This window comes from Agelaius phoeniceus, chromosome Z, assembly GCF_051311805.1.
Source record: "Agelaius phoeniceus isolate bAgePho1 chromosome Z, bAgePho1.hap1, whole genome shotgun sequence".
NCBI classification, from domain to species: domain Eukaryota; kingdom Metazoa; phylum Chordata; class Aves; order Passeriformes; family Icteridae; genus Agelaius; species Agelaius phoeniceus.
Genome location: NC_135303.1, coordinates 55,584,706 through 55,706,601, shown reverse-complemented (window position 1 = coordinate 55,706,601; position 121,896 = coordinate 55,584,706). Strand labels below are relative to the sequence as shown.

The 121,896-nt window shown below is 40.8% G+C and overlaps 1 protein-coding gene across 7 annotated transcripts; it reads right to left on the bottom strand.

Annotated features, from left to right (window-relative positions):
* Window positions 1-342: 342 nt before the first annotated feature.
* PTCH1 (patched 1) lies at window positions 343-73,911 on the bottom strand. 7 transcript variants are annotated; one of them, XR_013179768.1, is made up of 26 exons: window positions 69,709-69,867; window positions 67,436-69,552; window positions 65,734-65,926; window positions 44,021-44,210; window positions 42,663-42,732; window positions 42,459-42,550; window positions 40,820-41,018; window positions 40,055-40,176; window positions 38,610-38,757; window positions 37,567-37,698; window positions 37,117-37,272; window positions 36,443-36,541; window positions 35,049-35,174; window positions 27,391-27,509; window positions 25,038-25,437; window positions 24,231-24,540; window positions 18,882-19,024; window positions 16,755-16,938; window positions 14,988-15,268; window positions 13,337-13,474; window positions 11,280-11,422; window positions 8,217-8,316; window positions 6,610-6,864; window positions 5,016-5,550; window positions 4,115-4,216; window positions 343-3,532 (listed from the first exon to the last, which is right to left on the bottom strand). XR_013179768.1 is itself a non-coding variant. In XM_054652650.2 (24 exons), exons 1-23 carry the CDS (start codon window positions 67,634-67,636, stop codon window positions 5,017-5,019), a joined length of 4,335 nt encoding a protein of 1,444 aa, XP_054508625.2. In that variant the 5' UTR covers window positions 67,637-69,870; the 3' UTR covers window positions 343-3,532; window position 5,016. The 7 variants fall into 7 exon arrangements, 1 of the variants encoding a protein (XP_054508625.2); XR_013179771.1 differs by lacking the exons at window positions 67,436-69,552; window positions 69,709-69,867 and adding an exon at window positions 73,573-73,911; XR_013179772.1 differs by lacking the exon at window positions 25,038-25,437 and adding an exon at window positions 31,887-31,998 and having other exon boundaries at window positions 67,436-69,870.
* Between the last annotated feature and the right edge of the window lie 47,985 nt (window positions 73,912-121,896).

Below are 121,896 nucleotides of genomic sequence, written 5' to 3'. Positions count from 1 at the left end.
TCCTCCCATGTCTAAGAAGAAATAACCTTTATATTATATAAAGTGCTTTAGTCAACATATTGTTTCATTCAGAGTAAGAATGATATGCATAACCCAGTCCTAAACCTATCCCCCAACATACAAAGGTAACAGAATCAACAGACAACGACCAGCATGCAACCCTTTAGACAGGGCAACAAATGGCTCCTGCTGCAAATGGGCAAATCTGAACATCCCATATATCCTAAATTCTGAAAGATCTCAGATTCATGCTCCAAATCAGAATGATTGCATGGTTGCATCTGCAGAGATAACCAGTAGTAAATACAGAAGCATTCCATAAACAAGCAAATCCATAGCCAGTAAGTTACAATATTTTTTTATTCATGTTAGAATTTCTATCAGTGTTTGAACATTAATATTTAGAGAGTTTGTACAATTTCCATTCAAAGCTTAAAATGAGAACCACGCTAGATCACAAATGGTAACTAAAACACAGTTCAGAATTGTATGAATAGTCACACTCTCTTTCTCTCTTAACACTGTTAAACACTTTCTTTTCTCCAGGGGGTTTTCAAGGAAAAGTGTGCACTGTAATTGTATCTCAGCAGTGTTCCAAAACATAACGGTATCATCATTACATATAAACTCTTTAAAAATATATTTCTGTCAAAAGACTTGATGACTACTATGTACACTACAAAAATAAATTTTCATATAAATAAATTATATGGCATAATTTTATCTTTGTAACTGAAATGACACAAACCCACTCCTACCAAACAGGCAGGCAATGAGACCCAGTTTGAATATTTTTTTTTCCTTTTAACTCCTTACACTAAAAGCTACAACAAGTCCATAATGTAAATGTTATATACTCTTTCCTATTTAACATTAGTAAGCACTCTATACAAATAAAAATCCATTAAACAGTAAAAACATAACTGTAATAGTGTTTCCAATAGAAATAAAATCCCTGCATTTTGTTTGTTATAAACTGGCATGAAAAATACTGTAAGAAAAACATTCTTATGATACAAAAATATAAATATCACCCATGATTAAAAAAGTTAAGAAACAAAACCAAAACAAAACAAAGGTTGCCAGCCACTGAGTTCTCCCCTTGCCAATGTGACTATCGAAGAAGAAGGTCTACATTGTGCACAAAGCAGCAGACAGCTCACCCACACACAAGCACGCAGGAAGGCTTGGGGCAGGGCAGGTGGGAGACACTGCAACTTGCCCTGGGCCCCTTGCCTCCTGAGGAAGAGCAGGAAGCAAGGCAGCCTGCGGCACGGAGTGGTGCCAGTGGGAGCCCTGCCAATCTCTGACACGTGAGCGCACAAGCTTGGTGGTTGAAGGTGGCTTCCAATTAGTACCATAGAGTTTTCTTGCAGAGTTTGTATGATCTGAGGTCACTATGCTGCTAGTGCTAAATTGGGGCCCCTCATCTTTTTGTCATCAAGAGTTTTCACGTTAGACAGTGAACTGGACCAGTAGGCAGTTGCGACATTAACCCTTGGTGTGCACTGAGACAGTAGCTTATGTATCACGGGAATGACACCAGGCTCTCGCCACCTGCTCTTCGAGCGTTCACATTGGAGATCTGTAAACAAGTGCCTCATATCAAAGTGTTTTCAAGTGAGCAAAAAAGGCATGGAATTTTGTGCATTCTAATTATCCCCATTCGTTTTGCTGGCAAGGTCTATAGGCAAAGATAGACTCCCTGAAGCCACTGGAGAAAAACACTTTCCCATCAAAGAATTGGCCACTGCTATTCAGGTATACATAAAGAAAAGCCCCACCACTGCTGTGTTTAGAAACTGAATATTGTCTGTGTTTGGCTCTGAATACAAAACTGAACATCTACCTGCTCTAAAAAACAGCTTGGTGAAGGGCAGAAAAAGATAAAAAAAGAAGACAGATATAATGAAAACTTGTGTTGCATTATTTTAAATTAAGGTTCTTTGTTCCTATGGTTTGTTTCCAGCTGGAAACAGATTGCAGTGTTTTTCCAGACCCTTCACCAGCAGCAATCCCCTTTTAGTTTAAAAATAATAGTACAAAAAGCTAAATTAGTTTCGCAAAGAGATCCCAGTTTAGCTGTTATAATTAAAAGTGCCAATGCAGCATGGGAAACACAAACAATAAAGAAAATAACTACCCAGGCCTTAAGTGTCATTACCATCCTGGCCCACCAAAAAGCCATTTATATTTAAAAGTGAATATACTTTTTTTTTAATCCTTCCATTTGATTTTTTATTACTTACTATTAACTCCTTCCTGCCATGAAAATAAGGTGACCAAAGATACTGCTTTCAATGCTGTAATGACTCAGCTAAGCTGTGGCTAACCATCAAACAATCCATTATCCAGCTTCTGAACCCATTCAAAATTAACAGTATCAAAATAAGGCAGATGCTCATTGTATTTCTATAACCACCAGCACCTGTCAAAATCCAGCACCTTTGGAAGTGAAAAAATAATGGTTATAGTGCTTGCACTTACCTGGCATATTTTGCGAGGGAAAAAAAAAACATCGAAGCAGTACATGAACTGTAATTCAGCCTCACAACATTCCTGGGAGGTAGGTAAGTGTAATTATAACCATTTTACAGAATGAAAAACTGAGGCATGGGGCAGTTAAGTGACTTGACTAAAGTAATGTGAAACAAGTCATTAAGGGTTTGGGAACTGAAACATAATTCTAAACCTCAACTCCCTGTCTTCTCTAGTATTTTAGTTGGGCCTTTGATGATGGCAGTCTGTAGTTGTATATATTGGTAAACAACAGAGTTTTCACTAGTGCCTACTAACAGGGAAAGCCAGACTCACATCAGCATCAGTGGGTTTGTAAGCCCACCAAGTGTTAAGATACAGTAAAAGAAAAACTAGAGTACACCAGGAACATACACACAAAAGCATGCATGTTTCCAGATGCACACTTGGACACATACAGCAAAACAAAACCTGCACATAGCTAAGTCTATTTAAGCCTCCCAGATTAACTCGCTTTTCTTCATATTTGCTTATTTTAAAAATTCCCACGCATAGCGTGTTTGAAAGTTAACAGTAACATTTCATACTACCACAGGGTTGTGATACACAAATTTAAAATATTTTAAACAGACATGTACCTTTTAAGAAATCCTATTACATAAGCAATATTTGCATAGAATTATACAAGTAAATTATAAAATATTTAAGCAGCAGCAACTTATGCTGAAATTTAGAACTAGATTAAGCTTAGTTGTGGCACAGATATCAATGTACAGAAAGTACAAAGAGCACACAATTTTGTCCCCATTCTATTGCCCAAAGGCAAATTACTCCAGACTATACTACTTTACATCGTTCTTTTGTATATTACATATGTGTACATCTTTTAAATACTTAAAAGAAATATTTAACAAAATAATACAATAGGTTACAGTAACAGTGAACTGTTGTCCTGATGCAGCATGTCCTTTTCTACAACTTCAAGCAGTTCTCTTCAAGCAGTTCTGGAATACAGTTTTCCATCTTTGGCCTCTTCTTTGCTTCAGTTATTACCCTGTACAAATAAGGAGAGAGAAAAAAGCAAACATTCACTAAATTTCAAGAAAAACAAATCAAATGAAACCAACTCATTTAATGATTCTTGTGGTTAGATTTAGTAGTAGGTTAGATTTAGTAGCCAGGAAATGCTGGCTCTACTTTCATCGCAGGTATTAATTTCCTGGTGAAGAAATACTGATGCCAATTAAAAAAATGTTGATGCTTTAATTTCTAAGTTCCCAGTTTTAGATAGCTGTGACAAATTCAGTCAAAACTAATTAACAGTTGAAGAAGAAGTATGCTACATTGAATACCGAGTTTATTTAAGAGTCTCACATTAACGTACACTTCAGCTTGAAAAAACTAAGCCCAAGTATTTCCTTATTCTTTGGATACTATTATTTGTCATATTTCTAGACTGCAAGGCTAAAGGCATTCACTCCTATTTACACTTTGGGATATTTGGAGAGACATTTTATGATTCAGAAAGTGGTTTCATTTTGAATTATCATTAAAATTTCTGTCAAAACACTGTGTGTGTGCATACACATGCATGCATGCGTACATGCAAAATATTCTAGAATCAAAATAAAATTACTTGCTCTGCTCAGACTGTTGTCTGTCACTGAAAAGCTCAGACAAGCAAAGAGAAAAAACAGTAATCCACAGATAAGTAACTATTCTAACACCTTCTTTTTCCCTGCAAGAGAAGAACATAGTAAAAATAGTGAGAAATAGTTTTTCATGTAAGAGCCCCAAGAAGTTTTCAGTGTAAAAACTCAGTGGGCAGCTCTATCCTGTGCAAACCTGCACTTGTCACTGCAGATGCCCCTGGTATGGCAGAGGTCAGCTCAGACATCTTCAGTGTACGAGGTCACTGGGGAGGTCTCTGAAGGCCCCTCCAAAGAGCAGGGGACACCCAGCTGAGCAGAAGTGCACTAGGCATGTAGGACTTCCCACCTATCACCTGGCTCTTCTTCCAGAGGGATTCAGTCCTTATTATGGACTTTCAATTATTTCACAAATTATTTTATTCAAGAGATGACAGCTCCTGAAGTAGCTGGCAATTTTTACACTCTCCTAGGCAATGTCATTTTATATAATGTTTTAGAGCATGCCTGATTCAGGGATCAGAAGACAGGACTTACACAATGGTATATGCAGTTGCACAGATCTGAAGATGTTATACAACATCTCTGCTTTATTTTCCTCATCAGGTAAACTGGGATTGTATGATGTACTTATCCATTTTGCAAGGCTCTTCGAAGTAGTAAATGGAAGTATGACTTCCCAGTGTTGGAGTGCTCTATCTTAGTCAACCTCATGTCCAGTGCAAAATGTACTATATTCACAGTTAGCAGATTTAAGGTGATCAGTGTGACCTGTAAGTAGTGCTGTCTATGAAAAGTTACCTCTGAGAAATTTAATTTTTCTCTTTCTTTTGATCACACCATTGCCTGACACAGGCCAATGCTTGCAGTTACACAGGATGGACCTACCTTATTGTGAGCTGTTGCCAGGTATCCTCTCCTCACATTCAACATCTTGCAGTTCTATAACTTCCACTTTAGAATTTCTTCTTTCACACCGCACATTAAAAGGCACGTGGGGGTCCTCAAATGGCGCATGGCCGGCCTCGTGGTGTCCCTCGCAGGATGGAAAGCTCGCTCCCCGAGGGCTGTGGCTGTGCAGGGCAGGGTGGACAGCAACAGTGACTGAGGCTGAGGCAGTCACAGTAGTGATGGGCTGGCAGTAGGCTGCTCCCGCGGCGCCCGCGGCCCCAAACGCCGGGCTCCGAACGCTGTGCGAGCGAGCCTTGTGGCCCAAACGATCCCTGCTGCTGCTGCTGGGTCCCGAGGGCCCTTCAGTAGAAATTTCAAAAGCGTCCCTGCGAGGGCGGTAAGGAGGTGGTCGCGGCCCTTCCCTCGCTTCCCTTTTGGGCTGCCTGCCCTGATGCCACGGCTGCTGCGTGCTGGGCTCCGGATTCGGCCGCAGCCGAGGGCTCGGCTGATGCCTGGCTTCCGGCTGAACCACCTGAGAAAGACACGCACGGTTACACCTCTGACACAGCAAAGCAAGCAAATACCACACTTGCTTGTGTTTTATGCTGGGAATAATTATAATAATGCTCTGACTCTACAAAGGGAATGTTGTGGAAGCTGATAATTGATTTTTCCATGGTTTTTGTCTGAAGTTTTTAAAACCTGGAGAGCACATCTTCAGAAAACACAGGATGACAGCTGAAAACATTATTGTAAGCTTCCTACATGCTGGTCCATCTTTTCAAAGGGATGGGTGACAAGCACTTGGTCTTAACTCAACAAGCAGAATTGCAGGCATTTGGAAAAGGCTATTCCACGCAGGGAACATACACAGGATGTTAGTAGGGTAGTTTGTATAGACTGTAGGAATCTGTTTTCTGATTTCCATAAAGAGCGTGAAGCACAGCAGCTACATCAGTCAATAAACCGTGACCAACTTCAAATGTGGCTGTGCTTGTACCTATTTCTAGGCCTCTGCTGAACAAAACCAGATCCGCATTGCAGCTCAGCATGCAACATCAGCAGGGGTAGGAGACAGAGCTTTTTCACTTTCCTTTGAAATCGCAATTATGCCAACTCAGTAGCAAGATGCAACAAGGCCCAAGATTTGGTACAGCACTCAAACTGCTTTCTTCTGGCTCTAATCTTTCTCTCCAAAATGTGCTGCCTCAGAGAGGCATATTATAGCAATCCACATGGAGCTGTGTGAAAGAGGTTGGGATCTTGTAATGTCTCCTTCTCTCTCTGAAAACAGTTATCAAACAGACTGAGAGCTCTCTCTTGTGGCTGGTGCCAATAGGATGTAATAGCAATTACTCATGCCAAACACCTGCTTTTGTACCACCACTTTACCCCCAGCTCAGTTCTAAAGGAGAGAATGAGGAAAACCTTCAGTCCCTGCGAACAGGTTTTGGCACAAAGTCACAAAGCACAATCCGTCATAAAGAGTTTTCCATGAAAATAAATAGATCTTTTTAAAAAAACCCAAAAAACAAAACACACCAAAAAACTTCTTCTTGCCCTCCTGCTAATACATATGAAAGATACTTACAGTGGATCTTGCAAAGACAGGATTCTCAGTCGCTTCCACTATTACTTGCTGGGCTGGTGCCCCAGGACCTTGGGTGGCCTCATACTGATGCAGCTCTTCACTGATTCCAGACACTGTGGTTTGAGAGCTGTACTCAGAATCAGAGGAATCTGAAGCATTATTTGTGTGGCCAGGTGGCAGTGCAAACCTCACAGTACCAGGGGGTGGCTCAGGAGATGGTGTGGGCAATCTGTCCTGTCCATTGGCTGGAGAAACCTGGTGACAGCAACACTTTCAGTTACATTCAGCTAGCTTTACCCTTTTAATCACTAGAGCTTGACACAAACAATGTTCTGCCACATACACCCTGCCGTGCCACAACAAGCTTAGCAACAGTTTTCTGATGAACACAGATACTGAACTGAAAAAATTAATGGAAGTATAAAAGACGTGACCTCCATCCGCAGATACATATGTAAACAAGACTACACAGATATTCTTCTGAATATCGTTGTATCAGGAAGAGCATACATGTGTATATGTGCATGCACTTGCAAATATATAAACAAAAATAATATGTGGGCTCCCCTCCCCTTTCAGCAAGCATTAGCAGTGATTTCATAAAATCACCTCAGTGGGTCGGGACAGTGTTACTCCATGTCTGTTTGCAAAGAGAGATGGATACACACATCACAGCAACATATATGGTAATAACACACACATTCACATTATTTGAGTAATAGACAGGTCATGCGTACTGTTAGGAATGCGGAGAGTACACATTGTTGTCAAAACTGTTTTACTAATATTAAAAGAACCCAAACACTTGTGAAATATACCAGTGCTGAATACATACCTTGTGTTTTATTCTTGTGCACACACATAGATATATGAAACATAGCACACTGAATCTATTGACACATGATAAAGACAGCCCCACATAACACAGTAATTGTATTAACTACAGGGTAGGTAATAAATGACCAACAACCAAATATAAAGATGGTGTCTGTGAATCCTGGAGTCTGGACTTGGAGTTTGTACTGTAAAGTCATCAACATCTAAGTGAAGCCTTCCCCACAACAAAAATGCTACTTGAGGCAGGAGAATGCCAGAGGGAGAGGTGGCTGGGCAGTGGGGACCTTCTGGCAGACCAATCCTGGTTATCAAGGTGTGGTCTCTCGACCACCACTGTGTGTGTTGGTCCACACCGGCCTTCCTGGTGGTCTGCTCAGCTAAACACTTTGAGGAATTCAACAGTGCCACTGAGGTAGGAAAGTAGAAGCTATGTGTACAAAACAAACTATCTTTTGCAAAATATTGAGGGAAATCCTTATTTTACAAACTTGTTTGCATATCACATTATGCGAGTAGTATAAATAACCCTATCAGGTTTGCTTATTGTGACCTCTAAAACAAGACTTATTAAAAAAAAAACAAACTTTAAAAAGGAGTAGTATCAACTATGTAACAAACAGCACTTTTAATAAAAATTTATAAAGAAGCCTGAGAGCAAGAAACTTAATCAAAGAAAATTTTAAAAATATTTCCTAAAACCAGGCGGTGATTGAGGGGGACAGCAACACAGACATAGTATTATTTTTCTGTTCACTAGTAATTTTACTGACCTCAGGGTATGGTCCAAAGAATGAGAGAAGAACAGGAAGCAGCACCAATCCATTGAGAACTCCCAGAATGGTTAGGATTGCCAAAACAGCAAAGAAATACCTGAAGTACAGTTTAAATGGTTTGGGGGAGAGAATAGCCACTGTTAGAAACAAGGAATTACAAATTACTCCTACATATGTTAAAATAATACAGATCCTAAATTAGCTCTAATATATTACTAACATCAAAGGAAACAATTATATCACTTTCCATATAAAATATAGGGGTTTTTACCTTTTGAATTAGAGAAGCTACATTCCACAAAGTGTTAGTTGAAAAGGAAAGAAAAAAATTAAATTTGTTAATTTCCCAGAATTTGAAAACATGTAATGTTATTTATGAATGTGTTACACAAACACAAAAATATGGATTGTGCAGGGAAGGGCTGAATGGATTGAAAGCACAAATACAATGAAAAGGGGCCCCCATTAGTGAAAACCCAGCAGAAGCAAACAAATGAAGTGAAGGGTGTAGAATTTAAACAATTTAGTGTAGAAGGAAAAGAAGCCCTCTTCTCCCATCAGCTAATCCACTGTGAAATGCTTCTGCAACTTACAGCAGAATGTCTAATTAAATCTACAGTATATCAGGTAAGGGTTTTCCTTGCTGTTCATTAATCAAACTTAACGCCTAGAATTCTGTGAGTTCCAGTTTTACCAAATAGCTTGAATTGCAACTCTTTTACAACACAGGAACCCGCCTTCTGCAAAGAAAATGCCCATTCTATAGTAAGCTTCAGCATTGTACTGAGTAAGAGCGCTCCACAATGGCAGAGCTGCATTGCAGGCTAATCTTTTGTTGAACAATTTAGCATCTCTGAATACTCTTGTTTTGCGTCAGCCAATTCAAACATAAAGGCTGAAATACTATGGAAGAAGAGAAAAGTGCACAAGTAGTTGTCCTTTCCCACCACTGAGGGCTAAGGTCTGGGATCCTTCATGAATACCAAGGTAAACCTGTCAGTAAAAGGAAAGTCTTGCTAGTTGGTATTCGGCACAGCTGGGGCTCAGACTAAACTTAAGACTGCGTTGTAACTAATGATTTCAAGGACTCAGTCTTGGTAAATTCCTGAAGGAGAAGGCAAAGGAGAAGAACAGAGGGCAAGTTTGCTACTAATGGGTCTGCTGATTACATTGTCTAGCTGGCAACAAACTTTACTGCCTCCCTGTTTTCACATCTGATCAAATATATCAGACTCCTGTAAAACTATAAATATCCTGCTATTGTAAACATTTGGGAATTTCTGATCTGCATTAACAAAAATCAGCAAGCCAATCTACTCTACTAACATAAACCACCAGAACTTTAAACTGGGACACAGATCAACAACAGACATTAAAAACATTTGCATCTCATCCATCTAACGTTAGAATAAACAGGAGGATTATGGCTTTGACCAGTTGGTGTATACAGTGTCTGTTAATTTACTTAATCTTCCACATTGCTGGACTAATCTGTTGCTTTCCGGAAGTTTAGGATCTTCTTCGCCCACTCTAACAATGCTCAAGCTCCCCATAGTTTATTTTATTATATTTTTTAAACACAGCAAACTGAAGTGAGACTGTGCTATAAAAACAGAAACTGATGGCCAAAAAAAGTAAAATAACATAAGTTGAAAAGTTGAAAGGCTCATTTTATAAACTGAGAGCACATCCAATCCAAATTTGGTGTGAAAGGCTGCTACAATCTTCCATTTGCTATGACACAAAAATGTGTGCCAAAATCTCATCTGTTAAGTAGGAAAGTTGCACACCAAAAATATACCCCTGTAAATTTAGGTTAAATCTATCAGTAACTTGTATGTCAAAATGTTCTGACCCTTACAAAACCAGGTCCTAAAAGAAAAATTCTATTTCTTCAATACCAATTCAATAAAGTAAAAAAATAGTGATTTTGGGGGAAAAAATTATTTCAGGACATGGAATACCTGTATAGTAATATTCTTCATGCAGGTTTAATGAGATCTAACTGCAACCCGCCTGCTTTCTGCAAATCTCTTTCATACATAAACAAAAAGCCTGATGAGATTTAGCAGTCATTCTCCCAGTTCCTGTCCCTGACATTTGTTGTTCTTGTTGTCAAATGGATGTCAGTTAAGTCTAGTCATCTATCCAGCTTATGTCTACCTAAGTAGTTAAGCCATCTTTCAGAGCATTTTTATTTGGCCCAGTTCTACCTCAGTTCCATTTTAGGGCTTGGATTATTTTTTTGTGTGTGTGCTATAGTTTACCACAAAGAGCCTGTGTTACTTCTAAGATTAGCCATTTTGCAGAGCTCCACAGGTTGTTTGGAGTAGAAGAGGATCTGTTTCATTGCACTTCTCAAATTCCCCTCAAGAAAAGACTTGCTTTCCTCTATACTTGACAAACACACATTCTTAATTATATTCGCAAGAAACAGCCTGCTTGTAGTTCTGAACAGAAGGGCCTTTAGGCTTTGCTGTACAAAATTTTAGTATGAAGTTCTACGTTCATATTTATGGTTCCCCAGCTCCCAAACAGCGCCTTCTTCCCCCCCCCCCCCCCCCCCACATCCCCCACCTCTTTTCCTCATTATGTAAAACCTACATAAGGATAGAAGGGGAAGGCCCTGAGAGAGTCACTTGCAGCACAGTTGAATGTTTGTAGGTTCACATGTCTTTTGCATACAAATTCCTGTGCATACAAGAAGTCTGGAGGACCTCAAGGCTAAAGGTCAGCTGCAGCTAACACTGGACAATACAAGATGCTTTGAACTAATTCAAACCCAGAATCAGCAAAGCTTCTAAAGAGCAACATTTTTGTGCTCCTTCATGTTAAGTCTCAGATTTTCCTGGAACAGATTTTAATGTCAGTGATGGAAACACTACCATGTCTAGCAAGTAACAAGGAGTTAATAAAACAGAGGGAAGGCAGGACCATGACATAAGCATACTTGACACACCATGCACAGTAATAAAATGACAGATTCACTGAAGTGAATAAAAATTAAAAGCACACTTATTTTTATTTTTGAAAGAAAGTCAAAACACAAAAATGCTTTACCTGACAATAAAATCAAACTCTGATCCTGCAAGCATTAACACCCCAAGCAGAGTAGACACAGCCCCATCCAGCACTGGTGCAAACATGTGTTCCAATGCAAGGACAGCCCTATGGTTCCTGTCTCCTATGGCAGTTAAAAACGCCTGTAAAACAAAAAAGTCCATTTCCTTAGGCAGATGTATACAACCTTCCAAACAGCCTCTCTCCTAGCATACACAGGTTTCCATCAGTTAATTACTCTAAATCACAGTTTATCAAAGTTATCTCTGTAGCTGCCTAACCCTTGAGAGAAGGCTTGATCCTGCAGATATACCACAGCAGCTGCTGAAGTCACACAACCAGAGTAAGCACTGATAACAGAGTCAGCCCATAATAATTCTGGAAGCTATGCCTACTTGCAACAGTAGCCTTTTGTCTCTGGATTTGCCTATTTCCACCTGAAAAGAATCTATATCCTGGTGAAAGCACTTCAGGTGTGAAAATTGCAGGCTGCTCCTCTCATTCTTGTGGGTCTATGGCCTCTGTGACTTTTTTAACATTTTCATTTCACTCAAAAAAGTTTTTGAAACTTTTAGTACTTCAAAGCTAGCAGTTCTATACATAAAAAATTATCCTAGGAATAGTGCTGAACATGGTAGTGCCTGAGCAACAATATCACAAGTGAACTGTCTTCATCCCTACAACTCCGTATGAATAAGCTTTATTAAGAACATGCAAATACTAGTGTTATAAATTTGTCTACTTTGTATGACTTAATGGTTTAAGAAAACAAGAACCTGACTGATCTTCTTACTGTGATTTGTAAGGGCTCTCTTTAGCTAATTCCCTACTGGCTATTAAGATATGTGCTGAAGCAGCTATCTTCCTCACAGTCCTGGAATTTAAGTCCCTCTTCTCTGGAACTAGAAAAAAACAACGTCACATTCACAAGCAATAGCAGAAAACTGACCTACAACTGCATTGTGAATCACTCTTAAACTCAATAAAATTTGGCATTAAAAGCACTACCTTTTTTGTTTATACAACACTGATTTGACTATTTATGTGTTCCAAAGTTTTTATCTCCAGTGTCAATGTGATAAAACCACTATTTTCAGTTTGCTTGGCATTTTATGTTCAGGCACAAGTGACCTGTAAAGTCCTGTAAATTAAATTAGTTTCTTCCCAACTAGAAACAACTGTTTTGTCCTTTTTTTTATTCCATTTTTTCCTGTTTTAAGTCTTCAATACTAAGAAGCTGTCATTTCTTTCTTCCTCATCTACACTAACACTTCCCAAATGATTCAAAGTCCTAGCAAATTCATTTGCCTCCAAAAGTCTATCTGTAGCAGCAGGGGAAAAAAGATGTCATCACTTGAGGAATTCAATTGCTCCTCTTTAATCTTACCCTACTTCCACTTTAGTTTTTCTCAAAATGATTCTTTTCATTTAGGGTGATTTCATGTGCCCTAACTCTGTACATTATCTAAACCACTAGATAAACAGTAGAAAAATATTTTCTTACAGACTGCATGTTTGTGCCTTCTATTATTAGCCAATGGCTTCTGAAACAAAGGTGCAGATTTTACAAATGGAACACTAATTCAAACATGTTCACATTCAAAAAGTCCAGAAATACCAAATGATACAATATCTGATTTTGAAAAACTCTTCTGAAGAATTCTCTTTTGCGAGATAGAGAACAAGCAAGAGGCAACAGAAAGCTGTGTAATGCTGATGCAGCAACACTGGGGCATCAGACAAGGATCATGAGAGTCTGGAATGAAGCAAAGTCATTTAAGATCTCTGTTTTCTCTATATAATTGCATTAATCAGGCAAACAGGTATCATAGCTAATGTATTCTCTCTTGTCTCCTGGGAGACTGACTCAATGGCTAGGAACCACCTCATGAAGATCAACTCTTGTTCCATTGAGACAAACAGATAGGTACACAAAACTGTGACCATTTTCCTTCTGAGAATCATGTCACTGACGAGAAACTGTAAGGATTTGTGATCTGAACATTGCCACCATTTTATTTTAAGATGTTTTTGAAATGCTTCTTGATTTTACATACCAAAGCAACATGAACAGTGAATTCCACACCAATGCCAACAGAAGCAATCAGGATAACCACAGGCACTGCACTCAGCTTTATTCCAATTAGACCCATCATGCCAAACAGCTCCACAGTCATCAGAGCCAGCACCACCACCTAGATGATTTCAAACATCTGTTAGTATTTTCTTATACTCCAGACAATGAGGAGAAAGACATTTCAAAATAACCTGTTTACCATAGGACATATTCCTCAAAGCCATCCTATATTCCCAAAGACAAGCTGCTCTTGTTTCATTATTCTCAATGGCAACGAATAATGCACAGCCAGTCTAAATTACACCCTAAGAACCAGTTAACACATGAAGCACCAGCTTTGTATTGGTTATAATCCATCAGTAAGCTGGAAAACCATTTATTCCTCCTTATCATGGATACTTCCCAAAGGTGCATTTTTCTTTTTCACCCGTATTTCAGACTGTCCTTCCAGAAAAAGTACCTTTCAACTATCTGTATTTGAACTCTCTTTTGTAGAACTGCAAATATAAGCGAGGATGTCTAAAGCACAGAAGAAACTGAATGCCATAATCAGCTGATGTGTCTCAGGTTACAGAGGGACTCTCAGCTTTTAAGGTATTTGGGGGGGATTGACATGGACAAAGTGAACAGTTAAATATAAGAGGAAGCTTTTATTTTTCTTTCATCTACCTTGTAAAAAAAACTGAGGAAAAGGGAGGGAAGGAAATCTGGAGAATCAACTTTAAAAGTAGCTAAAGCCAAGCAGGAGAAAAAAAAATAGACACACTTATAAAAGCAATGGTGGACTCTGAAAATAAACTCTTTTTCCAAAGGAGAAAAAGTATGCACTACAATAAATGATTTTATAAGCTAATGAATCAAGCATAATAACATAAATTGCTTGATAAGGTGCTATGAAAAATATTCTAGACTAAACATTTACCTTTTAACATACCTGTCATATAAATGTACATTAAAAAAACCTAGTAACTTTTTTATGCTTTTCTACTTCTGGCTTTTTATAAACCATATGATAGTTTATGGAATTTAAACATAGGGATATCATCATTCAATATAACTTGAATGTTTACTGAGAAGCTTTTGGTGCCTTGCAGAAAGCATGGAGGAGTATTCTCTGCAGTTTACAATTTTATGATCTTTCTCCTCGCTGAGTTACAGGCTTTCCACAGTCTGTACTGTACAACATAAGCATTTCAGTTTTTTCCAGAAATATTGCATTCAGAAATGGCTGGGAAAATTTACAGACAACCTAGTCATAAGCAACTGCCTTAAATAATTATGTGTGACAAAAGAAGAGAAGGAATACAGAATTAGAAATTGTTTTAATAAAGTTCTTAATTTTCCTCTGTGTCTTTATTTCTTATATTAGTGTGCATTTGAGCAAGGGTAAAAGTTTATGTACCTTTCTAAGAAACCTTTAAACCTGCAAAAAAGGTGGCCAAAAGATTAAGGTTATTAAGGTTTGTACCTTCAGCATGAACCCTACCCCCTCAAGTTGAATAAATATATAATGAATGATGCAATATACATACTCCACCAGAGGCCCAGACATAAACAAAACCTTCCCGACTACAGCAAGAGCTATGCTGAAAGGAATTTGACTTCAACAAAGACCCTTATAATAAACTTACAATGATCCCAGCTGTCCAGGGGTTTAGGAGGAAGAGGGCACACACCAGAAACGTGCAAGCCAAAACCACACTAATGGATAAGAGGAGCCAGTGACGAAGTCCAATGTACTGCTCCCAGAAGAGAAATGGGTAACCATTAGGGTAGCTGGAGATCCCCAAGCTGGTGTAGTTGTTACAGATAGCTCTCACTTTTTCAATAGCCTCCACAAAGTCAGAAGTTTCACGCAATCCATTGAGGTAGAAAGGAAACTGAGCATATTCTATGGGCTCGGCTGCTGGAACTAGGAAAATGACAGCAGTGTTAAAATGCACTTTTGGGAAGAACATTATATACAGGTTAGCAAAATATTTTATTCTTCACAGCAAAATGCATAAAAGGTAGTGAATTTGAATTTACTTGTTTGGAATTAATTATAGTTTTAAAACTCTCCAATAAAGAGAAACCGGAAACAGCACATGAGATTACTCTATTTTATCATGCAGTGTAATGGGATGAACACAGCCTCCACCAAGTTCCCTAACAGTTACCTATAATTTAACAGTAATCTTTCAATCCATGTATTTAATCCTAATCAGTGTTATAGTGCTTTTTACTGAATACCTAGTCAAAAATCCCTAACTGCGACATAAGAGTGGACAATCACATAATTAAAAATTTTATCCAAATGCTCCTCTTTTATGCAGTTTCTTCAAAATTAAAGATCATTTCCCTAAGATTAACTGAGATCCACTGACACAAAACTAGACAAAAATTAGGCTTGAGCAGGTTGGTTGGTTTTTAAAGATTTCCATTGAATATTTGGAAATTCAGATGCAGAAATCCACATTCAGATGGAAATTAGTGGAGGAAAATTCCCCATAATATAGAAGTAATGGCTTACTGAGTTACTTCCATAACTTTTTATCCCTTAATAATTTGACAAACCAAGACTCTCCATACTTCTTTTTGAGTGTAATGCAAGGTCTACTCTATGACTAGAAAAGAAAAGGCTTTTTCAACAAGATTTTGGTTACTGCCACTGTGTGTTCCAACCCTGCAGCTTCATTCAGTTGACTTGCTTAACATGATTTGCCCTATTATAATCTCAACTATAAATTTTCATTAAGACAAAACTTGGCTGACTGCCACAAAGCTCTAGGGTTTGGATACACTGAAGCGTGGTTATCCAACCACATTTCCAAGTGCACCAGTTGTCCCCTGTATGCCCTCTCTCCTTCCCTACTGGTGTCCAACTAGCAATCCTCAATTGAAAGCTGAATCAAAGCCAGCTTTTGGTATTGGTGCCAGAAAATAGTGAATGGTGTGAAGTGGGACCTCTCCCCTAGTCCCTCTAGCTCTTGTATGATATCAGTGCATTAGCTGAGTGTACAAGTTACTTTGGTAAAAATTTCTTAGATATTAGGAATTGAGAACAGCCATGATAGAATTTCAGTAATGAAATTTCAGAATAACTGAGGCAGGAATTTCATGAAATGCCCAGGTTTCTCACACAGACAGAACTATCAGGTAACACTTTAAAAAGCAATGCTTACTATAAACTTTTAGAGCTTTAAACTGTTCTGTAACCCATTATTCAACATGATAAAACCCTGCAATGGTGTCAGAGTCTCAGCGGCGCTTGGATCTCCTATAACTACAGTGTAACACAATGTCTTCTCCTGCTAATGCTTCCGAGCCCTGTGCAGTATCAAGGGTTCCTGGTGCTAGAAGGAAGGAGTGGGGGCACTCATGTAAACTGTAGGAAGTTAAGATGAAACACTACTTACTCCTCAGCCGTGTTTCTGGCATGTAGTCTGCTTTGTCATGGACCCACTCTGGGCGGTGCGGGCGGATGTTGGCCTGCGAGGCAGCGTAGGCCACAGGGTCATTGCTAACCCAGGCTGTCAGGTAGATGTAGAAAGCATTTGGGTTAATGATTCCATCCGCATCCACCAGACGCTGTTTAGTCAACTGCAAAATGGGGAAAAAATTAGAAGCCTTTCAGAGTAAGTTTTGGTTTCAGCAGTCTTGCCATAATGCTTTCAACAAATGGCCTGGAGATGCAACACATGTATAGGAGGGTAAAAGTAAGAGAAGATGAATCTTCACTTGAAGGGACTTATCAGTAAACTATTGTTGGACAACAAAAACAAAATCTAAGAAAATGCAGTGACAGTGGTTATTTATAAATTAGTGCTCATATAATATTTACAATAACCAGTAAATCAACAGATGGTTCCAGAATACACTGAACCAATTAAATCCAAATTCTGAACAACTGCAGCCAAGAATGAAAAACAACCAAGTTGGAGAAACATATTTAAAGACAGGGAAAGAAAACCTGGCAAGAGTCCCTATACATGTCTGTGTGCAGTTAACCTCTGTTGTTAACACTGAAGGAAATGCCACCCAGTAAATGGAGGAGAGCTATAAAAATAAAACAACATCTGTATAAATTTTGCTAACACTTGCCTCCTATGACCTATGTATTCAGAAAATGCCCAGTGTCAAAAAAGCAAACGACTGCCCCGTGTTATTTGGGTCACTGTGGGCAAAGCATCTGTGGAGTAAACAGCAGTGGTATACTTCCAGAGTTCTGTTAGCCAAATCCTGCACAGCTAGAGCTCTTGCAGAGGACTCCATGGGTGAAAAGTATTACTGGGGATTTTTGTTTTGTTTATTTAAAATTCTGGCTGAGCTCCAGTTCCAGGTCTTTTTAATGAAATGAAAAACAACAGTGACAGCAGTTAAAAAAAAAAAAAAAGTTGGATTCCAAGGATCTGGATTCAATTAGTCCACAGGATATGCAACAACTGTATGTCTTCAAGCTGTCTCTGGAACTGCACAGTACAGTGCTCAACCCCTGTGGGTGCACCACACTTTTCTCCCTCCCAGGCACAGGAAATTATATCAGCAGCTGCAGTCCAATTGCATTTGTTCCACAGCGTACCTGGTACACTCTGCTAAACAAAATCTCACTGAAGGTTTTCTCTTCTACTCCCTTTCTTTGCCTAATTCATTGCTGAAGCTTCATTCAGACCTGACAGCATGTTGCATGTTGCTATACAGCACTGTGTTTCACACACTACAGTAACTTTGAACAATGTACTCTGTAAATCTGTCACCTTTAATGCCAGGAAGAAAAAAGAAAGACAGTAAGCAGAACTGCCAAGAAGCTCATTAAAAACACTTTTTTTCTGCCTGAAAGCACAGTGAGTTGATGATGACTCTCAGAGAAGAGAGGGTATGTTATTGAAGAATTTCTTCTTCAGCATTTGAAATCTAATTTTAGTATAAGGAGTCATTCCTAATGTATTTCCACTTACAAATGGCTACAGCAAATGCAGTCATATGTCGTGGTAACCTCAGGTATATTTTATTTAGTCAGCTTTAACAACTGCCATTGATAGGTCTACAGCACTTTAGATGTATTTAGTGATGCTGGAACAAGAATATGATACTGCATGTAATCATTTCAGTCTCCTTCCTCTATAATTCATCAATACATTTTTAAAAATGTTCTTCTTTGAACATATCAGTAGGAACAAAACAAATAATTGCAAGTGTCCGACATAGGACTAAACTCCATACACCTATGGATGCAGAGAGGTATTTTCACAACAATTTCCATGGAAACTGAGCATGTCTGGCACAGGGGCACAAAATGCACACCAGTAACAATCTAGGACTGGTATTTGCCATGTGGATTTGAACACTTTACAACATAGGCCATACTGCATCTGAGGAGTGGCTTCAGCAACATCAGCAAGGCCATAAAAGAAAGGCACAATTCAGACATTCAGCTCCTTGACATTGAAAAAAAAATACTACAACCTCTGTAGACTTTGCACCTCCCCCCACTCCTGAAGACTTGTGTATTGTTGTGTAAACCAGCATGAACTCTGATACACTACCTGGCTGATGTCAATGGGCTTTGCATGGTTGCCTGTTTGTACCAAGAGTTTGTAAGCCAAAACAGCATCGTCAGAACCATTTTTATAGCTGTTGTAAGTGATCTTCCCAGTTTCCCAGTCACTGTCAAATGCATCCTGAAGTCCTGAGGAGTTAAGAGAGACAAAGGGAAGACAGAATAAGTAGGTGAATAATCAATTATAAACAAGTTTCAAAAGGAGAAAGAATAATGATACTTTTTCATAACTGAATCAGGATGAAAATTATTGACCTGGTGCCTCCTAAATTTGGGGCTCCACACTGTCAGTGTGTGGGAAGTGTCAGTTGCATGTCCAATATTTTGCCCAAAGAAAGGCAGGGGAAGCAAGAAAATGCAAGGGAGAAGCCACAAGAGTCTCTAGGTTGTGCAGACCAGCAAAGTTAAGCTAGCAAGCTGAAAATGCCTTGTGAACGGGCAAAAATGGCTTCCCCTCAAGGGAAATTGAATATCTTCTCCAAGCCTTCCACTTGGAGAAGTGTATGGGAAAACGTTAATCTTGTCTAGAGCAGAGAAGGGCCGAGCTCAGCCCTCATCCAGCTTCACCATCTTACAACCAGAGGAGGCATAAGTCTGTTACCTAGAAGGGAAACCTTCTCCTTACTCTCCTCTGCCTCACCAAAACTGTGGCTGAGTGCATGGAACCACAGAGGAGGACACACACTGCTCTCATTACTGTTTTGAGCTACTGCAGAGCACTGGGGCAATAGCTTCTACGCTATAACCAGAAATTCCACTGCAAGCAGGGAGAAAAACACACTCAGACTTTCAACTTCAAACAGCAACTCAGCTGCTCCTCAAGCACAGCATGAGTGAACACGATTTTGTCAATTTGTTCCATCTGTTCAACTTGTGCAGCTAATACAAGTCATGGGATCTGCTGCCAGCACATGTAAAGATCACAGCCAACACCTATTCACTCTCAACTGTTATTTTCCTCCTTGCCACCCTTCAAGGGGGAGGGAATACCTCACAGCAGAAATTTGGATCAGATTTAGTACAGGAAGCCACATCCCAGTACAAGGAAGCTCTGTGCAAGCAGATGACAAACTGCATGTCCAGGGAAGGGAAGAAAAAGGCCGGGGGAGTGGCGATGGAGGAAATCATCGACCCACCTCACAGCTGGGCTGAGGAGCTTTATTGAAAACCATCGCTGCAGGCTGGATAGGTTAGCTACAGCTGTACTGAGATAAGAGCACTGGAAGAGAAAATGCACCCAGCTGACACTGTCTCCAGGGCACAGTACCCATTCCCATTGACAAACTCCCATTGACAAACTCCTCTCTTCCTTAGAAAACTGCCTCCCATGCTGTCTCACTAAGCCATGTCAAATCATGTGAAGCCAACAGGCTGAGAACCAAATGATGAAAGAAGCCTGCCAGATCTCCGCATGCAGTCCTCTAGCACTGTTCCAGGAGGATGACAATTTGCCATCAGGTTTTCTGACATCACCAAAGGACTTTGAGGTTCCCTTTCAAAAAAGCACTGTTTGCTGGCACTGCAGAGAGGGGAAGCATTGGTAAGAGTATGCAAAAATACCAATCCATCCCTTCTGTCCCATGTCCAGCTCCATATCAGTTTCTCAAAAAGTGGCCAGGTGAGAGTATTTCGGCTATCATATCAGTGACAAGAAACACAATGACTTTGGAAAGTGAAGAGGATGCAGTCAAAAAAGCACATAGAAAAGAAGGAGATGACCCAAGAACAGTGTAACTTCCATTAGAAGTGTCTCCCTTCCACAGAAGGGGCACACAAACTGCTATGGTGAACAGCATCTCAGGGCAGAGCTTTCACATAAACATCCCACCCCTGTCAGGGGGTTCCACAGACACAATAATAAATCCTTTGGCATGTGACATATACCAGTTTGCAGTTGCAAAAAAGGGCATGTACTTGGAAACATTACTGCAGTGGGTGAAAACTCTCTTACGTCTCCACCACATCCCCCTGCTCCCCTGTTCTCACAAGTTTGGTCATCCTTCAAACCCTGCTCCCTTTTACACTTTTACTCTTCAGCTAGCTTAAACACTATGTTTCAGATCATTTTATAACTCACCTTGCTGAAACTAAAAGTCTACAGAAAGACTATTAAGAAACCATTGGCAATTGTACTTAATTTCTGAAGAATTTCAAACTTGCAAGAAGTAAAATTTGCCATTACACTTTGAAATTTGTAGTAGACTTTTGCTGCTTTCAAAGCAAACATGTTCATAGCAATTATTTTAGTAGATATTTAATCTATCATAAATGGGATAAACTATACGTTTCTGGGCAGAAAGATGAAATCTTGCTCACATCTTTCTGCAGAAAAGTTATAGAAATTAAAGGAATTTTTGAAACTTTATATGAGGAATTTTTTCACATAAGCAGTCACTTTTGCTTAGTGCTTCAGAAGAAAGTGACAATATAGAAAATTATGTGAGAGTGGGGGTGAGGAAGGAGTTCCTACTGGCTCATGTGAGCAGCTGCCACCTTGAAACACCAGATAAGATTTCCCTTTGCAAAAACAAGCCTAATTAGAAGCTATCAGGGAATCCAAGCTACCTCATTTACATTTGGTCACTAACAAAAGCAATATTAACGTTTACAGCTTAAATGAATGATTAGTGTGAACTTTTCTTCTATTGCATTTTCAGTAACAGAAAATACGGTAACATAAACAATACTAGAAAGCAAAATAAGAGGGATCTCTGAAAAGAGAAGTGCATGAGGCAGAAGGCACAATCCACTGCTATTAGATGAGGAAGAATGCACAGCTAAACCAAGGGTGCCTTTTTGGTAAAAAATGGTTGTTCACATGTTGTTGCATCCTTCATTCTGCTGGACAAATGTGTTTGTGTCAGAAGGCCATCTTGAGCCATTAACCTCTGGCACTGGATTCACAGTCAAGTCAGCAGGAATTAGCCATGCAGGTCAAAGCTGTTCCTACTTCAATTATCCAGCCCTTCCAAAACATAAAACTATGCCACTGGAACTGCTCTACCTCACAGAATCCAGCCTAAACCTATACCTTGTTTGTAAATTCTCTCATCATCTTCCCTTCCCTTGACTCTTTTGGCATCAGCCACAGCTGGTAACAATCAGGTGTTATTCTGCCTATTAGTCTGCACCTTTCAATAATTCCCCAACTATGACAAACATGGCAGCTACAACAGTCTAGCTCCCCCCGTAACATCAATTCCCTGTACCACTTGAAAATATAATCTCTTTCTATTGATACATCTCAACATCCTCCTTTACAGCCCTGTGAATGAAGTATCACACTCTGTGCCTGCAACTTTACAAAGCAGCAGGGTTGCATTAATTGTGACCTCCTCAGAAAAGGTAGGGAGGAGAGGTAAGGATACAGACCTAAACGCCAATTAATAATCATAACGATTAATTCTAAAGCTGTGTGTCATCAAAAGACTGGCATGTCACATGGACCACAGCAAGTCACTACAGCTCCCTGGAGTCACCCTGACTACTCTACTGTAACATTTTAGCTCCATGCAGCCTGTCAGTATGCCCCGGGTACCAGGAATACACGCAGCTCCTCTAGTGGAAGAAAAGCAGAGGACAAATAAGGATAGGCTGGCTAATGTGGACTGGAGGGGAAAAGTAACTATGTGCTAAGTACGGAGTAGGAACACCGCTATGAGAAGAGCACGTCTGCAAAGAACACACACAAGCACAGACAGACAGTGTGAGGGGACATGCAGGCCCTTGGCCACACAAACAATCTTTAGTGCAAGAGGGACACAAAGGATTGCAAAGAGGACAGGGAGGCACCCAAAGTGAAAGAGGTTTGGGAAAGTATGTGGTGCGCCTGACAGAGGGGCACTGGGAACGGGAGTACTCCTGGGAGTAGCACCAAGTGGGCCAGCTTCCAGCATTTCACTTCGAGCAGCCTGCAAGGGAGCAGATCCAAGGGCACCTCCTCCAGACTTTATCGTTGGCAGACTGTGCTGAGGTTGAGCACTAATAAAGCTTCCTGAACACAATCTCAGATTTCTATCTCCCTCATGGGGGAGGGGGAAAAAGAGAAAATCAGGACACCAGATACACTTTTTCCTACTGTTTTGGAACAGCAGCAAAAATAACCACAAAAGAAACAAAGTAAACAGCAGAGGTTTAAGAGAATTTGGAAAAGCAGGTAGAAGGACTGCTTAGAATTCTAGCAAGTATAGTAAGGTTCCAATCCAGCAAACATCTAGCTACGTTGAATTTTCTTCCCGCCAGTAATGCCATCCTTTACAGCTCAATATGCTTATGCGAGCAAAATATTTTAAATAAAGCTTCCAGTAAGTAGACTGCAATGAATGGATCCAATGTATTTAAAAACCATTAAAAACCCCCAAAGCTAATAGCTGAAATACTGCTTTACATTATTTAGGAATGCGTTAACACATGGGAAACCTCATTTTGTGTAGATTTGTCACTAATGTGCGTCTGCTTTCCTAATATTGTTCAACATATTTTCAGAAGGAATAAAATACATCAGATACTGACAGTTACTTATATGTTCTCTAAGAATCACAGGCTGCAGTGGTCATCTGTACACAATTAAGTTTAAAATTTACAGAAATTTACAGTCTCACCAGGTCAGCACAATTTTTCTTTTTTTTTTTTGCAAATGCTTCCTAGAAATTCTCCCAATAAAAAGATATAGATAGGACCAAAGCAATCCTGGCAGGGTGTGTTGGCTGTTAAAGTATCTTCAATATTCAATTACCTGGTTTCAATATAATTATCATCATAGTACCTGAAAGGCCATGCCTTCTCTTGTTTTTCCCCACCCTGTTACACTTCAGCACAGAAAAGCAGCACCACAGAAAGGGTGAGTGTAGTTGATTAGAAACCTGGACTATGCAGTAAGTTCCTAGCCCAATAAAACACATAAGCCACACTGAGTTTTCTTCATGCCAGCAGTCCCAGTTGAAGCCAAGAGCTGAAAGTTAAGTCTCTGTCAGAATACATCACTGGATAGGGATTTTTCATTCACTGATCTGAAAACACTCACCAAATATTTATTTACCCAAGACACAGGGCCATATTTGGCCGTAATGCATAATGCCTCATCAACTGCTTAGACATGACTGGCATGGATATAATCCCTTAAAGCTTCATAACTGTCTTACTAGGGAGTAAACTTAAACACAAAGAAAATAAGTGACAAAGAGTGTGCCCACACATGGGTTCAAAGCAGCACCTAGGCATTCTCCCTACTGCTCAGAGCCTTTAACTGTGTGACTGAATTACAGCAATACCACTATGAACAACTGCTCTTTCTGAGCAAAACAAACTAGGAAAAGTTTCTGTAACACTCTCTTACCTTGCAGCCAGTCTCGAAAGTAGTGCAACCACATTTTGGGGAGCTGCCTATCCTCTTCCAACAAAACATATGCCACGTTGCTGAAACTTCTGTGAAGTTCATAAAGTAACTGCTGGACATTTGGATAGTCTGCTTTCTGTGTCACAATATACATGTTGTAGAATGAAAAGTACTTGAACTGTGCAGCAATAAAGTCATATTCCCGTGTTTCCCGTGGTACAATGTCTGTGAGATCTAGTCCATCTCTTACCCGGGTAGTTCCATAAAGGCTGAGCCCAAGTAAACCCAGAAAAAGAAAAATAACCATAATCTGCAACAGAGAACAGAGATGTATTTGGTTTTAGGCTTCTAAAGGAGCTAATAATTCATAATGTCATATTACAAAGCCAAATTCAAAATTAACATCCATCAGTACTTTCAAGCTTTTATTTTTCTGGTGTTTTTTTCATGCATATACATACTACAAGATTAAAGTCATTTGTTCTTCCTTGAAGGGGCTCTGCATCATGGATGAGAAATTTCTATTGTAGTAAAGTTTAAAAGTGACATTAATTTCACTGTTCACAAGCTTATGTTACTCATAGTCACCAGCACCTTCACTCGTAACATATATTTTAAGTATGTGTCCATAGCACTTGCAAGATAAAACTTATAAAATAAGAAACCAGCTGTAAATTATTAAAAACTGTTATTTCACAAGAGCTGTATTTATTCCTTATATTTAAAACCATTGCTAGGATATTTTTTTAAAACTGGGCAAGGCAGAAATCTAATTTTGAAAACCAGGTAAATAGCTCCCCCGATTACCTTAGCTTTTGGTTTTAGGAGGAATGGAGCATAATGCTTTTCTGCAAAAGATGAGAGTGTCCACTTTGTACAGGGTTGCTCAAGGCAATGTATACTGGAGTCTGAGAATTGGGAAAGCAAATCCCTCGTCGAGCTTGTGCTTTCTGGGCTCTGGCAGCTCAGGTTATCTTGTGTCACTGTCACTGGCTGCACAGATATTTCTGAGCGGGGCTCTGCTGTGGTGTAGTACACCTGCGTGTGAGGATCATATTCTGTGCGCAGCTGCACTGTGGACTGCATTGTAATCTGGGTTTCATGTGCAAAACTGTGGCTGCTGTACGGGGGTGGAGGACTGTAGCAGGTATTGTCATTTTCTGCATACGCTTGAGGCTCAACCTGAATCACTCTAGTGACACACGGGCTGTAAGAGAAGAAAAAGCCATCTGATCGCATTGAGACAGATCCTTATTTTAATCGGGCTAGATAGGATAACATGCTTTCATCTGAGATTTTTTTCTACTTCTACCGGACAGTTTACACTAATTACGTGTACCACTTAGATATTAATTGCATTCTGTGCATTTAGGAAACATCTCTCAGATATGGTTCATAGTGTAAGCTCCTGAGAATACGTGCTAATTTCTTGTCCTTCAGGAAGAAGGAAACAGCATCTGTCTGAAGACATTGACGTGTACACACATCACTCCATTAATTACACATGCTCATCAGGTAGCTGTACAGTCTGAAGGCACAGTAAATGTGTGAGTCTGCATCTCTGTATCCACACTGAGAATTGATACTTAGATGAAGAGGGAAATGCATGACATAGCTAGTTCTTGTGTTTAGAAGAAATGAAGTAACTGTTAAATGATATTTGAGCCTTCTGGATAAGATCTCAGACTTTTGGGAGGCAGGTTGAAATGATTTGCCATATACTGACTGAATATTTTATAAATCAGGAAAACGTTAAAGTATTAATGAAAAGATTAATTTCTAGGAAGGATGGGCCATATGAAGAGACAAAACCACAGAACTGAAGTATTCCCTTTATTTTAGTCTATGCAAAACTCTAGCAGTTACCTAGTTTATATTAAAAAATATAATTATCAGAGACAAGCCTATTCCTGTACATGAGAAATGATGAATGGACGATACTAAACAGTATCAGATATTTTTCATCAAGTGCACAAATTCTACAAAAATGAGAGGAATTCAGAATGTTGCTTACCTAATCAAAGCAAGCTCTCACTAACTGCATTTCTTCACATGCAAAGGGGCTGAATTCTGATCCACATTTGGTGCTGAATTCTGATCCACATTTATTCCCACATTTAGATGAGGGAATGAATGGAGTGTCCTGAATTCTTGAGAATCAGGGCTCCAATACCCTAACACATTGAGCTGTTCTCTGGAACTATGACTGAATAAGAAATAGCTTGGGATCACTCCCTGTTTTAAGCATTCCCCCAGACACAAATTTAGTAAAGTGTTTTCTTCCTTTGACATTAAATATTAAACTATTGGCTCCTGGATGCATGTAAAAGGCTAAAATGTCCCAATGAAGATTCTCCACATCTTGGTTATGGCAGTATGAGTACATGTGTAGAAGTGTAGCTCATCCTCTTCACTGCAGTCAAAAGCAAAAACTAAGGTAGAAATGATGTTTGGTTTCCAAGCAGTGGCTCCACTGACGACAGTAGACTCCTAACCCCCATTATAGGCTCAGAGTTGGCTGTGTATCAGGTGAGAGTATGTTTGTACATGCTTTAGAATGGCAGTATTACCATTCTGTATTACTACTGCAGCCACAAAGGACACTTTATCAAGCATTATCCTGTAATGGTAGTGATTATTCCTTATAGTGCTATGAAAAACTCACCTAAGGGGAATTTCACAGTTTATTTATTTAAGTTTAAAGGCATAAATGCATAAAACTTAACATATCATGATTTACTCTAAGTCAGGCTTCTCAGTATCCCGAGTTATGTACACCTTTCCAAGATTAGCCAGTACTGGCATTGGACACCTTGCAGTAAGTCAAAACCTTCTAAAAATACTTCAAGATATTCCTAAATAGAGGGTCTTTCATCTGCTTTCAGAAAGTTGTTCTCCAACAGTCAAAATGAACATATGTAGAAATGAAGGGAAAAGCGTGGGGGAAAGGGTATATGGGGGAACAGAGGGAGACAGATGTATTTCAGCTTTTCCCTTCAGGCAGGTAAAAAACAAGGTAGCAAATGTAAGCCAGTCACTAGCAATGAAATGGTAACAATAACATGCTGACCCCACTTTAGTGAAGAACTCCCACTCTTGACAAGGAATGGATGCACTGATTGGTGACCACAGAGAGGACAAAGATACTGCTAACTCTCACCTTGTAAAACAGCAAAATATGTCCAGTCTCCTGTCCTCCCGACGGTAAAGGTCCATGCTCAGGATAGCAGGAAAAATCAGCAGAACCATAGCAAAATTGAACACCACCACAACTGCTGCCTAGGGACAATCACAGGATAAGTAAAGCTGCTAAACTTCATTTAGGGCATCAGCTTTACAACACATAAAAATCCCTTTTAATTCTCATTCTCATTTACCATTGCACTCCATCTGATGCTTTTGCCTGAGCAAACTGAGAGATTATATTTTCCCATTTCATTATGGTAGGATATTGTGATGAATTAATTTAATACTCAACCTCATATTATTATAACACATCTGTGCCTGGATATGTCATGATTATTTTTAAAGAGGAAAAACAGCCTGTTGACTCAGTAATCATATTTTTACATAAAATTCTGACATATTTAGAGTCTCAAAGCAAAATAAAATGGAAGATAAACTGAAACTAGAACTGAAGGTCTTACATTTATGGGATCTGAAGCAATTTAAGTATCACAATAACATTAAAGCACGTTATTAAATCAGAGAATTAGATCTCAGTAAATTTTAAAAAACTATCACATTAGTGAAATACTGTGCACTTGATAGTCTTACTTAAGAGTTTAGCCAAGAAAGAGCAATATTTTGAGTTTATCAGGGAATATTTTTTAAGTAGAATCAAAATTAAATCAACACCACATAGCAAATATATGTATTAATATGTCTGTCTTTAACAGAGCTTGATTTATGAGCCAGTCTACCAAAACGAGTCTTAAATTGGAACAAAAATACTTGATTTAATTTGTAAAGCAAGTATCACATAATGAAAAAAAACAACCTCCCCGCCCACCTCCTTTCAAACCATACTCCAAACCCTTTCCCACACAGAGATTCCCAGAGAATTTCCATAAACATATGTGGTGCAGCATCTATCATTATTATTGATAGCATTTATTTGTAATGCAGAATTGTTAGGAGCCCTACCCATCACAAAGGGAAAGCTGGGCACTGGGAACTGGAAGAGAGTTTTAAGAGTAGGAGAAACACTGGGGAAAAAAATTTTCAGCCACCAACCAATGAAAAGAAAAAACCCTTTGAAAGCCTTATGTTTTACCCATTTGGTAAGCAGCAATCTCAATACTAGCCCAGTTTCATATATATAGATAAACCAGCTATCTATATATAAACTGTCAAGTCCCTCCACCTGTGACTTCTAAAATAATGACTACTTGGGTTAATATATTCTTAAAGAGCAGCAAAAGTTGGGCTACAAAAATGACCCAATATAAATGTGATGTCCTTTTTCCCAAAAGAAATATATGGTTTCTTTTGATCTTGAGAGATCAGACCTTGAAACTGGCAGTACAAACAATGTGATATCCAAAATCCGTGTTTTAAAAATTCTTGAGTTGCTTTTCAATTAAATTCTATAAATTGCTTAAATTTATCTGCAAAAATCAAAGTAATAACACCCTGAATGATTTTTACAGTTTTGAAATAGTCAGAATATAATAAAAAGCTTAGATATTGTTTTTACTGTTCTTAAATGACAGAATCAACTAGTTATGCAAATATTTTCTGGTAATTTCAATCATAAATATAGTGCATACAAAAGCTGGTTTTATTGCTGTTTCTTTTTCCTGATCTCCAGCCTGCTTGAAGTAAGATTTTAGTACTGCTGGTTGTCTGCAGACATGTCTACTAAAACAGAATTTACCTGGCACTTGAAGCCAAATTAGTATTTAGTCATCCTTGCGAGAAAAGATCCAATGATTATTTAATGATTTATAAATATTCACACAGAAAGGTATGCAAGGTCATAGCCAAGACTTTAAAATGAAGTGATTTGCTTTTGATCTGTTCTAGAATTAATTCAATCTGTCAGAAAAACAAATGGCTGCTGTTGAAAGAAAGGTGTTTGTTGGACCTCATTCTTACAATTGCTTTCTTTGCTGGTGCTAAACCAAAAAGAGGTTGAATCACCCATATAACATGAATAATTAGTTGTGCCTAACCAAGATCTTGTATCAAGGATCAGCTAGGATTTACTGAGATTTGGAAAAAATAGCTGAGGTCTGAGTCAATAATTCTTATTCCTCTCAATATGGCTGAAAAACTAACAGAAGTCCTCTGTTTCTGCTTTATAAACTGCAAATACTTCACGCCATATCAGTTCCCTTTCTAGACCCCAACATCCTTGAATCACCAATATTATTGAATCTGAAAAGTAATACTTAACTGTGTGGTCGAAATGCCATTAAGGATAGGTATATTGACATTTGATTTTTTTAGGAAGCGTCAAAACTAATCCAACAACACACAGTAAATCTGCTTACTTACATCTCTTTTTAGAACAACTAGATTTTCCACTGTGCCATCCTAGTGCTGATGTACTAACTACCCTGCAAGTAAGATATTTCAAAACAATCTCTGTTCTGATTTTAATTTTAATAGATTCCTAGAGCTTAATGTTGCACTACCTATATATTGCGTGCTCTATCTCACCCACCTTAACTCAGTGTTACAAGGATTAGTTGTTCTCAGCTTTCACAACTAAATAACTTCTTGTACGAATTCTAATACATTGTCCCATCAAAGAAACCCCACACTCTGACTTGATAAGGAGAGGAAAGGATGAATTACTGAGGAGTGATTCAGTCCCTGCTCTGATGCATCTGCCACTGCTGCCCTCCCAATGTCATTTGTACACACAGTGCTGCAGAATAGGAAAGTACAAGCACTGAGGTCCTGACAACAATCTGTAAAGGCAACAAGGAACTGCGGCAGCTGAGCTTCCCAAAGAACAGACAGCACCCAGGCTGAAAGCATGCTTATGATTTCTGAGAACAGGGCATTTTCTCTTGCACCTTTGGAGACCAGTGGTCAAATGGGAGAGAAAAAGGCCTCAGACCTTTTCCTTGGGAAATTAGTGAAAGTAAGATTAGCCTAGGAGGAATAAAATGGGACCTACTCAAGGGTGTAAAATGAAGGCATTCAGTGAAATGAGATCAGAGAGCAGTAAAAAAATTCCATTAATCAGAAAAAAATTATGTTGGTCACTTCCTGAGAAACATGCTATGGTTTTTGCATCTTTTCATAATGCACAGCTTAAAAATATTATTGCTGCTGCAACTGTTAACGGAGACAGAAGAATGGCAGTCTGTGCTGGAGGCAGCAAGGGAGCAGGGAGCCAGGCTGGTAGGTATGTGCTGGGGCCCCGCTGAAGTATGTGCTGCTATGTGCCATTCCTGGCAGCCCACCCAAGGAGACCGGGTGTGCTGTATAGCCAGAGGTGATGAACAGATGAGGAGGTCTGTCAGGAAAACTTCCACCCTACTGCTCTCTATCTGCAACTCCCTCCTGATATGGTACAAGCTCAAATCCTCATCCCCTGCCCCCTTTTCCCTTAGGCTTTAATTCTGCTTGTTAAATTCTCATGTCAGGGGCAGGGAAAGGTGGGGGATGAACCACTTCAGCAGAGTAAGATAATGGAATGAGCCTAAAAGCATACATTCTTTCCCTCCAGAAACCCACCACTGCCACCTGGTAATGGACTTCTGCATTTAGGAAAAAAACTTGTCATTCTTGTGGTGAGGGAAAAAGTTATTTCTAACACTCCTTGGGAAAAGTTCCACCTCTGCTCATTAGTGGATCCACACCACTCCTCTGCTGTTGGGGAAGGTAGTTTCTGATGTAAGAAAGAAGAGGTTGATAATTTTTTTACCTTATCTTTCCTGGGCAGAATTTACTGTGTGACAGTCTCTGAACAGTCTGTTTTAGGAAATAATACAGCCCAGAGGTAGTTAGACTCCACCATGACTTTCTTCACTTATACTCAAAACAGACTCCACCATGACTTCCTTCACTTATACTCAAAACAAAGGGCTGTGTTTAAGACATTCCTATTGCAAGCTTCAAAACTTTCAGTGGATTTCTCCAATAACCTCTTCCTTCACCACCATTTTAAGAAACAAAACATATCTGAAAATTCAGGAGCTACTCCTTTAGAGTCTTGAGCACTCTTAGAGATGATTCTTACAACTGAGTATTTAGGTCATATTCAGTGATCTCAAAGCCCTAAAACTGCTTAAATAAGGGGCTAATAAGATTAACAAATGAAAAAAAAAATAGAACAGGGAAAGAACTAAAACAGTCCCTACTTGTGCATGTAATTAACTTCAAAGATCTCACTTTCAAAAGAACTAAATTCCACTTTTTAAGTTCTGGAAAGAGCTAACCTTAGCAGACTCTTAAGACACCATCAGACTTGCAGTGTTCAAGTTCCATAAAGTAAATAACCAACTCAGAGGTATCAATTAACTGCTTTATCTGGCAGAATATGACAGAAGCTAAGACAGAAGAAGGCACTGATGTGCAAAACATGAGTTTCTAACTAGTTTATCTTACAGGTGCAGGAAATAATTTATTCTCCCTCAGCAGCCAGGTTATTTTACCAATACTGGGCCTCAAAATTATACAAAGATTGACAATTACCTTGTAATGTCTTAAGAAAAGTGAATGAAGAGCAAAACAAGGTCAAGAACAATCCTTCTTTTTCAAGCCCCTCTGTTAAAAATTCATTATCTAGATGAGAAGGTGGTAGTATCTGTGAAAAGTAAATGCAGCAGTATTTTATTGCTTTTTAAGTCTTGCTAGGAAACCATCAAAGACAGCAAGGACTTCTTGTTTAAACAAGTCTGAGTAAGAGGGAGAGAGAGGAAGGAGACTGCAAATAAAGAAATCCATACAAAAATACAGACCACCCACCAAAACTGCCATGATTCTCTGATTCCAAGTACTGAGATCAAAGCATCACCTGATTTTGATTTTACCTTGTGAAGCTAGGCAAAGCAACTAATAGATGTTCCTTCCTAACAACAAAGGATTTCATTTTAGTGGTTGCTAACTTATAAGTGTATCAGTCATATATGCAGCTCTGACATCAATGAATATAAGTTGCCCACTGCTCCTCCTTTGCACGTTTCACCTCTTATATACAGGGCTACTGTGTTCCAGCAAAGACAAATTACCAAGTGAGAAAAGTTTGAGTAATTCAAATCCTAATTTCTGGGCACTCATGTGGGTTCCTACACATAAATTCCATATTAATCACTGCCTTATAAAAGATGTCGATGTTTTTATTCCGAATAATATCAACATGTTCATACAATAACACAGTATGTTGAAATCTCACTGGAAGCTTTTTGTTTGTCATTGTGCTATACAGACTTTATTTTAAACTTTCAGTGACTCAGTCTGTAGCATGGCAGTAGGCAAAAATGAATTACTTTAGGACAGGCATATGCAAGTTAACTGATTATACTACCAATTACAGCTGTTGTCTCCACATATGTTCCAAAGACAACCTCTCACATTCTGACATTGAAGAGTGAAAACATGTTAAAAAATGAGCAAAATTTGATCACATAAGAGAGAATTAATATTGGTGGCTCACACTCAACAACTCAGCAGTGGGATTACAACAAAATGGCCAATTTGTGTTGAATATTTCTTTATTAAATGCATTTAGGCTGAAGCAACTTCTTTAGAGCAGATACTACAGTCTGATGACCTCCAGTATCCTGTTAGCTGCTGAAGGTACCTGTCAAATATTTGAAATTGGGATACAGACTTAGGAGACATAAATAACTTCTTCGTTTGGAAGAAGTTATATACTACCAAAAGTATTTCACATATAAAGTTTAGTCTTTACCATGCAAATGTCATGAGTTTCAACAGAGCTAAGTGCGTGGTCCTGCACCTGCACTTGTATTATGGTGTCAGGTCAGGCTGGGGATGAACAGATGCAGAGCAGCCCTGTGAGAAGGACTTGGGGGTGCTGGTGGCTGAGAGGCTGGACATGACCCAGCCATGGGCACTCCCAGCCCAGAGAGCCAAACGTGTCCTGGGCTGCAGCCAAAGGGGGGAGCAGGGGGATTCTGCCCCTCTGCTGTGCTCTGGTGAGAGCCCACCTGGAACCCTGCATCCAACTCTGGGGTCCCAGCACAGGGAGGACATGGAACTGTTGGAGTGAGTCCGGGGAAAGTCACAAAGGTGATTCGAAGGATTGAACACCTCTCCTGTGATAAAAGGCTGAGAGAATTTGGGTTACTCAGCCTGAAGAAGAAAAAAATTTTCTGGAGGGACCTTACAGAAGCCTCCCAGTACCTAAAGAGGGGCTACAAGGAGGTTGGAGTGGGGCTTTTCACAAGGTCATGTAGTGACAAAACAAGAGGAATGACTTTAAACTGAAAGAGGGTAGATTTCAATTAGATATAAGAAAGAAGTGTTTTTTAAAAATTTGGGTAGGAAAACACTGGAACAAGTTGCCCAGAGACATCTAGTTAAAGATGTCCCTGCTCAGGGTGTAGGGGACAGGGTTGGGCTAGATGACCTTCAAAAGGTCTGTTACAACTCAAGCTATTCTGTGATTCTATAAAATAAAACAATTCACTATCATATGATCTGTAAGAAGAGACATCTAGGTTTTGGTAAATCAGCAGAGCTAAACACTGCTAACTATTCAAGGCTAAACATCTGCTAAATGATAAAGAAAACCAATGAGGCCTTTACATTCTCTCTTATTCTCTATCAAATTGTCTATTGAGTAGGAAATGTAAGCAAATTATTAATGCTTCAGGTTTTAGCTTTTGTATTTTTCAGATTCTGTATTATTAGTAACATAATTGCAATCACAAACAGTTTACCATTTTACAGTTTAATGCAGGCATACTTAAATCTCTGAGAACAGCAACAACTGCCACAAGTATTAGGAAAAATTGCAGCCCTGCTTCCTCTCGGTAGCCAAGGGCTCAATGGGAATAAAAATCAATGGAGAACCAGGCCAGAGAAGAAGAAAAATAACTACTGAAATAGTACAATGCACTGTAGTGCTATAAATTGCTAGTGTCAGGGGAAAAACTTCCAAATCTTTCTTCAGTCTTCACTTTTAGAAGAAATCCTTCACCAATATCATAAATATTTCATATTTATGAATATATATTATCACAAACAAATAGAAGAAGACAGAGGAAGGCAGAACAAGCAATGCATGGTTCAGCACACAAAATTCACGTTTTCTTTGTACCCATCTGGAACATATAATTATTAAGTTTTCTCCAAGTTTGCTAAAATTACTGGGAGTAAGGGAGTAAAAAGTGCTACAGTAATTATTAAAATTACAAATTCATATGTACTGCTGCAATTGCACTCATAGTTTTGAAGAGCAGCAAACTGGACAAACATGAATGAAAGGATTAAATTGCTGCTGAGAAACAGTATAGTACACACTACACTGCAGCCTACTCCTCTTGACTTTAGAATACAAATCCCTCTGGGAACTTGTTTCTTCTTAATTACATATAGCTTGGGTTCTGCATTCAACCCAGCTGTGGTGGGACAGAGTATTCTTTCACCTGCTAGTAGGATGTGAGAGACTCTGTGCATGAGAAGAGGGAGCAGGAGAATGGAGAGCAGACAGCAATTGTTACTGCCCAGGTCTGTGGCACTGCTGCAGTGAGGTTCTGGCTCAGTGAACCACAGGAGCACCAAAATCAGGCTTCAGTGCCACCACCAACAAGTACCATTATCACACTTCCACAGGGCATCAGAGCTAACAATGGGTAGCTTACTTGGATATAAAGGGTATAAACTTACTTGGAGTGAAAATGCTCTTAAAGCCGGAATAGGAATTAAGGCAGCCATAAAGAAAGCAGTAACATTGCTGATAGATGTAAGGGCTACACTTGCTCCTGTTCGCTTTAGACATTCACCTGTTCTGTCCTGCAAAACAAAGGATGCATCTTAAAAGTAAGGCGAATAAGCTGATGTCCTGCAAATGATGGGGTCATCCTACAGGTGTAACACAGTACCAGTGAAAAATTATCACCATTAAATTCTGAAGATAAATTCAGAGTATGTGAGAAAACTATATATCAAGTTTACTATTCGGTAGGAACATAGATGAATTTCTCAAGTTTTTGAGAGCAGAAAACATGACTAGAATTGATTCTAGCTTCAGAACACAAAACTAAATGGGTGCTGACAGTGTATCAAATACATCTGCTGTTGAGAAGGATTTAAGTTTTACCAGTAGAATCACTTGGTGTTCTTATTTTTCAGACAAAATAAGCATGTATTAACAGCAGAGAGGCATAACATAGCCACACATCTTGAAAAAATATGTAACAAAACAAACAAAAAGAACTCCACCAAGTCTAGGGACCACACACAAAACCCACCAAGAAATCAAGATAAACACATGACCCTTTCCTAACCCAACAGGCTATTATGAAGCAGACAGAGATTATAGAGTGAGGTTGCACTGCCTACATACAAAACCAACTGGAGAGAGCACATGGAAGACTGCTCATACAAAACAAAATCAGCAAATATACACTAGTTTTAAATGGGATGTACTTGGGATGTGAAAATTTGGACTGAGACTAAAAATATTAATAAAAGTAAAGAATCATAAAAGTGATGACCCCTTAGATTTCCTATCAGTTATATGTTATGCTTTGAAATGTCATGGTCAATAATAAACTTCAGAAAATAAAAACAAGAGAAAAATACAGAAAATAACTCAATTTTAGGGCCATAAAAAAAAATTAAACGTAACTGCTTTCCCTCTCTTTCCCCCTTATCTCTTCTATTCTATGTGTTCTTTTATTAAAATCATTTCATCATCTCATTGTCAAGACTCCTATTTGAGTTCATTCCTAGATTTGCATTAATATTCACTGAAATTTTTGGCAGAATTGGGATTATGGAAGTCTGTCTTTATGCAACAGTTTATAAATTAAAATTTCAAGAGAAAATAAACCTAAGACACTACAAAAAAAGAAAAGGAAACAAGAATATGAACATTCAAAAATGTCCTAGGACCACATGTATTGCTATAATTTCGTATTTTGACAGAAATAAGAATTTCTAGACCCTAGGAAAGCTATTAAAAAAAAAAAAACAACTCCACTGATTAATTCTGGATATGAGTATTTGTTCCTGTATGAAACTTATTGTTTTATTTTCCTTCACCATTTTGTCATTACCTCAAACGGAATTCTCTTATTCTGTCCTGTTTCACTAAATGCATGTGCCAGAAGGAAAACATCATCTACACCAACTCCAAGAGCAAGAAAAGGCAAAACCTTGGGGAAGAAACAAAACAAAACCCAAATAGATTGTGCTATGATCTGCCATGCAGCTAGCCATTAAATGGCTAATTATAGCAACTTTTACATTACACTCTACACAAATCCAAGGGTAAAATGAAAATGGAAATGATGCAATACAGGTATTAACTTTTATTCTGGAATGTAGCTGAGGAATTTAAAATATACCATTAACAGGTACAGAATAGACAATATCTGATAATAATTCAAGTTACATTCCATATATTTTCAGAATTTGAACACCCTGGTATATTCAGATGTAAAAACAAATCTGCAGTTCCTTAGATACTTAGGATGCCTCCACTTGTATTGGGACACAGAAAAACCTAACAAGAATTATACAGATTACATAATACCTGTTTTTTCTTCAGTATCACTTGTCAGCATGATAATTTAATTTATCACAGCATAAACTATGAAACAGGAAAACAGTAAAGTAAAAATCTAGAGCCAAAATATTTTTTCAGTACTTTACTTCTCAAAGATTGACTTGTGTTCATTCATTAACAGAGTACTTGCAATTTAACAGCAGACTTGTGTCTTCTAAATACCTGAGTTGTGGCAGCATTAAAGGAAATTCCGATCAATGAGCACAGGCCCAATCCTGCAGCCACAGAGAGTGCAACCAACAAGACTCCTGCCAGCCCCACAGCACCCTGAGACTTGGCACAGTCCCACCGCAGCATCGTTAAACAGGCATAGGCAAGCTAAGGAGGCAGAGAGGGGAATTTGGGGGAAAAAAACCAAAATATTAGAATGTCCTCATCTATCAGCTGTCTCTCCCCATCCACCTACAGATCCTTACACAATTTTTAATCAGAATAGACATGTCACAGAGGTTACAAAAGGGAACAGGTGAGAAGCCTGAGGTAAAGTTTACAAACTGTAGGTTTTACTTTAAATATTTGTAAAATACTCCGGACTACAAACTGGTAACAATAAAGTAAATTTTTAAGCCTTGCTCTACTACCAAAGAAAATTAAAAAGATTTATTTTGTTACCATTAGTAAGTAGCCACTAGCTACTCGGATAGCACTGACATCAGAAAATGACTTCAAGATGTCATCCAGGGTGGTCGTAGTGAAGGAAAGCACCTTCTGAGTAGAATTTTGTGCAACACTTTGATGAACAACCTATGAAAAGAAAAATAAAACTTTGTGTGAATAAAGAATTTTTTTGTTTCATTTTAGTAATTTAGTCAAAAAAGTCATTACCATCTTCTACAGCACACATCTGAAATCAAACCTTTTTTGCCTTAATGTTTCTGCTAAAGCCCATGCTCTACACAGACATTATGCTGATGCGATAAAACACTGATGGTGTTTCCTGATTTTTTTCTGGCAAGCTGCTGATTATGAGACAGAATTTGAGCCCTTCAGGAAAGCCTACTGCATGCCCGGCTCGTTACAAACACTTAACTTGAACCCCTTCCTGTAACTCCACAACGCAGTACCAGTTCTGCACTTAACCCAGGCCAGCCATGTCTCTGCCCCTCCCTGGTGGCCAGAGGTCAGAGGTCAGAGGTCAGACCATTTGCAGAGGTCAGAAGAAGCGCAGTGGAGGGCAGGGTTTGGGACACAGAAGGCAGGCCTTGTCACACAGCCTCCTCACCTGGGCTGCTGCTGAGGGAGCAGCCCATGGGTGGCTAATGTTTTCCAGACACCTTTAGAATAATCGCCAACCAAAAGCTTTTAAATTCCAGCTAGATATTTGGTTTCTTCTCAGCCCCAGCTAAACAAAATTGTCCCAGGCAGGAAAAAGTAAAACCTTCATGGCTTCTCATATAGGAATGACCAAGCAACTTCTTACTGGAAAAAAACAAAAAACCAAAACCAACCAACCAACCAAACAAAAACCCAAACCAAAAAAAAAAGAAAAAAAAACCAAAAAAACAACCAACAAACTACCAGAAGAACTCTTAAAAACAGGGAGGTAATTACTCAGTCCTGTTTTAAGCATATTCCTTAAGGAAATACTATAAAAAGTAGGCAGTGATCCTTAGTAGGACTTTATTGTATAGTATCTAAGTTATTTTCAATTTTACCTCAACATACATCCTCTGCCAGGCTTCCAGAATTGCTGCTGCCTTGTCCTCGTTCCAGTTGATATGTGAAACATATTCATACCCCTTGAAATGTTCATACATTTGCTTAGGGGTCATTAACTGAAACATGGTTTGCAAAGCCTGGGCACTGTGACACGGAGAGAAGAGAGAGGAGAAATAGGCATAAACTGAGCATTTTCAGGAAAATATTTTCATGGCATGAGATGCCAATGCAATTCTAACAGGAGCTTGCTTGAGTTCTTGATTTTACAGGGCACATGCTTGTATTAAAATTGAACAGAGTATAATTATTCTTCTGTGTATCTGGTGCAGTTGTACTGCTATTGAGGCTAAATCTGTTTTCACTAAAGTTATAAGAGTTTTGACATTATTTTCAGTAGGATTAATGTCAGGAAAAAAGAATATAACCCTACAAATCTGTTCTTAAGTTCATGCTTAAGACAGATTGCTGCGAGGATGCCACAGGAACAGTTATTTCTATGAAGTCTTGTAAATGCTGGCAAAATGTCATTTGAAGACCTTGGTCTTTTATACCCCTTGGAGAGAAGTAGTAGATTAAACTCCTCATACCTAATAAACTGTGGGGAATACACAAAGGCAATCCACCCTGAATGTCCACAATATACAACTCCATCCAACAATTTCAGAAGCTCTTATTGGTCAATAAGAAGGAACCATTAATTAGTAAGAGAAGGAACCTTTTTCTCTTTCAATGGAAGTGCCTTACTTGGCTCTTTCGTGAGAGAATCATCAATATGTTATGTGAATGCTAAAAAGGTTAAAAGTTCTCTGGAAAAAATTATACTTCATTTTGTTTAGTATGGCCTGCATTTTTCAGAACAGTAAATCACACAGTTTTATTTCCCCACTAAAGTCCAGTGTTCTATGTCTTTGTTTAGAAGTCTAAAACAAAGGGTTTGAGTTTGTGTTACTACTCAAAGTTGTATTAACAACACAGGGACATGAAAATAGACTATTCTCTGTATTGACCCTGAATAAAACATTCAGTGAATATTTCGGAATTCTGAGAGAAGTCAAAGGAGTTAGTACATTACTCGCATTATTTTCCTTCCTTTTTCCTTTGATCATATTTCAAAATGTGATCAAAGGTGTTCAGTGCTTTACAGACTGTTCAATGCTTTATATATACATTCTAAACAACAAAGTTGTCAGTAAAAAGCTTTCTTTCTGACTGACATACACCATCATTCTGAGATAAGAAGCAGGAAATTATGACACCACTTTATATTTAAACAACAGCCATAGCATTCTTTTAAATTCTGCTCTCTTGAGATGTGTCACCCTGAAGTGAAATTTATAATACATGTGAAGGGCAATAGAGTTTGCATCATCCTCCTACCGTGGCCTAAAAAATGAACCCTAACAAATTAAAACTGACATTTTCTTTAAGTATTTTTTTTTACCTGACAAGTTTACCAGAACTGTTCTTGACTGTACCACCTATAATCAGCTCCTCCTGCCAATGCATGTATTTTCTTGATAGTCCATAGCATCCACCACTCAAAACAAGGGCTACATCAAGAGGCTAGAAAAAGTTACAAAGAAGCAGTTAATAGGTTTCATAACTTTATAAATTCATACCTTAATTCAGCACTCAGTGAACTAGAATCATGGATGTTAAAGACCATCTGGGTAGTCTACTAGAAAAAGGCATTCAACAAATCAAGCTAAGAAAACACCCAGGTGCTTGTTGACCAGATGGCAATTTCGCCAAAGTCTAATATGACTGATAAAGGGATATATAAATTCAAGTCTTATGACTTCGAACTCATCACAAAAAAATTAACAAAATTGGAGCTACTTGAGGAAAGGCTTTTCAGCATGGCATGGGGGTGCAGCAGCAGCTGTGTTCCAGCAGTGGCTATTGTCTGTCTGAGGCACCAGTTTGCTGAAATGCCACATCACTGCAGTGCCACAGCAACAGCTGACAACTGTACTTTCACTCTGAATGTACAGGATTAAGCATTGCATCACACAAGGAGGCAAAATCCATGACAGTGAGCTAACAGCGGGTAATAGGAACAGAAAAATGACATCATGCAAGAATACAAGCCATATACTGCTTGGAAGAAAATGGTACTTCTTCTAGTCTGTTTGACCTTCCCCCCCAACCTTCTCCACCCCCCAGCCTCCCTTGAAAAGACATGCACAAGGACAAGCAAACTTACTTTGGTGGAATTTTTATTGGGAGCTGTGATTGGGCAATCGGGATCAGCAGGATTCAGGCAGGGTCGATCCATATAACCATGACCAACCTCCGCTTTATTCAGCATTTCTTCCCAGCTCTCCACTTGGTAGTTTATTTTCTTTAACTCTTCCAAGAATTCTAAAGGGTCAAAGTTGATCCACTGCAAAGGAGGCTTCCCTCTGCAAGAGCAACCAGGAGAGAAAGACACATAGAAAAAAGACAAAAGGAGTTCTGAAATAAGCGTACTTTAAAATTCATGTTTGAACAAATAACTGAGTTATTTTCTGCTACAAGTTAAAACCTTTTCTGGTAAAGCTGTTTCATAAAATGTAAGGCATGCTTTAATTAGATTTGTTTATGTACTTTTCTTGAAGCCCAGTTATAATTTGAACAAAAAAAAAAAACCTTGGTTCTTACAAAGCTATCCTGTAAAAGTGGTTAAAAATAGTTTCACTTACAAACAAAGCAAAACAAATTATCAAGAACCTAAATAACAAAAAAGCAACCAACTGCTGCTTCAAAGAATTAGGGGGGAGGGGAAAGGGACAGAAGAGAGGGCACTGAGGAAAGAAAGCCTTTCTCATAGTATCAGATTACTTCTTGCTAGTCTAATAATCATCTTGCAAATGTAATCAATCAATATAACTGATCTTTGTTTATCTGTAACAATACTGTGCTCCTTCAAATGCCCTGGCAGCTTGACTATCAACCATCAAGCCTTCCTGCTACCATGGCTGTCACCACTATCACTGTCACGTCTCCCACCCCCCACTTCTGAATTTGTGATGTTGACAGACCAGAAAGGCTTTTGACTGCCTTATTCTGTGGTTCAAACCACACTGTATCTGCTTAACCAGGCTTAAGTCATTATTCTGAATCTCCCAACCAGAAAACACAAACCCCCTTATTTCCCCATCTAAAACTGTACACTAAAGGTTAGGAGATGGCCATTGCAAATTGCTTTTGCAGAGACATGCAAACCAGGACAGAAACAATAACTCAAATCCTAACTCTTGCATAATTAACAGAAAATGCCTGCACAGATTAACAATTAACTCTTTAAAGAACTCAGGGCATCTACTATCACACTTGTAAACTGTGAGAAACCATCTATAAAATATAATATATGGTTTCTTTAATGGTCTCTGAAGCAAAGGATTTGTTCTTTACTCCTCAGGAAGGCTTGGAAATTAACCCAAGACATTTTCTTAGGTCTAAAATTCCCAGCCAACCAATGTTATTGTATTTTATGGAGGGAAAAAAAATCCACCAGAAACAACTTTGCTCCAGGGATAAAAAAAAAGGTAAAGCATAAAATTCTTAAAACTCCAACTCAGAATTTACATTTTAACTTGCATGCTAGCAACACAGGAAAAATAAAAGAGGATTTAAATTGAGGTTTACAAATAATCTCACAGAAACAGGTAAACCTTGTGTTAAATGAAAAAAAAAATCCATGCATATATGTGTATTTTTTATGCAGATACACTACACTTCATATTTTATTTTTCCTGTTAAATCATAATCTGAATAAACAATGGAAATGAAACTGAAGCACTGTACACAGTTATACAATTTAAAACATTCAGACCAGAAAGTTACAAAAAACACATGCTTACAATAGATAGGCAGTTCCTGACTGTAGCTTTGCTCCCTCCCAGAAGCAGTCCAAAGGAGTGATAATTAAGCAAGGATAAAGATATTCTATGATCTGTCAAAATCAGAAAGAGGAAAAACACAGTCACACTAGAATATAATCAATGCAGCACAAGCTGAATCATGAAAATACACAAACCTTGTAATTGAATGCCCGCTACACATACCTGGTCCATGTAACCTGCTTCTGTGATGAGTTCTCCTGATTTGTAACACAAATGTTCCAATTTCCACTGTCTGTAAGAAATGTGAAGGACAAATATTTTCTTCTTGCACAATTACTGAGAAGTAATTTTGAAAATATAACAGACATTTAAAACTGTGACTCATATACACACACTGGCCTCAAGCAGCAAATCATTGAGTAAGGTAAATGTTATTAAAAAGAGGTATATTAGATCTCACCAAAAAAAAAGAAGTGCCTATATTTCAGTTGTTTCCATATTCTCTGTAAAACTCACTCAAAATAAGGAGGGAGGCGCTTTTGTACATACAGGATAGTGAACATGTGTTCATGGGACAAAAATACATCTTGTATTTTTGTCAGTCTCATTTATATGAGACTGCTTGTGACTTAAGGTATCACTTGGTGACACCAGTAAGAGAAAAGCCACCTCCAGCTCAGAGGACTCAAATATAGTCAGCAGACCAAGACATGCAGAAGCAAATGAACCATTAAGATTCCTGCCTTCTTATTTCAGCTGTATTACAACTTCCACTACCATGGCTTCTAATGACTTAGACAGGGCAGGAGCTGTGTAAAAGATAATTGGAGCCTTAGCAGTAGCTCGTGGAGGAGCCAGCTGGGTGTGCTGAAAAGATCTGCTGAAAGACAGGGAGCTTTGTGCCTCACAGGCAGGACTCCTAGGCACATCACTGTGTAAGTAGTAACCCTGGCAGAACCATTTTTCAGGGAGACATCCTAGCCCTGTGCTGATACCTTCCTGAGGTCCTGAGATGCACCATTATTATTTTTCTGTTGGACAACACACAACTGCCAACCATCAGTATGGGGCCACAGACACTCTTTAAGGCACAGTCTGTTGTCTATGTTATTAGACAGCTCTTATTCCACCCGCTGACATTTCTACCACATCTGCATTTCCCTTTATAGCCAAACTATTGGAAGAACACTAGCCTCTGCCACTGTTCAGAGCCATTATGTACCTCATTATGACATCAGCAAGTGAATTCAGCTCTAGCATGGAAGGATTTTCAATGTTAGGAATCCTATCCATAAGGTTCTACATTTAAGATCACAGACATTATACCTTTACCTAAAGAAATGCTGCATGCTGTGGCATGCCTCACGTAACACCACTTCCCCCATCTTACTTGTTAAATGCCAATTTATCACAGCTATCATGCCACAGTGTCAAGCTATCAGAAACCAGTGACACTCAAATCAAAACACAGCCCCAAGGGCACTCAGAAGTGCCAACTATTTAAAAACACATTAAGGAAAGCACGCATCCATTTTTCAGCTACCACATATGATCAAGAAAATTTTTGATTTTCCCCTCACCTGTTGTACATATAGACATGTACTCTGCTGGCCTGAAGTGCAGACTCAAGGTGCTGTCGGAGTGCTTCTGTTGTTAGTACATTAGCACCATCTTCCTGTGGAGTCTGGATCATGAGCTGGGGGTTGAACATGGCCTCTTCTCCAATCTTCTGCCGTGTGTAATTTAACTCCTTACTCACTCGTCCACCAACTGATGGATAAATATTAAGGACTTTGTATTAGCCAATACCTGCTTATTCTGCATTCTCTTGATGAACACTCTCTAGTCAGAAAACCCTGACTGTGTGCAGGGCCTATTCTTTCTCAAACTGATCACTGTGTAACTCTAAAACTAAGAACAACTTTTAGTATCTCTGAAAAAAGCGCCGCATTCCTCATTACAATACTTTTACTACTACTGTACTGAAACACTGATGCATGAACTGGAGCCTCTGTTTTTTCTATATTATAACCAATATCCCAAGTGTAAAAATTAAAGAAGAGGAAGAAAAAAGGAAAAACTTTACCTGGCAGACCAGAAGAAATACTATGTTACAATTTCTTATACTTGTATATAGTCTACTCCAAAAGCACATTTCAAGATAATGGCTTTAATTTACACTCTTCTACTAAATAATTTGGCAAAGATAGAAGACAAATGTTCCTCTTAGGTATTAAAAAAAAATGGAGAAGGGAAAGAGTAAGTGAGCAGAAGTATTTCTTTCAGCCTTAAATAAAAAAAGAAAAAATGTCAGGTTCATATAAAGAGATGCAGTTTGAGTGTAGCAGAAAGGTCTGTCTACAGTAATTTACCCCAGTGGCCCACTACCTGGCTTAACGTGCTGTGATGCAGGAGATTGCTCATGTGCAACATCTGTTTCTAAACCCACATGAGCCAAACGGTGTGCTCCATATTAAAACATGGTGGGGAAAAAAAGAAAAAGAAAAAAAAAAACGAGGCAGAGGGAGACTGCAGAGTCGACAGGCTCTAGAGGGAGCTAGATACAATTTGCCTTGCCAGAAAACATTGCGTAAGAATGGAAAACTGTCTTCCCTTTTACAAAAACCCCAGCCAGCTAGAGTTCATATACTTCATATAACCTCCCCTGTAGTCTCTCTAGCCAAGGCATGTGGGAGGCAATGTCAATTAATTCAGCCTATTAGCTGAATCAAGACTACATCCAGATGAGGAGGACAAGAATGTAAATCCAAGCTACAGATCTGGTCTAATTTGTTACATTTTTCTCAGTCTTAGCATGCTTGACACTGGCTATCTGAATTACTGCCAAAGTTTAGCTTGCAACAGTGTGAACAGAAATTAAGCACATATATTTATTTCTTCCTAGGTCATATAACAAAAGACTGATCCATAACCAGTTGGCAGAGTGAGAGATGAGATTCCTGAGCCTAAACAGGGACATACTTTTTCAATCACTTGGGCCCTCAACCCACCCGTAACACCCCTGGGGCTAAAACGACCACCAGGCAAGAAGCTGGGCCCCTGCATGCATAAAGCTGTCAGAATGAGACCCTCAACAATTAAACCATACAGACATTCTGGCACGAAGCATTGCTTAATTTCTTGTTCAAGAATTCTTTGAAGAAATAAGTGTTTCCACAACACACCCAATTTTTTTTCAGCCTGTCACATGTGGGATTACCTCCTTTATACCATGGAACAGAGACTAGCTCACAGTACACAAAACAAAACAAAACAAATCAAAGTACAACCTTTTACCTAGAGTCCCTTTAGAACTTTTTAACATCACTCTTACTACAGTGACAGGACATACTATCATTGAGACTGCATTTGCATGGTAACAAAATGTTATTGCTAATTCTTATCAAGATTTAAACTCTAAAAATACTTTCATTCATCAGCCCCAGGTTTATGCTCACTGCTCTCTTTCCACAGTATTCCACCAATCAGTAGTCCTTGATACTTGGATTTTTAATTCATCTTACAGGAATATGAGAAATAGGGAGCAGAGTTATCCTAATCTGTATGTTTTGTAACCAGACCTTTCTTTCACAACCCTTTACACTGCAAGTGCTTCAAAGACAAAGTGACTCTCTCCCTCTTTTGTCTCTCAGTGCCAGTCAAGACAATAAAGCCCCAATGTTAAGAGGACTGGGGAGTCTACCATAAACTTCTACTCCTGGTACTATATTCTCTCCCATTCCACCCACACTTTCCTTTTGAATTTAACCAGAACTTGAACCAACAAATCATACTTCATGCAAGACAAAGGGCATCATTCCCACCTCTGCTGAAAGTGACCAACTGTTTACTATCAACAGAGATGATCGCTTCCTAATCAAGGTCCTGTCAAACCACGTTAACTTCACTGAACAAGGCAGATCTAGCTAATCAAAATTGCATCATGCAAGTCAGTCATCAGAACAGAAGCTGTTTTTTCCCTTTCTAACCTTTCAACCAGGAGTAGCAAAACCACCCAAGAAGCTGGGCACAGATTCCAGAACCCATCAGCAGATCTGCTTCGCATTCTTCTTAAGGCATTACACCATTTAACTATTCCTTTGATGGGTCCATTATCTACATTTCTTCAGCCAAACATAGTAAAAGTAGCTCCAAATATTGCAAATATTTTATACAATGTAGCAATTAGGTAAAAAAAAGTCAAGTGTACATTGACAGAATTTTCAGCTGCAAAACCAGGTTATGTTAAAACATATGGACAGACCAGAAGCAAGTGAACACATCAGTGGTCTTTCAACATATTAGGAGTAAAAGAGAGCAAAAGGGAAGGAAAAACCAAAAAAATGGTAGTTTTTACCAGCTATGCTTCAATTTATTTTAATTAAAAGTTTGCAAAGATCACTGGAGCCTGCCATACTCACATATCTTCAACCCACACAATCAGCACAATTAGCTGAACAGGCATTAAAATCAAGCCTCTTGTTGCTCTTTTTTTTTTCCTCCAATTACCCACAAGTAGTGCAAAAGCTTAAGGGAGAAATGACTAAAAATGTCATGGAAATGTACTAAAGCCACTGTGCTGGATATATATATATATTACCTGCAAGACTCACACATTTTGCAGTAATTCATTCCTTACACTTAAAAAAAAAAAAGACATTATAGTCATGATAGTGTTTCCACACCATAGCACAAACAATATAAGGGAAAATATGATCAATGAACAAAATGCTGGTGTTTTATGGTTTTCCTTTATGGACTCTGTTTTCTTCACCTTGGTAATAGCAACATTTTACACTCAAAATGCTACTAACAGAAATTTTATGTATGGCATACATACTTCCAATTCTATTTTATATCAAAGACAGTCAAAACCATCTCACATTTTCGATCACTCTGATCAAAAAATCAGGAAAAAATCCACATATCACTGTCCTTTTTGATATACCAAAAGCCACTTGATGGCATTCTAGACTTTCATTACATGATTCCTTATGATTAAGTACACAGATGGCTGAGTCAGTAGCAAGAATTCCCACAATCAAAAGATGATTTAAGGTCAAGGCAGAGTCTCATGACTGGTGATAAGACAGTGCAGTAGCTTGTACACCACGCTTCCAGCAGTGTCATGGGTTTCTGCCTATAAAAAATGAGATACCATGCCGTCTGTGTGATTTAGCTACAATTTTTTCCAGGAAAAAAAAACAAAACAGCAAAGCACTAACACCAGTGTTGTGGCATTATTTCGCATTTAACGTATCTGTTTCTAATTCTCAAGGATGTATTTGAAGGCCATTGCTCAACATGAAACAGTGTAACTGACAGCATCTCTACTGCTGAGGGTTAGTTATAATTAAAAAGCTGTTTTTTTTTTCCAGAGACAAGGAAAGTGCCTTCCTCCTTCCCACCCTCTCTGATATCCACAGGCTTCCCTCTTAGCTCTTTGCCAGAACACTCAAGATCTGCCTTGAGCAAGTCAGCATCCTACACCATGAAACAAACTGCTGCTCCTCCTGAGCCTCCCCACCGACTGGAACAGAAGCTGGTCAAGGTAATTTGCACTAAGACTGGTGCATAACACTATACACCCTTCAATTATGTAAGAATAAGACTGTGATTGTTTTCATTGGCACAATTTTTGACACATTTCCTTCCACTGGCTTAGTACCCATTTTGAAGTTCCTGTGTCATTCAGCTCATGTGCTCATTCCACTGAGAATGTCAGTCTTATCTACACCTTTCTCACAACCAAAGTGAAAATTTACATGGCATTCATTATATTAGCATGTTAACAAAGAAGTCTGGAATCCATTACTGCAGTCCCTTCCATACCAGCTAGCCTGAGGAGTAAATTTGACCACTGTCACACTTACAGATCAATGCTAGATCAAGCCATCAGGGGTGACCAGAAGTCACTGCTTATTAATTTACTGTCCAGCAGCTCTGAAGGCATTAAATACTTATTTTTCAGAGTGTCTTACAATGTTTCATTTCAGGTTAGTGGAATTGCATCACATAGCCCGAGATTTCTTTATTTTTCTTGGACATGAGCACTACCTCTATTAACCACTCAATAGTTACCTTGTGCACTACCAGATGCAACCAGTAGCTTAGTAGACAGCAAGCTCTCTCTAAAAAAGAACATTCCTGAGAGACAAACATTTGGGATAAAAATGTTTGCCTACCAATGTGGAGGACAGACTTTGAGAAACCAAAGCCAAGTTTCCCACAAATACATACTGGTTTTGGAGCCTAAATTCTCAGACAAATTTTACATACACAAACAATTTTCTGGAGAACCTCCCTTCTGAAGACTATGGGCCTCAAGGTGTTTCCATCTGAGCACCCGAGGAGCAGACACAGTTCTGCTTTGTTTGAGCAACACCACCTTTTTAATTTTTTTCAGGACTATAAATGTGTAGCATTAGAGCAATTCAGCAACCTTGTGCCAGTGAAAACTCAAAGCAACAGAATCATGCCTCTAATAGTCATGGACAGCTCACACAAACAATGTTGTTGTTTTATGTCTTTGAAAGATGCTAACATTTTTGATAAATCAGGCATATGGAAAAGTATCCCTTGCAGTGCTTATTTTATGGCAATAGCAAAGGCAGGGAACCTTTGCAATACCTGTAATCACTACAGCAGGAGGTATAGGAAATAAAACTCCCTTACAACCCAGTGATCACATACAAAGATTGAATAATATTCCAATGTGTTCACCTGGGTCTCAGCCTTCACCAACCAACCCAAAAAGCAGGAATGTACAGAGAAAGATGCTAGACTTACATGGAGAACAGACATCCTGCCTCCACCCTGCCTTCTCACCCTTCAGCACCCTCTCTCTGCCAGGATGGGAACCAGAAAGGGACTTCATACCTCTCTGCCTGATACCCTGCACAGCCCATCTCCCTCAGCTTTGACTGCCATTATGGGCTTTCTTCTACTCCACTTCCTCATGGAATGCTGTTCCCATGTGCATCTCTGTAACACATGTGTACAGGTGTTACTCAAACACCAAGCAATGAAGCTAGTTTCAGTCCATCGCAATGGTACACAGATGAGGCCAGTGAGACACAGTTCTGCTTCCCCATCCTGAGTACCACAATCACAAGCAGTCACACATGCCACAGAGCAGCAAGCAGTACCTGATGGCACCAGTGACAGTCTCTGTTTTTACTGATAAAGAACACAGACCTCATGAGAAAAAAAAACACAGCAGCCAAATGCTATTCACAAAGGGTTGAAACCTCCTATAAAGAAACTGATACAAAGAGTTGAAGTTCTACAGCAGATATGAAGACTATCCTGTCTCTTACTGGGCACAGAAAAATAATGGCCTTTTGATTTAAAGCTTCCTGTTGCTCTCTAGGGAGTTCTGTCTTCATGTTCTCTCATATGTTTGAGCTTGTCTGGTGCTGCTCTTTGTCAGCAGCAGAATATAGTTTTTCTGCACACGGACAGTTTTAGTCAGCATCCTGACAGAAGAGCAGGGAAGACAGCACCTTCCTCAGAATTATCATTCTTTAGGCCTGACAGGCAAAATCATTTACTGGGAGAAAGTGCAAAACACCTTCTGGAAGTCCAAATTTAGCTGGTAGCAGAAATGGGATTGGATTGGAATGTCCACTTCTTTAAACTTTTAAAACGTCTTCTGCTTGTAGAGACACAATTGCTATTGCTTTACATGGCTGATATCTGAATGTATTAACTACTGTGAGATACTGATACATCTAACAATGTATCTAATGATGCTAAGGATGGCTGTCATAAATTCATCAGGATTACATTATAAAAACATAATGCAAAAATAAAGACTTCACAGAAAGTGAATGAAACTGAGCTACCAAAAAACTCTGTTGAGAAATGGTGAGTTTACAAGAGCTAGAACACAGTGGTTAACAATCAGCGTCTTAAAGAGATTACATGGTCATTCAGTGGGCTGTGCAGCAGCTCAATAAAAAAAATCACATTAATCATGTAACTAGACAAGATCTCTGCAAGCACTGCACTACAGGCAGTCAGAAATTGCATGCTGTGTCTGTCTAGGTTTTCTTGCACAGACTTCGCTGAATACACATTTCTTCATCTGTATAGCGCACACGGAGCAGCTGTTGTGCCTACCCAGGTTACAACAGCCTGCACCCTACCATCTCCCTTCCCAACAAACAGGTAGACGCTCTACTCTTATCCCTCTCCCCAGTTATGCTGTCCAACAAAAGGACACCATCTACAACATCATCACATCCCAATGAGAAGATATAATCAGTGTCAATATCTCTTTAGTGCCAAAGACTTTAGGATAATGTAAAAGCAGTATGACCATATCAACCATTTCTATCACACTGTGAATAAAATAACACCAGGCTCTTCATTTTTACTTTAAAAAAGTGGGGGGGGCAGAGGGGGGGCAGGAAGAGGCAGAGATAAAAACCTACAAATGTAAAAAAAAAAAGCTAACAAAGAAACACCCAACAACAAAGCACTTCAAAAGGCTGCTTTTTATCTCTCAAGCCATCATATGATATGAGTTAAGTTACTCCTTACACATGCTGGGGATGGCTCCAGTGTTGCTGTTACAAATTTCGTTAATGCTGACACGATTATGAATAGCAAAAATAAAAACACACATCAAAGTTGCCTTTTCATTCTGTCACAGTACGATAAAGTTTAGAGCTGTGACAAGGATACAAAGCTGTCTGCATACTCAGGAAGACAGTCCAACAACAGCTGCCGCTGCTTGTAGTGAGAAACCTTCCCTGCAATTTTAGGAACTGAAAACTTTTCTTTCTAAAAATCAGCTAAAATCCAATTTTACATGTACACATCTGTATTGCCTATAGGCAGAAAAATAATAATTTTAATTGAGTAAAACAGATAGATTGCTAAAGAAAAAGAGATATTTTGATTTCTTGCTTGGTGTCCATCTAGGTTGAGAGAGTGGAAAAGTGTAGGGAAAAAAAACAGGACATCAAAATAAACAAATTAAACAGTACAAACTTAAGAAAAAAAAAGCAAAACCAATTATGCAATGAAACATACAATAATATACAATACTGGTACATCACAATTCGAACTTTTCAATTAAACATAAAATGCAGTGGCTGCTTACTGAGCTGCGACACATGTCCTTCGTAACAGGATATGAGCTGTTCACCTCTGGGTCACGGTTCCTAATCCAGCCAGGAACAATAGTGACCACAAGTTGTTTACCATCTGACAGCTGTTTGCTAACTTATGTGAAATGAGTTGGTGGTCTCACTCCATTTCCTACGGGGCAGGTGTCCACATTATAAAACAGTACTGTCACAACAGGCATCCTTGTTGACCAATCCAGCAAAGAAACTGAGGAATGAATGGGCATGGAAAGCAAACTATACTTCCTTCCAAAGACATGGTCCCTTCACATCACAACTAAACCATAGCTTTCAGTGGAGAAGCCCAACAACTGAATTTTATGGCTCAAGTAGCAAAGGAATAGTAGCAGAAGTGTCTCAGACTATGCTTTTTCCTAGATATCAAGGAGACTGCCTTCAGCAGCTAATACAGATTACTGCAATTCTCCCAACAGTTTACAGTCACATGACAGTATATACCCCAAGAGGAGCAAGCTGAATTCTTACTCTTCAGTAATTTAAGATAACAGCCAAGCATGCTTCATAACAAGCAAAAATTCTCAGTTGTCCACAAAAGAGGCAAAGTTTAGAGGAGTTCTGCTGAGAAGGGTATGTAAAGGGCTTCAAGGTCTAAAGCTAAGGATTTCAAAACAGCTGAATATAATTTCTTTAAGTTACTTTAGATTGAAGAGCTTCTGCTGGGTAATGTGTTACAAACAATTTTCTGTGTTGTTCCACAGCAGTCAGCTTTCCTCTAGGCCAAACTTTTCATTTAACCTCTCAGTGCCCTTTCCTCAAATATGTAATTGTTTTCCTGTGTGGTTAAAAACAGCATTTTTAGGTCTTTTCATCTGTACTCCTGGGATAGCACAAATTTCATCTGTACACGGAGTAGCACAAAATTTGAATGCAATCTTTTTTAAAGGAACAGCAAGCAGCAATGCAAACAGATACAAACAGCATCCAGAACTTTCTAGCGGATATCACTCCCTAAATAGCACTTTTAGGAGATGGCAAAATTAACATAGAAAAATGAAAGGAATGAACACGTTACGACACAGGGTACAGCTCCTTTCAAGTTTTCCCTACCAGCTGCTTGCTGTACCATCTGTTGTTGCCTAAGCAGCTTCCTTCTGAATGGCTTTGCACTGAAGCAGAACTGCTCTCACTGTTGGACACAATCAGGTCAGGTCAGCGCTCCCCCCAGCACCGAACCTGCTGCCTGTCACAGCTTCCCCCACCTCGATATTTCTTACTGGCCACCAGCTCCCGAGGCCGTGCTGCATCTGTCAGGAGGCCCATTTTTCATCGCTCGCTCGCCATTGACACCGAGCAGGACCGAGCGCGGCCCACTTTGTGCGGGATGCACCCCGAGATTCCCGTCAGACTCTCCGAGTGTGCGACCATATGGCCAGGTTTATGCAGAAGCAGGAAAGGTCGGGAAAAAAAGCCAAACAAATGGCCAAGCACACCCCTCAGCATGGCTTTTATTTTCTGCTTTGGGCCACTGTGACCGTGCTGGTGGCTTTTCAGACGGAGCCCGGCGCGGGGGTCCGCGCTCCCTCTGGACCTTGAGCGGCGGCTCTAAGGTCCCGGGGCGGGAGGAGGCCGAGCGGAGCCGGCAGTCCCGCGGGGCCACACGGCGGGGTTCCAGCTGGAGCCCTGCCAGCAGCCGGCCCCGCCGGCAGCCACAGCCCTGCCCCGAGGGCACCCTCCGGCCCCGCCGCGCTGGTGCGTTCCCAACGCCGCTCCTTCCCGCGGCATCTGCGCAGGGAAACACATCGCTGGGAGCCACTTTCACGATTTTGTTGCGAGCGGGATTAGCTGGATTAGGGGCCGATTCATAAGGACCCCCTGCGGCTGTGAGGAAGTTTCATCACAAGGTCAGTGTGGTGTGAACTATATTCTGTCAACACCACCACTCCTTATAGCCAGCTACAAAAAATACAAAAGGGGGGGGGGGGGTTGGGTTGGGGCGGGGGGGAAGGAGGAAATTGCAAATGAAATATATGAATGAACAGTTTACAGCAACAAAAAGATTTACCGATTTCCCCCTCGAATGCCTAAAAAGATGGGTACTCTTCAACTCTGCATTCTTTTAAAACAAGAAACCTGTACTAGTAATTTTTAATTTATAAAGAATTCAGTGGTTTAGGAGGTGAGAGGAACCTGGGGAATAAGTGTAGCAACCCACACACAAAAACCACAGAGGAACTTCTGGCACTTAGTTTAAAACCAGTCATGCAGCTCCAAGATTGTTGCACTGTTGAGATTTTATTACATTTAATGCTGTCACCTTCAAGACTATTTAATTCCTACCCCCCTAAGTGCAGTAAGTAACAGAGACATAAAAAAAAGAGGGTTGGATTGAAGAAAGGACAAGGTGAATTAAAGGGGTTTTTTGTTTGTTTTTGCTCTTTAAAGCATAATTACCCACCTTGTACTTCCCCCATCTCCCCCCCAGCAAGATTCCCCTCATCCCATCGTAATGACATCACTCAAAGACTGCAACACTTTTATAGCTAGCATGATGCAAAATAAAATCTATAATGAAAGAGCAGGACTTTTGTTTTGCATGTGTAGTTTTGGGGGAGTTTGGGGCGGGGGGGGGCACGTGGTTTAAGAGAAGTCCCTCTTGCACAGAACCAGGCTGTTCAATCAAAGCCTTATCTGTTATATTTCTGTCTTTCTCTTCTGTTTAGCGCATTCACCGACAAGAGAAAAGGGGCTAAAGCAATGGAGGCTTTGACCTGCAGCTGTAACACAATACTTTCGCACAGCCCTGTCGACCCCTGACATAAATTTTACACCGCAGCTGGCATTTACACACTTAACATTACCATATGTATAGCCTACTCTGTGCTAATTATGCTAATCACCTGTCTAACTCTCTGCTGCGAAAAATGGTTGTATTTAGCAGTCCACTGCCTACCAATACAGCTTACTGTGTGGCTGAAATGTACATTCAGACGGCTCTGAATGGCAAGATTTTTCCACGTTGCTGGCTTCATTCAGACCACAGAAAAATTTATTCAAGTCAACTGGTTTCGGTCCGCAACAAAAAAGTTACGAGAAAAAAGTGAGTGTGTTCCTGCCCTAACATTCTAAGTCTGCTTGCAAGCAAAATGATAAATCAATTGGTGTGGGAAACAAAAAGGGAGAAAGATTTCTTTTGCAAGCCATGTGAAACTGTAGCCTATTTAAAAAAAAAAAAAAAAGACAGAAAAAAGAAGAAAAAGGTCATCCTATTTCCCCAAATCTCTAGAAAGAACAGTTTAATAGATATTTACACCTGCTCACAATTCTCTCAAGTTGCTACCTTTTATCTACAGTTGGAAGTCATACTAAACATGTTTCGGGTTTTGTTTCTTGATCTTAATAATTCCCACTAGAATATTACATTTTCTTTTATCTACTGCTTAAACAGCATCAGCTTCTAAGCAGCTAGGGCTTTGCTTCTCTTCTGACTATGGGAACCCTTTGAAAAGTTAGTGAAGACTGTTGTAAATGAAATCAGAATGAGGCCCGTGTTGAGAGGCAAATAAGAAAAATGCCCAGGAGATACTCACCAGAAGAACTGGTACAATAAAGTATCTTCTTTAAGTACTTCTTTTACCATTACAGAAAAGGTAACTTAAAAAAAAAAAAAAAAAACCAACAAAAAATTTAAAGTTGTAATGAATAAGGGGTTTTTTTAATGCTTAGTGTCAGCAGGAAGGGAGATGTTTAATTGAGGTCCTAAATCTCATCATTCTACTGAGTATCACACTGAGGAGACTACACCAAGATCTGCATTGGGATTACATTCCTGAAGCTATTTAAATATGGTTTATCACCCAAGTAAGTTCCTATAACCCCCCCTCCTCTGCACACACCCAAGGAAGCTATGGTAGTTCACAGATTTCTCAGATAACCAAAACGTAAATCTGATTATGACATCACCCTTGGCAATTTCCTTTCAGGTTAGATTTGTGAAACCTTTTTTCAACTAGTTTTAAATGTTATGAAACGGCATGTCCATACACAAAATAGAAAAATGTGCAAATAAACCTATATCCACTACCACATCTGAATAAGATAAGTACACTGGAAGGTAAGTCATTGTTAATATACAGCCAAGGGATTTAACTAAAAACAAGAACAGCTCAGTTTGTGCTCAAAAGGTCCAGTAACATACCCAGTCACAGCATGAGGTCAAGAAGATCCCTATGTCTGTGCCTTCCCAACTTCCCATCTTTTATCCGCTCTGCTTCCACATGCAAGAGATTGCTGCTCACAATAAGGTAAAGTAATAAGTTTTGCCTGTCAGCAATGGCCTTTACTTTAATATTTTACTTATTACATTGCCTGCTTGACTACACTATAGACCCTCAGCCAAGACACATCTTGCTTTCTAGCATCTCAGTTTCAGTTCTCTGCTAGTCCAAAGCACTAATTTATCTGGGTTCTTTCAGTTCCAAAACACTGGTTGTGAAGCCAAAACCAGAAATAACACTACAACTACTGTTTATTTCAGAGCATGCCCTTTTCTGCCTTTTTTTTTTTTTTTTTGACTAGGAGATGGACCACCCTGCTCTCATGGCACAGAACACTATTTACATTGCAATCCTTGACTGTGTAATACATCTGGCATTTTTGGGCAGGATTCCTGAGCTAGGGGCCAGAAGCCCTTAAGCAATGATTTAACAGGGGAAAAAAAATCATACAACTTGACTCAACAGTGCTCATTTCTAGTTTGCTGCACTTAACTTTTGATTACTGACTGAAAGGCAGAAATGCATCATACTGGTAAACAAGAGAAGACTGTTTCTTATAATTTATCTCACTGTTAATAAAAGAAGACTGTATTACAGTCTAATGACTGAGCTTCAGCTTCAGGTAATCCGGGTGTACAACACTACACATGTGCTTACACATGAGCAAAATACAGATGTTTCAAATACACAATGATTACTTGTATATTCGAAGGTGGAATTAAGTTCAGTACAATTCTCTAAAGAAGCAGCACCTTTGCAGAAAGAATCAGGTTATGGTTTTCTTCATTCCCTTACCTCTTGTATATTTTGCTCAGGCACTGAAATAACCAAGTTTCCCAAAACCAAGCAGAAGTTAAAGCCAAGACATTCATTCTAAAAACCAAAATTAAAATTCTCCATACATCCAAACATGTATATGGTCAGCAGTTTCCATAAAGAACTTTTTACCTCATGAAACTACTACTGCTGCCAAAATCAGTCTGTTTATAGTAACTGAGGTGATAGTAAATGAAAATAACAGAGCAAAACGAAGAATGAGTAAATTGTATTTACAGATATTAAACAAAGTTTACACAATAAAAAAGGAATAAAGAAAAATGTTTTATTTTTAAATTCTGAATTAATAACTACTCCTTTCAACTCCATTCTATCTATTATACTGTACTGTACAATGAAAAACTACTCCAAGTCAAAAGTAACTCAATTAAGAGCAAGGGTGAACATAATTTATTGTATATGGTACTCATCAGTCATATTTGGTACAATCTGAGTGGATAACAAGATAGCACAGATTATGCAAAACTGGAGTATAATATTTTCCCATTCTCCTTAATCCATGGACACAGAAATGAAGGGGCCATTATAACATGGCACATATTCTCAGCACAGATATTACACTCTAAAGCATAGAGTTTTCTGTCATGAGGCACCGTCTTGGGAATCTGCCACTCCAGCAAAGCATCAACAGAGCAAGGCAGAAAATTTTATGGTTTCTTAAGTATTAATGAATGCTGTGCATATTTACTTTTCTGAACTCTGATAGGTGTCTACATTTTTATACTAGAACTGTCATGCAGACCTTAAGAAGTTCTACTGATTTCTTCAGGTTTTCCCTGGAAGAGTAACTCACAAACATAACTGGGGCAAGACTTCCTGCATATTACAAGGCAGCAGAGATCAGAGAAATTAAAAGAACCAAAGCCTGAAATACTGAAGAAAAATAAGACAAATACTGAAGAAAATAAGGATGGCTGAGAAAATGGATATAACTGTATAGTGCATACAAAGAAGAGTGAACTTCTTGATAAAATTCTGCACGTCAGATCCGACTGAACTCTGAAATAGAGCAGCTAGAGCCACATACACACACACCACCATCTACATAATCTGTAGACAGAAAAGCACTGTGCAAACAATTGGACTTTATTCTGTATACACCTGACAAGTAACAGCCCGACAAGATCTATAACCAAAATGCTATTTTAACCAATCAGAAAAAAAGCTAGCTGTGGGGCAAAGAACTTTACAAGCATGGTTTCACCAGAGTGGTTATAGGTTAAAGCAGGTAATTCACAGTTAAGTTAAAAAGATTGTGCGTAATAATCCAAGAGTGTGAAAATGAGAACATGTTCCATTAGACACCAAAAGAAAAGTAGTTGCAAACATATCAAAACCAGCATCCTAGTGGACACAGCTCCAACAGGTCATAGAGAGGTCAGTTTTTAAGGAAAAATCCAACTGAAATATAAACATGGCATTATGGAAACCAGACAAATCTCCCATAGCTTTGTCCAGCCAGCACTAATCTAGGCATCAGCTGTGCTACATAATCTAAATAAAGGGATCAGTTGGTTCATACATCTGGAAGCTGTCATATTTTGGAGCCTCCTAACAGTCATGTGTAAGTGCAACATTCACTTGGATGTAACAGCCTTTAAATTTGTTGAGTGGTCAAGAACACTTGCATGCATACACTACATCATATTATGACTTTCTGGGGAAATATCAAAAATATTATGTAATGACAGGGTTTGGACCACCTCTTGCCATGAAAAAAAAGAAAGAAAATCATAAAAATAGACAGATTCAGGGTGAGCAGCTCAGGTTTACCTTAATGCATTCTATACTGAAAGCAAGCTTGAGCACCCATGGCTTCTAGAGTTCATTCTTTTCTGAACCCACTGGCTGCTGATAATAATGAGGAAGGAAGGCCAGTTCTCTACAAATACAAGCAAATAAACATAAACCCAGGCCACTTAGCAGGTGGCAAGAACTGGTAGTAAGTAGGGCCCAAAACACTCACCACTACATCCACAACTTCAGTAGCAGCCAGCCCTACAGCTGATTTAGGTCTTGCTTACCTACACTTCCCCATTCCTGCTCAGCAACAGCAGCATGGGGAACAACAATAAAGCAATGTTGCTTTCAACTATTCTATTTCACTCCAGGACTTCTGTACCGAAATCTGCAAGCTCTCCAGAGCTACAGAAATGCCTTCAAACCCTGTTCATAAGCAGCAAAATCCCCAGAGCACAAGCTCCGAAGAGGAGGACAATGGCACAGACCAGGCGCCGCCCTCTTTAAATACACATTCCAACAGAAAAAAACAGATCTTCCCGAACAATGATCTGTAGGGCACATTCTAGCAGGGCATTGGCAACACTGTTAAGTTTGGAAATAACAATGAAGATTAATTTTCTCCCGCCTTGAGTGAATTAAATGCCTCTGAAGTCTGAAAGGCAGAAGGAACCATGCAACAATGCACTCACAGCTTAGAGGGGTGCCAATTCTACAGGAGGAGCCTCTCTTTCCTTTCCCTGAAGAGGCTAAAACATGGGCACACTTAGTCTGCTCTGGCTTTGTACATGGGTTAGGCCTGGTCACGCTAAAGTGATCCCAACTTCTGTCACCACATTCAGTGCATTCACGATTTCACCCTCTACCTTTTTACTGACCAAAGAATGGTCACAGGCAATACCTTTATTAAGACTCTTACAGATAAAAGAAAAATTTTATGTACGGAACCTGCAGGAATTTTTTCATGTACAAGCTTTTCATCAAGGAGCACCAACTCCAAGCAATGATGTGGATGCCTGTCAAGATGGAACTTAACAGAGGTCTCCAGTGATTTTGAATTTAATAGCAGGCTCTTGAAAGATGACAATCAATTAAATATTTGTATAAGTAAAACCTTTAAACATCTTTTCCTAACAACTTGCAGAGGGAGTTCAAATTCAAAGGAACATAACACCCTGATGTTTTTATCCACAAATATCATGTAAATATTAGAGTTTTATGTTCCTTTTCAAAACAGTGGCATGGATGGAAATACTTTTGTGCTTCATCAGTAAACACTTAAATAAACATGTTGTTCAGATGACCATCCTTCAGCTATCATGTGAAAAGAAAGAGATGTAATAAATAATCATACTGAAGTCAGACAAAATAGTGGCTTGGAAATTTTCCAGATGAACACCTTCCAATGAACTTTCAATATGCACAACATAGTGTAAGACAGCATTCGAGGATAAGTAAGCTCTTAAGTCACCTGATTCAAAGGAAACTAATGAATTTGATGATGTGATCAGAGACAATGTCTTGACTGCCACAGAGCTAGCCAACAACCATTGTGACAGACTGAAGAGCAGAGTAACTTCTGTAACTTCTTCTATACCATGCCACAGGTGATACAGGTGCAAGCACATCTAAAACATCTTCCCTGCTGCTGTCCACAAATGCATATGTTTGTGGGAGAAAGGAATTACACTTGACTATGTTAAGTCCTGCTAACTGTACTCAAACCAAGCATGTTACTTCAGCCCACTTACATAAATTTGTCTCCTTGAAAAAACAAATTAATGCAGATCTGTTCCCTTACTATTCTTTTTTGTTTCTCCAAAGAACACTAGTGTAAAGTTAACTGGTGCCTTTAGGCAGAACTTAAGAACAACTTTCCACCTGCACTTAATCTTGCTGAGTTAAGAAAACTGAGAATCTACAGAAATAATACTGGTTCCTGCATCATTCGCACACTTTCCTCATTCACCTCATTCTTAAATTGCAGGGGTAGAATAGTATATTTTAAGAAGCGTACAATAAGTACAAGAGAGCAACCTGATTTTTGTCCCTTAAGAGAGAAAGGAAATAGTATACATATCCCAAATCTTTACTTACAAAGTATTTCTGCTGTACACACTCAATCCTAATTCCCTTACAATTTGAACACACTCACTTTATTCCACATACCTGAACTGAAGTATGCAGCTTCTGAGGCATTCTCTGCAAGATGTCCTACCTATTTGTATCATCCACCCTCTTCCTTCAAAGTGGCTTAAAGAAGGAGCTCTGCATGTTAGAGCTTTGTGAAGAGGGCTACTTAAGGAGGGAATAGCTTGACTTAAGGAGGGAATAGCTTGACTGAGCTTCAGCTAGTGCAAAAAGTGAAGAAAACAAAAAAGGAAGGGAAGAACAGCATGATCTTTGGCCACTTAAGGAAGAAAGCTAATGAAAAAAAGTGAGGAGAAAAAAATCCCAAGACAATGATGACATGAAATGAAATACTAAAGCACAAGACTAGACCATCTCCCCCATTATAAGCTGCTCCAATTAACATCATTTAAGGCATTGCAGTAGCCAAATTTCAAGCTTCATTTAACAGAACCTTTGCTGGAGCCACAAAACTACCTTCTTTCAGCAGCAGAGGCTGTGAATTTACATGTGTGACTGCTGCTGACACTGGATCTTAGACTGCCTATTTAGAGTGGTCGCAAATAAACATATCCAGTTATGAGCATGATTTCTTTTCCATCCAGAGCACTTGCTAGCTATGAATGGAGGATTCTAAAAGCACATCTGTGTCCAGCAAAATTCACTCACTGAGGAAATCAATGCAAAGCCCTTTTTTTTCCTCTCTGTGTGTACAATGTATAAAGATGCTAAACAGTCTCCACAACTCCAGAATGCATGGACACCCACATACAGCAGTTCAACTCCAGCTGAAAAACAGAACTTCCATTAAAATGCCAGTCCAGAATTAGTCTGCCCTGGCAGACAACCCCTTCCCCCCGCCACCAGCAGCAAGGTATGCACATGAACAGAGAGATCTGTTCATGTGCTGAAAAGATACAGGTGCACGTCCCAGGCAAATATGACTGAGAGCAAGTCTACAAGACAGCAACATAGATGGAGCCACTGTGGGACACAGAGTAATAACTGAACTATTCTGAACAGCAGCCAGAAGAGTACTATATTTAAAAAGAAGCCCCAAAAAACAAAAAGCTATGCTACAACACTTAGTGGCAAGAAATAAGGAAAAAGAGAGGAAAGCCACTTTGGTATCAGGAGCCACAGAGAAGGCCAAGAATGCTAACATAAATTCTGAAGGAGGAGGACTACTAGAGAAAATCTGAAAGAATGATGTTTTGAAGTTCTCTCTCGGAAAGTTTGCCTACAAGGTGAGCTTCTAAACTCATGTAAATATTTCGACCATAACTGCTGCAGGATCAGACTACTAATCATTTAACTTTGAATGAGTTTTAAGACCATCCACATTCCAAGTTCACTTCACTGTTTGATAATTAATTCTGTTATGGTTTTAAAGAAACCATTTACTTCCAGCAAATTTCAGTGCTGTATTATGTTCCATGGTATTCAGAAACAGACCATATCAAATTTGTCTTTTTAAATACTGCCAATTTATTCAGCAATAATAACTGTAAGAAGTTTCAGTAGCAAATCAAAACTATTTCTTGAAGTATATTTCAAGTAACCTATGAATCTACACAGCACATTCAAGACAGTCCAGGGATCGGGCCTAGCTGGAATGCAGTTGGGAAAGGCAGCTGCTGCCTGACCAATCTTATCTTCTTCTACAACTTAGTGGATGAGGGAAAGGCTATGGATAGTGTTTACCTGAACTTTAATAATGCCTTTAACACTGTTTCCTACAGCATTGTTCTAGTGATACTGGCTGCTCATGCTTTGGACAGGTACACTGTTTGCTAGGTTAAAAACTGGCTGGATGGCAGGGCCCAGAGAGAGTTACTTCCAGCTGGTGGCCAGACACTGGAGGGGTTCCCCAGGGCTCAGCAATGGGACAAGTCCTGTCTAAAATGTTTATCAATTATTTGGATGAGCAGTTCAAATGCTCCCTCAGTCAGTTCCCAGATATCACCAAGCTGGGTAGGAGTGTTGATCTGCAGGAGGACAGGAAAGTTCTGCAGAGGGACCTGGACAGGCTGGATTGATGGGTCAAGGCCATGGTATGAGGTTCATACCACGTTCTACAACATGAAGTGTCAGGTCCTGTCCTTGAGTCACAACAGCTCCATGCAGGACTACAGGCTCGGGGAAGAGTGGCTGGAATGCTACCCCAAGAAATGGACCTGGGGATGCTGAACATAAGCCAGCTGTGCCCAGGTGGCCAAGAAGGCCAATGACATCCTGCCCTGGATCAGCAATAGTGTGGCCAGCAGGACCAGGGCAGGGATTGTCCCTCTGTACACAGCACTGGTGAGGCCACATTTTGAATTCTGTGTTCAGTTCTGGGCCCCTCACTACAAGAAAGACATTGAGGGGCTGGAGCAAGTCCAGAGAAGGGCAATGGAGCACAAGTCCTATGAGGAGCAGCTGAGGGAGCTCGGGTAATTTAGCCTGGAGAAGCGTAGCCTTGGGATGACTTCATCCCTCTCTACAGCTACCTGAATGGAGGACGTAGGAAACAAGTGACAGGATGAGAGGTAATGGTCTCAAGTTTCTCCAGGAAAGGTTTAGATTGGATAACAAAAAATTTCTTCACAGAAAGGACTGTTAAGCACTGGAAGAGGCCACCTCTAAATTTCCATCCCTAGAGGTATTTAAAAGGTGTTTAGATGTGACATTTAAAGACACGGTTCAGTGGTGAGCATAATGGTGCTGGCTTAGCAGTTGGATTTGATGATATTATGAATCTTTTCCAACTTAAACAATTCTATGATTCTGTATTTGGCCAGCACTGCCTAGTTCATCCAAACTCTCAATAAACGAAAGGTGAAGTGAGACAGCTGTTTTAATAAACAGGACAATTCAGCTACTGCTTCTTCGCTAAGAAACCTTGACCTAAAGAGTCCCTTACTGTACCAACCTCCATGGAAGGTACTTTAAAGCTGTTAGGACCAGCTCCACGTAAGTGCAGAAGAAGAAGTTTGGTGCTGCTTTGCGTTTCTGCTTAGGAAGAATGGCACTCTCCATGCTATCCATCTCAAACTCTCAACTTGCACTCCTGTTTGTAGCTTAGCAATAAAAATATGCAACTGCTATCTGTTAGGTTTAATTGTACAACACCCTGGTTCATGAGCAGAACATTTACAGAGCTTCTACCAAGAAAGCACATTATAGCAAGTTCTTTTCTGTGGACTGTCATGTAGTGCTAGAATGGGAAAACTAGAAACAAAATTAAATTTAGTCCATACTTTTTATTTCACCTTAATCTGCTAGCTTTTGCTGGTTAGTTTTGAAATGCAAGGGTTTCTAAATGCAGAGTTTGAATTTCTTTTCAATGAAAAAACTAAACTAAATAGATATGAAATTACATAGGTCAACTCTGTCAAACTAGCTGCTTTATGAATTCATCTTGTCAGTAAAAATCTCAGAGATCAATTTCCACTAGATTCTATACTAGGGACTTTCCCTCACTCCTTCCCCATAACAATAATGACATGAGAAGAAACCAGTGTAGCAACTATTTTGCAACTCCTATTTTCCCCTTGAGAATCGTATTTTTACTGACAGGCCAGTCACTGAGGCATCATCAGCAAGTAGTTTCTTGGAATTACAAGGCTACAAAAAGCAGGTGGCACTAATTGAATAGGATCACCATTCCAAGCGAACACCAGTAACATCAGGATAATAAATGTCAGCAGAGCATGTGGGATGGAGCTGCAATCACATATTAATCTATCTAACACAGAAAAGCAGAAACAAATTGACAAAAGAAACCTCTCCACAACAACCTCACAGCGTGTTTGGAAGAAAAATTAACAGTGAAGGAAAACAAGATTCACAATAATTTCTATTAGTATTTAAGATACTGTAGTTAGTGATCAGTGCAAACTCTGACTGCACATCTCTGCCTACAGATGGGACCCAGCAGTGCCTTGTTCTGTTTCTCAGGCAAAACTGTTGGCAGCAGATCTCATCATATTTTGAGCTCCTGGACTACTCTACGCGGACCAAAAAAAGATCACTACTTTCCACAACAGAAAAAACCAACACCTACTAAATGACTGGCGAATCCAATCCTGACCCCAATACAGCTGTCATCGGCAAGGGTGGACTCCGACCCTATACGCTCTAATTCACCTCGGGCAGGACAGACCACCTTCAGAACAGGCACCGACTTTGTTTGCACTCAGCCCTAGCTTTTCCACACACGCACATACAGAGAGCTATTTAGAAATTATTATTTATGCAGCCTCTCATATTAACTTTTATAAGCCAAATACTGCTGCAAGCTACTTTGACATAAACCTAGAGCCGTAATTGCTGCAGACAAGGAACTCTGTTTCCACGTCCACCCAGCAGCTAACGGGGGAACGTGATCCTTAATAAAGAGTATTTTCTTCCACAGAAAAAAGAAAAAGGGAGGGCGGGGAAACAAAACAAAACAAATCAACCACCAAAACAGAAAAGAAAACGAGAGAAAGGAAAAAAAAAAAAAAAAAACGAAGAAAAAAACACCACTAAGGACTACACCTAAACTCCAAATCCGCGGCAGCCTGGAGCCATGGCCCTCAGCGCGGGGTACGCCGCCCGTCTGGCTGCCCCACTCCGGGCTCCGTTTCGCCCCGGCTGCCTTTCTTTCGTGGTTGTGGTTTTTGTTATTGTTTTGGTTTTGTTTTTCTTTTTTTTCTCGTTCTCTCTCTCTCCTATTTTCCTTTTTTTTTTTTTTTTTTCCCAGCGCTGCGCCCCGCGCTCCCCACAGCTGAAAGCTGTCCAAGTCCAGGACCACACACAGGCTCCCGCCCCGCCGCGCCGCCCGCCCCTCCCCCGCCGCGGCCGCGCGCACTCCCAAAATGGCGGAGGGGGTGCCTCCCGGCAGCGCCGCCGCTTCCCGCCGCCGGCGGGGACGCGGAAACCCGCCGCCCGCAGCTCGCCCGCACTGCGAGCCGGGGCACAGGCGAGGGCACTGGGCGCTGGAGAGAAGCTGTCCCGGAGGCCCTCCGCCCAGTGCACGGCCTGGCCGCCGCTGCCCCCCGCGGCCGGAGTAGTGGTACGCGCCGCCCGGGGCTGCGCGCCCCAGCTCAGGGCCCGCCTCCCGCCCCGAGAGCCGCCCGCCCTCACCGCCGGCGGCCGCTCCTCACGAGCATGCAGAGCGGCCCCGGGCCGCTCTACCCGGCCGGGCAGGGACGGCAACAGAAATCAGGGGCATCCCCCCGGACTTACCTTCCACCCACAGCTCCTCCACGTTGGTCTCGAGATTAGCTGCCCTTAATCCTACAGCGAAAGCCCCAAATATCAGGAGGCCGACAACCAAAAACTTCCCGCAGTTTTTCTGAATGTAACAGCCCAGTTTAAACAACAGTCTCTGAAACTTTGCTCGCAGCCACAGGGGCGCTTTCCGTCCCGTCGCCTTCCCCTGCAAAGCAAGAAGAGGTCAGTAGTTGCGGGCTGCGGCAGCCGCAGAAGTAGGGGGGCCCCAGCCCTGCCCCGAGCGGGACAGCTCGCGGCTCTCGGGGCGCAGTCCTCGGAGGACGGAGCGCCGGGAACAGCTCAAACAGGCATCCTTCCAGCAGGACCCCTGCCCTGCGGCCTTGCCGAGCAGCCACCCTCGAGCACGCACACAGGGACAAGATGTACCTGCTGTCAGCCATCCTTGCCCCAGACCAACACGCGGGTTTGGGGGTGACAACACTGCGTCGGCACCCGGGCCCTCGCCTGTGCCGGCCGCCACCATACTCATCTCTTGTCCGAGGCATCGCCACCAGCTCAGGCTGCAAAGCATTCGCTCTGGCGAGACCCGTGGCTCCAGGGAAGAAGGAACCACTTCTGACAAACCTCAACAGCCACAAGAAAGAAAAGTCCCTTTTCCTGTTCTCCTTGGAACCCCAGAATGGCTGGGAGGAGACGCGGGGGGGATTGTGTGACAGATAGTGGGCAGCAGTGGCCGTTTCCCCCATTCCCAGCTCCTAGCAGGGGCTTGGTGCTGAGGCAAGACCCACGTGGTGAGCAGCGCTGTAACATCTGCAGTAATTCATTTCCATAGAGTTTGGAGACGCTGTGTGATCTGAATTAGGAAGTAGAGCAGCCATCTGTAAGTTACGACAATATTTGTGAACGGAAGAGGGCAGCCACATGGATTTTTTTTTCCTCCTCCTTTCCCTCTTCTTACAAAGCCTAGAAATCCGCTCCCTGAAGTGAAACCATCCCTACAGCAAGGCAGCTTTTGGAGATTGTTTACTTTGAACATTTTTTGGCCGGCGGAGATTGGCGGCCGGGGCTGTCCCCCCGCCCCGCCCGGCACCTCCAGTCCTCCGCGGGGACCGGCGCGGCAGGGTTAAGGTGGCAATTTGTTTATGGCCCTCGCTCTCCCTCCGGCCGCTGGGCAAGGGAGAAAACCGCTGCTTCTTTGCTGGGGGACTCCGTTCTCCCAGGGCACCCGCCGTCTCGGCGCTCGGCGGAAAACTTCACAAAAGCCCCACTTCTGCCAAGAAGCCGGCCGGTTTCTCCCCTGTTCCGGCCGGGAGCGGGTGTTGCCGAGATCGCAGGGCGCTATGAGGGGATGGAGAAGCAGAAAGGAAGCGGAGAGAGAGAGGGGGAGCGGGAGGGCGGGCCTGGGGTTAGCCATGGGGAGGCCGGGACCGAGCAGAGGCTATTTCGGGAAGTTTAGGAAAAGTGCTCCGCAGCACAGGCACGCACCAGGGCAGGCACAGGCGAGCAGGGAGGGAAGGAGGGCACTCTCTCCCGCACTGAAGAGTCACAGACGTCCCTCTCTTTTTCCCAGCATTTTATTGGTGGCCGTTTCGTTTCCATCTCCTCCTTCCACCCCCGCGAGAAAACACACCACCTCCCTCCTCCTCCCCCGCGGAAAAAGCAGCACTACCACTAGCGTGTATCTCTGGAAAAAAGAGTGAGAGATTGAATGCACCTTTGAAATCTGCTCCAAGGCGAAAGCCGCATCGCAGTAGCTTGGTCGCTGCAGATACTCCCGGTCGGGCACCGCGGCGCGCCGATTCCCTCCAGTCCTTCGCCGCCTCCCGCCGCCGTTTCTCGGCGCCCGGCCGGGGTGGCCTCCGCCGCCCGCGCTGCTGCTGGTCTCCGGCTCCGACGCGTTACCGGCCGAGGCCATGTTGCCGCCGCCGGCGGGACAGGAGAGCTGCCGCTGGCGCTGCCGCGGCGGGGCCCGGGGCCCCGGGGGTGCGGCGGGGCCGCGGGGGGCTGGCGGCGTTGCGGGCCGCGGGCTGCTGCTGCGGGGGCTGCTGCCGCCGCTGCTGCGGCCGCCGCCGCCGGGGCTGCTGCTGGGGCTGCTGCGGCGCGGCCGCCTCACGCGGGGCGCGGGGCGGCGGCTGCCGCCGCGGCCGCTCCGGCCGAGTCGCTCCCCGCGCCTCCCATTGCCACATCGCGCGCGGACCCCGAGCTGCAGGCGGCCGCTCCCCGCGCCCGGCGAGGGCGGGCGGACGGGCGGGCGCGACCCCCGGGATCCCCCGGCCGCCGCCGCGCTATCCTCCGCTCCCGTTGAAATCGCCTACTCCGGCCGGCCTCCGCTGCCTCGGGGAAGCCGCTGTCCGCGGCGGCGCTCAGCGGCGGCGGCGGGGCGGCGGCGCGGCGGGCCGCGGCTGCTCCTGCTGCTGCTGGGCTGCCTCGCCGCGCTGCACCATCCTGCTTCAGGGCCGGGGTGCTTCCCGCGGGCCGCGGGGCCGGCGCGGTTCCGCGGTTGGCCCCGCCGCGGCGGCGGGCGGGCGGCTGCCTGGCGCTCTCCCCCGGTGTGTGCGCGGCAGCACCGAGCTGCAGCCCCTCGGCTCCAGAGATGAGATGAAGAAGAAAAAAAGGAGTCTCTCCATTTGGATAAAGAGGAGGAGGAGGAGGAGGGGTGGGGGGGGGGAGAGGTGGGGGGAGTATGAGTGGAGAGAGAGGGAGGGAAAAAAAAAGGGGCTGAAAGCCCGCCCCCGGGGCTGTCAGATGGCTTGGGTTTCTGCGAGGTGATTGGCTCGGGGAGGGCAGAAATTACTCAGCAAACATGACTATTATTAGCTGCTTAGCAACAGCTCACCAAAGTAGAGAGACCACCCAGGCCGGCAACCCTTGTGTGTGCATCTCCAGCTTCAGGGGGAGCCTTAAAGAGATCCAGTCTTCTTTGCATGCAATACTTCCATTAAGGAATGCCTTCTCCCTCTTTCTTCTTCGTTTTCCTTTCAAGAGCGTTACTCCCCCCTCCCCTTACTCCCCTCCCCCGACCCCCGTCCGGGATGCTTGCAAATACACGCGCGGAACTTTCTCGCCAGGGACATATAGAAATACATTTTTCCCTTTTAAGAAAAAGAGAGGGAAACTAAGAAAAAGCAGCATTAAACGATTTCTAAAGGCCTTAAAAGAAAATCCTTTTAGTGGCACCTTGGCCTCGAGCTGCAACAAATACTGGGAGGTCCGAGCTGAATTCCCAGGCTTGCAGGAATAATGACAGGGTGGTGGATATTGCGGTAGAAAGTGCCAGATTTTTCTCCTCTTCTCTTTTTAACTAAAGAGGAGACTTAGTTCCTTACAAGAAAACCACTCCGTCCAGTTAGAAAAACACAATGAAAATTTAACACTTAAGGGATTTAAAGCCGCGCGGTAGCTAGCTGTTTCAACTTAGGACTCATTCTTTAACTGAAACCTGAGGAAAGCCAATTCTAATGTTTTTAGTGTAAAAGTCCATGAAACGCAGCCTGCCTGGCCGCGCTAAACATTTCTCGAACTACATACGATTGTTTACTTTTTTGGCACCGCTTCTCCGCGTCTCTCTCCATTGAGAATCAGCCATTAATTGCTGCCTCTAGAGCTGCGCGCGTCCCCTCCAGCCCCGAGCTCGGCCCCGGCCCGCAGCGCGGCTCCCCGCGGGGGCAGCTACGGGCCGTGGCGGCCGCCCATGGGCACCGGGGCGGGGGGCAGCCGACAGCCCTTCCCTCCGTCCCTGGCCCGGGCCGAGGAGGTGCTCTGGGGGGCTGCCTTCCAGCAGGACGGCTGCTACACGCCCGCGAAGGAGCGCGGCTGTAAAGAGTTCGGGAGCTGGAGGGCGGGTGGGAGAAATGCAGCGAAGAAGAGAGGGGCGTGGGGACCCGAGGTGAGAAGAGAACCCCGTGCAGCCCCTGCCCGGTGCGGTGCCCGGCTCGACAAACCCGCCAGCACTGTGCACCTCTCCCTTCAGCCCCGCCGTGCGTGTACCTGGGGCAGTGGTCCTGAGCAAAACCCCTGAGCCCCCGGTCACTGCAAGCGTCCTCCTCCCCTCGGCGGGCTGACGACCGCCTCAGCGCGGGCTGGCAGCGTCCCGGGAGCCGGGGCCGCCGGCGGAAGCGAGCTGCGCAGCGCACCGATTTCTCCGTGAGACTGCCCAAAGGCACCAACTGTCAGGACCTTTCAAGGGCCAGGTCCGCCGGCTAGGGGATCCCTTTTTCCTTTGATTTCATCCCAACTCCGTTTTTTCCCACCCTGGGAAACTTGAAGGCCCTGCCCTGTGCCCCGCACAGGACTCTCTCCAAGAAAGCTGCTAGGAGCAGCAAGCTGTCATGCACGCACACATAGGTGCATACGTATGGGAGAAGGAAACCTGGAGCAGTTGCAGCTGGAGGCTGTTTTCTGTTTGAGGCGGAAACCTATTCCTGGGGTGCAGTCGGCCACCTCCAATTCAAGTTTCCATTTGCGAAAGTGACCATCCATCTAGCTAGGAGGTGATGTGACACTGCTTCTGGAAGTGCTCACCCTCACCGTGTCTGATTGGGTAACAGGGCAGGGGAATGGAGAAGGAAGGGATTGGTTCAGAAGCAGAAGCATTTTGGTTCAGTCTCCTGGTAGGCTCCAAAGCCAGGGAAGTGTCTTTTCAAGCACCTGGAGTGTCTTTTCAAGCACCTGGAAGCCCCAGCACTGTCCTAAGTGCCTCCTACCTGCTAGTCTTCACATAGTAGCCTAAAGCCCATTCTCACTGCTGGTTCCAAAACTCTATCTGAAGACTCAAATTTAACAAGCATTGTCTTAATCTCCCCTCTCTCCCTGTGGTCTGGAAGGAATTTTTTTTTCAAGCATACACAAGAGATTAATTACTGAAGAGATCTAATTGGTCTTGTTTCTGGGATGGGTGTGTATATGTATGTTGGGATTTTTTTTTTCCCTCAAGGAAGAAATGTCAGTGTAAAAGTCTCCACTTGGGTGGTCAGAGCAATGGCTGCCCCCAGTCTGCCTCATAGCTGATGCCTGCTTGCTAAATTCCTGGCAATAATGTTGTTCCTAATCAATCTGCCCTTATTTACATTTGTAAGCACTGCCGACTGTGATATGTATGCCCTGAGTGTGCAACTGCTCCTCCACACCAAGGGCTACCTCCATCGTCAGCAACTCGAAGGGATCTCCCAGATTTCTTATCTAGGACACGCTATGTGGTGAAGGCCTAGGAAGTTGTCTCATTTTATACAGGGGCTGCAATCTACAACTATTCATGCCTGTAGCTTTCAATGCCTAGACAGCCGAGGCTGGTGTACAAGAATTTCAGATTGACTGTAGTTGTAGTGGCTTCATTTTATAATGCTCTGTCTCTTACATACATTCCCTTTGTGTTCATAACCCCTGATACTGCAGAGCACTTCTCCAGCCAGGTAAGGGATCAATCCAATAGAGATTAACAGTCGGTAACAGATATTTACAGTGATGTTACTTTAACACATCTTTTCCAGGTTGCTCTTCACCTGCAGACACCCACCAAAAACATTTGCACTGCTGGAGCATCTGATTACCCTAAGACAGAAATGAAGCACAACCACTTTGGGTTCCTTTTGTACAGTTTATAAGAGTGCTGGTCCTGGGAGAAGACGGACTGGTGGGAAAATAATCAGATTTTTTCTATTCCCTCAAATTTCTGTCTCTCACACAGCTTTGCATCGCACAAGTGCACAGGTCTGCCCCGGCCCTGTGCTCCGCCTGCACACCTGATTCTGACTATGACATAAGATCACAGTCACTGGGGTCTGCAGGGCAGCCTGAGCCTCCCTCTCCTTTTCCAGCACTCGGAGTGCCGTGCTGGCCACCGGGCCGGCGGGGGCTGCCGTCGGGGGGCGGCGGCGCGCAGCGGGAGCCGCTCCGCAGGGCAGCGCCGCCGCTCAGCGCCCGCGCCTGGGCAAGGAGGCGGGCGGCCTCTCCCCCTCCTCAGCCCTGGAAGAAAGGGAACTGCTCGAGCCAACTTGTCAAAATAATGCGGCTAATTACCCCTGATCTCCTTTAATGGAAAGCTGCTCTGCACGCCACAAAGGAGCAAATGAGGGATCTACAGCACCAACCCAGGAGCGCTGGCATTTTCTTCTGCGGAGGGCTGCGGGGAAATGTGCCTCCAGAGGAGTCTCCGAAGCTTCTGAGCTCCTCCCGCACAGCAGCGGACTCCCAGAGGAGAAGAACGCACGGGGAGCTGCGGAAGACAGTGGATGAAGGGACAGCCCGCTCCGTCCAAAACCACGAGGACATCCCAGCCCTAGCAGACTTTGTCATATTCCACGAGGGGCTTTACCTCTGTAAACCCAAGTAGTCTTCAAATCAGATTCTCTTCCTGGCAAAATGCCCCGCCACTTGCAGGACATTAATGTGCATTGAGAGGGGAAAGTTACACTGAACCTTTTTTAGCCAGACTGGACAACACCGGGTCTGTGTAAAGATAGAGCTCAAGTTTTGCATGTGCCAGAAAGCAGGGCATTCACTTCCACGATCTCTGCCATCGGGCCTTGAAGAAAAAAAAGCTGAACGACACAATCTCTTTGACCCACTGCTGGAGCAACAAATTTATTAGAGATATGGGCGTGAGAAATGAAAAGGAAGTAAAACAATTCAGGTTCATTGTATGTCTTTCTTTCATACTGCTAATCCGGTTTACACATCACGCCTACATGTCTCAATAGGGCTTTATACACTGTGGCAAAGGCAGAACAAAATAAAAGGTGTGTGTGTGAGTGTGTGCGTGAGTGTGCATGTGTGTGTGAAATAAGGATAAAAACACAGAAGCTTAAGACATTTTAAATCAGAGTGAGCTGCCACTTTTACATCTACAGGCTCTTAAAATCAAACAGATTTTAAAAGATCCCTTCTCCTCCCCTCCCTCCTCAGCCCTAATATTTCTAAACAACACTACCTGCTGCCCAGATACAATGTCATGTTACAATTCAGACACACAATGCCCGCAGTAGCCGTAACCAGAAATTAGATACATCTATGAGACTGGTGCTGAAACAAGGCGAGACTCTCTAGCTCGTAAAGGCTATCTGGTTAGGAGCTGTGAAACATCCTCTTTGGCTCCAACACTTCTTTTAAAACCATCCGACGATACCAGAGGTCTCCCCACTCCCTTCCGTGCTTTTGCCTCCCCCAGGTCTACCTCCCGTAGAGGGGCTAAGGCAGCGGAGAGGTGAGATCTGTCACTGAACATCGGCCCCTCTCCAGTCCCTGGAAGCAGTGGGACAGCACGCTCTAGACCGATTACAGCAGCGCTGTACCGGTCCCGATGGTGCCGGTACCAGCCACACGAGGGGTCCAGTTCTGAAGCCGGAGGCTGAAGCCACTATTGACTTCAACCTAAGGCGGCCCTTGTCCTGTACAACCTAGCCCCAGGGAAGTTTCTGCTCCCCACAAGGCAGCTTGTTCTGACCAGAGCTGACACAGGTGCGAAATGCAGAGACGGCCGTCCTCTGAGGCACTGCAGTCACCTCAGGAGCCGCCTCCCATCAGCGGCGTGTCCCCCGCGCATCCCTACCGCAGCTCTGTCCTCAGCGCCAAGCCGGGCGAGGGGGAGCAGCGCCTGGCCCCGGGGAAGCCCCGCAGCCCCTGCTCCACGCCGAGCCCCGTCACATCCCGCCGCCGTACCCCGCGCTGGCGTTCCCGCTCGGACCGCACCCGGTGCCCGGTCGATAGCCTCGGCCCCCGACTGCGAGAGGGAGGTTCCCCCTGCCCCCTCCGGGCCCCGGCGAAGGCCCGTGTAGCCCCTCCAACACCTCCCCGGGCCCGGGCCCGGGCCCTGTCCGCCGGGTCCCGCTGCCGCCCCGGGGAAGGGAAGGCACCTACCATCACTGTCCTGGCAGGAGCCGCTCGGGGTGAGCCGTGCTGGAGGTCTGGGTGCGTCCTCATTCACTGCTACTGACGGCTTAAATGGAACATCAGTGCGTTTCTCTTTTCTTTTCTTTCTTTCTTTCTTTCTTTCTTTCTTTCTTTCTTTCTTTCTTTCTTTCTTTCTTTCTTTCTTTCTTTCTTTCTTTCTTTCTTTCTTTCTTTCTTTCTTTCTTTCTTTCTTTCTTTCTTTCTTTCTTTCTTTCTTTCTTTCTTTCTTTCTTTCTTTCTTTCTTTCTTTCTTTTCTATCTTTCCCTTTTTAGTTCCTTCCTTCCTTCCTTCCTTCCTTCCTTCCTTCCTTCCTTCCTTCCTTCCTTCCTTCCTTCCTTCCTTCCTTCCTTCCTTCCTTCCTTCCTTCCTTCCTTCCTTCCTTCCTTCCTTCCTTCCTTCCTTCCTTCCTTCCTTCCTTCCTTCCTTCCTTCCTTTCCTTCCTTTCCTTCCTTCCTTCCCCCCCTTTACGCCGAAGGAACTGAAAATGTAAAAAAACAACCCTCCTAGGTTGCAGACATTCTGCCGAGTGCTGGAAAGCCTCACAATTACATGCCTGTTTCTATTAAGCAGCTCCATCGTCCTCTACGTGGGTGGTCTGGCTCTCAATAGGCAGGACCTGTCAGGGTCACGTGACCGACCCGCGAGCGTTGCCCCTTTACAATAAACTTTAGGGAAAAAAACGGAGGAAGGAAGGACGGGAGAGCCCCGCACCGCTGACCCCGCCCCGCCGCTCCCCCCAGCAGCACAGCACACCGGAGCCCGCGGGTCTCCTGCAGCCCCCGCCTCCTCCCCTGCTCCCACCTGGGCTGTCGAGGGGAGGAAGAGTGTGAAAGGCACCAGGCTGGTGGCATGCGGTTTCCTCGTCAAAAGAAATACGTGGTCGGATGGGTACAGAGAGGAGAGAGAAGGAGTTTCCTTCTGGCTGCTGGGCACCCCAGACAGCACCAGATTTAGCAGCATGTTTGTTCCTAAAACCTTTATGCCCATCCTCCTCATTTTTGGTAGAATCCACTAGAAAGACATCTTTCAAGTGAAGTAGGACAGTGCAAGAAGTTACCACCAGTGAATAACTCCTGAACTTTACTGGTGAAGACCACAGTGATTCTATTTTAAAACCAACATTTTCTTGAATAGTTACAAGCAGGATATACAAGCAGAAATTTACAACTACTTTTTTTGAGCTTGTGGTGGCTGATATTGTTACAGGATCTGAGACTAGTGTTGTCAACTGTTCCTCCTGAATTAGGGTACATTGTAAGGAATTAATTACCTGTCTTTGGAAGATGATTGTCACTCACTGTTTATGGATGACCCTTTTCCTCCAGTCAGTAATACTTGATTTATTATTAGATTTGGAATCTCTAGAACATATTTTGAGAATAAAATACATTCTATATTGCTGCAGTCCTGTATCCAAGTTGCCCAGAAAATTCTGTTTGTGTTATCTTTTGAAAATGTGCTTCATGATTGAGTTCAGTGATTCACATGACTTTTTGGAATACTTCTTAGCCATGTTTTATATCACTCTACTGTTAGAGAGTTCCACTAATAGAAAATAATGTGTATGTTACAGTCATGTGTTCATTATCAACAATATAAAAAGATTGTATAAGAAAAACTGTAATGAAACCTCTTATAATCCGATTGCATTGAGCAGCCCGTACTCCATATATATGATCTGCATAAAACCAGGCTAGGTATCAAAATAATGAGTAAGAAAGACATTTTTTTCCCTTGCAGAACTTACATGACAGGGGCTTGTGTCAATGACAAAGACTTGGAAGAGCATGGGAAAATACATTTTACAGGATTTTTAAAACAAACATGAAAAACATGGAAGGAGAGGAAAGGGAAACTGAGAAAACTAAGCCCAAACTGACTTTGTTTCTGAAGACCAGATATCCTCCCTCTAAGTAGCACTACACTTCAGTGCTTCAGTTTTATCCTGTTTCATTTCCCTTTGCTCCTATATGCATAAAGACCATATTTCAATCCAATTGTGTATTTTCTTTCTGAAGTCACTGTTGAAGGTCTTCACTAAAGTTATTTTGGCTGCACCTATGGGGTGGTTCTGCCAAGAAAATGGTTCTGAACATGTGACAGGTCCATCTTGTCAATAACCATGTGTTGCACCTCTGTTTGAAACACAATTAGACAGACAGCTAGCTAAGATTAAGAGAACTGTCTCATAGTCTTGGCCAGGCCAGAGAGCCTCATGCCTGGACAAGTGAATCTTGTAAAAAGCATCTTCAGATCTGACCAAATTTCTGAGTTTTGTTTTTTTTTGTTTGCTTTGTATAAAAACTGTCCCTTATTACTCCAGTCCTGACCCACACTATCAAGGAAATGAGCACCATGTCATTATCATCCGGCGCTTTAAAATCCACATGGTTTTCAGCTGTAAGCACATTCTTCTTTGAAGCAGAAAGAAGGGAGACACTGTTTTCATTTACTTTGTTTACTTTGTTTTCATTTGTTAGGCAGAGGAAGGACGTGGAAGCCATGGATACAAGTCTGATAGTCCTTTGCTACTTTATCACATGTATCTTCCTGATGGCTAGTGATGCAGGAAACCCTGTGAAAAGAGATATTCAAATGGCAAAGTGTACTTCAGAAAACCCTACTACCAGAAGAGTTAGATTATTTGCTCCATCCTTTTTCTGAAAATAGGATTGGTTCCTATGATATTCCTGGAAGATGGTTGCCCAGTCTGACCTTTAAAATCTCCTTCCACAATTATTCTGCTCAAACAGTAGGGAATATGATTCTGGCTGATGGAAAGTTATTAATATTTTCTCAGTGTCTAACCCAAAATTTCCATTTCTATTCTTTAGACATATTGCTTCTTTTCCATCATAAAATCATAAAATTTATTTCCTTTCTCATTACATAAAAAGATGGTTAGATTATCCATGCCTTTCTTCAATCTTTACTCTTCAGGCAATTTATTCTACCTTTCTCCACTGGCATATTTTCTAAAACCCTAAATCCCTAATGAGTTTTACCAGTCTCTCCATGATGCTCCACAGCTTGTTCCAATGTTGTGGTATGAAGGCTCATACACAGAACCTCTTCCAACAGATCCTTATTCCAATAAGGAATTCACCTTATTTGTAGTTGTGCTTTTTTTTTTTTTTTTTGTGCTCAGGATAGAAGTCACTATAATCCCCAGATCCCTTTCTGCATTTTCTGCATTATCCTTCCTTGAAATCTTCCCTCCAAGCATGTCTGTATGTCACTGGAAAACACTTCTATTATGCCTTTATGTATGATATTCAGCTGTTGCAAAATATCATTATTTTTGTATCTGCTTTTCCTTGGTATCATAGTGCAATAAAATAAACATTCCAGTAAAAATTTCATCATAATTTATGAGCACATTAACACCATGACTCTGTTGGGCCTTTTCAGGGAAAAAAAACCCCAAACTTGTTAATCTTGCAAGTGAACTCAGAAATCACTGACTTAATTAAAAAATACTGCTAAAAAGTTTTTGATAGAAAGTTTTTCAAAGATTAGTAAATACTAAATCTCAGCTGTTAGAAATTACCCCATCTTTTGTAAGATTTCAACAGTATGTGATTTACATGGCTAATTCATTGACTAAGACTGACAGTTTACTTCAGAAAGTCACATCAAGGGCACAAGACCCAATGGCACGCCAAGGATTCCTACCATACCAACAGAAATGTAGAGCTGAAGAAAACTCTGCAGAAAATAAATAACTGGGTTTTTAAGCTGCATTCTCAGGCCATCCCTGGCTTGATATGAGCTTGATAAACCTGAGAAATGTCTTAGGTCATCTTTGGGCTAATGGCATCCCTGGCCTAAGAAGTTTCTCATGTTTATTGGTGTAATTAACCTAGCACACATGGCTTCTGGTGTATTCATACAGGAAGTACAGAGAGAATGCAAGAAGGCAAAAGAGAAGCAGATCTTCTGTATAGTCTCTTCTCCATCAGACTCAAAGTTGGAGCTGTGAAATTTCAGATATGTGTGCCTCTGCATGTGACCCTTTGTTGATCCTACACATCATCCTAAATATGGTGCAAGACATCTCCATGAGACCAAAAATTTCATGTGGTGCAGAAAAGTTACAGAAGCAGTACTGTGTGAGTGGTTGATAAGAATTTATCTAGATCTAAGAGACAGAATCACACCTTGTACCTACTGAAACCATGGTGATTAATGAGGTGTTGAAGTGTGTACCAGTCTACAAACATCCTGTTTCTACTGCAGTGTTTCCCAGTTCTATACCTCTCTGTGGGAGAGTGACACCTCATCCAAGAGAGTCTTGGAATCTGGAGAAAAATCCTTTGGGAATGTGAGCATTAATGGCCATGGTAAGCCATGGAACTCTGCTATGGTTTTGCTGACAAGACATTCCTATTTGTCTGCCACATGAAGAAATGTTATACAAGGGCTAAACAATCTGCTCTTCTCCCTGTTCCTAGAACACTAGTGATCACCAGGACTGAGATGATTTCCTAAGCCATCACTTGCTACTAACCATATTTGACTCCACCTTTAAAAGAGAGTGAGAGTTGTGTTGGGATGTTGGGATCATATGTGGTAAAAATAAGCCAAAGGGTGGTTTGGTAGGTTGTGGCAATTTCTTTAAAAATAAATTGGAACAAGTGGAATAGTTTGGAATCTCAGCAAAGTCATTTGTGCACAAGTCTTTCTTCAGGTCTGAAACAGAAATAATGAACTTCAAAGTCATGTGTATGTTAGGAACAGTGCCCGTGAATCTAATTATGTTGAGTTTAATTAGAAATGAGAGCAAAGGTATTTGAGCCTCTGAAATAGAGAGGAGTTAAAAAGTGCTATCTTCTAATATAGTTGAGAAATAGGAATTTATTGTCTAGGGAGCACACAGAGGTTTTTGGAAGGAGCTGGAGGAGAAAATGGAAGAGGGTTTTTTATGCATCTTATATACACACTTAAGTATGCCCTAAACCCTAAAGAATCCAGGATTTCTAATGTCTTCCCTTTTTATGAGTTTTAGCTCCCAAGCGCATAATTTGAAGGGAGCTTTTCATAACTAAAGGGCTTGTGCACCCAAAAGTTATCCTTTTTTCTCCAGCTGTACAAGCTGGACTAATAAAAATAGTATCTCTGCCTTTACTTCTTCCTATTTTAACAAACTAGCAGCTCAGCTACAAGGAAGTCCAGTTTTTCTGAATGCCAAACTGCTGGCCAGAAAGCCTAATATTCTTCTCTTTAGGTTTTTAGTTGCTTGTCTATAGATGTCAGGACAGAAATCTGTCTTGTCCTATGCTGATATGTTTAAGCCCTGAGGTGTAAGAATTATTAGATTGCTCTTGACATTTTATCTTAGCTAGGTTAGCAATAGGGTTTTTCTGCCCAGATACATATGCCTCAGTATCATGATGAAGCTGTGTTTTGTATGGTTTCTTTGCCTTTTCATTTTGTCAAGTACTTTCATGTTTCACTGGGGGGAAGAGCAGCCAGTTAGCCTTCTCTACTAATAATTAATGATGAGGGGTAAAAACACTGCATTGCAAATTGCAACCCAAGACACTCTTATGGTAGAGTATATTTTCTCTTAAATAACAATGGGAAAAAAAATTGCCTATTATTTTGCAAAGCAGGGAAGGAATGCACAGAGCAATTCTTTCCCTCTTTCTCTAAGAATCATGCATCACAATAAATTTTTTTACATTTATCAGTTTTGTTTTCTTTATTGATGATATTTACTCTAAAGTAAATGCATAAATGAAGTCTTAGCACTCACTATGCTATTACACTAAGTAAATATTTTCTCAATGTGTGAAACTCAATAGAAGCATCTGTGTTAGTGATGTTCATTGATGTGTTATTGAGAATTCTGTACTCATCTGTAACAAATTGTTTGGACAAGCAGTCTAGCATTCATGACTCAAAGACACACTTGTGAGTGTTCATGAATCTATGTTTAATGTTTACTCGTGCTTCTGTATATTGTCTTTAGCCATTGTGCTTTATTTGAAAAAAACACGATTTTGTTCTCTGGACAGGTGGCTGGAGCTTTGCAAATGGCTATTTCCAGCTTGTACTGGTAGTAGTGAGAGCAGCTCTTCTGGTTCACTAAAGACCTATGACTTCTATTCTCTTTTCATCCACAATATTCTTGATTGTGGGAAATGCTTGATTTTGCCCACTTCCCATGCTGCCAAAAGCCCCTCTGCAAGCAAGCAAGCAAACAAACAAACAATAATCTACTTTAAAATCCTGGGACCTTACATAGGAAAGGTGAGTGTTCCTATCTAGGTAGATATTAATGCTTTTAAAATACCTGTGTGGTAATTTTTTGTGCAACAATTCCATTGCAAATTGAGGCTACATGATATTTGGATGGAAGAGCTTAGAAAAATGGAGACTGGTAGAACTGTGGGCTTATTTCCAACAGTGTTGACTTCTCTGAGAATTAATTGCTCTTGAATACCATGGTGCTGTTAAGTTATTCAACAGAATTCTTCCATCTGTGTGTCTTAGTATTACAAGCTAATTAAAGAGTTCATTGCTTGTTTTCAAAACTAATAAAGTATTCTGACCTGCTCATGGATCCTGCAAGGGCAACAATTCCAAATATTGGGGTTTTTTTATTCTTTTTCTTATATTTTATTTGGGGTTTGGAGCTGGTTTTTTTTTTTTTGTGGGGATTTGCTGGTTTTTTTGCAAACCAGGTTCCTATATGCTACCTATATATTCTATATAGAAGCTGTGTGGGCTGAATGACACCAGTTGAAATTTTAAGCAACTATAACAGTGCATTGTGCTGAACTGTACTTTGAAAACTGCCTTTGTCTGCTGGCATACATAAAATCATTAAAGCTTCTAAACCATATTTTCTTGGCATATTACTTCAAAAGGATGCTTTAGAATGTGAATTGCTTTAGATAATTAAAGAGAAATGTAAATGTCTTTTGGCATACTGCCACAGATTATAGCTTTGGTTGCAGGAAAAAAACTTCATTCTCAGAATTTACTTTTTTTCCTTAATTCTGCTGTTAATTGGAAAGTACCATGGCCTAAAATACTGTCAATCATCACAGAAAGTTGATAAAATTAGACAATCGGAAAGAACACCTCTTGTAGTGTGACATCAAGAGGAAAGCTTATGCTTTGATTGAGGTAATTGCTATTAGCACTACAGAGATTTGTAGGTGAGAATAACTGTGGTAATGGGAATGGGGGAATCTGACCCATCAGGTGTAATGAAGTCTGTACAGTTCTATCTGTGCTAAGTGTCATTTGAGTTGAGATTACAACAGTTTGATATCAAAGTCTGTGCGGTTGCTGTGGCTTAAAGAAACCAAATGCCTCTCTCTTCTCCCCACTCCTACTACCCCAGACTTTGTCATTAGGAAATGCCACTGGAAAGCAAAGAAAAGAATGGTGTCTCATTAGTGGTAGATGTCAGGGAACATTGGCTTTGTTGACACATTGCTTTCTTAAAAGTAATCACCTTCAGCTATAATGGATTACTCCACCAGGAGGAAAACTAATCCTCCTCTTCAGCTGCCAATCAGGGCCAAAGAATGTTCCAAGAATTCCACAAGATGACACTCTTAGCAAAATAAGAGTAGTTTGGGAAAATATTTGCCTTGGTTGCCTTGTGAGGCAGTAATGATTTACAGGGGTTTCATATTGCTCTGGAACTGTTACCAAGATTGCAGCACCTGCGTCATAACAGCAACTCTGTTTTTTCCTTCTTTCATTAAGGAATATGCTGTACACCCACAAACTGAGCAGAGCTGTCATGGAAGTCACATATATGTATCACAAGGGAATAATTGTTAAATCTTGCTAAGTAATAAATGTCTTCTTCGGACAGGCTTTTCTTATATGAAGAAGAAAAGTAGGATATACACCAACTAAAATGCATTCAAATCAGGTATCAGAATTCCTGGTATTTCATCCTTAGCTGCTACAGTAGGCAGCAGCCCCTTTGGCTGGTTGAATCACCTTGACATTTGTATGAGACCAAAAGGAAGCTATTCTGAACTTGTGTTTTCTAATATTAATTGGTTACAAAGGAAAAAAAAAAAACCCAAATGTATAATTGTCCTTATTTTTCTTCAGAATACCTAAAAACATAAATAATACAATACTGAGGCTGAATTCAGTATGGCATATAAGTCTTCAGAGGACATTCTGCAAATCTATACCATGGGGAAAGATTTTAAGACACTGGGAGTTCTTGTGGTAACCTGATGGGCAAATGGTGATTAAGTGAAAAATCTTTAGATTTAAGACACCAGTTTGAACAAGAATCTTTGTGTTTAGGTACTAAATGGAAGTGTAGGATAGGGACTGCCTACAGGTGTTTGATAACATCAGGAGGTGAATTCAGATGAAAGGATATGAGTTTATTGCATTTCGGCTTTTTCTGGCTTATTTTAGCTGTGCACAATCTCACTGGAGAGCAGATGGACCTTCCTCTCTTTCAGTTTACAGTTTTTCAGGATTAATTAAGATGCTGTAGAACACAGCTTAACAAAGAGTTGGAATCTATTTGGGGACAGCTTTCCTACTTTACCTCTAATCAAGTTTTTTTCTTATATCTTCTTTAAGAGGGTTACAGTTCTCCCTACACTTTTAAGCTATTGCAATATAAATGAATACATGACAACTGTATCGAAGCCAATTGCTAATCTGAAAGGTGAAAGAGACTCTTTTCTGATTTACCTAATATTGTGGGATATCTTCATCTTGCCACAGCATAAACAAATAAAAATAATAATACATTGATATGTGGAAGTTATTCTGAAATATTGACAATGCTCTTCAGTTTGTAAAACTGGACTGAAAAACTGATGTGTGCCAGGGTCTTTCTGGATAGGTGAACAGCTCTCTGTAAACAGGTTTTCTTATTTTCTTTCCCTATTTCCAATTACAATCTCTGCAGGAATCATACAGCACTAGGGGGAAAAAAATAGAAAAAGATGAGGAAAACAATGGAAGAAACCAATTGCAGTCTTTCAAACTGCCAGCAGTGCTTGCTTTGAGCTTGTATTTGTCCTGAGCTCCAGCTCTGCTTACAATTTCGGGTGTGACACAACTGAAGGGGTGGGGGAGAGACATCAATTGTTTTCTGTGGTGAAGAAGGCAATAGATTTCAAGGGCAAAACCCACCAAAATAAAGTAGAGGTTTCTTAGGCATCACATTAGGGATTAGGTCCTAAATTTAAGAGTCAAATAGGGCTGATCAATGGTTATATTTGGCTAGCACTGGTTGAGTGGTTTTCAATGGTTGCTTCTGGTTTGTGCTTCATGAAACTAAGATGCAGCTTTGTAATTTTAGACAGCAGCCAGTAAACATACAGTACTACAGAAAGAAGTGTTCTTTAGCATGAATTGAGGACTCATGGAACACTTTTTAAATTGTTCTAAGACATTTTTTTGAAGGAGCTTATCGCTAAAAAGGAAGTATTTTTCTATGTGTTAAGAAGTTGCTGTATAGGAATACAGGCTCTTCATCTGTAGTCAGTCATAAGGAAAAAATGGATGTGATGTACAGCGTAGCAAGCAATGGAGTTTTTTACTCTTCAGCAACAAAAACCTGTTGTCTTAGTAAAAATTCTGTGCTAAAATCCATTTTGGAAAGGGCTTTTATAGCATGGTCAAGCATTAAATGTTCTATTAAATGTACTCTCAAGATTGCTCATAGCTTGTGTGCTGTTATGCAGAGATCAGATCAGAGTATCTTTAACTTGGTGCCTAAGTCTTTACCTACATAGCTAGACCAAATTCTGTATTTTCAAAGATTTGGCATTTCTGCAGTTCCTTCCGCCTAATCATTGAATTTAATGCTGTGACCACTCAGTGCAGCTCTGTGTGGTTAGCACTTTTAAAACTATGGGAAACCTCTTCCAGCTAAGATTGATAACACAAAGGGAAACATTTTAAAATATGTACTCATTGAATAATCCAAGTATTTAATTTATTTTTAAGCAAAAAAAGACTCTGTTCACTTTCGACTCCCTATGTAAAAAAATCAGTTGAGTTAGAATTTACCCAGTTAAACTGACAGCATACAGGCTGTGTTTAATCTGACAAATTTCTTCTGAATCTAAAACAAATAGAAAATTCTGAATGTTGAAATTTTCAGCTTATTCAGTTTTATCTTTCTTAATTCTTGCTAGAGATTTCCTCTTAAATAATCAAATAGGCATTTTACTTAAGTTTGCAACAATGTTCTACATGCAAATCATTGTTTATGTATCCCTAAAATGAGGATTGAAGGTTAAAATTTACATTTCATTTGGCATTTCCTGATGTTACAGTAGAGTTTCAAATATAGTTTCAAAGCTGTGGTTCTTTTTTCATTCATACAGCAGCCTGAGCATCTTATTTTCCCACAGGATATCTGAATTCTGATTTCTAAAATTGAACACATACTCAATTTGCTGCAATATGTCTACAATAGGAGGATTGAGTCCTACTAGAATGGGATTTTAGAAAATATTTCTCCTCATAGAATAGAGCTAAGCAGAGGTAATAAAATATGTATCCATGTCTCGATAATTTGTTTCTTCCTCTGGAAACACATTGATGGAAAAGTCAATTCACTAGCAGACTGAAGGAAAGTTATGACTGCAAGAAGTTTTTTTCAAAAGGAAACATTGAACAAGAAATGTTAGGAAAATAATAAATGTCTATGTGACTAACCATTGCAGCTCCTGCAGTCCTATGGTACAGTCCAAGGCCACTATCTGATTGCAGTGCATGGCTTAAAGCAAAGTAAGCAGGGTTGTGATCTTGTGATATAACTGCTTAGCTTTTCAACCAGCTAAGGCCTGAGAACTGATGACATCAAGCCACACAATGCAAAACTCTTGAGGACTCATAACCAGTTTTTTTCTTGTTATGATTACCTCTCAGCCAGACCAGTTCTGTAATCTGTTTCACTATGTAGGTGTGTAGACCCCAGAGCTGGCACAAGTGGTCCAGAGCAAGGAAGAAGTACTAGGATGGCACAGACTGGAAGCTTTCATGGTGATGAAAGGCTACAGCCAAGAATCTAAATATTTGGAAGGTTAATATGAAGTCAGAGGAGAAAGAAATGTTGCCTTCATCATCTATCGTAAAGAAATGAGCCAGTCTTGTTGACCTTAAAATGGTTCTGCTGGCTTTCAGTGTAGACCAGCTGATCATGTGGATTGTGTCCAGAAACGGCCAAAGAGCTGCATAAAATTCTGCTGTTTTAAATACCAAGCCTTCATAAACCAAATATTGTTTTTCACTAAAGACTCACTCTCAGGTCAAGAATTATTAAGGACATCAGTACCCTCTAATGTTACCGTACCTGCAGTGTAGTCCAAAATGGAAGAATTTCTTTTCTGGGATTTATGAATTCTTCATTAATATTAGCTTCTGCTAATCACCCAGAAGATTAGCTTCAAACATCACCCGGAAATTAGTGCATTATCCTTTTATTATATTCTGCTTGCTCATCTCATTGTATTTTTATTGTGTGCTAAGTGAAATAGGGAATGCCTGTGAAAATCAGCAGTTTTACTCTGACACAAGAAGGTAGTAGACCATGTAGACAGAGCATAGTGAGGAGAATTGTCTTGTAGGAAAAGCTTAGAAAATCACAATTGTTATCATAGTTGATAGAAGAGAAAAATGATGCAAGCAGCAAAATGTAGTAAATCAACAAGAAACTTTTCAGGTGCTTCTGAGAAATTTATCAGAAAAAACAGTTACATACCATTTTTATTATCCTTTTAAAAAATTAAATGAGATAAAATCTATTTATTTACCATCTATGGAAGGGGGAGTGTAGCCTGTGCAAAAGCTCTCTTGCCTTTCCTATCCTTTTTTCAGAGCCTCACTCTACAGCTGAGAAGCAAAACTTCTCCATTCTGACTGTATCAGTAAGATGACAAATGGAGTGCCTTTGAAAATGGAAATAAACAAGCTGCTCTATTCAATTAAGTACTAATGAATCTTGGTTTCCCAGACATATTTCACTCTTTTGCAAAACTCAGTGAAACTTAAATCTGGTTAAAATCAGTGAACAACTAGACTACATATCTCTGTTCTTCCCATTTCTTCAGAAAACCAAATTAAAATCATGTAGTCATCTTCCTTAAGAGATGGGATTGAAGAATTCTTTGTAGGTATAGCATTAGTTTTGTGCAGTTTGGTCTCTGACAGGACTACTTAGTAGAACCATTGTTTGCACAAAATTTTACTTAGCCTTCTTGCATTAATTTCCCCATAGCTGCAAAAGCTCTGTGTTATTCAACAAGATTCCTGAGAATGGTTGTATGTCCTTTGTGGTCAGTCTGTACAGTCAAAGGGACTGCTACTCACTGAGACCACCTTCCCCAGTACTGAGCTGTAGACTACTGAGTGTGTGTGGTGCCTTAGTCAATAGCAACCCCATGAAAAACAGGAGTTACACACACTGAAAAGCTGAAGCATTTTACTGAATGGCTGCTTCTGCCAATGGGGATTTCACAGGTGTTGGGAGCTGCTGTGTGCCAGCACCAAAGGCCTCTGGATATTTGTTCTCAGTCTCCTGTTTTCTGTGGGCTTACTATCCCACGTACCACTGTGGACTCAGGTAGCAAGCCACAGGTGGCAAATGGGACTGGCATGTGCACCTTATTGTAAGGTAACCACAGGTCTCAGTGTGGTTTAATGGGCAGAACTAGATTTTACACATCTTGCACAATACCCAAGTGCAGGGATGGCACAGAAGATGGTTAATTCAGTTTCTGGATGGCTCTCTGTTCACAAGCTGCCTTATTGCCGAAGGCTCTGTGTGTCTTCCTGACAGCTGAGGCTGTGTTGATGACTTCTCATCCAAATAACAAAGTGGGTAAAAGTAGTCTCATCTTGCCTGAGTCATAGCCTATTATTTTTTTCCACTATCATCTCTACATAGTGTGAGCTGAAAAAATCTACTCAGTGGATGGAAGGTTTTGTGGGCAGACTTTAGAAGTAATATGATTCATTATTGTGAAGTAAATATGGAAGATACAGCTAAAAAATAAACAAAATAGAAAGGTTTAATAGGGTGATATTTAGATTTCTTCCATGCCGTCTCTCTGTTAAAACTCACACATTCATCTCTGAAAATCTTTGTTTGGACTGATTTGATTTTTAGGAAAATCCCCAGTAGTAAATCTTTCAAGTATAGCTCTTTGACTAGATCGTTCTAAAGTGATTTAACATACTTTTATGTGAAAACTGCCTCAGTGTTCCTTGCCTCCATGTACTTGATTTTCAGAGCTAGTCTCTTGGACCTCTAAAATTATTGTTCCAGTAGTGGCTGAAAGTGAACACTGAGCTAAATTTTTAACATCTAGACCTGGCACTTCACATCATTCCATGTGGATATAAAAGAATACAGATTTTAACGTTTGGCAGTAAAATCTCTAACCAGCCTGTCTTTCAAGGAACATTGCAGAATATGGCTATAAACAATATATTTCATCCTTACTTCCCTGTCTTGCCTTTTGCAATTGATGCAGCCTGCCAGCTTCCCCACCTGAGGCTGTCTAAACCTTTGTTGACCCTTTTCTCCCACTAACTTTACATCTGCCAGCTGCTATTTTCTTTCTGCCTATTGTCTCAAAGTGAGACTGTTAAAAGTTATCTGCTCCTAAAACTTCTGTAAGTTTATGAGAGAATCTGTAAGCATTCTGTTGAAGAGCATCAGCTTTTCATCAATCCACTCATTTCTTTGTCACATTAATACACTGAATGTGACCAAGGAGCCAGGGAGCTTGATGCTACCAGGCCTTCTGTGGTGCTTGCTGGGTTCACAACATGATCATTGATATGTCAGCACGGAGCATGCAGTATAGAGTACTACATGCAAGACTGACTTTGAAGCAAAGATTTTTTTTTTTTAATGTGCTGTCAGTGAAAATCCTCAGGACTAATTGTTAAAATGGTGAGGAGAACCGACAGCAAAGAACTTACAATGATTTCTTTCTGAATTTCTACACAAAGGAGTCAGTGAGACTTGCTAAAAATCATACATATCAGCTAGGAGCAAAATACTAACATTTGAAAATCACTTGATACATGTATTCAGTCTACAATTAGCTACAAGATGCAAATACAGAATATTGGAAAAATTGAAGGGTTTTTTGGGAGTATGGTATAACATAACCAAGTTTTACATACCAGGCATTAAGTTAGGTTTTGGTGCAGGCAGAAGCTGTTACTTCTTTTGCTTTTCCTTTCCCTCCACCACAGTGCCACCAGTGGATGGAGGGATTTGTGCCTGTGCAGTAGCACAGGATGCTGTTAGCACTTGACTAGCCAAATTGCAAAATGGTTACAGAAATTAGGCACAGCACTTACCAAGCTCCTGTTTGCCTGCAGACCCTTATTTTGCTGACCATATACCTTCACAGTAGGTGAACTACCTGTGTCAGGATTTACAGGTGTGATTGGATGCCGTCTATTTTCACACAGGATAATTTGTTCTCTATCAGCCTACTTGTGATACTGGAAGTGTTTTAAAAGTAAGTCCAAAGGAAATAGGCAGGCCTAAGTAATTAGATCGTGAATGCAGCACTACTTGAACAATTTCATTTCAGCACCCTTTCATAATACTTGTTTTCTTGTCAGGGAATTCAAAATAATTTAATGAACTTGCATTTTTGGTCCTTTTTATCCATCAGTGCATTTTCTGTGTAATGAATGTTGGAACACTAATACACTAATCAAGAAGTGAATGTGCAAAAGAGAATGCAGGAATTGATGGTGAAAATATTTTTTCTCCAAGATCAACTTGATGAAGACACTATTATTTTCAAAACTCATCTGCTTTTAATAGTCTCTAATATTCCCATGTATTACAGGATTGGTAGCACAACCTCAACCTTATGAGGCTGATTTGTTAACCTTGAAAGGAATTGCAGATGAGCAGATTCTTTAGCAACCATCTAAACCAACTTTTAAAGGTTCTTTAGCCCTTCTAAATATATCACTCTGGGAACTTCTTCCCAGAAGGAATAAGAGAATTCACTATATAAAAAACCCTAAACATTAACTGATCCCAAAAAATCACAAAACAAATACTTGTGTATTGATTTTCTTTTCCACACTATGGGTATGGTTTACACATGCCTGTTTCTCAGTGGCCAAGTCATGTAAGCATCTTCCACTTGTTCATTTTTCTATCCTTTTAGTGGTGTCACTTCAAGTGCTCATGGAGCCATGAGATAAAGTAATCAGGTAGTACACCCAGGTTAAAAACACTGTTTTGTTTTTGTTTTTTTAAGGGTAATTTTCGACTTGACACAGTCATTGACTCATTTCACTCATACAGTCCCACAAAGAGTAGCACCAGCATAACCTGTGCCAGATGAGGCCAGAGGGAGGAGGAGGAACCTCTCCAGATGCCAAGGGAAACACACATGCAGTCCATTGGCTCCCCTGCTCCCTGCCCACGGGTGCCACTGGGGCAGGGCAAAGCAACTGCCTGGCATGAAGCAAACTTGGCTCCTTTGGTAGTCCCAGAACAGTGTAAGAGCCAGTGGGGTTTCTTTAAATGAAACACACCCACAGGTTGCAAAAGAATATGCTCATCTGCTACTGCATGCACTACATTTCAGAGCATTCACCTCTCCAAGCTTGCAAATGACTGGAGGAGGATTTTTTAAAGCAGAAGGGCAACACAGAGGCCCATATCCAGAACCAAATGCTTTCCTGAATACTAAGTGCTATACATGGCAGTTGTTCATGGCAGCTACAATTTTATGCATTTGCAGGCTTAATATAGTAAGCATAATGTAAACATGCATCACTCTTTTGGCTCAGGGCTCATTCATGATTACTCTCATTGCAATTGTAGAGCTGCAAAGTGGTGCCTGGTTTTCTCTTACAGACACCTCTAGAGTAATTTCCTTAGGAAGTAAGCTCACTATCCCCCATGGAAGGGCTTTCAGAAAACGGGGGAAATCCTTTCAATGCCAGCCACTGAAGACTGGGCTGGAGTGCATGCACTTATTTATTTATTTATTTTAAACTCCAAAGTATTTCTCTGTAACAACTTGTCAGCTAATGAGTTCTTTTTATCCGTGCCTCCTAAACAGTGTACACAGTATTGTTTTACTAATAGTTTCCAATTAATAGGCACTATAAAAATATAAACAGCAGGAATGGAAAAATCATTAAAAGAGTGGCTTTTGGCTTCTTTCATTCAGGCAAAATAAATGGGTTATATTGTTGCTGTTATTACTGATACAAGACATAAAGCAGATTAAAACAACATATGTTTTCAATACTAAATGCTGACTTGAGATGTGCATGGATGCAGGCTCAGAACAGAAAAAATATATTGCTGTCAAATTGTGAAAAAGGCTGTTTATTCTACTGCCCTGTCCCTGTACATCACAAAAAATAGTGGACACCATGACCCAAGGACTATGCAAACTGTGATCAGCGATCTGCAGGAGAGGTGCAACTGAAGTTGTAAAGACTGAAATAGTCATTCCATTCTTCAAAATATTTTGGCTCCATCTATGCCATCTATTTAAATAACCTTTTTCCTCAAAGCAGGAGCAAACAGTGCTCTGCCTTCTGAGGAGCACTTATTTACACAGTGATGTATATCCGCAGTTACCCGGGAGGGTGAATGTCTCATTCAGACCAGCACTAGTACTGTAGCTGTACCTTAGTCACTTACACACCAACTGCACTGCTCAATGTGTTGATCTACCAGTGTAGCCTGGAAACAGATTATTAAGCACACTGGTGTCTTTCATGACAGGTTCAGGAACTCTGGGATACACTAAGGAGGGGCTGAGTCTGTAGGATTGACACCAGTCCACAGCCCACAGGATGTCACCTCATGTATACAATAATGCTAGTGGGAAGTCTTAGAGAGGTAACCCAAGCGAGGACACACTGGATGTGTATTGGATGTGATTTGGCAGCCACATGGAATTAATAGGAATTGTCTCAAAAGAAGCAGCTTAAAAAGAGTGAATTTAGGAGAATTTTATTCCGAGTTTTAAAACCACAGTAGAGCTAGTAAAGTCAGAACAATACAAATAACACATAACCAACTGCGTCCTCTTCCCGCCCTCCCAAGTCATATGCCTTACAAAACACAACCTCAACTACAGAGAAAACAAGCTAAACTACCTGTAAATGTTCCTTCTAGAAGCTGAGGGTTGCTAGCTGTTTTTCAGGTTACTAGCAAGACCCTACCCAAATTCAGAGGTTAAGTCTCCAAATGAAAATATCAAAAGAGAAGATGTAATGAAATTTGCTATTAGAAGAACACATAACTAGGGAAGACCTCTCCTGTCAGTACTTCATCCCACAGATAAACTCCTTGGTTACAAATGGCAAGGGTGAAGAAAGCATAGAAGAAATTATGATTTCTCCTACTCCACAGCTCAGTGGGCACTACCTACATTATAGAGATTATAAACTGATTCTGGGCCCTGAAAGCCTTCCATGCCTGCTCATGTCAAATCTTTTCTTGTCCATAATCACTTTCCTGGTGCCTGCATCTCACCAGCAGTGTGTTGTTGCCTGCCTATATTAGCTCATGCTAATATACACCCATAAAATAAAGCCTATTTAATCTTTGCAGCCAGGTTAAAACAGGGATAAAAAGAGCTTTTCTAGCCTGAAGTTTGCTGCTTCCTGAGCCCATGAGCCAGCTGTAACTTTATTGATCTTATTGGAATCTGTGAGCTTAGCTGATGAGGATGTGCATACATAACTGCAGCTTCAATAAGCAGTGTTTAAGGTTTCTCAAGGCAAGGCATCATTTCAATGGGCAACACAGCTAGTGACTGTGGCCTTAGTCTGCACATATCTACCAGTCAGGTTTTGTATCTCCTGCTTTTAATGGGGATAAAATGGAAAAAATTACCTTCATAAACTCTTTCTAAATGCTTATGCAAAACAGGATTGACATGATTTTAAACTTGCAGCTATAGAAGTTAACAAGGTGTAGAGATCATGACTTTGTACAGTGTGATCAGTAAATACCTAATTTGCAATGAGAAAAAGTACCTTAGAAGGAAAAGCTATTAGCAGTGATTCCTTTTATCCCTGGAAGGATGCTTTGGGATAAGAAAATCAGTATTATCATTAAACATCTTGATTTTTCAAGACTAAAAACTCATGTACTGTCAAGTAGCTCAGGTTTATGTTCTGAAAAGCTCATATATTAAGTTTTTATTAGCTACATTTTTGGTCACAGACATTTTAACCCAAGTTGTTCAGGCACAGTCTAGGTTTGACACTGTAAACTGAATAAAATATAAATGATATTTATGTAAGTATATAGATAAACATATACGCATATGTAAAAGTAATAGCATAAATGAGAAAATCCTACCCTCAGAAAGTTAATTGTTGAAATATAAAACAATAAACACTTGAATTTATAATATGACCCATAACTCTTTTGAAGCTCAAGCCTTGTAAACACCTATGTTTTTAATTACTTAAGTTTTAAACATTTATTAATTAAATTAACAAATTAATTATTTTCATGTTGTGTTTTTAAAGATTCTGATTTATAGAAATATATTTCCTTGCAAGCCTCTACAGTCTTAAGCAAAATGAAAAAATGTGGCACATTTAAAAATAATAAACTACAGTGAGGAAGTAGAACAGCACTTGTAGAACAGCAGCATTTCAGTGTGAAACTGCCAACACATTTACTGCCTAATGCCTATATTTAATTAAACCAGTCTGTGAGCATAACAAAGAATGCAACTTCTATGTTTTTGAAGATGGTCCAGTGTGCATTCCACATTAACTCTGTGTGTGGTCTTTTCATGGTCAGAAAACAATATTCTTCTCATGTCCCATGTTTTCTGGGATGGTAATCTTAGTTGGCTGTGTACTCCATCCAAGTGCTGAACAGTCATTCTCTTGCAGATTCACAATGAAACCCTACAGTGTCCAGCACTGCACGTAACAAATGCTTTGCTCTTTGTATTAGGCTCTAACCAACTGTGAAAGCTCTGTAGATGAGCTTGTCATATCCTCCCTTTAACATTATTGGTTTTACTTTGGTTTGAGTGGAAAAGCAGTGTTACTAATGAGTTACATTTTTTTAATATGTGCTCTAAATTGCACATTTATGCTAAGCTATAAGGTTCACTCATTAGCTCTTTCAGTTTAGTTGTGAAAACACTGGTTATGACAAGAGCCAAAGAGGCCTAACAGGAGGTTCTGCACCCCCAAAGAAGAATTTAGGAACATTGCTAAGCCAGGCAAAATTTTCCAGAGTACTTATCAACCAGGAAGTCTGAAAACAGACTGAGTAATCTCTTAGAAGACTGGTAGCTCATAAGTGATACAATTTTTGTTATCAGCTTACTTATCCATTTGTTTCTTGAGATGTTAAGTTCATATCTTTGATGTTTGTGTATTGCAAGACTTAATGGTATCTTCAGAGGATCCTTAAAGTCTCAGTGAAAAATCCCATGATTGGGTAAGGTTGTCTCAATTACACCCTGTCTTCAACAGGGAATTCAATTTTCTTTAAAAGGAATTAAAAAACACTACAAGCAGAAATGGCTTTTAACAGAATATAGAGCACACACTGACAGCTATGTGGTCCTGATGCCATTAGGAAGCCTGAATCTCCATTGCAAACAGGCTTGGCTGATACCCTGGTTTCAGCCACGTCTCCCTTACACAGAGGGGAAAGAGTGGAAGAATGGAAAGATGTTTGAAGATGCAACTCTGGCTTTTCTGGACAGTCAAGACAGAGAGTGATAGCTGGGTATTCATAACTCTGGAGATTGGTTCATCACTGATTCATTCAAGCTGTTCCCTTCAATGAAACAGGAAGAAACCAGTACAATAGAGGTTTTGCAGAGTGGAGAAACAGGGAAGGACTTAGCATCATAAGGCAATAAATTGTTGTTATTATGAAAGATGTTATGAAACAGTTTGTGGTTCTAAGATTAATTTTAGTTCAAGCTTCAACTTCAGAGCAGTTGCCAGTTGCTGACTGACACTCAAACCATCCTTCTCTCAGTTACAAAATAGGGAACAAGCAGAGCAGAAAATACCCTTCTACAAACAACTGTTCTCCTACTTACCCACACCACTACCTCACTGAGACTCAGGGATGTACTCTGGCTTTTGAGGCTCCCTACACCAAGGCTGGACACTACATATTCCAGAAAAAACACATTTTTCATATTTTACATATGTGATGGTCCATTCCCAATTCGACATAAAAAGTTAATAGGATGCAGCTCCTTCTGCTACTTTTATGGCAGATGGATGCTAGTCCAGGTTTTCAGTTATCTGACAAAATATCCACAGCAACAACACAGGAATATTATAATGTGGGGGTTTTTTTTTGCTAGGTCTTTGGCCATAGTCCAAATTGTAGCTTTAGTATGGGTGAATATGTGAAACTAATACACTTGAGCACTCTCACATGACAAAAAAGATAAGGAAACTGCCTTTGAATTATGCGAAAGATATTTTGACCATGTCAAAGCATCAATATGCTCAAATGCATTTTTATAAATGGGACAGGTAATTTCTCATCCACTGATATGATGAACTCCCCTCTGTCCCTACTTGCAATCTTAGTTTTGGCTCTTCTTAGTTAATCTCTCCTGTTAGACAGAAGTAATTTTTGGTGTAAATTATGCCATGATAGTGCTTTTCAACCTTTTTGGTATCCAAGGAAAACTACTTTTAAATATTGCATCAGCCTTAAAAGACTACTGCATAATTACAGCTATGGCTGCCTCATCTTGTAACTGTTCCACATATTTTGTCCCTCCCCCAAATTATTTTGGATAGGGAAACAATAGAATGAGCTCTTCTCTATACACATAATTTTGTTGCCAGAGTGAAACAGTCTAAGGAGTAACATTCTTGCTAGATAAATATGCTTGTGGCTACACAGACCAAGGAATAAACAGGATGAAGTTGTGAGCCTTAATATTTTGTTTACTAACTGCCAGCAAGGAAAACCTGTTCTAAAGGAAGGTCATGTAGGAATTGAAATATGACTTGTGAATGACTGCATCCTGAATCCAGACCCAAAAGTTCAGAGAAGCAGGCAGGTGGTATGCAATTATAATGGTAGCAGAAGACAAATTAGGAGGAATTACTATTACTATTTTGTATCTATGTGGATTCTTGACATGAGATGAGGGAACAGGCAGTGACATTTCACAGCAATGCTTTCACAGACTGCTCAATGGGAGAAAGGAGACGAAGGGAAGCCAATTCTTCTGGAGAACCAAATTCTCATTGCTGCCCGTTACATCCCTGCTGCCCTCAGGAGAACAGACAGTGAGTAAAATGATGGCTGTAATCTGCTGAATAACCATGGCAAGTTCTGCTATGCTCTTGAAGGTCCTGGATGTTGTGGTTTAGGAATAGTATTCTCAAATTTAGCACTTTGGCTAGAGAGAAAACCAGGAGTTGCTCTCCTCCTTGCTATGGTAAGAGAGAGAAAAAAAAAGGCAGAAATTATGGGTTGAGATAAGAACAATTTACTGGAAACAGCAATGAGATAAGAAAATTGACAGTAAGAGCAACGTAATAATAACATAATACTAATAACAAAAGTGTTCAAGGAGAGGGTGATTTACACCCACAAATGCTCAGCAAAGCCCAGGACAATGAACAACAATGGAATAGAGGCCCTCTGGCCACCAAATTTTACCTGGCCACAAGCCACTTTCTTCCTGGAAGCAAGAGTCCCACACTTCTGCCCCCAGCAATGACCTGAGGTGGTATAAAATAACAACCCAGATGCATTGACACACCTGTGTGGCTCCAGGCTCCCCTCTCTCATGGATACTGTAAAAAATTAACTTCATCCTGGCTGAAAACCAGAATATGATTCACCTTTTATTCTATACCATACACATCCTGCTCAGACCCACACCTCTCAAATATATACACACACACACTTAAGAACAGGTATAATTTCTGTAGTCAAGACCCATCCCTCCAAGTTGTCTATTGAGTTCATTTAATCCATAATTGTGGGTTCTATCCATCCTGGATGTGTTCCAGGGCAGGAGAGCTGGTGTACTGTTGGGGTTGCAGTCTGCATCAGGAGCTCATGGCTGCTGGAGCAGTCCATACTCATTGTCCATGGTAGTTCTGGCATACACTGGCAGTGTCATTCAGCAACCAATATTACACAATTCAATATTACACACTCTCCTCACCCCAAAATCAAATCCCCTTGAGGTACACATCATGTTTCCTGCTCCTTCTGCATTACTCACCAAGTGCACTCAGGTCCTTGAGCAAAAATAATCCCAAGGATGGGTTTGCCTTTGCTTGAGGCAGGACTAATCCAAACTGTATTCCCTAACACTTTTCTTGTATGAATTGTGGGGACTTTATCCCCTTCTACAGTACATGGAGGTTTTGACTGGGCAGGGACAGCCCCACGGGTAGAGCCTGGTGTGTTAACTAAACAAGGTGGCCTTAGCTAAACATAGGGCCCAATGGTTGAAGGCCCCATTGCTTTCAATGTGGTTTTTAACAGTGCATTGCACTGTTCAATCTTCCCAGAGGCTGGTGAGTGATAGGGAATATGACACAGCCACTTGATACTGTGTTCCTTGGCCTGGTTGTCCAGGAGGTTGTTCTGGAAATGAGTCCCCTTGTCTGACTCAGTTCTCTCAGGGGTGCCAGGTCTCCACAGGGCTTGCTTTCCAAGGCCCAGGGTGGTGTTCCAGGCAGTGCAAGGCACAGGATACTTCTCCAGCCATCCAGTGGTTGTTTCCAAGAGCACATAGCACTTGCCTTGGCAGGCCTGCAGGAGTGTGAGGTAACCCATCTGCCAGGCCTCCCCTTATTTCTGTTTTGACCATCGTCTACCGTACCACAGAGGTTTTTCTTGGCCTGTTTGATCCCAGCACGTTTCACAGTTATGGACAACCTGGGATAAAGAGCCCATCCCTTGATCACAAGCCCATCTGGGTGTTGCATCTCTTCCCTGATGAGGCATCATGGGCCCACCAAGTCAGAAATAATTCACCCTTATGGTGCCAGTCCAGCTCCTCCTGAGACATTTTAATCTTGGCAGCTCAATCCACCTGTCCATTGTTGTGATGTTCTTCAGCAGCTCAACTCTGGGCACATGAGTTTTGCATCTCATGTACATCTCATGATGAACTTCTACAGCCAACTTCTCTATCCAGGCAGTGATATCTTGCCACAGTTCAGCAGCTCAGGTGGGTTTGTCTCTGCGCTCCCAACTGGTCTTTTTCCATCCTTGCAGCCACCTCCACAGAGCATCTGACACCATCCACAAGTCAGTACCTGGCTATATTGTGGGAGCTCCTCAGCACATCGCCTTTTCCTCCTCCTTCTCCTCTGACAATGGTTTGAAATGTTTACCTTTGGGCCAGTTAGTGATGACTTACAAAATCCCTGGTTTTGGGTTTGGGTTTCGTATTCAAGCTTGCTGTGCAATCAGAGTGATCCCTCTTACTTCCTACATTATCAGTGTCATGATGTTTGAAGGGTACTTTCTCTTTGAGCATCCAGCCCAACACTGGAAGTCAGGATGCCAGGAGGACCAGTGCTTGGGTATCAATCACTTCTGGAGGAGATCAAACCCCTTCATAAACTGTATCTCTTTTTCCCTTGGGGTGCAGCAAGCCTTGGATTCTTTGTATCCCCAGCTGCAGAATCCGGGAGTCATCCTTGCATCTCCCTGGGTAATTTTCCCAGTGGCTCCAGGAAGGATCATGCTCCCCTGTCTGCAGTGTACAGCATATTTTTCTCATCTTGTCCTGTCCTGACTGGCCCAGGGGTTACCATTCTTCTTCTGTTTCTTATGACAGAGACAGTTTACAATTTGACTGTAATCTGGAATACACATCCTCCAAAAACCCACAGTGCCTAGGAAAGCTTTATTTCCTTCTTGCTGGTTGGTGGAGACAGAGCTGCTATTTTGTTGGCCATACCATCTGGCAATGTGCAATTTGCCATTTTACTCCTGAATATGAATTTCCTGGGCAACTCCCTTGACCTTACTCTGTTTTATGACAAAACCAGTCTTTTGGACTATTTTCTCTCCTTTCTCAAAAACTTCCTCTGCTGTGCTGCCCCATACTGAGATGCCATCAATGTACTGCAAGTGTTCTGGAGCCTCATCCTTTTCCAGTGCACTCTGGATCAATCCATGGCAAATGGTGGGGCTGTGTTTCTGCCCCTGGGGCAGTTGATTCCAAGTGCACAGCCCTCCAGCTGAAAGGAAACTGTGGCCTGACTAAACCTCTGCTGCTAAAGGAATGGAGAATAGCAGATTAGAGGTGTCAATGGTGGCACCACTTTTTACTGCCTTGGACTCCAGTCCACACTGAAGTTCCAGCACAGCAGTGCTCAGAAGTGGCGTGGCTTCATTCAGGCCCTGACAGTCCACTGGACTGACACACTGGCCATATAGGGCTGTTAAAGGGTGAGCAAGGCTGGCTGGCCACTCCCTGGGTCTCCATCTCCCAAATCACCTCATGGCTGGGGACCACAGAGTCCCAGCTGTGCAGTTTTGCTGACAGTGCAGTGATGTGGTAGTGATCAGTACCTGTTGTTCTTTGACCCTCAGCAGCCCCACAGCAGAAGGGTCCTCTGAGAGACCAGGCAAGGTATGCAGCTGTCTATTTTCCTCTGTCTCCATAGCAGCTATCCCAAAATGTAAGAAATCCCAGCATCAGAGCGGGTCACTCAGTTCTCATTCAACTGGAAACTGAAATCTATTCACATATCTCACAGCTCAGCCAGACACCGAAACTGGGTGATTATTTCTGGCCCTGTCTCTTCCTCCTGTTCCTCTTGAGGACCCTGCTTTCTCTTCATCCCTAAGCTAACCGATTTGTTCTTGCATTTTTCTGTCTGGGTGTGACCACTACTGGCATGAGCTGTTCCTCTGGTACAGCTGCAGTTTGAGTGGCCCCAGTGCCTGTTGGTCTGTTTTCCTCTCCTACCCCTGAGGGGCCTCTCTAGTGATGAGCAGTGTCCAATAAGTAGGAGCTGTGGCCCAACAAACTGCAAGTTGCTCCTGTCTGGAGTCCCCACAGCACTATCCATGAAAATACTCTCACTTTAACAGGGTCCTGTAGTTACTCAGGAGTGAACTTCCAAACCACTAGAGCAGAAAATTTCCCCAAAACCTGGCCCATTTTCTTCCACATTCCATGCCACTCATGACTATCCACCCTCAGGGCATATCTGTGAATGACTTTCCTTGAGACAGTTTTTGTCACCCTGAACGTGGTGTGAATTATGCTGAGGAGACCATGCAGACTCAGCAACAAGAACATACTTTCCTTCACATCCAAAGGGAATTTAAAATTCTCAAAAGTTGTAACAGGCCTGAAGAGGAAATGGAGGTGAACAGACTGGGGAAAATGATCCTTTCCTTTCCCCCAGAGTTTTGGCACAATTATTGATGAATTTCCAGAGGCTTCACATAAGGCCAGGACAGGAGTGCAACATGGAATACACATCCCAGATTACAAACAAGTACAAATCCCACATACCATCATTACCCTTGATGTTATCATGCCATAAACTAATATCACACAGCATATCAGCAAAGCAATCGTGGAAAAAGAAAATGTGAAAAGCAGCACTGTGGGGGGAACAGGTACTGGGTTATGTTTCACACCCACATGAACAGACAAGCAACATTGCGACCAGTGTCTCTGCTTGTAATGAAACAAATCCTTAGATCAAAATTGTTTCCAACCTGCTCTGGGCAGAACTGTTATTACCTCAAACCTTTGTGAGCCATACTGGGCACCAGTTAAGGCTGTCCTGTTTTACAGATGGTATTCCCACATTTGATACTACCACTGAAAGGAAAACCATGAGCACTCCCCTCCTGGCCTTTAGTGAGGGAGAAAAAAGGCACAGATTTCTGGCTGAAATAAGAGTATTTTGCTGTAATCAGCAATGAGACAAGAAAGTGAACAGTAACAGCAACAATATTACTAATAAAAGTGTTCATAGAGCTGGTGATTTACATTAAAAATGCTTATCAAAGCCCAGGACAATGAAAAAAATGGTGCACAGGCCCTCCAGCCACCATGCCTTTTTCTGTGCCTCAAGCCATGTCACCTTCCAGAAAATGAGAATCCTGAACTTCTGCCCCACAGCAGCGATGTGAAGGGGTGTAGAATAACAACCCAGACATGCTCACATGGCTCCAGTCCTCATGCCCTCAGGGCTACTGCTGAAAACCAGGACTCTGGGGCACCTACTATTGCCCTGGGCCACATCCTTGCAGCAGGGCAGGGGTGATCCCCTAGTGCTCCTCAGCCCCTGCTCTGCCAAACCAGAGGAACCACTGAGGTGAACTAGGGCTGTTTCCCATCTAGGTTTTCATTCCAAAGAGAGCCCGGGTGTACTGTGTTGTATCAACACACTCAGATCCCAAGCTGATGCAGAGTTAGGAGGCAAACAGGAGGTGTGCTCTGGGCAAGGTTTACCCTACACACTGTGGGTGACCTACTCTACATTATGTAGAGTCCCCCTATGTTTTAAGTTCCTGTGACAGTTTTTGCACAGTAAAACAGACTCCCCTTCCTACCCCCTTCAATAGGAGAAACACTAGATAACCAAAGAGCCAAATCCTCTCTCACAGTACAGAGGATTCTGTTTAAAGTTCAGCAGACAAATTTTACTCATTCCAGAAGCAATTTGGAATACACGTTGCAGTTCCAAAATAACAGCAGGTCTACACTTTCTACCTGGAACTCTCTACTGAAACATTTTTGGTGCAGATGTGCATTGCTCGTATGTAATTTGGCAGTTGTTTGGTGACTGACTTTGCACAGACAATGAAGCATCCATTGGCCTAGCATTATTTTGCAAGGCCTCTGGGGAAAGGACCACCTTATAAAAGAGTGTTTCTATGGTGACTTCTGCAAGGGGGAACCAAATACTCTGAATTCTTAGATGCCATCAAAATATATCTATAAGTGTGTATGTATTGCACACATACCATTAATATAGTAAACAAGGAATGAAAAACCAAGTAAAAGCCAGATTCCTTGCCTCTGTTTGCATGAGGTGGGATTTTGGAAGGATGCTGGGTCTCTTTCTGACATTTTATTCAAAATGAATTATTTATTGGACAATGAATATATGAGAGCAAATTTTCTGGAAGAAGAGAGCTGGTTTTGAATGACATTGCTTATCTGCCTGTAATTACACCCTGGGCAAAGGCAAAGTATCCAGATCTACTGTACGGCTTGCAGAAAGGCCTTTAGTCAAGAATTTGAGTGTATTTACAAAGAGGCCATCATAAATTTCAGTTTAAGATGGAACAACATTCTTTGTAAGTCCTTAAGGCAACATCTGGGTGCATCTCTGAAGCCAGCACAACTCTGTGGAGATATGAGAGAAAGGAAAGCTGGTTCAGCACAGTCTCTCAATGTCCTTTGCTGGCTGACTGAACTTCTTTGGACTCAGCTTTTTGAGAACTAGATTTGTGATCTGATCCTAAGGGACTACAGATTAAGACTGAAAGATGAATTTCCATGCAGTAAAGACCACGAAGTCTTTTGTCTTGGAAGTCTTGATTTGAATAGTAAGACCTGAAGCATTAACAAAGAAAACAACAAACATACATTAAAATTTCTTTGACTATACAGACTCCAAGGAACGAAAAAGATTTCTTTTTCTCTCTCTAATTGATACATTCGTGTATATTTTTGTGTATGTGTATATCTACATGAAACATAAATGTATGTGTCTTTCAAATGTGTACAGCAAACCAAATGCGTACAACAAACCTTTAAGCAAACAAACCTTTTTTCTTTGGTCCAGCTTCCTAACTCCCACTGCAGCTCAGTGTCTGAGTTATAGCCGAAGGATGCCTGATAGCTGTCAGAATGCCGGGTGTTTAACAAAGACTATCGTCAACAGCGATTTCCCCCATACTAAATTGGAACGCATTATGTCAGGGGCCACCCTGGTTTTATTGAACTCAAAGCCACTACAGGGACTGAAAGTGACTCTGAAGCTGTGAGCATAAACCTTCTTTGTTGTGTATGTGTGTGTTAGCATGTCATCTTTTGGGATAATCATCCAAATGTGGTGCCTATGGAGATGTGGCTGATTCAATACTTGTGCTCCCGGGTGGTCAGCCTGTAATTTAGAGATTCACTGGCCTCATGAAGATAGCCATAAATGGAACAGCAGCCATAATTACCAGAGGCTGTTCAACTAATCCATGGTTAACAAATGTTAGTTAAAGATAAGTAAGCCTTACACAAGCATTTTTTGGAGGTGTTTGCGACTTGTGTTTTCATTTGTTCCAGCTTCCCTCTTCTTTACAGAAGGAGTACAGAAAAATAAAAAAGATTTTGTAATCTAATTTTGTTTCAACAGTCAGAAATCACAGAACATCTTTGAAGCAGAACTATTTTTGAAAAAAAACACCAAATATTTCTTGCTGTTTATGACTCTGAGAAAGAGTATAATTCTTTTCCACACTGAATTTCTCTTAGCTCTGTTGCTTGTTTTATTTTTTATCCTATTTCTAATCTGACGGTTTATAAAAGAGAACAGGAGGCTTTTAGAATTTAGCACCAAAAATGTCAGAAGGACTCATTTTCTTTTGCAAAAAAAATGCAAGTATTGTTATATTTGCAGTATACATGTCACATTCATTTTTGCCACTTTTTCTGCAGAAAACCTTACTGGCTTAGTAGTTCCAAAGTATAACAACTCTTCAAGGTAGAATTGTATCCATTTTTTTTTAGGTGGCAAACTGCAATCTGGCACTGATGGAACTAAAGCAGGCCTGATTGCACAGCCATAAAGGAATATAGGAATTGCATTACTGCAATAGCAGGCTGTAACCTACAGCTACACAACTCTGTTGTAACCTTGTTACTGGTAAAAATCTTTACACGGATCTTAAGTAGGGAGTGGTTGCTGTCAGAAATTAAGAATTAAGATATATTCCTTTAATTTTTGCATTGTTTAAAATAACTTTGGATGGTCTGATTATCCATGTAAATGTATAATCCTTTCTTAAATCCTGCTAAGCTCTTAACCTCATGCTCAATTGTTATTCTGCCATATCCCAACATTTCTCCCACTACAGAATTATGCAGTTGTGCAAGAGGGGTAGAGAAGCAAAGATTCCTGCCCTTAAAAGCATTTGAAAGCAAGTACAGAGGTGTAATTAACTGAATAGTCAATTATTTAGGGTTTCTCTCTTAAACTTAAAAACATATTAAAATGTTGATATGAGCTGTATGTGCTTAAGATGAGTCTAGTCAATATACTTTGTTTATTCTTAGCATAGAGAGAGGTTTTCTTCATGGAAGACTAGAGAAAAAGGTCTTATCTCGCTATATGACATGCTACAGGTGGAAAATGTAGACTAAACCTTGTGTACCAGTATTCCTCCAGCAAGTTTGAGAAGAAGCAGGGAAGTTGATAGACTTCCTAACAAAAAATTAGTGTAATTACTTTTACTTAACTGTGGTAATTCAGCTTAATTATACTACCTGAGCAAGAAAGGCTGTCATCTCCTGTACTGAGCAAGAGATGCTTGAGTCAAACACAGACAGAAAATAGGACAGTAGAGCGATACGTTGGAATGGAGGGAAAAAATATATGAATTGTTTGTACAGTGGGGAAAGAAAAACAGGAAGGTTTTAAAGTGCCACAAAATCAGTACCTCTACTGAACAGGTGCTGTTTTCCAGAAAAACTGAGAACACCTCCTCTGGGTGACTGGAGTGGAATTATGATTATGAAAAATATTTCTTAATTTTATGTGGTTGTTACCAGCATTCACTGTCATTCATCTTATTTGAATAGTCCACCTCCTTTCCAACAAATCGCTTGAAGTGCTGGAAGAAAGAGATCATATTTTCACCTTACTTGATCTGGGAACCATCTGAATTTATAGCGTGTCTGCATGTTTTATTTGGTGGTAGGTGTGATATATTTCTCTGGAGATTAAGGCTTGCTCTGTGACAATCACCTTTAGGCTGTGCGGAACCCTGCATGCTGTTCTGAAATCAAATACTGTGGTATTTGAGGGCTTAGCTGTATGCTGTGAATTTCAGAGACATTTGGTTAATTTCTGGAATTAAAGACTGGCTTGTGGATTTTGTGTGTTCCTTTAACCTTACTTTCTGTTTTTCTTGAGCTTTATAGGAAAGAGTGGTCAAAAGTACCTTTACCTTATTGCTAAAAGGACTCTTTGACATTAGGCAAACAACTCTTAAAAAGATGATGGCAAACCACTCCCTCTTCTGTCCAACTCTGAGACATAAAAGATAGGTTCTAATATTTATGAAGGGAGTGTTTGTTCTCTGGACTGGTCAGAATAGTTACTGCAATTTGAATACAAAATAGTGTACGTCCTGTGTGATCAAGGATTTCCTTCCATTTTCATCTACTGTTCGTGTTGAAAGGGGGAATTCTACTTGGAAAAATTAAGAGAATTTTAAAAAGTACTTAGAAGACACTAGGGAGAAACTTTCTAGAGGCAAACTTGATGTCGTGCAATAACAAATTAAAATAAGCAGTCTATTCTATAGCATTGGAGAGGCACAATTAATCCTAAAGAGGTAGTCTGAACTGTGTTTTGTGATGCCCTACAGATAGGGCATCAAAGATTGAGTCTTTATACTCAATTACAAGTTGAGAATTTTTCAAATTTTGTGAAGACTGTGTGTAAAGTTAACTGCTATTAATATGGTATTTCTGCTACTGACCATAGTTACATTCCCAGGCAGAAGTTTTACAGCTGCAGCAAAGCTGATTTAACCATGAGAGTAAGAATACAGTTTAACTCCTTGACAGCCAGGAAGTCAGATGAACACATAAAGCTGTCAATCTGGTTGCATTTAGAAAATGAGCTTACAGAGGTCTTACTGTTATTTAAATCTGTCTTAATTTAAGATTTTAAAAATGTTTAAATAATTTAAATTTTACTTTATTTAAATCTATCTATAAATGACACAATTTTGTTTCTGATATGACTGAATTGACAAAAAAGAACAAAAATAATTTCTGTTTTTAAAATCCCTTTGATAACAATTTTAAACAGAAAATTTGAGTGATAAAAATGAACATGGCAAAAGGGTAGGAATTAATTTAGTCTACAGACTTCTATAATTTTTTTTCCTCATTTGCTTTCCATTTGGTCCTGTGGGATTTTCTAATGAGCAGGGTAGTTGTAAGGAAATACTTGGACACGCTGGGGCTTCCCTGAAAGACAAGATTTTTATTTAGGGTTGTCATAAACATTTGCAGAGGTACAGCCAGGTTTGAGGTGCAGATGTTAAATTGTGTGAGCCTCTGAATCTTCAATACACTCACACACATGCCTGCCTGTGAGGTCTGCACTTGAGCACACAGGAGTCATACAAGCCATTCAGCTCTGCAGAAAGGCAGCCTAACCCGTCCTTCTCAGCCTTCTGCAGTGGGGCTCAAAGGCTGAAATATTTCTTGTTTTAGTTTGGGTTTTGAAAAGTTCTATCCACCAAAAGAATTAACCACATGCCAATTTCAATGAATGTCCCCAGTAAGCATGGGTGCTTCATTGTTATGTTACAATTTCAGCGCAATTTTACCAAAGGGAAGAAAAGAGGTCTTAGGGAAGGACTAGCAGGGCATGGTTTGACCTTACAGCAAGGCAGGGGGATCTGATTAATCTACATTGTTTTCTCACCTGTTTGTAGGATCCAATGATCTCTCTTGGTGGAGGGGATAATAGTAGCAGGAAAGGTGACAACTTCCTTCAAAAATCCTTCATACGAAGTCAATACATTTTTCCCAGTTAAATGAGCAGGAATATGCAATGAAGTCCTAAATATGAAGAAATCAAGATATTCCTGACTGCAGTCTGAGTCTGAGTCAACCGAAATAACAAACACACTTCTCCTTTTTATGAAGGACAGTAATTCGAATTTTGAAAACTATAAGGGCCTCTGAGTTCTTGATGCTGAGGCTCTCTGAGACATTTCTGAACGTCTCACTTGCCATTGTTTAGATTATATCTTCCAGGTTCTCTTCTACTCTTCTATTAATTCATGTGCATCAGCCCAGGTGAGATGTACAGAGGTTCTGATGCAGATACTTCATTTCTAGTATTCTAGTTAAACTGGAAGCTGGTGCAGAGTGTAATACTAACCCAAATTTAGCACCAAGATCCCAAACTATTAATTGCCTTCAAAAATACTGGGAGAATGCCACACTTACTTAAAGGTGTAATCCTTTTGTACTGACCAGTCTGCAAAAGGATAGCCATTTGTTGCACCCACCTTGCTAATAAATATGTGATCTACAACATCAATACACTTCCAACCCCTGGCTCACACAGAAACAGAGAGTGTTGAATTTTGCCAAGTTCTGTGGTGGTTTTATGTAGGGAAATGCCAATTGGTGCTATGCGCCTTTATTATTATTGTCATCCAAATAATGTGCAGGCAAGCAGAAATGTAAGTATTTGGCTACTTTGTCTACAGAATCCAACACCATTTATTATAATTTCTTCCTCATTTATGAAGGTGGAAGGTTCTTTACCTAAAGTCAGAAAAATCTTCATCCATCACAGCAGTAGTTAGAAAGCCAAGCAGAGTGAGAAGATATTGTCTGCAGTGCATGGAGCAACATCAGGAGTGCATGGACGTCCACCTGGGGAAGGATGGTGAGCTGACTGAGATTTTATGGCTTAGGAGTGAAGGGAGGGCAGGACAGGTGATTTTTATTGTGGGGATCTGCTACAGGCTGCCTGACCAGGGAGACAGAGTTGTTTGGACCCTCTGTGGGTGGATAGAAGCAGATTCACGTTCACAAGCCCCGGTCCTCATGAGGGACTTCAACCACCCCAACACCTGTTACAGGGAGAACACAGCAGAGCATAAGCAATCCAGGAGGTTCTTGGAATGCACTGATGGCAATTTCCTTCTCCAAGTGATAGAGGAGCCAACGAGGAGAGGCACTAAGCTGGACCTCATTCTCACCAACAAGGAGGGCCTGGTGGGGAATGTGAATCCAAAGGGCAGGCTGGGCTGCAGTGTCTGTGAAACAGTGGCATTTCAGATTCCTGGGGCAACAAGGAGGAAAAGAAGCAAGAGGAATATGCTGGACTTCAGGAGAGCTGACTCTGGCTACTTGAAGGATCTCCTTGATAGTGTGTTATGGGACAGAGCCTGGAAAGGAAGAGGGGCCCAAGAGAGCTGTATGGAACTGGAGCTTCCAAGCTTGTGAACAATGCATCCCTACAAAGAGAGAATCAGGCAAAAGGCCTGGAGGTCTTCATGGATGAGCAAGGAGACCTTGGACAAATTTAAACACAAACAGGTGGATTATTGAGTATGAAAACAAGGCAAGGTAGCCTGGGAACAATACAAAGAAATTGTCTGAACAGCCATGGAGATATTTAGGAAAGCTAAACCACTGGCAGATGTAAATCTGGCCAAGGAAATCAAGGTTAATAAAAAAAGATTCTTTAGCTATATTTGCAATAAAAGAAAGGCTGGGGAAAATGCGAATCTTTTCAGGAAGGATATGGGAAACCTGGTTACCCAAGGTATGGAGAAGGCTGAGGTACTCAATTACTTTTTCACCTCAGTCTTCACCAGCAAGTGCTCCATGCACACTGCCCAAGTCGCAGAAGGGGAGAGCAGAGATTGGGAAAATGAAGAGCCCTATGCAGGAGCAGATCAGGCTCGAGAGCATCTAAGCAACCTAAATGTGCTTAGATGGGACAAATCCATGGGACCTGATAAGATGCATCTGAGGGTCTTGAGAGAACTGGCCAAGAAAGTGGCTTAACTACTGGCCATCACAGTTGAAGAGTCACAGCAATTTGATGAAGTTCCCATTGACTTTAAAAGGGGGAAGTATAAGCCTGATTTAAAAAAAAACAATAAGAACAAATGAAAAATAAGAAGGTGGCAGCCAACATGTCCTGACAAATTTGGTGGCCTTCTATGACAGGGTTACATCAATGATGGAAGAAAGAAAGGCAACAGGTGTTATCTACCTGGCCTTGAGCTAAGCACTGGGCATTGTCCCATATTTCATCCTTTACTCTAAAATGGAAAAATGTTGGGTGGACCACTTGGTTGATTAGGAATTTGCTAGATGGTCATATTCAAAGAGTTACAGTTAACTGTAAGGCTGCTGTAAGGTGCCTTACACATGTGCTCTTCTCCAAGCTAAACAACCACAACTCTCTCAGCCTGTCTTCATAGGAGAAGTGCTCCAGCCCTCTGATCAGCTTAGTGGCCTCCTCTAGACTCCATCCAACAGGTTATTGTCATTCTTGTGTTGGGGGCCCCTGAACTGGGCACAGCAGAGGGGGGAGTCTCCTCCCTCACACTGCTGATCACACTGCTTTGGATGCAGCCCATGAGACAATTGGCTTTCTGGGCTGTAAGTGCCTATGCCCAAATTATTTTGAGCTTTTCCTCCACAAACAGCATAAGGGCTGCTCTTGAGCCATTCTCAGCCCAGCCTGGGCTTAGGATACCTCTAGTACAGGGGCAGAACCCAGCATTTGGCCTTTCTGAACCTCATGAGGTTTGCATGGGCTCACCCCTCAAGTCTGTCAGGGTCCCTCTGGATGACATCCTTTCCCTTGAGTGTATTGACTGCACCCTCAGCTTGGTGTCATTAGCAAACTTGCTGAGAGTGCACTCAACCCCACTGTCTATGTCACCAACAGAGATGTGGAGCAGTCCCAGTCCCAATACTGACCCCTGAGGACACCACTCATCACTGGTATCCACTTGGACAGTGGAGACAGGTTGAGACAGTTGGGGTCATTCAGTCTGTAGAAGAGAGGGCTCCAGGAAGACCTTGTGGCAGCCTTCCAAAGCCTAAAATTGTTCTAGAAGGTGGCTAGAGAGGGATTTTTCACAAGAGCATGCAGAGATAAGGCAAAGGGGAATGGCCTAAGACTGAAAGAGGGCAGTTTTAGATTACTATTAAGAAATTCCTTACAGTGAGGGTAGTGAGGCATTGCAACAGGTTATCCAGGGAGGTTGTGGGCTCCCCATCATTGGAGGTGTTCAAATCCGGGCTGCAGAGGACTCTGAGCCACCTGGTCTAGTGGAAGGTGTCCCTGCCCATGGCAGGAGGGCTGGAACTACATGATCTTTCATGTCCCTTTCAACACAAATCATTCTCTGATTCTATGTTTCTGTGATCCTATTTTTCTATGATTCCAAGGATTTGCTGTTCCAATCCTTTTCTAACTCAAACTATATTTGTGGAGCAATTAGAGAGTAATTTAACTGAGAAAGTCCACAACATTCTTACAAAAAAGACCCAGATTCTTCATTCTTCTTGAGGTTCTCGGGCAGACCTAGAGAGGTACTTTGTGGAATCTCTGGTATGTCTGTCTTACTATCAAAACAAGGTTTTAGAGGCTAGAGAGTTGCTAAAGGATTTTATTATCATTGACAAGGACTATTGTGAATTTCATTTAACATTTATGAAAGGGCTTTTGTCTCTAAAAGAAACATTCAATGACAGGTACATAACTCTTTTTTTTCTAAAAGAAATGTACTGGTTAGTCCAATTTGAACTGTGGAACGCCATAATACAGTAACATGAATCTGAAAAGTATATTGTTTGACCTTACATACCTAAGGTTCAACATATGAGTTCTTCAGTCCTTGCTTCAGTATTCAGTAATCCATTTTAAAGGATACTGCTTTGAGCTGATAAGGGCCAGAAGAAATCCACAAACTCTTCCAGGGAAGGTGTCTATAAATTACAATTTTCCCTTTTTTTTATTGCTTGCTCCATGCAAAATCCTTTAATGTATATAGTTTTAAAAAGACTACAGGTGTTCACACAGTACTTTAGAATAATTTGTATATACTCAAAACTGTAACAACCTTGCCACTATTATTAGTTTGCTGCTGTGAGTTGTAACTTTTTCATACTTAATAAACATTGTTAAATATGTAACAGAAATAATATACTTGTTTCTAAAATTGAACAGTTCATCTGCATCTTCATCTATAAATTCAGATAAGAAAAGTGTGATGCATATTTTGGGTACAAAAATTTCTTTCCTTCTTGGAAGCATAACTTGAACACGCACTGCTCAAGAAGGAAGTGTTATGATCAGATTTAAAGGAGAATACACAGATCTGAATGTATGTACTGCAAGCTGATCATATTTAAAAGTAGAATCAGTCACAAAATCCCAGCTATGGATCACTTTTTAGATGCAGGACTTGTAACCAAAGTTAGTGATCTAGCTAAATTCTATCTTAGGGGAGATTGTGAGTGCACTGATGCCCAACTGATATTTAAAAGACAGAGTCTATCCAGAAGGAGGTCTTTGAGAAGAGAAAAGCCCCAGACATTTGCTGTCTGTGATATACGGGGAGGCATAGAGACTATATAGAACAAAGAAATGCAAATGAAGCTTATTTCCACTTAAAGACACAAAATTTCATTGTTTCTATCTTTAAAGGACTCTGCTAAAATGACTTGTTGATGAGGGTATCCAAGTGGGTCCTACAACCACTGAGACAAAGAAAATGCTGCATCAATAGTTCCGGCCTTTGTCTTGTCCTGGTCTTTTTGGCGTAGCTGCAAGGCTCTTCTGAAGAGTCCAGGAGCCTGTGTTCAGGTCTGACCTGGTTCTGACCAGCAAAGACAAACTTTGCGTTGTAACTTCTATTTTCACTTTCTCACAGGCAAGAATGGTGGAACCTGCTTAGCCACTCTGGCTTACCAATCAACATCAGCTTTGTTTTATCTACCTAAAGGCTCTTCAACTCACCATAACAATGTTAGCACAATTCTTCCATACACAGGTTGGTCTTAATGGCAGCTGCAGGTTTACCTGTCAAGTGTAGTGGTTTCCTCATGCATCACAATTATGCTGAAAATGCATTTACTAAGTTTGGAGTAAATTTATCTGGAATGGCTTTCAGAAAATTGCAAAATGAGAAAGTTTGGTAAGAAGAACCATATTAACTGTAATTTCAGCAACAGCTTTTTTTTAATCTCATTGTCACTCTTACATATTATGTCTTTAAACTTCAGCATGATTCTTTCTCCTTTTATAGCACAGCCTTAGCATTAGTTAGGTAATGGGATTTATGATTTTGTTTACATCAGTTGCCATGGAGACCCACCATAAAAGATCAGTTGCTTGGCAACTGGGTATTGTGGAGCTGCAATGGAGGGAGGAATTTTTTGTCTCTCTGAAGGGAGGGCTTAAGGAATAATGAAAACTTCTGCTCATACTTCTCATGAATGCTTTATTTTTGAGGTCAACCAAATGTTTTTTCAGTAAAGACTAATGCACTTTTCTTCAAAAGATGCACCGTAAAATGTTTCTCAAAGATTATCCTGTCTCAGAGTAAAGGACAACCAGCTTAAGAAGTTTTTATTCTCTTCATGGTCTTGCAATATAAGGGTTTGAGTAACTGTGGGGCAGCCATAATGAAACAGGTCTCTTATTTCCTGGCTATTCTGCATTCATTAACAAATGAACTACTGTACATTCAAAGACCTCTCTGATCCCAGATAATGCTGTGATTTTTCTTCACTGAATTAATGTTTAGATTTTTGTAACTGTAGATTTACATCTCATTTCATTATAACATCTTTTAAACCCACATTTTACTTGCAGTGTAATTTAAAACTGAGACTCTGGGATCTTATTATTCTAACATATAAGCAAACTTAAAGAAAAGTATGATAGAATAGAGTTTTGCAATATTGGTGTGTGGTTTAAAATGATTCATACATGCTTGAATATATGTGCTGTTGCTATATATGAGATATGGTATCCCTTTGTATGAGATGTGTACACAATATATTTCAAATTATTAAATCAGCTTTGTGTGAGGTAACTGTTAGATAAAAGTTTAAGCTTGTGCTTAATCTGAAACTCAGGTTTTGAGGTCTTTTGAAATAATTATCTGCCTATGATTTTTTATGATACATCTATTTTTAAAGAAACTTCTTTCTTGGGATCACCTTCAGCTTATTGCGAGACTGTAATATTTTCTCTTTAATACTACTGTTTCAGAACTGAATCAGTACTTTGATTGTAGACTACCTTAGTACTTCTGAGGTTTGAATTCTACTGAATTACTATGGATAAATCTACACTACCTTTGTGTCACTGTGTGTAATAGAGATTCATCTAATTGCTTGGTAAACGGTAGAAGTCTAACTCCTGCTCACATTGTTAAACATCTGAATCTTTTGGGCTGGACAGGTTTGGTCCAAGTGCTGTCCTTGTGGGAGCATTGCCAGGTGGGAGATGTGGAAGTGATGTATGACAGTAACACCATCTTGGCAACAATTTTAACTTCTGGCTAAATAATTACAATATACTATCTATCTCATATAAAATTATGAAAGAGGTGCTGCTATTGACAATTACTCAAAAGAGAGGAAATTACCTATATGGTTGTGCATTTTAAGTGATTTGACAATACTTCGAACTTTTAATTCATGGAAGTCTCTATGAAGAGCATCTAAAGAGGAAGGGAAAGAAAATGACATCCTGATATGTGTAGTGTTGCTTTTAATCAACATAGAATCACACATAAACGTGCCTGATTGTTAATATCAAGGATATTAGAAAAATATGTTGCTTAGAACTATTACCAAAACGCTGGTAATACTCTAGTCTCATGTAAACCTCATATTAAATACCTCACTATCTTTTACCCAGCATGGAAGTCTAATACAATTAAAAATCTACTCTGTCCTGGACATTACTATTGAAAATAAGCAAAGCCCTGGCACTATGACAGGAGCATGGCTAGATTTCATTATTTTTCTGGAACAGAAAGACTGATGCAAACACCAGGTACATTTATCGGATCCAATAGCAGTAGATTCTGTTGTGTGATGCAGGTAGGCAACCATTCCATGAGGGCAAGCCCCTGGGTCTCCATGAGAAGACTTTAGAAGACAGATTATGCTTCTTTAAACCTTTATTTCAAAAATAAAGGAGCAGATGGACATCATTCTGCAGTGTCATCTTGTAATGAATCAGGGTGTTGTGAATTTACAGAAATACCCGGTTTTAAGAAAATAACACCTGATTTTAAGAAAACCAGGCAACAGTCCACTGTAGCAGATTGCAAAGAGCAGTGAAAGAGCAATTTAGATTAATTCTGAGTCTTTAAAAGGTAATTAAGAACTTCTGTGGCTGCAAGAGAGGTCTGAGTCAGGGGATAACCCTGCACAGGACAGAGGCAACTCCTTCTTAAGGACCACACAATGAATTTCACCCTTCCCACCTTTCTCATCCTAACAGCCACCACTCAGCTCTCCATGGTCTTCCCCCAGCTTGGCTTATTCCCTTGTCAGCCTTTGGCATAAGGACATTCATCTTATGTTTCACTCCTGGTTTCAACAGCACATTCTGCCTGCAGAACTGCATCTCTTGCCAAATTGCACTTGCAGCATCTTTGGTTAGATTCAGAGTTAGTGGCTGTGGAGTGATTCCACATTCCAGAGCACGAATTATTCCTATGGGTAAGAGACTATGAGGGGGCTCGCTATTTGCCACTAATTAGACTACTCTTGTTGGGTTTTTGTGATGAAACAAGGTCCAGACTTTTGCTGGAGGCTTGTGACATTTCTTCAGAATTCAGTGTTCCTTGAAGTTTCTAGAAAGATGACTTCTATGTGCTGGATCTAGGCTAGTCTTCCCACCCGGTGTTCACAAGCCGAGCATTTGTTTTTAAGATTGAAGAAGAAGAATGATTGAGCAAATTTTTTTCCCCCTGTAGACCTCTTATGTTTATCAGGGTCATTGCAGATACTCCCAAAATTAATTTTTTGCTACATTTTTAAAGAGTAAGAATATTAAGGGAGAAAACCTGCTGCTTATCAAAGAATGTCTTGCTTCCAGAATTATGGAAGAATGAAATCTGTCTCTTGTTAAAGCCTTTTTCTAAAAATGAAAATACAAACAAATATTAAAATTACTCTACACTTTTTAAAGGCAAAATAAAATATGCAGGCTTTGTCAAACCCCTGTTGTGATGTTTTATTGCTGTTTACAAAAGTTAATGTAGTGAATATTAGTATTTCAATTCATCCTATCTCCAATCACAATAAATTAAATATATTCTCTACTATTTCCATTAAGTTTTCATCAAGAACAATTTTTTTTTTTCGTCTCCCCTTGGTGGTCTCCATCAGCCTTTCACTGAGAGTGCAACTGCTATAATGATAAGTGATTAACATCCTGCTATGGTCATTTTCACAGCATCTTTAGTCTTTCAACACCATTTTGCACCACACACAATCCTGGTATGCCTCATAATTTGAAAGTACCTATTTTATTGCAAAGCAGCTCATTAGTCTGTGAGGACTGACTAAAGTACTTATAAGGCAGGTCTACTTTGAGAAAGTAGTTCTCCAAAATGTAGCCATTGATGCACATTTTGGTGATACAGGATGATTCTACTCTTGCCTGGGTGTAGAAGTCCACTTCAGCTTTTTTGTGTTCAGAATTGCAGAGTTCTGTTTCCCTATAACTCCTTAATATAATTTATCTTTTGTGATTATAATATTTCTTTAAAATGAACAAAATGTGGCTGTGGAATAATGGAAATTAGGGAGATTTTTGATATTAAGAAAGTAAAAGTATTCTTAATTTAATGTATCTGCTTATCTAGTAAGTGCTTCAGGAAATATGTATTTTCTTCTTTGAGGAAAACTTTCCCTCTTTCTTTTTACTGCAATTACCACTGCAGCATAACAGAGCTAAATATTTTTTTGGTCATGCATTAGCCAAACCAGCTATCTTGCACTGAATTTCAGCCAGCACAGGAGCGCAGTTTCTGCAAGTAGAACTTTTTGTTATCAATGATTACTTCCCTTCCCTTCCCTTCCCTTCCCTTCCCTTCCCTTCCCTTCCCTTCCCTTCCCTTCCCTTCCCTTCCCTTCCCTTCCCTTCCCTTCCCTTCCCTTCCCTTCCCTTCCCTTCCCTTCCCTTCCCTTCCCTTCCCTTCCCTTCCCTTCCCTTCCCTTCCCTTCCCTTCCCTTCCCTTCCCTTCCCTTCCCTTCCCTTCCCTTCCCTTTATTCTTTTGTGCTTACCATGCCTCAGAAACAGACTGACCCAAGGGGTCAGTCTGTTTACTCTCTCATAAATCAGATATTTATAGGTCAATATGCCAGAGAAGATGAACTGCAGGGGCCCTTCTCCCTCCAGGGCTTTGGCTAAATCCCATTTTCCAATACCCACAGGCACCTTTCTCAGTTTAAGTGTCAGACCTCCTTTGTAACTTCCTGGTTTTTTGTTCTTCTGAGGACAGCTGTAAAAGTTTACTTTGTTGCTTTTTTTCTTTTTCAGTCATGAGGTAAAATTATCAGACAGCAAACTGGATGATTTGCAGCCATTCTAAAAGTTTGCTGAACTTAGGATCATAGAATGGCTTGGGATGGAAGGACCTTAAAGATAATTTAGTTCCAACCTCACTGGTGTAGACAGAGACACCTCCCACTAGACCAGGTTCCTCAGACCTCCATACAACCTGGCTTTAAACACTCCCAGGGATGGGGCTCAGCTCCCAGAGATGGGGCACAACTTCTCTAGGCAACCTATTCCAATGCCTGATTATTCCCACAGAAGAGAATTTCTCCCTAATATCTAATCTAAGTCTACTCTCAATTTGAAGCCATTGCTCCTTGTCCTTGTCACTGGATGCCCTTGTAGGCCTTCTTGAAGGCTCCCTTTAGGAACTATAAGGCTACAATTAGTTCACCCCAAAGCCTTCTCTTTTCCAGGTTGAACAATCCCAATTCTCTCAGCCTTTGCTCACAAAAGAGGTGCTAGAAGCCTCTAATCTTGGATCTTCCTCTGGATAACCACTCCAACAGTTCCATGTCCTCCCTGTTCTGGGACCCCAGAGCTGGATGCAGGGTTCCAGGTGGGCTCTCACCAGAGCAGAGCAGAGGGGCAGAGTCCCCTCCCTCCCCTGCTGCCCACGCTGCTCTGGATGCAGCCCAGGACACGTTTGGCTCTCTGGGCTGGGAGTGCCCATGGCTGGGTCATGTCCAGCCTCTCACCCACCAGCACCCCCAAATCCTTCTGGGCAGGGCTGTTCTGCATCTGTTCATCCCCAGCCTGCGCTGGTACCGGGGGTTGCCCCAACCCATGTGCAGCACCTGGAACTTGGTCTTGTTAAACCTCAGGAGATTCACATGGGCTCGCTTGCCAAGCTTTTTCATATGTCCCTCTGGATGACATCCTGTCCTTCACGTGTGTCAATAGCACCACTCGGATTGGTGTCACCTGCAGATTTGCTGAGGGTGCACTTGATCCCTTTGTCTGTCATCAATGAAGGTACTAAATGCCACTGGTCCCACTACAGTCCTGTGGGGGACACCACTTGTCACTGGTGTCCATGAGGAGTCAGAGCTGTTGACCACTACCCTCTGCATGTGACCATCCACCCAATTCCTTATGCATCCAAGAGTCTACCCACCAAATCCATCTCTCTTTGATTTACAAAGAGGGTTGTTGTGAGCAACCATGTCAAAGATTTTACAGAAGTGCAGATAAATGATATCTGTAATCCTTTCCTTGTCCTCTGAGCAAGTCACTCCGTTTCTGGTGGCTGCTCCTGTCTCAGGGAGGCCAGAGTTTGACTCCACCAGTATCTCTCCCTTTCTGATTCTCAATCCTTAACCATTCAACATCATACCACAGAAAAGAAAATAGAAAAGAAAAAAGAAACAAACCTCACTCCCCTGTCAAATAATAAATTCAATTATGACTGCAGTCTTAACAGCCTGGAGATGGATTTTCTTTTATCTCTCCAGTTCTCTAGAAAGTTTAGCTTTTTGTTAATGTCAGAACCAAAATACCAGCGTGTGAGTACTGTGACAGAGTAAATTCCTACCCATCCCTTGTTCTTTGTCCCCTCCTGTGAGTCCTTTTTCCAGAGAGCTGCCTTTGACTGGGGGCTGTGGCTAAGTCTCATCCGCATGGGTATGCTATCAACAAAAGAATGCTGGCTCACTTCCTTTCTTCATGCCTAATTAGCCAGAGAAGAAATTTTCAAAGATACCCAATTGGAGCTGGTTTCATGTGAATTCTGAGAAAAGTTTTGTTATTTGCTTTTTTCATGAAGAAATACACAGTTTCAATGAGATTTTCTGCCCCTCCCCTTTTTCTTTGAAGGAGTGTATGAGAAAAAGTTAGAAACTCAAAAACATTGTGAAATGTGTTAGCCTCAGAAACAGCTCCTTTAGCCCTTCTTCCCTAAGATTTTATGAGCACATTTTAAAATAATGGGAGACTTCCCCCCAATCCCCATTTATTCTACTTTTGTACTGAGCTGCACTGTAGCTATTTTGTTAATTGCTACAATTTGGAACAAATCATATTTTTTGAAAGCAGTCTGTCAAAAGTACAGGAAAGGTCTCAAAATGTTACGCATGAAAGGACTTTGACCTGTATCTTTTTCTTGTAATGCTTTCTTCAGAGAAAACACTCCCTGTGCCACTGAGCTGGCTGTGCCTTCTCATCTGGTTTCCAGCAGCCGGCCCTCCTGGTGGTGTCTCTTGGCCAGCATACATAAACAGCTTGCGACTGCCCACCCACATTTGCTGTGACCACTGGTCTCAGACATTCACTGGGACTCAGCTGGATTTTCCTAGCATCTTTTTCTTAACCTTTGCTAAAAATGAGTGTGATCTGCATAATCACAACCGAACGCCCTACTATCAATTAATCTGGGAGCTGCAATTAAATACAAACAGAGTGGTGTGTGTGCCGTCTGCTTGCCATGGGACCAGATTTTTGCCCGTGTAATGCCGACAGTTGGGGTCAGATGATGTAAAAAATGTAGTCCCAAACTTGGGTAGTCTCTTGAAAATCTAGGTTTGTGTATCAGTGTGGGTTTATATACACCCACCACAGTATTGGCAGCAGCTACAGTACATGCTGCAATCCTTTGAAGCTTTTTCTTTCTGATTTCTAGCTTGCGTTTACATCCCAGTCACTCCTTTAAAATCTCTCATGGGTTACCTGTTTCTTATCCCTCCCCTTCTAGCTAAAACAGAACTTTAACAATAATTATGCCTTTCACAAACTTTCAAAAGCATAGCTTCATCCTCTGGTCTCTGTAACTGTAGATAACAACACAGCCACCATAAATGACATTCATTTACTGTTTCTGGCATGCATCACAGACACATGTGGAATACACTTCTAGAAGCTCTGTGAGTAATTCTTGTCACAGGAACAAAATGGAATCTATTTTTTTTAATTTCAAATCTGTAAAGTGGAAAGCACAAAATTTACTATATAATAATACTGTATAAAATGTTTGAATTTTGCAGTTGCAATGCAATGCTTCCACTAAGGTTGAAAATGCACAGTAACTTCTAATGCAATTTTGCGTGTTCTAACTTCCAATAAAGGTATGACTTGGAAATTTTTATGTTTTTCCTGAAGATGAATTTTTTCTTTCCTTGTAAAAACAAAAATTCCCTAGGACATACATATTTTAAAAAATTTAAGGTTCGGAAATGAAGGTTGTTACTATTAAAGTGGCATGTTTTGACTTTCTGAAACAAAATGAGACAAAAGCAGTTGAAAACAAGCAGTACTAGCCTACTTTAGTAAAGGCAAGCTTACAAAGGCAAGCTATATGTATACCATCACCTTTTGAGCACATTACAAAAGAAGGTATATTTTGTAGATAATGTACAACCAGATTCAAAGAAACTGGCAGGATAGAATCACTTGTGCCTAAGGAAGATATAACTGAGCAGGCAGGAACGCAGATCAGATGGAACATCCACAGGATATGGACAAGAAATTGTGGTGATATCAACCAATAAAGATGAGGCACAAATCAGCACAAATATCTAGACATAATTGTCCAGACTAATATCTCCAGAATTTCTCTTTATTTTTTTAGAGGTTGTTTGACAGCACCCTCTAGAAAGCTGATTCCTTGTAGACAGATTTCACAAAATTTTTCACTGAAAGAGAAAAGTCTGCACTGAAACATGGGAATGTAATGACTGGGAAGGAAGAACGAAATAAACTGGTATGAAATATTTCAAAAGTCTGAAGAGAATAGTCTGATTTTTTTCTTTTAATAGAAACTTGAGAGTCCATTTGAAACAGACTTCAGCAACTAAACAAGAAAGCAGAAGAAACCTATCAAGATTAAGAAGGACTGTTTTGATAGCCTTTTAAAGTAATACTACAAGACTGAAATTATTTATTTAAATCCATTTTTATACAAAATTTCTAAATATAGCACATTGATTTGAGTTTAAATGAAAACAAATTTTGAAATAACATTATTACTAGTTCCCACACAGCTCCTCTTTGAAGTCTTTAACTGTGAAGTCAATTAATAACAAAGATAAATGCCAGATGGGTTTTTGCCATGTGGATATTATGTGAGCTGAAATTTTTCTTTTTCTTTTCCTTTCTGTTTTCCTTTATTCATGTAAAAGTGGGAGATTAAATTCAAGAAAAAACAAATTTTGATATGTCTATAAGTGAAAACTATGTTTGTAAAAATTCAGGAGTCTATCCTAGATTTCCTCCTACAGCATGGTGTCTAACTTTCACCATGGTCCAAGACTGAAGATGGACAGGCAGACATTTTGTTATGAGATCCTGAGTGACCAAATCCATCCCTATTGAACCTTTGAGTGGTCACAGGCCTTCCAGAAACCCCAAAGTTCTTCTTAGATCTTGCATCCCGTGACACCAAAGCTGGACTCCCAATCTTGCTCCTCAGCCTTCCCAGGAAATCTTCTGTCTTATTGAAAACCTATTTAGAGTGTGAAAACCAACAGCTTTCTGCCCTCATCAGAAAGGAAAGAAAACAACTGCTCATGGAAAGAAAACAACTGCTCACTCAGAAATGTTGAGGAGATTAATCAGAAGACTGCTAAACCTCTATCATAGGTCTACTCTTTCTGACATAACAGGAGCTTGGGACCTCCTGGGATTAACTGCTTACAACACTGTTAATTTCTCTAGAGCCATGTTCCTTTTAGACAATTTGATAGTCTAATAAACAATAATACTTTGTGAGAATAGCAGTCTGTCCTACTTTTCCTCTTGAGGAAGGATGAGTTGGGGCTTTTGATGTGCCACATTTCCCAAAACATTACATCCTACTTCAGCTCTCTGAATTAGTTACTGTACCACTGTAGGCATGTGAGCTGTATGATTCTAGATAAGGCTGTTCACACACCTAATCTTATTTGTTCAAATTTTAAGGATTCTCTGAGGACTTATATCATCTTTCAGCCAGTCTTTTTCATTTAGTTTCCTGGGTACAAGTTCCATTCTTGTCTTAGGATACTGTAAACTTGTATTTTAGATCATTGTATTAGCAGTGTAAATTTTACGTCTGATTTTTTCTTTCGCTTAGTATATCCAACAAGGTTTCTAATACACTTTCGTGCCTAATTTTCCATGTGGCTTGGAAAGCTCATAACTTTTGAGGGCAAGGAGCTGTATCTTATTCAGAGAACCTTTCAGAAGTTCCTCCTGACTCTTTCTGGACTTCTACTCTGTGACTACCAAACTGCCAGGTACTAAGACTGCCAAACTGTTTACCTTACAATAAAGACTGCAATTCCTCAGACTCAAAAGAGGACCAGTGATACTGTTTCCCTTTGACTTCCTGAACTGTAATCTAAACCTAACACCTAAATATGGTTTTAACTTTCACCTTCTGAACTGTTCTGTTGATTATTCACATGTTTAAAGTTCAGTGAGATTGTAATACACATGTTCAAGTTACTTGCTGCATGCTCTAATTAGAAACACTTTTGGGGATGCTTTTAAGAATGTTTTACCCTTCAAAAGGGTTACTGTGATATCCTCAAGGAATGGAGCTTGCAAAACAGAAAGTTGAATTTGGCTAAAAAGGCAACTTCAAACACAAAAAGTTTTCAAAGAACAAAACCACCCTGCTGACAAAAACAGTTGGAATGAAGAATGCTCTGCTGTAAAATTGTCTAGAATAGTTTTGATGAAGGCTACTGCTGCTTGGTTTGCACATTCACAGCAGCACAGAATCATTCAGGTTATAAGGGGACTTTGGAGATCATTCAGTCTAACCTGCCCAAAGCAAGTTTCACAGGACTTTACCCAGATTTTTTCTCCTTTACTTTTGCACTGACAAAGTCGCTATAGCATCTCTTGCCAGCAGCCACCCTACAAGCCAGCTCTGAGCTGTGGCTCATAATCAGGAATAGCACCAACCCTGCATGCTCCAGGCAATGTTCCTTAACTGCAGACTGACTTTTCCTTTTTGCAGGTGTCCTTATATAGAGTTGTCAATCCTAAGAATAAGGAGCAAATGTTTCTAAAATAGCCATATAGTTCTACTGTACTGAAATAAATGGTTGAATATAAAACCATACAACTCCTACTTTAGGTCTATATTATCTCCCCTTCATCTCTATTACCTACTATTATCACATAACTAACTTACATTAGTCCAAAAGAATAACTTTTTAAGTCCCATTCATAACTACTTATGGAGATGAACATTTACATTTGGAATTTTAAGTATGCTTGTCAGTAATATTGCTGCAGGCTCAAATAATCTGGGACCTGCAACAATGTGATATGAACTAGCTGAAACTAACTAGAATAACAAAAGACCCCACAGCCCTTAATGTGTGATTTATTACTGAATAAATAAAAAACTCAACTGATCACAGTTAGTACCTATTTTGTAAAATATTTTAATACCTTGAAATAAAATTTAAAAACATTAGAAAATAGAAGGCAACTATCATTGGTTTTTGGCATGGCTATTAAGAAAAAAGACACTTGAACTCTGAGTAAAAAAATGCAACTCTTCATACACTGTGCAGTAAGAACAACAGTTTAGCACATCTCAGGAAGATTGTTTTATTGGATATTATTTATGTTGATATCATGTCAAAATTTTATTATGATAACTCAAGTTATACACACAATTTATGATGCTCTGTATTTGCTGAGATACTGTAGTGCCTGCTTTTTCACATGGCACAGCAAAACGGAAGAGCTACTTAATTTCACTAAGCCATTCATGTATTTTGCAGGACAGAAAATGCATCATTGCGGGATTTCGTGTTCACAACATTTTTCTTTAAACATATTAAACCCTCTCTTTTTGCCATTTCCTGGTTGAATACTCATTTCACAAACAACAGTTCCAAGTGATGATAATAATCTCAAATTCTTCACTACCACCTATTTGCCAGGTTTTCATAAAATGGTGGTGTTTATCTGCCTGGTTTTGCAGGATAGACTATGGACATGTGTTGTTTTGGGCTGGGGTAGCGTTAACCTT

Excerpts from the sequence above, each read along its gene's own strand:
- PTCH1 (XM_054652650.2), bottom strand. The coding sequence starts at position 67,636 with ATGGCCTCGGCCGGTAACGCGTCGGAGCCGGAGACCAGCAGCAGCGCG. Across the intron at positions 37,273-37,566 it reads CTAGTGGCTACTTACTAATG|CTTGCCTATGCCTGTTTAAC; the intron begins GTAACAAAATAA and ends CTGCCTCCTTAG. Across the intron at positions 11,423-13,336 it reads TCACTGTTCATGTTGCTTTG|GCGTTTTTAACTGCCATAGG; the intron begins GTATGTAAAATC and ends TTTGTTTTACAG.